This window comes from Dipodomys merriami, unplaced genomic scaffold, assembly GCF_024711535.1.
Source record: "Dipodomys merriami isolate MVZ:Mamm:240054 unplaced genomic scaffold, mDipMer1.0.p SCAF_2, whole genome shotgun sequence".
Classification (NCBI taxonomy): domain Eukaryota; kingdom Metazoa; phylum Chordata; class Mammalia; order Rodentia; family Heteromyidae; genus Dipodomys; species Dipodomys merriami.
The window spans coordinates 15,139,295-15,283,473 of record NW_027203381.1 but is presented as its reverse complement, the minus strand read 5'-3'; the positions used below and the strand labels follow the sequence as shown (position 1 = coordinate 15,283,473).

The following is a 144,179-nucleotide window of genomic DNA, read 5'->3' as shown; positions in this document are numbered from 1 at the left end:
TTAAACACAATATGGCCATAAGATGCCAGTTGAATATAACTTTCTGTGGAATTCATGAGAGCTAGAGCTGGCTCTAGAAGTAAGCATGAGAAACAGGGCAGAGTTGTCAGGGGGAGCAGCTTGGGTAAATGTCTTTGCTTCTTTTACCTCAGTTTTTCCTACTATCCCCCTTTGTCAAAAGTAGATATGACTGGCATCAATTTTTCTGGGTGGACACATCACCCCTCCATCTTCTAGCAAATTCCAGAGCTGTCTTTATAAATGTGTCACTATATGCCTCCCTCTGAACTCTAGGTGTGGAACTGAGACAGAAGAGGTTTCTCAAGAATCCTTTAAGGGGGAAAGAGACTCATCAAATTAGAACTATAAGGTCAGAATAAGAGAATTGCTATTTAAGAGGCTTTGAGCAAAGAAACTGAAAGAGAAGCTGTTATTTTTTAAATATGTGGGTACCATGGTGGGTGCTGGCTGGCAGATTATTACAGAGAGTACATCCAGTCAAAGAGATCAAAACTAGACTACCATAGAAATAGCCTACCAAGACTAGAACAATTCAAGAGTTAATAGAACAATTAATCAATTAAAAAGAGTTAATAGAACAATTCAAGAGTCAATGTAAAAGTAATATTATACTATTGGCAATAACCTCCATTAATTATGATACAATGGAAGTTTGGTTTCCTTATATTACTGTATCATTAAACATTCAGACAAAGTACTGAATTTGACTTACTAGCTTATCTTACTTAGGTTATACTTATGCATACCATTATATACAGGAACATTGAAGTGTGTGTAAATAGTACATCTTTTGATGTTTATACAGAAATGTATTTTGTAAATTGCACAAACATTTGTTGTATATGTCCAGGATCGAACAGTGACTACTGTATCTGAATTAGGAAGGCAGCTGTCTAGCTCAGGAGGAAGAATCAAATATCATACGTGCTTTCCCATTTTTCAAAAATAATAGATAGTACTATATGTAGGCCAACATTTGTGTCTTGGAAGACTTAGTGTGAGAGTTTAACTCTCCACATGGAGATTGGATGGCCAAGGTTAAAAAAAATGCTCACAGTGGTGAGCACAAAGGATTAGATCTTGATAACAAGACCATATCACTTACCTGCCTTACATTATCTATACCAAATGTAACCCTGTCCTAGGTGGTTCTCTTGGCAATTGAGAAATAAATAAGCAAGCAAATAAAGGATAATTAAAAGCCCACCCAACTTAAGCTATATGATACTCCAAATATTGTGTATCTGAGTCTACATTATACTTCCCATAAGGAAACTTTAATTGCATTGTGTGGCAGGTGCTAAAGTAAGAATCATGAAGAGAAAACGTATACACATGAGATTTTTGAGAATTATTTGTTTGAGATGGAAGGAAATAAATGATGCTTTAGCATTCTTGGCCACACATCTTGTCTAGTTATTTTTAACTCACAGAGGATACTGACAAGAATGAGAGAAGAAGGGTATGAAAATTTAGCTCGTTTACATGGATGAAGAGCTCAGGGATTTCAAAAACGTAGCAAATTGAAAGAGAAGAATGAATAAGTCAATGTATGACAGGTGAAAATTATGTACATAGGACACAGGTTAGTCAAGGGGAAGGGCAGAGTATTGACAGACTGAACAGAAAAAATTAAAATATGGGCAGATGTACACATAGATTTAAAAAATAAACTATAATTATTAAAGAAGTTCCATAGCAAGACATTTTTCCCTTACTTAATAGACAAAAAATAAATTTCCAATGATGAAGCTGAGTTGCTCACTAGCACAGATTAGAGCTTTTCCAGGATATCTGGAGACATTAACACAAAAGATAGAGATTCCAGATCTTTTCTGCTTGTATGTTTAAAGTGAGTATAAACAAGTAATCTGCTGGGCTCCAGTAGCTCATGGCTGTAATCGTAGCTACTCAGGAGGGTAAGAGCTGAAGATCAAAGTTTAAAGCCAGTCTGGGCTTATCTTCAATTAACCACCAAAAAAGCTGGAAATGGAACTGTGGCTCAAAGTGGCAGAATACTAGCCTTTAGCTCAAAAGCTCAAGGACAGAACCCAGGCCTTGAGTTTAAGTCCCTGGATTGGCCCTAAATTTTATTTTTAAAAAGGAATTTCTCTCATCTGACCTGCAACAATGATGGAGCCTGTTCAAAATATTGAAAGCAAATCCATTTTTTCCTTTAAATTCTGAAGCCCTGTCACCTGTCACCTGGTTTAACAATACAAATGCTAGGGAGAAACCCCAATAATAATGCATACTGGAATCAATCTACAAGTACACATATTGGATGGTGAATGAAAAAAATACACTGGGACATGATAAATTGCACAGCCATTCACAGAGGAAAGGATCACCTAGGTATAATAGCTTTGTGCCTCTGATCATACAAACCAATATTTATCGAAATGAACTCTAGGAAGTAGAAACAAGAGGTTTATTCTTTTAATTTTTTTCTTTGTTGCTGTTTTGATTTTTATTTCCTTTGTCTTGTTTGTTCATTCATCTGTCTTGGGGAGGGTAAAAGGGTACCACAGAAGTAATGATGTAAATAGTGAACAAATGCAGCAGTTTTACTCACCAGACCCTATGTTGAAAATGAACTATACAGCTTGTGGGGTGGGGATGGAAGGGAAAACTGGGAGAGAGCAAGGTGACATTGTTCAAAAAGAAATGTACTCTTTGTTTGACTCAAGTAACCATACCGCTTCTATATATCACCTTTACAATAACAATAAATTTAAACAATAACTACAATGTCATAGTCTATTCATATTATTAAATTTAAATTCTAGTACAGATATTGCTAGCAAATTGTAATACATTTTGTTTCTTTTTAGTAACATTTTTTTGATGAGAACAGGTTATTTTCCTTTACTTTTTCTTGAACTGGAACAGGAGGCAAAACAGAAAATGAGGAAAGAAACAGCTTAGCTAGATATAAGCTCTGAGTTTTTAGCAAGCAATTAATCAGAAAGCGCTATATTGTTTAAAGTCTAAATTACTTGGCTTGACCTTTGAATAAGCTAGGGTACATTTGTTTCCTAACCTTCAAATCCCCAGAAAAGGGAAGCAAAAAAGATTTTTATAAAAGGAACATAATTATGTTTTGGATTACAATTCATTTAAGTATTTATTTTAAATTTGAGAAATAGCTGAGACAAACAGTTTTCTTTCTTTTCTTTCCTTTGCTACTTTTTTCCTTTTTAAAATGGTTGAAAACAGAAAATCTAAGCCACCCAATGAGGTTCAGTTTTTCTCTTTATTAATTAGTGTATATTAACTGTACAAAGGGTTCCATGGTGATGTTTTCATATGTGCATATAAAGCACTTTGAGCAAATTGACTCCCTCTGTTGCTTTTTCTTAGCCTTCCTTTTAAAAATAATTCCATTTGTGTATATTGAACCAGCTTTGCATCCCTGAAATGAATCCTGTTTGATCGTGGTGTATGATTTTTTTGGATGAATTGTTGAAGTCGATTGACTAAAATTTTGTTGAGAAGTGTTGCATCAATATTCATCAAAGAAATGGGTTTATAGTTCTCTTTCTTTGATGAGTCCCTTCCTGGTTTTGGGATGAGGGTTATGGCTTCATAGAATGAGTTCGGTAGTGAACTGTCTCTTTCAATTTCATTGAAGAGTTGGAGGAGTATTGGTATGAGCTCTGCTTTGAAGGCCTTGTAGAATTCCACTGTAAATCCATCTGGTCCTTTTGGGCATTTACCCAAATGATCACAAGCAAGACCATACTAAAGCTAGCAGTACAACTATGTTTATTGCAGCAGTATTTACCATAGCTAAGATATGGAACCAACCCAGATGCCCCTCAGTAGATGAATGGATCAAGAAAATATGGTACATGTACATAATGGAATTCTATGCCTCCATCAGAAAGAATGACATTGCCTCCATTTGTTAGGAAATGAAAGATTTGGAAAAAATTATATTAAGTGAAGTAAGCCAGGCCCAAAGAAACACAGGTCCCATGGCTTCCCTTATTTGCAATAACTAGTATATGTCTGAGACAAGCAGAAATGGTCAGATAAGTTGATGTTATGAGAAATGAATCCCAAGACAAGGATTCAAATGTTTTTTTTCTTTCTTGCTATTGTTTCTAACATATTTATAAGATGATTTCTTTGTTACTTTGTATGTCCCTCCCCACGGTATAACCTCTGTTTTCACTGTATTTGATGTTGGTAGGGAAGGGGAAAAAATAATTTAAATAGGGATACAGGTGGACCCATTGCAACAATGAGATGTACAAGTCGTTATGTCAAAAAATGAACTTTACAACTTTGGTGGAGAGGGAAGGGGTAAGGGGGGAGATGGGAAGAGATGGGAAGGGGAAACAAAGGAGGAGGCAACATTATGCTTGATAAGAAATGTACTGAATACCTTGCCCATGTAATTGTAACCCCTCTGTATAATATTTTCACAATAAAAATAAAAATAAATAAATAGACCAAGTTTCTTTAAAAAAATAATAATTTCATTTGCATTTCCTTAATGGCCAGAGATGATGAGCATTTCTTCATGTGTCGATTGGCCATTTTTACTTCTTCTGAGAAGTCTCTCTTCAGCCCATTAGCCCATTTATTAATTGGATTGTTGATTCTTTCACTATTTAATTTTAAGTTTTCTGTATATTCTGAATAATAGGCCCTTGTCTGATGTCTGGTTGACAAAATTGTCCTCCAGTTCTCTAGACTGTCTTTTTTACTTATTAGCAATGTCCCTTGCCATGCAGGAATGTTTAAGTTTCATGCAATGCCATTTATCAAAACTTGTTGATTTGTTGTGCTTTTGGGCCTTTACTCACATAGTTCCCAAGTATGTGACAGAGTCCTACTCCTTTCTGAAATAGTTTCATGGTTTCCACTAAGGTCCTGGTCCATTTTGAATTGATGCTGGTACAAGGTGATATGTAAGGATTTAGTTTTAGTTTTTTTACATGTGGATATCCAGTTTTACCAACACCATTTGTTTAAAATGGTGTCAGTTTTCCAGCCTATGTTATTGGCTCCCTTATCAACGATTAGATGGCTATAGGTCTATGAGTTTCTGGATCTTCTATTGTGTGTCATTTGTCCACAGGCCTGTTTTTGTACCAGTATTAATCGGTTTTCATTACTATAGCTCCATAGAGTTTGAAGAAAAATTTGAAGTTTGATATTGTTACACCTCCAACACTACTTTCCCGGCTAATAACCGGGTTACAGTAAAGCCACCATCCCAACCATATTCACTGCAGCACTATTCACCATAGCCAAGGTTTGGAATCAGCCCAGAAACTTCTCAATGAACAAATGGATGAAGAAAATGTAGTATTTATACACAATGGACTTTTACTCATCCATTAGAATGACATTGTACCATTTGCAAAGAAATGTAAAGACTTGGAAAACATCATATTAAGTGATTTAAGTCAGGCACAGAGAGACAAAGGTTACATGGTTTCTCTCATATGTGGAAGTGAGAATTAGACTAGAAATCTGTAAGTAAACACACTGGGTAGTATGCAAATGTTTACAAATGTATTAACTGAAATATGGTAAATTCAAGGGAAAACCCAAATATTGTAATTCAATAGGTAGACAAAGTTAAAGCCTAACAAAATAAGCACCAGGAAATGGGTACTTGCAAGGGTAGGAGTGGTGTCAGGAGGAGAGAGGCAGATGAATAAAGAGGAGAAGGGGGGGCGGAGAATACAGTCAAGAGTTCAATGTATATCAGAAAATTAAGAAAAATGAGGGAAGAAATGGGTTTGGAGGGATGGGTGAGAATGTTTAAAGGGGTGACAGTCATCATGATGCATGGTTAAGTGTCATGGTTAGGCTTTTACAACTACTTAAAGATAACAAAATAAATTAAAAAATACTTTTAGTGAGTTTCATCATTCTACTTTCATACATGTATATGAAGAATTTTGATCATATTCACTCCCCTACAGACTCTCTAACATACTTATCTTCCTACAGAATTCCTTTCTTAAACAATAGTCCCATTTTACTTTTGTTCATTCATTCATTCATTCATTCATTCATTCATTCTTTTGGGATCTAAATTCCATATGTGAGATATCTTGCAATACTTTGTCTTACTTGACACTGATTTTTGCTAGCTATTTTCTTTTCTATAAAACCAAGAAATTTGCAATTAGTTCTAGACTATTTCACTAAGAAATGACTTTCAGACACAAGGTTCTAGATCAGGAATTGTCACTGATGGCTACTACATGGAGGGTAACTTGGTGAATTTGGAATAAAGACAGATGCCAGTGTCCTTTATCCTGACCTGGTTGGTCTAGCAGGTGTGGAGTTATGGAAAGTGTTGTTATATTGATAAAGAAGCTAGAACCTTTGCTTTCATTATAAGGTCTTTGTTTTCTGTCTGGGAAGGCCTGGACTATGATCCTCCTATTTATACTTTCTACACAGCTGACAAATGTGTGTCATGTACCGACTCCCCCACCTCATTTGGTTGACATAGGGGGTCTCACCAACCTTTTTCCACAGCTGCCCGCAAACTGCAGTTCTCCTGATCTCGGCCTTTGAACAAATTTGAATCACAAGATGTGATCCTCTGCACTGGATTTCACACGGTTTTTAACTTTAGTCATACAAGAAGGATTGTAGTGATTTCTCATCTTAGTCTTCATTTTTATTTCCTTGCTAACTGGTGATGCTGAGCATCTTGTATTCATTAATGATTCTTGTATTTCATGAGTTTATCCACATCCTTTTTCCCATTTTTCATTGGTTTATCTTTGTATTACTGTTTTCTTAGAGTCTTTAATGAGCTCAGAATATAAGATCATTATTAGATGTGGTTTGTAAACACTTTTTTCCAGGTTGTGGTTTGCCTCTTTTTCTTAGTTTTGTAGAGTGAAGGCTTTCATTTTTAATGAGATCTCATCACAGTAATTCTTTCATAAATTCATGTTTTTATATTTATGGAATCTTTGCCTAGTTCTGTGTCACAAAGATATTATCCTATGAATCCTTTGTATTGATAATGTTAGCTAGCTACTGTATAACATCTATAATCAATGCACAAGGTCTCCAAATAGTTGTTATGACATTTTTATTGAGTTTTATTACTTTGAATGAAGGGAAAATTACTATATTCCTTTCTACTATTTTGGAAATCTAATCACAAATCATTTAATTTTACATTTTGATAACTTTCTATTCACTGACATGGTATTTTAGTGGTTATTTAAAATTACAGTGAAAATTTTCGATGTTAAGAAATACATATAGTTCTTTTTAATTGTTTAAGAAGTCCACTAGTAAAATTGACTGAAACAGATTTTGTGTGTGTGTGTGTGTGTGTGTGTGTGTGTGTGTGACTGCCCACATGTGCTCCAGCACTGGTTCTGGGGTTTCAGCCCAAGGTCTATCACTGTCTCTTAAGGCTCTACCACTTGAGCCACACCTCCACTTCTGGATTTTCCCAGTTAAGTGGATATAAAAGTCTTACAGCCAGGCGCCAGTGTGTCACACCTACAATCCTAGCTACCCAGGAGGCTGAGATCTGAGGATCATGGTTCAAAGCCAGCCCGGTTTAAACATTTTGTTTTTTCCCTTCCCCTCCCCAAATTATACTAACATCAAATACAGTGAAAACAGGGGTTATACCATGGGGGAGGGACATAGGATACAGATTGACCCATTGCAACAATGAGATGTACAAGACACTATGTTGAAAAATGAACTTTACAATTTAGGAAGTAGTTGTGGAGGTGGAAGGGATGGGGATGGTAGGGGAAAAACAAAGGAAGAGGCAACAATGCTGGATAAAAAATGTAGTCATTACCTTGCTCATATAACTCTGTACAGTATTTTCACAATAAAAAAACTTATTTTTAAAATAAAAAAAATTTTAAAAAGCCAGCTGAGACAGGAAAAAATCTGTGAGACTCTTATCTCTAATAAACCACTCAGAAAACTGGAAGTGGCACTGTGACTCAAGTTGTAGAGCACCAGCCTTGAACTGAAGAGCTGAGGGACAGTGCCCAGGCCCAGAGTTCAAGTCCCATGACTGACCAAAAAAAGAAAAAAGAGTCTTACAGATATTTCTGCCTGGGCTAGCTTCAAATCTCGATCCTCAGATCTCAGCAACCTGAGTAGCTAGAATTACAAGTGTGAGATACTGGCATCCAATGGGATTTTTGTTTTCATAAGTGCAGTACAACATTGTTGAGTCTTCTTTCTTTATTATTTCCCTTTCCTTTCTTGAGCCATTCTGATCTGCTAAAAGTTTCAGAACCAGAAGTTTATATTAAATGCAAGCACAGGAGACTCCACACTGGATAAAGTTAAAAGCTCTGATATAAAAACTTATTTCCAATATAATGTGGAAACTGTATAAATCTCAGTTCATCATGGATTATAAAACTCTCCATGAAATAGGAAACAATCTGTGAGACCATCTGTAAGTAAACTAGGATTATGAAAACTTAGTGCTTAGGACCATCTGGGCCAACTCTTATTTTGTGAGGCTCTAACATAGAGGTCATCAGAGTTGTTGTTTTTTCCTCCTTTGTATTCCCATACTCTGAAACTACTGCCCATTAGAAAAATTCTTTCCTTATTTATCATACATTAATTGCACAGAATAATAGCTTTTATTCACAACATTTTCATGCAAGCATGTAATAGGCTTGGATGATTTTTACCTTTTCTTTTGTTCTGTCTCATCTTCTTCCCCACTTCTCCTCTTCCATAGCCCTAATAGATACGCTTCAATGTCCCTATCCTTCTTTTTTCCCTAGATTCCACACATCAGAAAAAACATGTGAGATACTTGTCTTTGAGCCATGCCTAGCACAACTATACTGTGAATACACACCACATTTTCTTTCTTCATTTTTTTGGGGGGTGTCCAGTCATGGGGCCTGAACTCTGGGCCTGGGCGCTGTCCCTCAGCTCTTCAGCTCAGGGCTAGCACTCTACCACTTGAGCCATAGCACCACTTCTGGCTTTTTTATTTTCTGCTTATGTGGTGCTGAGGAATCGAACCCAGAGCCTCATGCATGCAAGGTAAGAGCTCTACCATTGAGCCACCTTCCCAGCCCTCTTTATTCTTTTTTTATGGGCACCTAAGCGGCTTCCATATCTTTGTTATTGTAAACAGTGTCAGGTAGACATAAGAATGCTGTTATCTCTATAATAAGACGGCTTTGGTTCTTTGCGGGAATATGACCTGAAATAATATAACTACATTATTAGTTTTATTTTTGAAATAATACGAATTTCCAAAGTGGTTGAACTAATATCCACCAGTTGTGCATAAGGGTAATATTATTCCTATTTATAAAACATCATTTGGGGGTCTTATTTTGTTTTCTTTCTGATAGACATTCTAGCTGGGTTAAAATAGAATTTTTAAAGAGTTTTGATTTTTAACACATTTTTATTGTAAAAATACTGTACAGAGGGGTTACAGTTACATGAGCAAGGCAATGAGTACATTTCCTATCAAGCATTGTTTTGATTTTTATTTCTACGATGGTCAGATACCAAATGTTTATACTTCTTTTTTAGAAGGGTTTATTGGGCCATTTGTTCATTATTGATTAAATTAATTGAATTTTCACAGTTTAATTTTTTTTGTTCCTTATGTATTCTGGGCATTAATCCTCTGTCAGATAAACAGGTGGCAAAGAATTTCTCCCTTCCTGTTGAATGTCTCTTCACTTTATTTTCAGAAGTTTCTTCATTTGAGGCAATCCAAGTGATAATTTCTACCATTATTCCCTGAGCTATTAGAATTCTGTTCAGAAAGTCTATGCCTATATCTTAATGTGTTTCCCCTGTGGTTTGCTCTAGTAATTTCAAAGTTTCTATCTTACATTAAAGTCAGTGGTCCATTTGGAGTTGTCTTTTGCACACAGCTAGATAAAGGGAGCTAGTCTGTCTTCCATTTATCCATATCTAACTTTCCTTGCTCCACTTTTTAAAGAGGCTATCTTTATTTTTTTACCAGTATGTGATCTAAAGCATGTCTACTTCTAAGTTTCTGTCCACTAATTCAAGTCAGAGTATCGTATTCTTAATTTCTATAGGCACAAACTCAATTTCAATCTCTTCCTTATTCTGCATCTTTCTAATATTTTAAGATGGTATCATATCTACAGATGCCCAGTGGCTCTTTAACTATTCTTTGTGTAGTTAGTTTCAAGGAATAGTATCACCAACTAATCTCATAAAGATGGCTCTTATTTTGATCTACTGTACTTCAATTTTCATATTGGTTCCCTAAATTGTGTCCTACCAGATACTGCTATTATTTTCAGCCTTCTTTTTGGTACATTTTAGTTATATTATAAAGCCAGTGAAAATGCTCCATGCCTCATTAGCCATCATCATGGCTTTGCTTCATATAGACCTAGAATATTTTTAACATTTAACAGAGATCAATGCAATGTGTCCTTCTCCAGGATTCAAAACTGACACTCGATAAATACATAAGTAAGAAAGCACACTATTCATGCAACAAAAATAAGCCCAGAGGATATTGGGATGAAACATTTCCCCAAAGGAACAAACTCCCAGAGATTCCAGTCATCAGTTAATTTTTTCCATTTTTTCCAGACATTGTGTCCCCTACACCTTGGATGGACTATACTGAGCAGAGAGCCAAAATTAAAGAACTTATAGACTAAGGGAATGTTGGTGTTTTCTTACTTTCTTGTAATAAGCCTAATTCATGTGATCACATGGCTACCACATGAAAAATAATAACATTCATTTGAATTGATTAAATGACAAAACCCAGATTCCTCATACACTTAATGTAAAAGGATTTACTTACTTCAAAAACATAGACCATCAATGCAATCAGAAGGCATGACAGAAACACAGGCATTTTAAGATCAGCAGCATATAATTTCAAAATCTACATTAGGGGTTACACAGATTAGAAGTTCCTATCTGAATGAGAAGGGTTATGAAAGTTTGCTAGTTGCCCATCTTTTTTCCACCCATCAAGATACATATTGCACTTAGTCTGGATTTCAGCTGAGGATTAGCCCATCTGATCTTGGAAATATGTAATCAGCACAGAAATGGATTGTGGAGAACAAAACCATTCACTCAGTATAACATTTATCATCCTCAGCCTTCACTGACTACAAGTACAGCTCTCAACATTGTATACTAGAAGTAGAACAAAGCACCAATTACCTGTACTTTTCAGAGAGTTCTTCCACAATTCCTGTCAATAGTCTCTAAGTTCTGTTCCAATACTTCTTATTTTGCTAAATTGTAAATGTTCATGTTTTCATTTAGTGCCACAGGCAAGATAAAATTAGTAATTCTCCTAAGATTTTGAGTCTTTTTCTGCTGGTTATTGCTCACAGTACTTTGTTTCCTTATGTTCTTAGTTATTATAGTGGGAAATATTTACAACTAAAACTGAAAGTGGGTTACTTGAAGGCCTTAATTTGTTTCTATCAAATGACTAGGGAAACTACCAGTTAGAAAACACTTCAATTATTTGAATCTCCAAAGTAGAATAAAGTTAAACTGTGAAAATACATGAAAGTGTGATAATATATCCAAATGTTCATTCATGGTATTTTTCACATGAAATCTAGTCCACTGTTTCATTCTTTTTCCTTTGGGCTCCTGCCTTCAATTATATTTTTATCTCATATACTTTCCATTCCTTGAAACTCATCAGTTCATTGCAAATCATTAATAGTTATTCAAATATATTCTTTCTCAAATTAGTATCTATCCAGTTACCAGTGCCATTTTATAACTGATAATGATTGAAAAAGATTTCTAGAATATTCTGAAGTCTGTAATTCTGCCATTTTATAAAGTTTTCATTCTTTTCTCCCATACTTACTCAAACTAGGAGAGTGGAAATTTGGCAGGCAAAAGAGACTATTTTGTAGTTTGACTGTCAAAAGGAAAAGTTGTGTAGATACTTAATATGCTTCATATATGTACACATTCCATCATTCTTAATAAAATTTATTTTCTAGTTTTCTGAATCTCTACCATTTATCCTTCCTCAACATTTTCATGAATTAATAAATTACTAAAAGATAAATTTTTAAGACTCCCTCAATGAATCATTCCAAATCTTTTGGGACCATACTTAACTTCCTTCATAATGATATCATGTGGTGAAAATTGAAATATTCTGCTTTGGTTTCATTTTAAAGAGCACAAGAATTCCAAAGTCCTTTCATCTTTCATAAATTCTCTTTAGTTTGTTCTAAGGTTTACTTAGAATAAACATATTCTTACAATCCTCTTCCTCATCCATTTATTAGCTGAATTATTGATTTGCTCAATTATTGCTGACTGAAATTTAAACCACAATTTATTTTTGGCACTGCTAAATTATGTGAGGGAGGTATTCTGTTAACTTCTTTAAGATTGATTGATTCAACTGAACTCTAGCTGATATTTTACTGAGAAAAGACAAATTTGAAATTTTAAGTTTGAAGACTTCATTAAAATTGTTTAACTTCCAAGTCAAGATACTGAGGTTGGGCTGGGAAGGTGGCTCAGTGGTAGAGCACTTGCCTTGCATGCTCGAGGCCCTGGGTTCGATTCCTCAGCCCCACATAAGTAAAAAGAAAAAGCCGGAAGTGGCGCTGTGGCTCAAGTAGTAGAGTGCTAGCCTTGAGCTGAAGAGCTGAGGGACAGCGCGCAGGCCCAGAGTTCAGGCCCCACTACCGGACCCCCCCCCAAAAAAAAGGATACTGAGGTTACTCAATCCAGAGAGCACTCACATGTCTTCACATTACATCAACAGTAAAATAAGAGCTTACTCCAAATCAAATGAACAACAGAAATCACTTAAGGTAGAATTTTTTAAAAATAAGCATTCATTCCATACCTTCCTTGATTTCAGTGCAAGACTCATTATTTGAGCAAAGGAATCACATTAGGAGATATTGTCTGCTCTACATCAAGCATGAGGAATAATATACCTGATCTAGTTAGAGGAATGTCCTTTCCATTTCTGAACCCAAGGTCTTCTGGTCCTTGGAATTCAAGATCCTTTTATACTTCGCTGAAAGTCTGATGTTCAAAGGAGACAGAATCTCTCATCTTTTCAGGACTTTTGCAGGATCTATTATCAAATTCCAGAATAGTATTCTAATAGGCAATGGGCATGAGAAATTAATTAGGGTAGTCACACAAGTAGATATTTGTATCTACATTTGTGACATTTGTTGGACAAATCCTTTCCTTTTTCTCTTTCTGTTTCTTTTCCTTTTGTTCTAATGATTGTTCATTAAGAAAAGTAACTTAGAGGCATCACTATATAATAGGAACTTTCTTAGCTTTAAATTCATTTATTCAAATATCAACTCTAATAGTGACTTGTGTGCATGGTTGTTACCTCTGAATTAGTTCCTTGATTCAGAATTTTTTCCTCCATTCTGAAGGTGCAGGTCACTTTTCCTGAATAAAACAATGGCATTAGGGAAACAATTTAAATTGCAATCTGAAATTAGGTTTAGAAGGTTGATGACAGAGCACTGTTAGCTTTGTCACACCCCAAATCATTGAGTACCTAAAGATCCCATGAATGGGGCCGAATGTCTTTAAGTTAGTTTATCAAGAGCTGTGGCACAGCCATGAGCTAGTAGCTCATGACTGTAATACTCACTACTCAGGAGGATGAACTTTGAGTATCACAGTTGGAAGCTGGCCTGGGTAGGAAAGTACATGAGACTCTTAAATCCAATAAATTACTCAGAAAAAAAAAGCCAGAAGTGGTGTTGTGGCTCAAGTGATAGAGTGGTAGGCCCTGAGTTCAAGGCCAGGACTGGCAAAAAAAAAAAAAAGAAGAAGAAGAAGAAGAAACATGGCACAATTCAGTTGCCTCTTTTCTCTTATTTAGTTTCTATTATTGTTCTCTTTTTACATTTTTATTAGTGCCAATTAGTTGCACAAGGGGTTTCATTTTGTCATGTCTATGTATGCATAAAATCTACCTTAATGAGTCTTACATCTCTCTTTCTCTCTCTTCCCCTCCTTGACTTTCAAAAACCCAATCTCAACAAACTTTATTGTTCCATTGTGCACCAAGTACTTTGACTATACTCAGATGCATCTTTCTCATTTCTAAGAAGTTGATGCCAGGCAAACTTACATAATTAAATATTGTATTTCTGTTCCTAAAATCAATGTGACTAAGTTTTTGCCAGAAAACTACCCATTTTCAATTTGCTCTGTCCTCCTGGATTCAACAATATCAAGCCTTTTGCAGTATTCCAGTGTTCTGTGTTATTCCTAACACAAGGTCTTTAAGTGTAGCTTAGGGTTTTTTTAAATTAGAAAGCAATACACACACACACACATACACACACACACACACACACACACACACACACACAATGCTGATATTTCTCTGCATCCAATTTTAAAATATTAGAACATTGATTTGATGAATTGGTTTCTTCTATTTTGTCACTTATATTAAAACTTCAATATAACGTTAGTTATTTTCTTTCCTCTAAATAGAAGTAGAGTTGATAAATCTTCTTAGAATGAATGAGAATTATTGGTAAGATATTCAGTGTTGCCACCCTAACATTTAGGACTGGAAAGTCAATTTTACAAGCTATTTTCTAAATGCCTTTATCATAAATACTTCATTTCTTAGATTAATTTTCTACTTAGCTCTTTTTTCCTTTTTGACATTCTTATTGACATTAGACTCAGGGAAATAAAATATGCTGAGAATGAGACATTAATCCTCATATAAGCAAGATCCATGGGAACTGGATTTATCATGATAAATTTTATAGGTTCACATGCCAGGTCTTCAAATTGGTTTGCTACAAAAACAGGTATATCTCTGATGTTTTAAGAGTTCCACCTAAGTTTGTGGTGACTGGAACTGAATGAGACCCTTCCCCCCCCCACAATTACTTTTGGAAAACAATGGGGAATTTTAATCACTAAGAAGGGATTATAGAAATTAACATGTATTCTTTCTTATGCTCATCTCTGATTATTTCTCTTCCATAAGACTCTTTATATATGTATATTTGTTTTCTGGTACTGCAGTAACAAAATGTCACAAATCTGAAAGTTTAAAGCAACAGAAATTGGCTCATTGGTTTGAAAATTTTAAGTCCAAAGGCAAGGTGTTCATAGAGATTGTTCATTGTGAAAGAGAGTTGTTTATTCCATACCTTTCTCTTTGGGAGGTTCCTGCTGGCTATACTTGGGTTTCCTTGCTGTGTTGAGGGAGTCCTTGGTCTCTGCCTCTGTCTATACACAGTGTCTCTGCAGTGTCTGTGTCTAACTCATCCTCTGCTTATAGACATTCATCATTGGCGTCAAGAACAATTTAATCCACTACAATCTTATCTTAATTTGATTATATCTGCAGGAGGCCCAGGGCTGAACACTAATGTCTTGCCTTATATTCATAAGGTACCTTGCTCCAGAGCACTTTTATTTACATGTTGTTTGTTTTACGTCATTATATGTAGGAGGTACCATTCCACAGGTCAATTTATGAATACCAGGCATCCTAATCAATGTCACTCTTGTTATTTTCTCTCATCCCTCTCTCCTCAATTGTCTTAATTTCATAGGATATGCATTGAATATTCTCCCCCTTCTCCTCTTCTTTGTCTGCCCCCATCCTCTTCCCTCCATCCACCAACAACTTTCTTTCAAGTACCAGTACCAGTTTCCTGGTATTTGTTTTGTTGGACTGTGAGTTTATTGTTCTAAGGAATTACACCATTTCAGTTCTCCCCTGTAAACACCATACTTCAGTTAATGCATTCAAAAGCACTTGCGTGCAACCACCTGTTGTTTACTGGTACGTTTCTACATTTGAACTAGCTTCTACATATGAGAGAAGATATAAGTCCTTTTTCTCTCTGTACCTGACGTGCTTCCATTAACATAACTTTTTTCAGGTCCATGCATTTCTTTGTAAATGATATGATATGATTCTTCCTAGTAGACTCTTAGAGTTTACTTTTAGTTTTATTTTCAATCACATATGTCCACTTAAAACATTTTCCTCTATTCCATGAGGAGTACATACTTTGCATTTACTCAATTTCCCAAAATGACAGCCAAGGAAGCATCTTTCCAGCAATCCCTATAGCATGTGATAAAATCTAGAGGTACTTCAGAACAAATGGGAGTGCTTGCCATTTTATGATACTGATTTTCACAATCATCTATTTATCCCTAGGTACCGTCAGGGGATTGGTTACAGGCCATCCACCTCCAATGGATACCAGACTCCTGTAATGTTCAGTAGCTAACATAACATGACATAGCACTTACATGAAACCTAAGCATACCCTTTCCTATGCTTTATACCTTTCTAGATTACTTACAGTGTATAATACAAAATGAATGCTATGTAAGCAGTTTTTATAATGGATTGTTTAGGGAATAAAGACAAGAACAAAGCCTGTACATAATCAACACAGATACAGTTATTTTCCTTGAATATCTTCTCCCTTCAGAAACTGTGAATATACAGAGACAAATATGTATGGTATTCATTTTCTTTCTTCCTTCAGCTTCTGTTAAACTTATTCCAATTTTCTAACAGATGGTTGTCAACAAAGGCTTCCAAGACCACACCGGCAAAAAATACATCCAAATTTTAAAATCAAAGTTGTATTGGGTTATATTTTAACATACCAATGAACTGTCCAACACAGTAGCATAAACTTCACTTCGTCAGGAAAACCAAGATTATTTTATAGTATATTTGGTGCCACCTGCCGTACCCAAACATTTTTCAACAGAAACTGCAATCAGTAAGCAATTGCATTTCAGTGTTCTGTCATTTCCTGTCCTGGCTGAGCTCTTCTCTTATCAGTAGTCCCTTGCTTGCTGAGAAAACACTTAGCCCTAGCACTCATGTCCATTAAAAAACTGGCTTGCAGAATTCCACTCGCAAAGACACCAGAAAGGCACCAATGAAACTGCCTCCTGTGGCAATTATTTTTATAACCCATTTATTTAAAGGAGTTTGTATTAACCAGTTCTCCCATGGCTATTATATGACTTACATTTTAGAAAGTTCATTCTTTTGAAATGAACTTTAAAAGGAAGTAAATGGATTCACCTTAAACAATTGATAATGACTTTGGTCTTTATGTTTCATCTCTAAACCATCCAATTTCTATCTTCCTCCTACCCCGCCCCCATACTGAAACAACTACCGGCATGCACACATATATATTTTTATATACAAGATCATTTGGTAATCAAATATTATAAAAAAGCTAGCTTTCTGAAGCATGAAATGAATATATAAATGCAGATCTGTGACCTGTAACATCCAATTTCAAATCTTTTATCCAGAAATAATGTCCTAACAGGTAACTCAAGATTGAATTGTAAGCATTCAAACACATTAGACACGTAGAGTGAATTTGAGCAGATTCAATCATCTTACACAGTTAGGGAAGATAACAACTTAACCACCTTTTACAAAGTTGTGTCCCCAAATTTGTAACTTTGGGTCTTTTAAAAATAATGTCTACTCTTAGAAGAAATAAGAAAATAGCAAAAAAGACATCAATATGTAAACATTTTGAAAGTTCTAATAATATATTTGCTTTGTCAGTTTAGTTAGCCTTGCTTAGGAGTCTAAAGAAACAGAGCTCAAATCAACTGAACATGTAATCCATACAAGCAGACAAAAGGACAGCTGTCCCTTAAACCAAGAGGTGTGTATTCTCAGTCCTCCATCCTTATTGTGAAGACGTAAATGTCCTTGCTTCACCTCTCTTTGCATTTAGCCTGTCCTGGAGGAAGAAAAGGCTAGTTTAAATTTTCATTTTAAAAATGGGCAGCATTAGGCACTCAAATATGGTAATTGAGCCTTTAAGTTACTATGGCAACTGACCATATCAGTAGCATGGGCATACTTGTATTTCCTACCACCAAGAAAAAGTTTACCTAGCCATCTTCTTTTATTTTATTTTATTTTATTTTTTTATTGTGAAAATACTGTACATAGGGGTTACAATTACATGGGCAAGATAATGAGTACATTTCTTATCAAGCATTGTAGCCTCCTCCTTTGTTTCCCTTCCCATCCCATCCTCCCCCCATCGCCCCCTCCCAATCCTCCCCCCCCCCCAAAGTTGTAAAGTTCGTTTTCCACATAAAGACTTGTACCTCTCATTGTTGCAATGGGTCCACCTGCATCCCTACTTTAAACAATTTGTTTTTTCCCTTCCCCTCTACAAATTATACCAACCTCAAATACAGTGAAAGCAGGGGTTATACCATGGGGGAGGGACATACAAAGCAACAAAGAAATCATCTTATAAATGTGTTAGAAACAATCACCTGAAAGAAAAAAAAATTTGAATACATATCTTAGGGTTCATTTCCCTAACATCAACTTATCTGACCTTTTCTGCTTAACTCAGACATATACTAGTTATTGCAAATAAGGGAAAACATGGGACCTAAGTTTCTTTGGGCTTGGCTTACTTCACTTAATATAATTTTTTCCAAGTCTTTCCATTTCCTAACAAATGGGACAATGTCATTCTTTCTGATGGAGGAAGTTGTGCTGGTAGCTTTAGTGTGGCCTTGTTTGTGATCATTTGGGTAAATGCCCAAAAGTGGGACTGCTGGGTCATAGTAGAGCTCTATGTGGAGTCTTTTGAGAAACCTCCATACTGCTTTCCAGAGTGGTTGAACAAGTTTACACTCCCACCAACAATGAAGTAAGGTTCCCTTTTGTCCACATCCCCTCCAGCATCTGTTGTTATTAGAGTTCTTGATTATAGCCATTCTAACTGGGGTGAGGTGGTATCTCAATGTTGTTTTGATTTGCATTTCTTTTATGGCTTACCTAGCCATCTTCTTGAGAACCAGCTTGCCTGACAGAAACTAATATATCACTTTTAATGTAAAATTTATGTATCAAACTTATTTGCCATCTTTCCTATAGCATGTAAGTTTTTATAGTGGTCCCAAAAGCCTCAAGAGACTCAAATTGATGTACCCTGTGAACATCTCAGGCAACAGGATTTGACTAGCAGTGAGATAATCAAAAGACAGAGTTATTAGACTCCACTCTTCATTGGGCAGTGAGAAGGGCATTAATATATCTATCATAAACATTTTCTGGAATTGGAAAGGTCAAAGGCAAACAGTTCACCAATTCTTTGAATATTTGTTCTTATAACTGTATTTAAAATTATACAACCATCCACTCTCACTGCTCTTGTCTTCAGAGATTGTAGAGGGGGGAAAGACATTGCCAAAAAGCTGAAATAAACTATCTCAAAAGAAACCTTCTCCTTAGGTTTTAGCTAGTGACAATTGTATGGTCAGTGGGTCAGGATAAGCAGGATAATGCATATTTCCAATCAGCAGTAAGTCACAAATAGTGCTCTGTGTGTGTGTGTGTGTGTGTGTGTGTGTGTGTGTGTGTGTGTGTGTGCATGCACATACACACACACACACACACATATACAATAGAAGAGACCTGCAAAAAAAAAGGAGCCAGTATGGCTGAGCTCATTGACTCCTTTGGCTTTTTGCCCACACTTGATTTTATTTACCCATTTATTTGTGTGTAAACCAGGGAATGTGGGTTTTTCTCTGCACAAATCACAATGATATCCTTATAAATAAATTGTCACCTTGCTTATGCAACCTAATTCCTCAATCCATTGGGAATTCACCTTATTGTCCCAAACAATTCAGAATTTTCTCATTCTGTTCAGTCCAAGTGCCATCTAATTGCTGCCTCCCTAACACAGATTCAAGCTCCAATCAAAAGCTTGATATTGCCTTTGAAGCAGTGCTGGAAGTCAGACGGTGACTGAAATACATGTATCTGTGTTAAAACACTGAGCTACTTTTGGAAATACATTTAGGAGTTACTGTTTGACGTTTTTGTCCTTCATTCATCCCACCCAGAGCAACCTTCCTGTGATCTCTGAAACCTCACACAGTCCTCAAGAATAGGTGAATGTCTAGCTCCAGCAGAAGGCCTTGGAAAAGTGCTATTTTTGTCCACGCTAATCTTTTTAAATATTTTACACATCACCTCATTTTGATGGATTACATATAGTAGAATCTAAATTATTTGAGAAAAACATTGAGAAGAACAAAAGCTATTGGAACACTTGACATTGAAGCCTCCCAAGGCCAAAGTCATTTGTTCTTTTGCCAATATTTTACCTTTAAACAACTACTTAATTTGTTATCTTCCATTCTGAAATCAGCATGAACTGAACTGATGTTTAGGTAGCTTTGACTTTCTACTTTTAAAAAGTTGGCAGCATTATGCATTCAAATATGGTAAATGAGCCTTTATGTTGCTGTGGCAACTTGATCACATCAGGAGAAAAAGCTATTTAACTTCCTATTCTGAATCCACTCCACTTAGCTTAACATTTGATATGTTCCCAATCTGGGTGTCCATTTTTTTTATTTCCTATACTATTTTTTTATTGTCAAAATACTGTACAGAGGGGTTACAATTACATGGGCAAGATAGTGAGTACTTTTCTTATCAAGCATTGTAGCCTCCTCCTTTGTTTACCCTTCCCATCCCTTCCCAGCCTCCCTCCCCCCGCAATCCTCCCCCCGCCCCAGTTGTAAAGTTCGTTTTTGACATGACAACTTGTACTTCTCATTGTTGCAACAGGTTCACCTGTATCCTTGTTTAAACGACTTGTCCATTTTTGAAAATTCACATATTCTGGCCCATCCTGAGGTTACCATTTACAAAGTATCTTGTAACAACGGGATGGTAATGTAACCCAGCCAAGAGGAAAAAATAAATCAGTCTCCCATTGTATTAACCTAGAGAACACTGTCTTTTACTTGACCGTGTAGAACTATGTACTCTGCCAGTTTCCTTCCTTTACTTTTCTTGGTATACAAAAAATCCCTAAGCATAGATGGTGCCAATGTCTGAGCACTTCCTGTCAATATAGAGAAGAGTCCCTCCTCATGATGACTTTATCAACCAAATTCCAGACCAATGATATCATTAAGCATCTGCAGGTTTTCCTTTAGTCCTGTGACACCATGAAGCACCAAAGCCTCTTGCCCGAACAAATGAGAAATGAGTACTGACCAGAGCCAAGCTTTGGGACATCTCATGACTATCTTTTTTGTATGTCAACTTAAGATGGATGCAGTATAATTGATCTGGTTCCTGACTTCTAAATAACTCATACATATTTTCACTCCCTAAGGTCATCTTTATCAGCTCACAAGAGTTGTCACCAATACTAGACTCATTTATTAATAAATAATCTCTTTGGCTGTTTACACAATTGATTAATCTTATCCACCCTTGAACACTACACCCTATCTGTGTAACTATCATTGAGCATTTAAACTAGATTTTATATAGACCCTCGATTCCTATAATAAATATCCAGGTGAATTGTACCTACAGATTCCATTAGTTTAATTCTAAAAGCTTCATTTCATGGGGCTGGGAAGGTGGCTCAGTGGTGGAGTGCTTGCCTTGCATGGATGAGGCCTTGGGTTTGATTCCTCAGCACCACATAAGCAGAAAAAATAAAAAAAAGCCGGAAGTGGTGCTGTGGCTCAAGCGGTAGAGTGCTAGCCTTGAGCTGGAGAGCTGAGGGACAGTGCCCAGGCCCAGAGTCCAGGCCCCATGACCGGACCCCCCAAAAAAAATTTAAAAAATAAAAATTAAAGTTCATTTCATTTTTCTTAAACTCCACATTTTGCATGAAGGTCATAGCGTTTTTCTCACATATGCACAACATCAATCAGTTAATTGAGTTGACTCTAAGTAAATTGGTGGAGAGAAAACAGCAGTGAATTCAATAAGAGAGTCAGTTATGTAACACAGGCAAATTCTATTTCTTAATTTGTTGCTATATTGGGATAAGTATAGATATAAACACACTTAGATAAGAAGTAGGAATATTACCCAGGTACATTTTCTTTATAACATATGTAATATCAAATCAATAAAGAAAATAAGCAAAAAAAAATGAGAGCCTAAAACTTTAATAGCAAATAATTGATTAAGTGAATTATGGTATATTCCATGCAACATTATATATTTATTAAAATTTTATCAAGGGCATACTATAAATTCAAAATATATGCTACAGAATGATAAACATTAAGCAATGTTCACAAAGTAATACAATATTTAGTTCACAGATAAAGGACTTGTCACAGAGAAAAGGATATAAAAGCAATAGTTGTGCTGGGATGAGAAAACCATATGTATTTTTCTGAAGGTATTTGCAATCCATTAAAAGACATCAGCAAATTGCCAGATCATTCTCCATTGTCAAGACCTTCCATTTTTTTCAGCTGAGTAGATTAGGTTACATTGTCCTTCACCAGCTCCAGGAAAGAGCCATGTTGAGCTTAAATCTTTGGCATGTTTTATTCTAACCCGAGTTATTAGCTCAGGAATAAACACATTTACTTGAAATTATTCTGAAAATTGCTTTCTTTAACCTGTGCTGGGTAGCAGTTATCTTAGCCTAGATTTTCTTGAAGCCATTACCAAAAGCAAGTGTTGACATTTTATTGGTGACGATTAAGCCCTTAGTAGGCAAGAGAGAAAAAAGGAAAAGCAAACAAAAACCAGTATATGCACTTTGTGACATAGCAGATCACTTGGCATGCTGCACACTGGGACAAGACAGACTTCCTGTGTGCAGTTAGTTCTTTAGAAGATGGGTTCTTGTTGAATGCCATATTTCTCTATAGCAATTCCTAAGCAAAAGCTAGACCAGGGGCTGGGAAGGTGGCTCAGTGGTAGAGCGCTTGCCTTGCATGCCTGAGGCCCTGGGTTCGATTCCTCAGCACCACATAACCAAAAAGAAAAAAAAAGCTGGAAGTGGTGCTGTGGCTCATGTGGTAGAGTGCTAGCCTTGAGCTGAAGAGCTGAGGGACAGTGCCCAGGCCCAGAGTTTAGGCCCCACAACCGGACCCAAAAAAAAAAAAAAAAGCTAGACCACCCCACAATCTCCTCACATTATTCTGCACTTTGTCTGACTTTAGTTCCCCTCCCTGCTGTATTTAAGGGGTGAGGTTGAGGAGGGAAATTGCATTATAATCAGCATCAAGCTTCTTACATTTTAATTCCTTTTCTTGACTGATACCTCTTGAAATCCTTATCTCAGAATTTTGGTCCCCAAGACCTTTGCCCTTTAGGACTAAAGCTGTGGCTACATTATATGATAAGTAGGAGGAATTCTGCAAGCATGATTAAGCTTGCTTAGCAGTTAACTTAATGTAGATTATCCTAGATTGTCATGTTGTAATATTACATGAGGCCATAAGGTAAAAGAGGAAGCCTGAGAGATGTGGAACTGTGAGAAAAACTCAACTCACTGTTGCTGGCTGAGAGATGGAGAAGTCATGTGGAAAACATGATGAGGAATTGAATTCTGGCAGCATCTTAAATAAGCTCTCAAACAAATCTCCCCCCAGATCCTATGATACTGAACATGCCTCTACTCATACCATGATTTGGACCTCATAGCACGTTTGCAAAGAAGACAGTCAAGCCACCCTGTGCCTGGACTTAGGATCCATGGACAGTGAGATTAGAAATATATGTTGCTCTAAGCTATTGTCTTTGTGATAAATTCCTTGTAATAATTACAGAAAACTCATACTAAAAAAAAAAAAAGCTTGCATTAGCCTACAGAAAAGGTAGAGCTTGCAATCAACACCTCAGATCTATAAAGAGACCAATGTCCTTAGTCATTCTCTTGAAGTAAAAATCTTAAAAGCCAGGTGCTGCTGGCTCACACCTGTACTCCTAGCTACTCAGGAGGCTGAGATCTGAGGATCGTGGTTCAAAGCCAGCCTGGGCAGGAAAGATCGTGAGACTCTTATCTCCCATTAACCACCAGAAAACCAGAAGTGGCTCAAGTGGTAGAGGACTAACATTGAGTTGACGAGCTCAGGGATAGCGCCAGGCCCAGAGATCAAGTCCCATGACCAATCCAAAACAAAATAAGAGTTCTTAAAGTCATTCCACAATCAATGCAACATATCATTTTTAAGTCAGCAATGATTTATTACCTCAATTAAAAATCAAGCCAACCTGAGCCAGGCACCAATGACTCATACCTATCATCCTAGTAACTTAAGAGGCTGAGATCTAAGGATTAAATTTCAAAACCAGCTGGAGCAGAAAAGACTGTGAGACTCTTATTTCCATTTAGCCATCAAAAAGCCAGAAATGGAACTGTGACTCAAATAGTAGGGTGCTAGCCTTGAGAAAAGAAAGGAAAAAAAACCCTCAAGTACAGCACCAAGACTCCAAGATCAAGCCCCAGGACTACCACATCACACACACACACACACACACACACACACACACACACACACACACACACACACACACACACACACACACACAAAATCAAGCCAGTCTGAGATTTTGTGTGTGATTTGCTTGATTTTGTGTGTATGTGTGTGTGTGTATGAGAGAGAGAGAGAGACAGACGGAGACAGAGAGAGATAGACAGAGAGAAAAAGTATCTATAGTTAAGCAATGGGCCTTATAAAATCTTTTTTTATTATGCATATTTCATTTGTTTTAACTGAGATTCCTGGATTGCTCTCCACATTTGCCAATTATCTAACAGAATGCTAAATTTCATTGCAATTGGAAGCATTGCACTGAATTACAAACAAACTCAAGTTTCAGCCATAAAAAATTTTGTTACTGAAAACAACTAAGATTACAATGCTGCTTGCTATAGACAAGGAAATTATATCTCTTTTCAGTATGTTTTGTGATTAACAGCTATCTTCCACATAATTTTGGAAAATACATTAGAAGCAAATATGTAGCTAATTGTTTTTAATCTTCTTAAAGATACAACAACAACAGCAACTCAAAAACTGACACCCAAAAAAAACCATAAGTATTCTGAATCTGGTAGGACATTACAAATTATAATTAGATTCTCTAGTAATTAGACTTCAGTAATAGCCTTAATTATTGGACTAGGGCCTTCAATTATACTGTCCCTTTCCATTTTTTTTGTTCATAAATGAAAGGCTATCCTTTTCTACTCTGCCATGATTTCTCATGAAAACTAAATTTTTTTTCTCAATTTCTGATATTTTTTCTCATTAAGTGCTTAATAAAGGGAAAAGCTAGGTTTCAAATGATATCAGACTCTTCAAGTGCCACCTCTGTAAATCACATTTCCATATTCAACTATTCTTCCATCTAAAATAACAGGTTACCCAGATGAAGTAGAATTATTCCTAATGAAAATGTAGGAGGGTCACTACCATGATAAATAATGCTCCTTCCTTGTTACTTTGTATGATTAGTGAAAGAGTGAATTTCCTTTTATTTGTCAAGAACTCGCCTCTAAGGAACCCAAAGCTCTGAATTTCAGGTCATTAGCACAAGGACAATGCAGAGATAGTTTGTATAATTTTGGTCTCTAGATTAAATAGTTGGGGATACAGAGTCAGGGACAGAGAATTCCAAGAAAAATCCTGCTTTTATTCTTGTGCTTGAAAGAAAACAGAGTCCAACCCAGATCTTTTTTTTTCTTTTAACATCTGGTTCCACAGACTAAATTCCTTTGATCATTGCCAGTCAATCTCTAGAGTGCCTCTCACTGATATTATTTCCTCCTCTGGGATTTTAAGGTGCTTTCCACCTGAGCCATTCATTCAACAGATGTGGCTTTCTATTTGTGTTTATGGAAAGATGTATGCTCATTCCTAGTGAGTTGTAAGTAGGTGCAAAGGGAGGAATGAGGAAATAACATTTTCTTGATCCATTCATTCACTGAGGGGCATCTGAGTTGATTCCATATCTTAGCTATGGGAAATAAGGTGGTAATGGACATGGCTGTGCTGGTAAAATTAGCACGGGCTGATTTATGATTATTGGGGTAAATACCCAAGAGTGGGATTGCTGGGTCATAGGAGAGCTCTCTGTTTAGTATTTTGAGGAACCTCCATACTGCTTTCCAGAATGGTTGAACAAGTTTACATTATTACCAACTGTGTAGTAGTCTTCCCTTTTGGCCACATACCCACCAGCATTTGTTATTATTAGTTTTCTTGACAATAGCCATTCTAACTGGAGTGGGATGGAATCTCAAAGTTGTTTTGATTTGCATTTCTTTTATGACAAGAGATGTTGAGCATTTCTTCATGTGTCTATTGGCCATTCTTATTTCTTCTTCAGAGAAGTCTCTCTTTAAGTCTTTAGCTCACTTCTTAATGGGGCTGTTATTTCTTTGAGGATTTCTTTTTGGAAGGTTTAATTGTTTGAGCTCTAAGTATATTTTAGATATGAGGCCCTTGTCTGATGTAAAGATCTCGCATTCTGTGCTGTGAGGCTCACAATGGCTCAATCTCTATATGTATATGACCATATAAAATGATGCTTATTAAAATGAACTCAAGAAATGGAAACAAGGGGTTTTTTACTGTACTATTGGCAGTTATTTCTTTTTCCTTTCTTTTTTTCTCCTTTGATTCATTCCCTGTTGTCACTGTTTTTTATTTCTGTACCCTTTGTCTTGTATGTAGCTTTATCCGATTTGGGGAAGGGAAAGAGAATCACAGAAATGATGGGACAAAGGACAAAGGATGAAGCAATTCAACAGTGATACTCACGAGACACTATTTTGGAAATGAGCTTTACAACTGGGAGAGAGAAGGGGCCGGGAAGGAAAAAAAAAACTGGGAGAAAATGAGGGAGGGAGGTAACACTATTCAAAAAGAAATGGACTCATTAGTATACATATGTAACTGTAACCCTCGGCATATCACCTTTAGAGTAAAATTTGAGTTTTAAAAAAAGATAACTGAAATGTTTAGCCTCTAAGTTTAAAAACAACTTTGTTATACAACTAGACACCTAAAATGTGAAGCATTTGTTGGGCTCAGACATAGGGGTGAGCACTTTCGATTGCATTAGCTTCTCACAAAATATGGATTACTGTTACACAGCCTTTACATATTGGGTACAAAGACTTACAATAACTGGCTGAAGTTCATCTGGCTGGTCTGAGTGGACATGTGAGGGTTTAATCTATTTCTATTCTCCCACCCTTTGGATTTGCAGGAGGGGGCAGAATTTGCTATGTTGTCCAGGATGATCTCCAACTTGCGGGTCACAGTCATCCTCCTGCCTCAACCTCCTAAGTAGTGGAAACTACAGATGCACAACATTCCAAAACATTTCTAAATGTGAGAATAAAAATACAATGAGTACTCAAGGAACCTGCGTTGACTGACTCATCAATTCATCATGTCAAAAATTAAACTCGAAATAAGATAAATCAGCACACGTTTTCTCTCGTAGGTGGAAGCCAGAAATATAGTCAATTATACAGGAAGTATATAGTAAATTATACAGGTCTCTAGGCATTCATACACAGTGAGACCAAAGTAGGACACTCAGGAGAGGAGCAGAAAGATGCAATGCCTACGTCCATCTGATTATACAAAATAATATTTATCAAAATGAACTCCAGGAAAGGAAACAAAGGCTTTTTCTCATGTTTTCTGTTTTTGTTTTCTTCTTTTTGTTCTGTTTGTTCATGCATGTATCTTTGGGCGTGTAAGGAGAGGCACCGAAATGGAGGGACAAAGAGTGACAAAATGCAACAATGGCACTCACTGGACATTGCATTGAAAATGAACTACTCAACCTGTGGGTGGAGATGGGAGGGAAAAACTGGGAGAGAGTGATATGAGAGGTGACATTGTCCAAAAAGAAATACATTATTTTTGTTATTGTTTTCTTTTTAAAAAAAATGTTACTGCAAAGGTGATGTACAGAGGGGTTACAGTTACAAAGTCAGGTAATGAGTACATTTCTTTCTTCTCTCATTTTCTCCCACATCCCCCCACCCCCACCTCTGCTCCTCTCCCCTCCAAGTTGTAAAGTTCATTTCCAACATAGCCTCTAGTGAGTATCACTGTTGAATCGGTTCACCCTTTGTCCTACCATTTCTGTGATTCCTTTTTCCTTCCCCAAATCAGAAAAGTTATATATAAGACAATGGGTACAGAAACCAAAACAGTATCAACAGGGAATAAACCAACGGACAAAAAGAGGGAAAAAAAGAAAGAAAGAAAGAAAGAATGGCAAACAGTCAAGTAAAAAACCCATGGGCTGGGAAGGTGGCTCAGTGGTAGAGTGATTGCCTTGCATGAATAAGGCTCTGGATTCAATTCCTCAGCACCACATAAGCAAAAAGAAAAAAAGCCGGAAGTGGCGCTGTGGCTCAAGTGGTAGAGTGCTACCCTTGAGCTGAAGAGCTGAGGGACAGTGCCCAGCCCCCACGACTGACAAGAAAAAAAAAGAAAGTAAGTTTCTTTAGGGGCTGGGAAGGTGGCTCAGTGGTAGAGTGTTTGCCTTGCATGCCTGAGGCCCTGGGTTCGATTCCTCAGCACCACATAAGAAAAAAGAAAAAAGCTGGAAGTGGCACTGTGGCTCAAGTGGTAGAGTGCTAGCCTTGAGCTGAAGAGCTGAGGGACAGCGCCCAGGCCCAGAGTTCAGGCCCCACGACCAAATCCAAAAAAAACAACAACAAAAAAAAACCCTTTTGTTTCCATTTCTTGGAGTTCATTTCAATAAGCATCATTTTGAAAGGTCTTCTGCACATAGATATTGAGCCATTATGATTTTCTGCTTGTTCAACCACTCTGGAAAGCAGAGCTCCCCTATGACCCAGCAATCTCACACCTGGGTATTTACCCCAAATAATCACAAATCAGCCCGCCCTAATTCTACCAGCACAGCCATGCTCATTGTAGCCTTGTTTATATAATCAACCCAGATACCCCTCAGTGGCTGAATAGATCAATGAAATGTAGTATATACATATACAATGGAATCCTATGCTTCCATCAGAAAGAATGGCATTGCTCCATTCATAAGCAAATGGAAAGACTTGGAAAAAATTATATTAAGCAAACTAAGCCAGACCCAAAGCTACATGGTTCCCCACATTTGTAATAACAAAAAATGTACTCTTTACCTGAATTGTGCAACTATAACTCCGATGTACATCACATTTATGAAAGCAATTTAAATTTTTTTTAATTGGCAAGTTTTTGAATGATAGCTCTATGAGAAGTAGATTTTCCATCTAGGGTTATTAGCCTTTATGTGTGCCTCTTTTAGTGTTTAATCTTTGACTTCTGGTTTTTCTCTCTGTCTCTTTCTTCTGAAGAATGCTTTTTAGGGTCTATGATTTCCCATACATAGAATTGACATGAGACAGAGATCCATTAGTCTCTGTCATTCACTCTATCTGTGTTATGTATGTTCTGAATATGATGACATTCATGTTGAAATCTAATCCTCATGAAGGGAGAAACGTGGGACTGTCATGAAGGCTCCAGCCTATGAATGAGCATAGTGCCGTATGAATGAGATTAAAGGGTACTGTTTTGTCCTTTTTGCCATGTGAGGCAGCAGAAGAGATACCATCTCCAAGGAAGACACACTTATCCAGCCAGAGCGTTGATCTAGAGCTCCCCAGCTTCCAGAATGGGAGAGATGCATTTCCATTCTACATATATCACTCAATCCAACATACTATGTTATAGGGATACATATATATCTAAACAATCTGCCTGAGGCATCTCTGCTATTTCCTAGGCTTCTTTTTTACCTCCTGGTTATGTGAGTTCCACACGGTGGTCTTAGGCCATCCTAAATCTCCATCATCTGCAACTTACATGAGCCGTAATCACACAAAACCAAATTTGATGTACTACTATAACCAATTCCTTCAATCCTGTGTGGACCAAGTATGTGAGATGAAATATTATTCATATCTAAAATTATTTAGTAGTAAAAGGAATACAAAATGCTGGCCTTATTAGAATGCCAACAACTGCTCTGGCTGTTCCATGTGCATTAGCGATTTAATCCTAACAATAAAGGGAATCTGACTTGAATCCACTTCAGAAATGAGCAGATTCACATTTATAAAGCTTAGCAGCTGTACACTGTCAAAGCCGATGAGCTAAAGAAGGAAATCTTCATCCTAGACTGCTACTTCTGCCTATAATGATGTACCTGGTGTCATATAAAAAAAATTCCACCCCAAAACAATTGCAAAAGCAGAGTGAAACTCAAAGCAACAAATGAAAGCAGTGGCGAGGAACCAAGACATGCAGACGACATTGCTATTTTGCTCTTGAGATGAATAGAAATACTGCACCAGAGAAGGCAGAGAAGCTAAAAGAAAGGAAGTGGCCCAGAGAGGTTGCTAGTCTCACAAGGCTGGAAAAGCAAACTCTTTAATCTAGGAGTTACCAAAGCAATCAGGACTTGAGAACCCATGTTCTGAAGAAAAGAGAACACCTGGGAAATAAACCAGACATTCTATGCACATAGTCACCTTCATATATCTGCCACAAAGGACTATACAAATGTATCTGTCAAGATATAGGAACTAAAGAACTAAGGAAATGTGTGTTTTTTTCCTCACAAATCCTGGAGAGGAGGCAAAAATCAAAATAAGGAATTCATCAAAGACAAGGCATATTAAGGGCAACTATGGCAATACGTATCTGTAATGCTTGCTACTCGAGAAGAACAAGGACAGCGACTCCAAAACACTAAAATAAATGCGACTCCAAGCACAGTGGTATCCACATCGAACCCCAGATAGGTGGGAGGCATAAGCAGAAGGGGAGCAGTCCAAAGCCAAACCCTGCAACAACACAAAACCCTGATGAAATAAATCACAGAAGATTCAAGGTGTTTCACAAGAGGTAAAGTATTTACTAGGCAAGCATGAGGCCCTGAGTTCAAACTCCAGTACTGCCAAAGGGTTGGAGGACACTATGAAGCACTTCCAACTGTGCAGCTGGAATAATGAAAGGCAAGCCCAGGAACTCAGGGCAAGTCTGGAATAGACACATCCAGACTAGGCCAAAGGGGTTGAAATATTCTCTGACTACCTTCCAGGAAAACAAGACAAAGAAACCATCTGTGGAAAAGATAATGGTATCTGAATCCTCTGCAAGTTTTTATACCCACCTCAGACATTTGATTCAAAGCAATAGCTATGCCAGCAAACAAAACTGAATGAAAAATTATGAGAAAAATGTAGGGAAAGAAATTCAGTAGTTCTAGGGATGTTATAAAGAGCTCAGTGTAGCTCAGTGGTAAAGCAATAGCCTAATGTGCACAAGGCTCTCGGTTCAATTCCCAATTCCATAACAATGAAAAAAATATGATAGATGGGCACTAAGTGATTGTGATCTATACACATATAAAATCAATTAAAGAATAGATGGAAAATTCACCAGTAAATTGGAATACATTTTACAAGATTAAATAGAAATTCCAGCAATAGAAAATAAAAGAAATTAAGAACACAGTAACAGATTTACTAGCAGACTAGACTGGCATAGTGAATAATACCTAACACAGATGGAACTGGAATTCTAAAGGACAAAGAGTGCCTCAGAAATGTGTGAAAAGATGTGGTAATAGTGAACCTGACCTTAACTGCTGAGATCAGAAGCAAGGCATTGAGCTATATTGAAGTCATTGCAATGAGAACCACAAGTGAACAAGAGAGAGAAGGGAAGGAAAGAGTGAGGGAAAAGGACACACGATCAAAAACACGAAACCTTAGTATACATATACACACAAACATAAACACGCACACGTACGTAAACACACACCAGGAATAGCTTTGCACTATCATTTGAAATGGTCAACACTGGAAACAACTCAAATGCCCACCAAAAGAATACAGAAGAATAGCAATGGAATCCAATAATGTGATTCCAGATAGCCGTAGAAAATGACCTGATACATGTCACCAGGTAGATGAAATTCAGAGACAGGAAACAATAAAAAATAAAAGAACAGCCACAATGTGATTCCATTCATACTGTACTAAAACCAGTTGGAATATTTTGAGAGCTATGGAATGGCAGGTAGCACAAGGAAATTCTGGGATAGCAGTAGCTAATATGTAGTCTTGTTTATACCCGTATTTTGCAGGAAGATGGATATTCTTGGTGGATGGTAGGTAGTAGGAGAGTTGACTCTGGAAGAAGCCTGGGGAGTTGGAAAGGCCATCGGAGCAGCCCTGTCCCTTCATGGGATTCAAGTTTCTTCTCAAGTACACTCATCCTGCATCTCATAACTGCACACATAGCAGCCTCGTTCCAGCCACCAGCAATGCAGTCCACAGTCTAGGGACAATTTTGTTCCCTTTGTTCATACTACCTAATTTCAGGCTTACTCGATCCGTCCTGAAGTTATTTTCATCATACCAATTTCCTTCCTTCCAGGATTCGGGATATAGGCATGCCGTACAGTGCAGAGGTCATGCACTATGGGGGTTCCCATCTCATTTCTACCACTGTGTGATTTCATGTCAGTTGCTCAACCCCTCTGAACTTACATTTCTCCATGAAAACAACAGATGATACGGGATTATTGTAAGAATTTGTTGTCATGTTTTCTAATACTGGGATCTGAACTCAGAGCTTTGTGCTTACTTGAGCCACACCGCCTCCAGCTTCAGTTAATGTTAAGATGCGATCTTGCTTTTGGTCTGCTTATTTATGTTTCCTACAGTAGCTGGAATGACAGGTATATACCACCACACTCAGCTTTGGCTGTTGAGCTATGGGGTGGGAAGGATTCTAAACTTTATATTTCCCCCAGGCTATCCTGGAACCTCTTTCCTCCTGATCTCAGCCTCTGAAGTAACTAGGATTATAGAGGCATAATACTGCACCAAGCTGTTGGGTGATATGAGGGGCCCAGACTAGATTCAAACTGTAGTCCTTTTAACATCTACTTCCCAGGGAGCTGGGATTAGACATGAGAGCCTGCCATGCTCAACTAGGATTACTTCTTAATATTACTGAAATTTGCTAACATAAAACCTAAGGATTTCACATATTTACAAGATACCATGAGATGTTTCATTATGTAATATGTAAATTAAGAAAAACATCTCATCATACATTACTAATTCTTTATGGTGAAAACACTCAACTTTTCTATAGCTTTTTGAAATCCATAATTGTTCTCTATAATTTATTGTCATCAACCTATCCAACACTCCCACTAGTCTCCGCTGAATACTATTCTACTCTCAATGTCTATGAAGTATTTTTTTAGTTTCCACCAATGAGTGAGATATTCTTTGTTCTACTCATGTTGTTACAAATAACAGGATTTTGAACACTTTTTCGCTGAATAATATTCCTTTTTGTTTATGTACCACATTTTCTTTGTCCACTAATTAGATGATAGACAATATATTGTTCCATTTTCTGACTATTGCAAATACTGCTGTGATAAACTCACAAGTATAGAAGCCTCTTTGACATACTGATCTCATTTCCTTTGGTTTAGGTACTCAGTAGTGGGATGGCTGAATCATTAAGTAGTTCCATTTTTTAAATTTTATTTTGTTGTAAAGATGCTGTACAGTGGAGTTAAATTTACATGAGTAAGGTACATTTCCCCTTGAATATTATTACCCATTCCATTGAACTCCTCAAAGGAAGCCTCCATACTGTTTTCCATAATGGTGGTACAAATTATTATTTCCTCCACCAGTGTGTAAGAGTTCTCTTTTCTCCGCATTTTTGTCAGCTCTTCTTATCTTTAGACTTTTTGATAATAATCATTCTTGCTGGTTTGGGTTGATATCTCATTCTGGTTTTGATTTGCACTTTCCTAATGAGTAATGAAGTTGGGTATTTTCTTCACAATACTGTAGACCAGTTATAGGTCTTTGGAGAAATGTCTATTTTGATCTGTTGCCTGTTTTAAATGAGGTTGATTTTGTTTGTTTTTGACACTGAATATTTTTATATACGCTAGATATTAACCCCATGTTAGATAAGTAGTTTGCATCTATTTCCTCCAGTTCTATGGGTTTATATTCCATTGAGTGTTCCATTTGGTGAGTAGTAGTTTCATATTTTGACCTGCTTAACATATATACATATACATATATATATATATAAAATTCTCTTTGTGAAAATTCATCAGATAGCACCCTATAAACCTGCACATTTTATTGTATGTGTGTTATATTGAACAATAAAATTCCCCAAGTAAGAACATCAGCCTCACCCCTGCTCCATCACTGAGTCATGTCCTCTCTGGTCCTTGACCTGAACAACCAAGGCTTTTATTCAACTGCTTCTCTGTGTGCCTCGTGTCTTCTGCCTTATCAAACCTTCTTGGAGAGATGTCAGCTTTGCTATAATTAATTATCATTCACTCTTTGCATCTGTTCCCATGGCCAACTCCTGTTCCTGCTTCCTTTCAGTTCTTGTTATAAACACAACCTTAGGGCTAAGCAGAACTAACAGAGCAAGTACTGATCTTCGGATGAAATGAAAAAAAAACAAGAATTTTCTCCTTGTCCTCCTGGCAAAATACCAGCCACCATCTCCAAGGGGAAGATTCATTTCAAAGTGCTTTCCAGATCAATCCAAATAATACTTCAACTGGAAGAACACACACTGTACAGAACACAATGAAGTCAATTTACAAATCCTTCATGGCTAAGCCAGTGCGTTGACAGTAAATTTTTTTTAATTCTTTTCTTCTTTTATTTCATCTTGTACCTCTAACACAAGGGGACTTCCCCCTCCGTTCCAGTTGATTCAAGCTGCAATATCACTAACTGGGGATTTAACCATAGAACAGAGAAATGGTGTAGTAATTATGCCTGAGTTCCTGTTAAGAGAAACCACAACCGTTGCATTTTTTATTTAGTTGGAGTAGTTTGCCTTCAATTTGCTTCTATATTAAAAACCGTGGCTGTTCCTAATGCAACTGGAAGAACCAGAGGTGAAGGAAGGAGAAGTTAGTAGGAACACAATATTATTCAACTAAATTAGAACTCTGTGGGAAAGTGCTGCTGATTGGGGATGGGAAAGTCACTCCAGGTGAACTCAGCAATTTAACCCAGGGAACTGTGTGCCTGCACACTAATTGCCTCTGATAAAATATTACTGATAAAATGATGAATTTCAAATCTAATTCACTGAGCCTACCACATCATACAGAGACCCTCAGTCAGTACAGTCGCAGACCCCTACTGTCTTATTATGTCTTTACCATCCAGAGACCCCACTGAAGCAAAGCCTATAATAGAATTATCACAGCTTGCTATCTCTGAATTTCCCACTTATGCTTCCTTCTTCCGTGTCATATCCACATACTAATCACCTGCATTCACCACTTCATTTAATAATACCCCAAACAAAGAGGCCCCATTAAAAGAAGCAAGTGGGGATAGAGGAAGAGAGGTGGAGGAAAACATATACGTTTTGTGGTTTTGTGGGTGTGATGATGAATGATGATTTAATCAATCTGGACTGCATGCCCAGCCAAACAGCAAAGCAAAAGCTGTCTACTACTAAGACAAATAAAATGGATTTTGACAATGGATGCATGGATGCATTCAGACTAATTTTGGCTTCTTGTTTTACTGATTATAACCTCTTTGAACAGCTGGAGAGACCACTCAATGGATATGTCCAACAGTTTTGTTGTTGGTTTTACTCTGTGATATTTTTGACCATGCACCCTACATTTTACCCTGGCAGTTAGGTGAGGCTTGTTCAAGCTGGGCCTGAAATTGCACCTGTCATTTTCCCAACTAGAAAAGTCATCTCTACCTAAAGAAACCTGAGTGTAAAGCATATTCATCACTAGTCTGCACGCCCCTTAGTATTCAATCCTGTCAGTTAGTCCTGACTCCTTGTTTTCATTCCACCATGCGTTGACGATGATTTCTAGAGTGCAGTATCTTAATTACACTTCATGTTGTGACATTCTTCCTTCCGTTACAAATTTGATCCTGTATTCTTAAGTGCATTCTTGTCTTTGGAACTTCTGTCTTATGGACAGAGTAGTGGCCTCTGCTGATTGTCTTCTAACTAATGTTTAATTTGACAGCTTTTTGGCTTTTCACATTTTATCTTTTTCTCTGGATACCGTCCATATGGATATATAAGTCTCTGTCCCAATGAAACTATTGAAAAAATAAGTCTTGACCTACTCTGTACAATTTCTTACAGTAATACAACCTGGCCTTGGCCCAATCTCGTTAGCTCCAGAACTCAGCTTGGACTTACGTCCCTAATATCTCTTCCAAATAGTCATGTCACATGATGCAGACATACTGAATACAAAATGCATGCCAGCCAAAATACCTGAATCCTGCCTTTTGTGGAACAAATGTCACTATGTCCCAAGTTCTAAATTCTGGTAGCATAAATATGAGATATTTGGGGCACATTAAAAGGAGCTCTTGTAATGAATTTGGTGAAGAGGAAGAGAGACTTCGTTCTCTCTCCACATACCAAAGAAAAGCATTTTTCAGGACTCAGAGAGAAGCAGCTATATAAAAGCAAGGAAGAAAGGCTCATCAAGAACTGAACAAAGAGCACTCTGCCCTTGACTTTCCAGCCTCCAGAACTATGAAAAATGAATTTCTGGACCTCTGTTTCCCAGCCATCTCATCTAGAAAGTTAACTTCAATCTCTCCCTGTCTCTGTCTCTCTCTTTCTCTCCCTCGCTCTCTCTATGTCTCTCTCTCCCTCTCTCTCTGATGACCTCCATATTAGAGATGGTTTAAAACTCTCTCTCTCTCTCTCTGTCTTGCTTTGAGAGTACCCACACTCTAAGAGTGTGCCCCTTCCTTCCTGTTTGTCTGTTTGCTGTGTGTCTGCTTGTCTGCTTGTGTGCTTACTCAAAAACACTCTGCCAAGTTTTCTTTCCATCATGACTTGTTCAGAAATTCACCATCTTGGCCAGGTGGTGGCTTAAGGGTTTAGCCTCACCGGACCCTCACCCTTCCACCAAGCTTACTACTCCTCTACTCATTTGAAAGGCATTCAATGATCCATTCATATGCTCATATGTCTTGTTAACAAAGTTGCCACCTCTCTTTGCAGGCCCTGGAAACTGAGATTCTCTTATCTAATGTCCTTTGCTACCAAAAATATCTAAACATGCTCTGTTCTTGGCTATCTAGGTCTGGGTTATTCTGTTTGTTGTTGTCAAAAATTTTGTTTTGAGTTTTGCCTTGTACGTTGTTTGGTGTTGCCTGTTTTCTCTTGCATTGACCACATGGTTCTATCATCCAATGGGTAAAAATGCCTTCTGCCCTTGGAATTCCAAAAAAATTATGGCCATTTCTTTTTTGTTTTTTTGTAAACCTAAGCACACCTTACAACTTGTGTACAAGTATGTGAGTGTGTGTGAATATGTTCAAAACAAACTCATTTTGATGCGCAAAATCTGTCATGGTATTAAAAAAGTTTTCTCTATCAAACTAACATGCTTCTGCCTTAAATCTTGATTTTGGGGGGTACTGGTATTTCCTAAAATTATTTGCTTCAATAGTAGCTACTTAACTGACTACACAGGCAAAAAAAAAAAAAAAAGGACAGGTTTAAACTTAAACTCAAGTTATCAGATTTGGGCTTTACCAAATGTTACAAATGATTATTATATTGTATTAAAGAAGTTTTCTTTTTTTTTCTTTTTTTTGGGGAGGGGGGTTCCAGTCATGGGACCTGAACTCTGGGCTTGGGTGCTGTCCCTCAGCTCTTCAGCTCAATGCTAGTACCACTTGAGCTACAATGTCACTTCCGGCTTTTTTCTTTTTGCTATGTGGTGCTGAGGAATTGAACCCAGGGCCTCATGCATGCAAGGGAAGCACTCTACCACTGAGCCACCTTCCCAGACCCTTAAAGAGGTTTTCTAAGGATTATTTTAAATGCAAATTAAAGCAAAGGGAGTGCAAAGGAAAAAGGAAAAGTTAGTAGAGAGTGGCTTTGGAGAGGAAATTAAAAATGACTTTCTTTGGATAAAAAGAATTTGAGAAGTAAGAATTATCCTAAATATTTGTTTCAAAGTGAGGAAAAGAGGAAAATTAAGACTACCAAAGTTCTCTTAAGTATTTGTTTATGTCAAAGTCTTTCAAATGAACACTTTTTTAACACAAATGCTATTGTTGGCTGTCTAATTTGTTTCCCAAGTATGTAAGCTGCCCTGGATACAGAGCTGACAATGGTTTTGATCTTAATCAGTACCCTAAAGTGTTATATTTAATTAAAAATTATCTAAATCATTTAATCAGTTGCTGCTTCAAAACTCAATAGTAGTTTTGTCATTACAGATTTTATCTTCTTCTTTATTTAGTCAGACTCATGGAGGGAAAATTTAACTCTTCCAGTATTAACTGTTGACAAGTTCCAGGTAAGCCCTGCTTAACTATATGTCTATTGATCTTCTTGCTTCAATTGGAGTAAAGGGGCAAAGTTTCATTTAATCTGAGGATTGAAGTTCAAAATACGCCAGGGCAGAAAAATCCTTATGAGACTTTTATCTCTAATTAACCAGCAGGATGCAGGAAGTGACACTGTGGCTCAAAGTGGTAGAGCATTACCCTTGGGCAAAAGAGCTCAGGAACAGTGTCCAGGCCCTGAGTTTAAGCCCTGTGACTGACAAAAGCCATGGCAACTGGGACAAGCCATCCCAGCAATAAGCACCTACACCCCTGGACAAAGCTATTCCTGGTGCAGAGGGATCATGGAAAGGTGTAAGACGGGATGGAATCACATCCTAAATGGAATCACTTTGTGCCTGCCCTTTCAAAACTAACCAGACCTGGGAGATCAAAAGAAAATAATTAACAAGCATGCCTATCTAATATTTATACCTGTCTTCTAACTGGACAGATACTTAAAGTAAGTCTTAAACTCAGGACAAGGAACAGTTGACACTTGCTGCCTTCTCCCAGACTAGACAACAATTCCACCTTCTACCCCTACAGTTGATGCCTCTTGCCAGCAGGAGGTAGCCAAAGAGAATCATCACCCATTTATAACTATCAAAAGCCTGGAATGTTAGATCAGCTGGGGAGAAGAGCCCCTCCCCCTTCCTCTTCACCTGCATGAAACCAGTAATTACCTGATTGCTAATTACCTGACAGTGAGTCATCAAAAGACCTCAGACTCTGAAGTCACTTCCTCGTCTCTGAGGTCATTTCCTCCCTCAGAGAGTGAGAGGTTTCCCAAGTTCTGAGATCACTTCTGCATCTGCTGTGGTCCTGCCTCCCACCTTTCCCTATATAATCCAGCTCAACACAAAATTCCTCCCTCTTTTTTCCTTTCAAGTCTCTCTCCACATACCTCCATCTCATGCAGACAAGCAGTTTGCTCTCCCCCCAATAAACTTTTTTCTGCCTATAAAAGAAAAATAGATTTCTGTTGTTTCAACCATCTCATCTATTACATTTTGTTATAGTCTGTCAGCTGAAGAATATGCTGCCTTTCTTAGTCACATTTATGCTGCTATTAAAGAATACACAACACTAAGTAATTCATAAAGGATAGAAAATTACTTCTCATGGTTCTAGAGACTTAGAAGTCCCAAACCATGTGGCTGGTAAGGTCTGCTCACTGTGTTTTTAGACAAGAAAAAAGCAGAGGGCAACCAGGTGCCTCAAGCCTTCTGTATAGTGTCACTGCCCAGAAAAGCAAACCCCTCATAACTGGAATGCCTCCCTTAGGCTCCACCTCCTAATACTATGAAAATAGCAATTAAATTTTGACCTCAGATTTTGCAAGAGCCATAGTCCCAAAACGTGCCTTTTCTGGACACCTTGTGAAACTGCCTGCTGCATTGTCTTTGTAGCTTTCTTACCCCAATATTGCCCAAGAGAACTTGGTAGGGACTTTTCTTCTGTCTGGAAAGAAGTACATTGTATAACTGGAGTTGTATAACGGACTGTGGACTTCAACTATGGACTCCTAGGGGGTGTGGAGAGTCTCAAAGCATCATGACTGCTTTCACATAGAATCTAGTGATGAGGATCTGATTGATTCAAATCCAAAGAAGTGGCTGGAACAATGGAAGCACTGAGGATCTCATTGTGAGAGCAGGTTGTTTCCCCTCTAACCTTGGCCTGTGATGATGAATGGGTGAACAGCTGTATGCTAATCACATCACATAAAACATGGCCAGTTCCTTCTGTGTTTGCTTAATGAGCAGATTTAAATGTTTGTGTAGGAGCTTTCTACTCTTGTTGATCAGATTCTCCTTCTTTCTCTAGGAGGAAGGCAATGATACAGTATATGGGTTCTAAATCTCTCAAAATATCCTATGTGTCTTTTAGCTCATTGATTGGAAAACATTTTCATTTCAGAGTCCATGTTTCTTATATCTGCCCATACTAAAACCATTATTAGCTAAGACACAGATTCATTAGGCCTTACTTAAAACTTGATGTATCTATGAATATATTCAAAATAAAAAATATCTGTTCTCTCATTCACTTAGAACAGTTTTCTTATTTTAGTATCCACAATTTCTAAGAATCAAGGAAAGGACATAAAATGGAGAGGGAAAGGGTGAACAAATGCAGCAGTGGTACTCTAAGAATAGTTTGGCATGAATTAAATTCATATGCTATTCCATTTGCTGTTAAAATTGCCACATAAATTGGATTTATCTTCACTTTATAGATAAGACTGAGTAGTACATGATTTTAAAGAAAAGATCCATTCAGCAGCACATGTAGTGAATTAGCCTAGACCTCTCACTTCCAAATTCATGTTTCTTTCTTTTCAACTAGTTTTCAAGCCTTCACAGATTCCCTGAGATCTTTTGTGAAGCTACTTTGTTTTTTTTTAGTCCCAGGAGCATGTCTGTAGAGATTTGAATTTGGAAATTGTATTAATCTGTTTCTGCTGCTGTAGACAAATACCAAAGACTTGATAATTTATAAGCGCCAAAAATGGATTTCTAATAGTGCTAGCAAGTAGGTAGTCTAATGTCAAGACATCAGTAGACTTAATGTCTTGTAAATGCTCATTATCTTCTCACAGAGTAGAAAGGTGGTAAAGTGGACTTATGATGTGTTACCACATGGTGAAATGAACACTCTCTTGATAGCTCTTTGGTAAGAACTTCAGTTCTATCCCTCCCCACCTTTTAATGCTACCACAAATAGGATTAATCCTGGAGACACAAAAACATTCAAGTCTTTATAGTGTTTGTTTATATATAAGATCCAAACAAGTTTGAATACAGGTTGTCTAATTCTCTTTCTCCTGTTAATTAATTCACTGTATAGCCTCTAATTCATTTCTTTTATCTCTCTATCCACAATTTTCTCTCACATCTCTTTTTTTAACTCTTTTCCAAATAAAACTATTCAAGTCTCCCCATTACCTTAATTTCACTATTGGTATACCCCAGCCTGGCTCCCTTTAGTACCTAGCTGTCACAAATTCTATTCATCTTAATCGCTCATTATGATCCAGATAAATCTGCTCAGAGTAGCTCTGATATAAATTTTTTTATCTAAAACTTTCAGTAGCTATTAAAGAAAAACCTGTTCAGTGTTACTTATGGAAGAGTGGTAAGGAAAATTTTAATCGGGATCACAAATGGGATTTTGTAGTGGTAGAGAGATTGGGTTGAACTCTGGATACAGTTTAGGCAAATGGAAATTTATTGCCAAGAGGCACTCTGGAGACCAGTGAATGAAAAATAATACTAAAAGGATATATCAGAGATAATGATGGATTCTGACTAATCTACCCTAATAGGATGACTAAACATTACTGGTAGACTGTGAGAGGATGAGGAACCTGATCAGACAAAGAGAGTAACTCTACATCAAGCATCGGGTGCTCTTGCTAAACAATGTAGTAGAGCTCTTGGGTAATGCTAAGTTACATGAAAGTGTGCTTGTGGGTCCAAAGTCTAAGGTCAGAAGCCTGACTAGATTTTGGTCAAGCAATGAAACTTGTCATAGCTTAAAAGTTCAATTCTACTTCCAACTTTCCATCTTCTGATATAAGCCTTCTGATTTTGCCCTGGCTGAACCACCTCTCCCATTTATCACTAGAAAATCTAGTGATTTTCTCATTCGTGCTATTATAACATTATACCCCCAATCTTATCTCCCAGAAAACTTTAATAACCTCTTCACCCCTGGCAACTCAAACTTACCTACTTTGGTTCTGATACTTTATTTTCTCCTCTTGAATGTTAGCTCCTCTTTGGGGCCTACCAAAAGACTTTTCTTCTTAAACTATAACTTTTCATATAAGTTATATCTCACTTAAGAATTTTTCTAGACAAAAATGACCCTCCCTTCTCTGAACACACAGTACTTATTGCCGTCTTTGACAATTAAACATATACTTCCATTGTATACTTTATAATGCTGTCTGTGTCATTACTTGATTTTCCAGATTTTTTAAAAAGACTATTTGTCTCAATTACCTGTGTATTTTATGGAAATATATCTTTTGGTCCAGAAAATCAGAATAATACTTAGACTCAGCACTTAACATAGATGTATCACTTATCTTTTAATGACTATTCAATTTACCACATGTTAGTCATCAGACAAATATTATCTACTCAGATTAATTTATGTAACATAACATAGATCTAGTCACACCCTATTCATCTCTGCATAATTAGCTCCTAATTTGTGATCTTCTCATTAGAATATTAGAAGCTAATTTATACACACAGGAAAAACAGTAGGAGAAAATGTCTCTGCACTCAGAGGTAATAAGTGCCCTTATTGCAGAATGTATGGCTTTCATGAACTTCTGTCATTGCTCTTTAAACTTATCTTCAATACCACTTTCTCCTTATGAAAGTGCCTTTTGTAACTAAGAGACAAAATCATGTCTAATGGGCGTGTAAATTTCAAATAAAAAACATTTATTTTGAATATAGACTATAAAAGAATCTTTGAAAAGTTGAAGTTATGCTCCCAGTAATCATTATAATTTTCCTTCAGCAAGGTCAGTAGTGGGACTAGGGTTCTTTGGGTTTCCCCAGAGAAGGTATAGAGAGAATAGTCCTGATACAAGGTATAAAGACTCCTGTGATAGGAGTTTAATTGGATCATTAAGACACCAGAGAATTCATGCAAACTAATTAATTATGAGAAATTGATATTTTACCACCTACAATCTGACTCAATTCCTTGGGACAACTAGAGCCTCTTTGAAGAACATCCAGCCATTAAATAGACACTGATACTTATAGCTAATAGAATCTTTTAAATACTCTCTCTCATTAGAAATTTAATTCTATGTTAAAATAATGTCCTATTCTGAACCATAAGCCATCTACCCATGATAATGAAATATCTCAAAACTCATAATCTAGTATAGAAATTCCTTTTGAATGATGTTTGAAAAACCTGTCTTTAATAGGGAAAAAATAGCCATTATCCAGTCTTGATATAAATGAACTCGATTGACCATTTTTCACATCTTTTTTTCTGTTTTCTCAGACTCTGGAGGCTAGTTTGATGTTTACTGGCCCTGGAATCTTCTCTCCAGATGTCGCTGACATATACTCCTGGCCTCTTGAAAGCAGAGTGATTCTTACTTAGACCTCCACCATTCATGGCTCTCCCTTCATGGTATTACTTAGCAATATTAGCGACAGTCACAATGCCAACAAAAGAAAAAACTCACAAAATATTTCATTATTGACTCAGAGCCTCTTTTGTTGTTGTTGTTGTTTTGGGGGTGGGTTGGTTTTGTGTTTTCTTTCCTTTATTTATTTATTTATTTTTTTTTGGTGGTCGTGGGGATTGAACTTTGGGCCGGGTGCTGCTCCTGATCTTTTTTGCTCAAGGCTAGTGCTCTACCACTTTGAGCCACAACTTCTCTTCATTGTTTTTTTTTTCCTGGTGGTTAATTGGAGATAAGAGTCTCGTGGACTTTGCTGTCCCCATTGGCTTTGAACTGTGATCCTCAGATCTCAGCCTCTTGAATAGCTAGGATTACAGGAGTGAGCCAGGCTTTTATTTCTCTTTCATGTCGATTCCAAGAGAAATGTTCTCAGACTGGAAAAAGTACTTAGACCATTTACAAGCACAGATTTGGGGACGAGGCCCCTTCCAGCTAACGGATGCACCATTTCAACACTTGGCTTCCAATGATGCTATGCTTCTCTACACCAGTCATCCAGGAGGCAGTGTGTGGGAGTCCCACCTGCTTCTACAGTTACCCCATGTGGATGCACGTCTGTACATAGCCCAGAACTAGTCGCATGGCTAAAGCTAGAGACGAGATAGCTGGGAAACAAAGTCCCCAACAGGGAGCCTGGCTTCTTCTTTCATATAAATAATTATATACAAAGGAAAAGAAGGCACAAAAGTTGGCAGATAGTCGTTTCCATGCATCCCATTTAACTTTTAATTAGGGGGGTGATAAATTGATCATATATTTCTTTTCAAAACCCACCATTTTTTTTAATCCAAAAAGTAACTTCTTGAATACGTATGTGCCTTTGACAACTCTTTTTCTTGTCTATTGATTGTCCTCAATGTTCGGGCTAGCTTGTCACTCTATGGTTTAATCTACACTACTGTTTTACCAACCCACTTATCTGTATCTATTTTTGGTCGTGGCATGTCCTAGATTCAGAAATATGCTCATTAAGAATCATGAGAAATGCATTCCCCAAAACAGTATTTAAAGAAGAGAAGTGTGTGCTATATGTGTATTGTTGAATTCAATCTCATCAAAACTACAGAAATATTAGAAATATGAAGAATCAGTGCATACTTCCTAGTGACTTAGGACTATTGAGACAAAAGTAAGCAGCAAACAGGAATACATATCATTTAATTATCCAAGCAGTTATGAGACTGACCATAAGTGAGAATATTCAAGTACTGTATACCAATGAAACACTCATTTGAATATGTAAGTGATATAAAGAGCTTCTTCACATTTAGTATTACTAATCGTTTAGCCTACTGAAATTTAGAAAAAAGTATGACTGTTAGAAACAAATGAGGTAGGAGAGACAGAAGAGAGAGAGAGGGAGAGAGACAGGAGGAAGGAAAGGAGGAATGGACAGGGAGAGAATGCTGGCTGTTCTGTCACATATGGGTAAATGAAGGTTTTAGTTAATAGGAGATAATGATTAACCCCAAGGCTAAAAGTCCAAAGTGAAATATAGGGATGGCAGCACTTCTCAGTGATAGAGCACTTGCATAATGCTATCCTGAGTTCAATTTTCAGCATCAGGTGAAAAAAGTAAAGTTGTAAAATGTTATTTGCTGTCTATTACTCATCCAAGATTTCTTTATTCGAGAAGAAGTTGGTGGAAAGAACTCAGTGCCTAGCATATACTTCATTTCCCACTTTCATTTGAAAGAACTATGAAGGGCATCAGAAACTGGAAACCCAAGTTCCATGAACAATTTTTTTTTAATGACACGTGCAAGAAAATAATAACACATGCAAAAAGACAGACACAGGAAAGGAGAAAGCATTAAACCATAGACTCCTCTGAGCTTCCCAGGGTTCTGGGAAAATGTAATTGGCTACCTGAAGGAAACACCAAGAAAACTTAGAAGACAAAACATGCTCCAATGCAGTCTCTGAAAGATCAAAGAGGAATGGGAAAAGCATGGGGAGTGGAAAGGATGGAGACCATAAAAGTCCATCTACCTAGAACATAAAAGTCCTCATTATCGCATGTAATAAGAGAAGTAGATTTCCCCAAGTGACTGGAGTCATGTCTCCCTTGTCCTTCCCCATTATTTACACAGACAAATATTCGGGACTGGATTCTACTAAGAATTTTCTTCACAAAAATATTATATCTGACATTTAAGCTACAAAAATACAAAGAGATCCTGAACCTATCTGGGTTAATCCTAGTCTATACATCCATAACCTCCAACTGCTTCATCATTTTCTTCATCGGGTATAAGAATTCTAAGGACATAATGTTTATTCTTCAGATAATATTTTCCTGAAATTGCTTTTGGCACTGACTTTAATACTCAACAAAATGCTATGGGAGGCTGGGCGCTGATGGTTCACAAACGTAATCTAGCTACTCAGGATGCTAAGATCTGAGGATTATGGTTCAAAGCCAGCCCAGGCAGGAAAGTACATGAGACTTTCAATTTTTTAAAAAGCCAAATGTAGAGGTATGGCTCAAATGGCAGAGTGCTATCTTAGGGGGGAAAAAAAGCAGAAAACCAAACAAACAAAAAACCTCAAGGACATTGCCCAGGCCATGGGTTCAAGCCCTAGGACACTAGCCAGGCTTCTCAGAACTAAATGAACCATCACTTCCTATAACACCTAGTTGGCCTAATTCATTTCATTTTTTGTTTCTAATAAGCCATAATCACAGAAGCCCCAAGACTTTCACAACTCATGTGGCTACTCATGAGCTACAGCCGCCTAGTTAGCTGTGCCTTCTCTAACTTAAAGGAAAGATCATAACCCAATTCTCCCTATCTTTAGCTTTTTCTTTGTTCTCCTGTAATACTTAAAATCCCCACTGGCTTCTTCTAGTGTCTTCCAGAATTATAGTCTCCACACCTATGATCTGAAGAAAAATGTTGGCACTGGAAAGTTCTAGGATCTCCTTTAAAATAAGCATCCCGGAAAGGGTTGATTCTGTGAGCAAATTCCATTTCATCTATCATGTGCATTGCATATGCAGCATATTTTCTATATTTACAAATGATGAACAAGTAATCTGAGATAATGTTAAGATTTTTTCTTATTATTCAAGAGTTCAGACAGGAATGACATTCTTACTCAAAGTCAAATTTAGGTAAATAGCATCCCTCTACTTGTAACTGAACTTTACCCATGCAGGGCATAAAAGAAGCTGCCAAATATCTGAAGTTATTCTCAATTTAAAGCTGCAAAGGAAAGTAATTAGGTTGAATAGGAGCTATGGCTTCTAAACAAAGATAGATAGTTCGTTTCAAATAATAAAATGTCAATAGTTGCAGAGAATTGAGACTTTACAAACAATAAACAGTGTTAGTCCCTCCACAAATTATGGGCCAGCTATTATAAATATTGAAACACAACAATACATCACCAGAACTATCCTTATTTTAGCTAGTTTCATCTGGTAATAAATAGAAATTGTGTTTGGTGGATAAAGCTAGAAGAAGGAGAAACTGCTCTGCCCTTTCTTTTTCTTGATGAATTTGGCTCAGGGTAAGAATAGCAAATTATGTGTCAACAGAGAAAATAACTTGGCATCCTGAAAGACCAAAAAAAAAGTTACAAAACAAGTCATCTCACTATCAGCACCACATGCTATATAGTCAGACTGAGTGTGGAAAAATCCCCTAAGATATAAAATCTAAACAGGTGATCTTGCCAATAAAATGATGTATCTGTATGCATCTTTAGAATGCTCAATTCCCCCTCCGTGTTTCAATTTTTGGGGGAGATTTTGTATTTATTTATCCATCATCTTTTATTTTGCCATGCAGATGCAGTATATTTTCTTCCAATAATCTGGGCAAAGAATAAAGTCAGTACATGCTGACTGGTTTTAAAAGTTGTAACTTCATTTAAATGTTTGACCATAAAAAAGTAGAAAAAAATAGCATGATAACACGTATTTCAAATTGAAAACCAAAATGAAGAAAAAGAGTTCCCTATTGTGTAAATATCCCTTCCATATGCTTTGCACTGGGCACAGTTATATTACTGGGTAAGCCATGACATTAATGCAGAACTAAAGTTGTAGTTGCCATCTGTTGGCAGAAAGGCTATCAGAATCCTCTAGAATGTTTACCAACCATTGTCATCTAAAGTTTCCCCAATATACCCAGATTCAGGGCTACAATCTCTTTTTAGGTCTTAGAATTTTCAACGTTTTGCTTTTTTTAACTTTTTTTTTTTTTTACTATTTATTATCATTTAATTTTTTACTATTTTTTTTACTAGCTCTTTGTATGGCAATCCCAGTTTTCAGAATATACAGAAATGTGTACAGACTGAAGTACTGTTCTTATCACCACGGTGATGGCAAAAGTAAGGAAAAGGTGCTCAGCAGCTCTGTGGAGCCACCCTGGGCCCCAGAACCCAGGCATAAGACAGCTACAGTATCAACTGTTGAGTTTAGGGTCTGGGAAGATGCGTCCCATGTCTAAGGCATGCTGCCAACTTGCAGGGGAGATATCCTGGCACGCGCCAAGGACAGCTGTGGTACTTGCTTTATGGCTGAGAAAAAAGAAGCGGAAGCCACAGAAGAAGAATGTATCCCAGCAAGCACTATTTATACTATGGAATTTGGGGCAGACCAAAGGGGAAAAAAATGTATGGCCAAAGTGAATCAAGGAAAATATTAACATTCTGATTTATTTTGTGATTGTAATAGACAGTGCTACACTGCCCAAGACTCTGATCTGTCTTCATTATTCCATGACTCTTTCTACAATCAAGAAAAGTTTAAGACAGGTGCTAAAGCCTCTACCTTCCACTTCTCTTCCTTCCTTTCTCCATTTTGCCCAGAGGAGCAATACTCTACTCTCTGAAAAGTCCAAAATCCTCTCCTAGGAAGTTATAGTTGGTCATTGTGTAGACATAATCACTTACATGGTAATGTTTCAGGCCTCAGCTACAAAATCTGATAATAAGAATAATGTGAACAATTGTTTTGGAATGCAGCATTTTCCAGACTGGACGAAGGGAATAGCAATGTCTTCCTATTTCTGATCCATCCCAGGAAATGCCAGGCCTTCACTTTCTACCTGATTGGGCAGGTCAGAAATGTGGACATGGCCCACTACTTTATCTCTAAATCCAATCAGTCATAAGTTCCTTTCAATACCACAAAATCTTTTTTGTCTTTCCCTATTTTGGCCTCCCTCTCCTTACTTCCTCCATGAAGCTTATCAGTAGCCTCTTCTCTATGGAGCTATTTTAGACTTTGGTTTACACTATCCTTCACTTTAGTTAATGGAGCCCACATGCATAGACTTTTAAGACATTCTGTTCTTAGATACGAGGCATTTGAGAAAAACATATAATTGGGAAGGCAGTGAACATAACAAACCAACAGGAAGAAATCAATTTGGAGGATCCCAGGATGATACAGAGAAAAATACATACAAATAAAATTATCACTATCCCCAGCGATATGAGAACAAAGTTCTATAACAATAGCATTCTGATAAATAGAATTAAGAAACTCAACAGAAGAATTTGAGGAAATCTAACACAAAGAAGAAAGAAGAAAAAAAGAAAGAAATTATGGAACTAGCAAAAGAGTTTCCATTGTAAACCATTTGAAAAATCCAAGTCAGAAATATATATATAGATAGAGATATACTTAATCTCTAACTTTCTAGCTAGTACACCAAAGATGTTACCAGAACGCTTAAGGCCACTAATCAAACTTGTCCCCTTGCATGTGGGAAGAAAAGAATTCAGGCTAACTGCAAATATAATAAAAATGATAGGAAAGTTTATTAGAAAAGAAATGTGGCAGGTAACTGAGAGCACATGACATAGACATGCTACTGGAAGATACCACTTCAGCCGTCAGGAACTCCTTACAGAATTTGACCTTGGGTTAAATAGTGAGAATTAGAATCCTTGAGAACGGCTCTCTGATTGGTGAGTTTTATTCTGCTTCCTGTAAGGTTGGCCACAGATTTTTTTGTCCTGTCCTTACTTTCTTGTTCTTTTTTGGCATTGTCAGACAAGCGTTAGATTATCAGCTTATCCAGACATCTGCATGTTCTTTAGATCACAATTCCTTGATTGACTGCCTTCTACCATTCTTAACAATAGCAATAGATTTCAAAGAAAAATAAGAAAGGCATCACTAGAACTATAAGCAAAAAAAGTGCCAAAATGGTAGTGTACATATTTTACATTTAATAGACCTGAACTATTATTAGCAAGGTCCATAAACTTAAAATTCACAAAGAACATTTTTGTGAAATTTAGAATATTCATAACAAGAGAAGGTGCAATAACCTTTTGGAGATATGTAAAAACACAAACAAAACACCAGAATCACACAAGGAATAAGTTTTCATGTGTCCTTTGATTTTTCCATAGTGATCATGACTAATAAAAAATTGAAAATGCTGTCAAAATTGTACAAGAGGTTTTTTAATAATATTTTATTGTAAGACATTGTACATAGGGATTGCAGTTATATAAGTAAGGTAATGAATACATTTCCTAGTATTTTTGCCCAAGACAAACTGTTAGTTAAGGTGAAAAGTAGAACAAGGACATTATAGGACCTAGAATAGCTTTTAGTATGTATTTCTACCACAAGAATTTCTAGAAAGATATTGGAAAATGTACTCAAGGTAACCCCCCAAAAAGTGAAAGCATAGAATTTATCACCAAAGGTAAGCCATGGGAATTGCTAAGCTGGTGAGAAGAATTCTGCAAATGGATCTGGATAGCATGTCTAGAAAATTAACCATCCAAACAGAAATATGTAAGACAGAGGCTCTAAAAGAGAATGTTTCCAGTAGAATAAAATCGATAAATCTGTAAAGCATTTTAATCTATTGACTGGGAACTTAGTGTTGATTATGTAAAAGAAATTAGGTAAGTATGCAATGATGAAACATGGGTAGGAAGAAGATATTGCACATAGAAATAAAATGTAATCTCATTTTACCATGTCTCATGCAGGATGAGATTTATCTGGGTAAATTTCACCCTTAATATTTACTGAAGTCATGGTTATCTTACATGGAGAGAATAAAGGACTATACATACCCATATGTAAGTTGGGGAGGGGATAAGAAAGCTAAATTATCATCATTAATAGAAGGAAATGTACAAGCCATGTTGAATATTATTCAGAAATAGAGTTAAATGGCAAAACATCCAATAACACTGAAAGCAATAGCTTTGGAAAGCAGCAAACAGCAAAGTCATAAAAATGATCATTTCCACCTCAAGCCTAGATAGTTTCTGACTAGCATGGACTTGGCAGTTTTAGGCATTTACTTTCTTTCTACTGTGGGAGTTGATATTGACCACTGGAAATTCACAGGTGCATATTCCACTTTGCTTTCTCTCCATTGCAGACATCGGACCCAGTATGGCAAATGAAGCTTTTCAATATTTCAGTTACTCCTTTTTGTAATATTAAATGACCGAACATTTTATTTAGTTTGCCTCTAAGTCTTCTCTATGCTCCTAGATAATGATCAAATGATAGATAAGACTAAAGAACAAGTGCCTGTCACGTGACAGACTGTATTTAAATCCAAACATAAGCTAGCTAATAAAGGAAACAAGGACAACAATAAAACTATGTATGTGGCAACTGCACCTGACTGCAAGTTCAAACACATATACCATTGTCTTTTCTTCTAAAATTTCTTCTAAAATTCCAAGCAAGGAATGGTCAGAGAGTTATAAATAATCTAGGGGAAATGATTAGCAAAAGCTTGTAAATTCTAGATGGTATAAATCAAACTGTTTATTAAACTGATTGATGGCGTAATGTTGATATGAGGATCTGATTTCTCAAATCTAAAAAAATAATTTCTCAAACCTAGATGAAATGAGAAAATAGAAGAGAGAAGTACAGGGCACAGGGAAAATTTGTTTCTTTCCAACTCATTGTCAGTGCCTTCTTACTTTGAAACAATGTGTTTTTGATTCTCCTATTTGTATGGCACTTCTGCTCAGGGAATCGCTCACATTTTGATCTTTCATTTCTTTGGGGGACAGCCAGTGAAAAGTGCTTTTATAAGTTACAGTTATGACCTTTTTAGGATTCTGTTATTTGATTAAAAAGCATCAGAGGTGTGCTCTCTGGCAGTGTTTATTGCCTGTAACAATGCAATCAGAAATGCAACCAAAGAGTAATTTGTAAAGGGTGATGGATTCATTCACCACAAATATTTATTGTTACTGGTGCAATTCCACACTGAAAATGAAATACACCAGAGATGTGTTTGTCTTCCCCTCTTGGGTCCCATGGCAGTACACTATAGGTGAAAACAATTTATATAGATGACATTTGGCTCCTTGAGAGAATCAAAACCCTTGAATTAGATCCAAGTGAAACCTTGCTTAGTAAGCTCTCTCTAGAGAAGGGTGGCGCAGCAGAATGTAAGGGCTTTTCTATGTCACTCTGTATCTCTTCAACAGTGTAGTCAGCTGATGCTGCCGGGGGAAGGGGAGAGGATTGTCCCACTGCCTTTTCAGGTGATCCATGAGATCAAAACTATTTCACAGTAATATCATAAAATGTGTTTGTTCTCACTGTGTTATCATTGGCCTTGTTGGTACAAAAGCAATAGCAGGTAAAATCTCAGTGCCTGAGACTAAATCAAAACACTGGCACCAACTTGCTGTAGTTCATCTTTTACACAACCATTTTAGATGTGATTTGCATATAGTTCATTTAAGTATACAATTCAATGGCACATTAATAGATACACAAATACATGCAGTCACGCCTCTATCATTGTTAGAACATTTTTTCCTCTCTAAGAAAACCTTTAACCTTTAGACCTCATCCTCTCTCCCTACCCACCAGTTCCCCAGTTCATCTTAGCTCTACTTTCTGTTCTGTAAAATTGTTTATACAGATATTTCATATACCTGATTTCTTTCCCCTACCACTGTGTGTTTATAGGACATCCACATTTAACACTTCATTTCTTTATAGGTGCAGATAACTATTCCACTGACTATTCCATTCTATCTATCATTGTGTTTATCCATTCATCCATTGATGGACATGTGGATTGTTTTAACCTTTTATCTATTGTGAACACTATTTCCATAAATATCTAAGTTGTTGCATGAGCATGTGTGTCCCTTTCTATTACAAATATACCTACGAGTGGATCTACTGCGCTGTATAACTATTCAATCATTTGAGTAATTGCCAGTTTTTGAAAGTGACTATTCCATTTTATTCCTACCAGCAATAAAAGTAGATTCTGGTTCTCCACATCCTCACCAACAAACAATTCCATTATTTCATTTTGTGATTCTTAATGAACTAACATGAAATGTAATTCTACATGGTTTTTGTGGGTATGAAGTCTGGTCTAATCATGGTACTCATTATCTTACCCATGTAATTGTAACTCCTCTGTATGATATTCTCACAATAAAAATAAAATAAAATAAAGAAAAATTTGGGCTGGGAAGGTGGCTCAGTGGTAGAGTGCTTGCCTTGCATGCCTGAGGCCCTGGGTTCGATTCCTCGGCACCACATAAGCAAACAGAAAAAAGCTGGAAGTGGCGCTGTGGCTCAAGTGGTAGAGCGCTAGCCTGGAGCTGAAGACCTGAGGGACAGTGCCCAGGCCCAGAGTTCAGGCCCCATGACCGAACCCAAAAAAAATTTTTTTTAAAAAGAAAAGAAAAATTTTATATTATACCAAATATATTTTGTATGTTATAGGACCAATAATATGTATATATATATATTGATTCATTCATTTGTTTTTTAATGTTAAGAAAAAGACAGATGAAAATATCACTTATATTGTCTTTTGAAATTACATGATTAACTTGATTGGAACTGTGTGGAGGTTTTTTTATGTAGATTTGAACTATTCTTGGAAGGTTTTTTCCTTAAATCTGAATAATTTATTTCAGTATTTGTAGAAAGTGGGGTCTGCTAGCAACAAAAGCTTAGTTTTTGTTTGTTTTGAAATGCCTTTATTTTGTTTTCACGTTTTTTGTGCCTGTCCTGGAGCTTGAACTCTGGGCCTGGGGAGATTGTCCCTGATCTTTTGTGCTCAAGGCTAGTGCTCCTCCACTTGATTGACAACTCTACTTTTGGCTCTGTGTGTGTGTGTGTGTGTGTGTGTGTGTGTGTGTGTGTGTGTGTGTGTGTGTGTGTGTGTGTGTGTGTGTGTGTGTGTGTGTGTGTGTGTGTGTGATTAATTGGAGATAAGTCTCACAAACTTCCCGGCCTGGCCGATTTTGAACCATGATCCTCAAATCTCAACCTCCTGAGTAGCTAATATTACAGGCATGAGCCAGAAGTGCCTGGCTTTTTACTTTCAGAAGGTAGATTTGCTGAATATAGAATTCTTGATGTCTTTCTTTGAGCATTTTAAATATGTTATGGCCTCAAGTATTTTGCTAAAAAAATAATCCACTCTTCATCTAATTGTGTGTCCTGAAAGTGAGGAATTCTTTTTCTGTTGCTGCTCATAAGATTCTCCTTCTTGTGTTTTGATTCCAAAACTTTTGGAGTAACCAATGCATCTTCTGTTTCTGGGTCACTTATGTGAATCTGAGTTCTTTTAGATGTTCAATGTGTTCATTGATCTTTATCTAAAGCTTTTTGGTGTTTTCAACTAGTATTTTGTAGTTCTTCTGCTCTTTCCCCTGCTTATTGATCCTTGGATATTCAGCTATGTATTTTGATGCACTTGATGCTGTCGCACATTTCTGTGAGGCCCTAGGCACGCTTCTTAACCTTTTTCTTCACTCTTCTTCAAATTGTATACTCATTAACAATCCCCCGTTACGTCTGCTGTTTGTTGTTAGTAGAAATATACTATTTAGCTCCTCTAAGGCAATTTTTATTTCTCGTATTTCAACTTCAAATTTTTGTATAGTCTCTTTTTATTGATACCAAATAGGATATCACATTTATCAGACTTTTCCTTATCTCTTGAGTCATGAATACTCTTAGTTCTTGGAAGACAGCCAGAATTGATACTTGGAAATACTTTTCTACTAAATCTAATACCTGGTTGCTCTACCAGGCAATTTCACTGCTTCCATATTTCCTAGAATGGGTCATATTTTCCTGTTTCTTTGCATGTGTCTAAGTTTTCCTTCCAAATTTGACATTCTCAGTGTCACTGTCACAACTCTCAGTATGAACCCAACCTCTGCTGGCTTGTTATTGCTGCTATTTGTTTGTTTATTGGTATAGTGACTGCATTACTTTAGTGCAGTCTCTGATCAGATGATGTCAGTCAGATCTAGCTTGTGCAGATGACTTGGGCACTCTGTGTGTGTGTGCGCGCACACATGCATGTGTGCACACACATGTAGAAATGATTAGAAAGGGTATCCAGTGAAAACACGGTATATTAGGCTTAAGTAAGAACATATATCGGGACTGGTGGGAGACAAATCTGCAAGAAATTAGAAGGTAAAATCAATACTATAGGATATTATTGGTAAAGTAAATGAGAGAGGAGGTTATTAACACAGCATAGGCTTTGTCATACCTGACTCACACTAGGGAGAGAAGATCTGGACCGAGGACATAATTAATCTTAGATGTGATGGGTGATTAAACACAAACAAAAAATTCTTTGAGTTATCCTAAGATAAAGGAGTAGCAGATGGGTAGTAGGATTTAGAAATCAAAGGGTAAGTCTAAAAAGTTAAAGAAAGAAAAGCAAAACCTGAAGGGTTGTCAATACTAGATAAGCGACAACTACTAAAGTCATGTTTGTGGGTATGATAAAGCAGAGTGAGAACAGTGTCCAAAACAGGACCTTGAGGAACCTGAAATTCAGTGAGGGGAAGAAAAGGAAGAGCTGGCTAAGGAAGCTAAGGAGTGGCTACCCTGGCAAAGCCAAGCGTGAAGTAGCAACAATAACTGGCAACTATTATCATTAGAAAAATCTAGCTTGTTCAATCCTGTAGGAAACACCACCATTCACAATATCTCTGAAAGGGAAAACAGATCTACTCTATTATTTTAAACTGAGGATCACTGAAACAATAACATTTTTGCTTTTTCATTTTATGATATCATTCACCTATTACCACATAGAAATACATCTTCAAACTGGGCCCCAGGGGCTCATGCCTGTAATCCTAGTTACTCGGGAGGCTGAGATCTAAGGATCACCGTTCAAAGCCAGCCCGGGCAGGAAAGTCTGTGAGACTCTTATCTCCCATAAACTACTAGAAAACTGGAAGTGGTTCTGTGGCTCAAGCAGTAGAGCACTCGCCTTGAGCTGAAGAGCTGTGGGACAGTGCCCAATCCCAGAGTTCAAGCCCCAGGACCAACCAAAAGAAAAAGAAATACATCTTCATACTACAGTCCCTCAATTACCATTTCTATTTTATGAATAACTAAGGATGTTCTCTTTCTTCCAATACACTAAAATAAAAGCATATCATCTTTAATCCCATTAAGAATGACATTTTAACCAAGGATATTTAATTATTGAACAATTGGCTTCCTTTTTATATCCCATGCCTCTTAAATCAGGAAGTACCATACGTGATGTCACTGGAAACTCAGTTTTTAAAGGGAAGGCATCATTTCTTTCATTTTATTACTTAATAAACTCAAATAAAACAGTTGGATAATTGTATTTGTTAAGCCCATTTTTAATATTTGGAGATACGATGATATGTTATTTCTTAAAATTCTATACAGATGTAATAAATCAGTAATATGACAGATGATCTATGAATCTTCCCATATTGTAGGAATTTTCTGTTCTTTAGGATGGATAACCATTCTTAACTCCAAATTTCCAAGACAGAAATTCTTAATTTCCATCTCTTAGAACATACAATATGCATCTGGATTTTAAGTCCTAAAGATAACCTTTAGTCTCACTGTGTGAATAATCTATGTAAGTTAGGAGAGAATCACAAAGGCTCAATAGCTATGTGCATATGATCATATAAAATAATATTTATCAAAATGAACTCCAAGAAATGCAATTAAGAGTTTGTTGTTGTTGTTTTCTGTGCCTTGTAAGTTTATCTATTTGGGGAAGTTATGGGAGAGACACAGAAAGGGTGAGACAAAGTATGAACAAATACAGCAGTGACACTCACTAGACAGTATGTTGAAAATGAAAAATACAACTTGTTGGAAGGGCAAGGAGGAGGGGTGACACTTTTCAAACAGAAATGTACCCATTACTTGGTGTATGTAACTGCCACCCCTCTGTACATCGCCTTTCCAATAACAATAAAAATATAAATATAGACATATTTGTTACAAACTGCTTGGCTGTAGAGTTCAACTTTAGAACTTTGTTCAACTCCTTTGTTTAGAATTATGTTCAACTGCTTTGGTTCATTCATTTTCCACATTTACTCTCGATTTTGGGGGGTGCACACTATAAATTTTGTCATTTCTCATCATATCTCTCGTTTCTTCCTTCACTTTTACATGGGCACAATATTTTACCTGGACTCTTGCTAGTGTCATCTTCTACTCTGCACCCCTTCTCCTTTATTTCCTACAGCACAGAAGGACCGGGCCTCGCACTCTGAACCACAGCACCTCCTGGCAACTCCTTATAGTACGCAATTAGCCCTGGTCATTTTCATCAGCTCAGAAAGCTCTTCAGCTGTATTATTCTCTTGCCTTTTCTCAAACATTCCCAGCCTGCACCTCTGTAAGGACCTTTAACAATTTCCCCACCTTGAATTCCCTTTCTTTATGTTGCTCTGTATTTCTTCTTAGCTCCCTTTACTTGATACGGTGCACATTTAAATGTTTATTTTCTGTGTTTCAGAAAACAAATAGTCTTGTGAAGTTGATGAGAGGAGGAATATTTTCCAACTGTTCACATTCTTGCTTTTTGCCCGCTGCTACTCCATACTCTAGGTGAGTATTTGGTATAAATTAATCACACAATAAATATTTATTAAATCAAGAAATTAACGAATTGATCATAAATGGAGAATGACTTCCTCTGCTTTCCTTTTGAGTTTTGTGGAAATTCTTTGAGGAGAGCAATATTCAAAGAATCACTTTTATAAGGACACAGGAGATGAACTCACTACAGGAAGACATATCTGGAATGTCATTGAGAAAGGGGAGATTGCAAATATAAACTTTGACTTAGGACCTAGATGGTTACAGAGTCAGTGTCATGATTTCTTGGCATGTTTGGATTTAAATTTGGCCTTTCAACCATCAATTGGGAACAAAATTAAAAATTCATGGTGGCTGGGTATAGTGGTTCATTCCTGTAATCCTAGCTACTTAGGAGAAAAGGATCAGGGAATCAAGGTTCAAGACCACCCTGGGGAAGTCTGTGAAATTCTATCTGAAGCAATGGCTCGACCTGATGATATGCACCTCTATCTCAGCTATGAGGAAAAACACAATGGCTGGGTGCAGGGACACACCTGTCTTCCCCAAGGACACATGGAAATATAAGTAGAAGGACTGCAACTCAGGCTGGCCTGAGCATTAAGTGCAGTCTATCTTACCTGGACTTAACACAAGACCCTCCCTTAAAAATAACTGACACTTAGCCAGGTGCTCACGCCTGTAATCCTAAGTACTGAATGAGGCTGAGATCTGAGGGTTCAAAGCCAGCCCAGGCAGGAAAATCCATGAGATTCTTATCTCCAGTTAACCACCAGAAAACTGAAATGGTGCTATGGCTCAGGGGGCAGAGCACTCACTTCGAGCTGAAGAGTTCAGGGACAGCGACAAGGCCCAGAGTTCAAGCCCCACAACCAACAACAACAACAACAACAATAAAACCTGACACTTTGTAAGGGAGGTTTAGGTGTGGCTTGAAGTGGTAGAGCATCTGCCTAGAAATTTCAAGGCCTTGTGTTCAATCTACAGCACTGGAAAATAGAAAAGAATAATAATCATGGAAGTAGAGTTTAATTCAAAAAGGTATGATGAGGAAGTTTCCTTAGGCAAGATTGCTATTGAAATACAATCCTGATAAAATAATGGAAAGTACTATAAAATAAAGTCATGGAACAGTTCCAGAGTAGAATTTTCCCCAGCTCCATTGCTAATGTCCTACTTTGGGCCAAATATTAAATTTCTCATTTTTCAGCAAATCCTTGCTGTCAAATGAGTGTTAACTTAAACAATCTATACATGTTTTTTTCAAACATATTATCTCAAAAAAAAAAGAAATTGTAAGTGTAAGAAGGGAGTATAAGTGGTTTTTTTCTTTCTTGCTTTTATTTAAACGTATTTATAATGTACAATGTGATTTTTTTTGTTTCTCTTTATGTTCTTCTCCCATGGTATAACCCCTGTTTTCACTGTATTTGATTCTGGTGCCCTGCATCTTGTATATACACTTTTCTCATTTGAGAAGGGGAAGGGAAATAACAAAATGCTGAAAAAAGCATACAAGTTGACCCATTGTAACAATGAGATATACAAGACACTATGATGAAAACGAACTTTACAACTTGGGCGGGGAGGAGTTGGAGAGGTGGGGAGGGAAGGGATGGTAGGGGAAAAGCAAAGGAGGAGGTAACAATGCTCAATAGGAAATGTACTCATTACTTTACTCAAGTAACTGTAACCTCTCTGTACAGTATTTTTACACTAAAAACATTTTTAAAAAGAAGAGAGTGTAAACTTGTTCAACCACTTTGGAAAGCGATATGGAGGTTCCTCAAAAGACCCCACATAGAGCTCCCCTATGACCCAACAATCCCACTTTTGGGCATTTTCCTAAATGATCACAAACAAGGTTTACTAAGGCTACCAGCACAACTATGTTTATTGCAACCAACCCAGATGCTCCTCAGTGGATGAATGAATCAAGAAAGTGTGGTATATGTATAAAATGGAATTCTATACCTCCATCAGAAAGAATGACATTGCTCCATTTGTTAGGAAATGGAAAGACTTGGAAAAAATTATATTAAGTGAAGTAAGACAGGCCCAAAGAAACATAGGTCCCATGGGCTCCCTTATTTGCAATAACTAGTGTAAGTCTAGGACAAGCAGAAAAGGTCAAAACTATGTACAAATGACCATATAAGATGATGCTAAGAGAAATGAACCCCAAGATAGGGACACAAGTGGTTTTATCTTTCTCGCTGCTGTTTTTTTAATGTATTTATAATGTACCATATGATTTTTTGTTTTTTTTTTTGTATATTCTTATCCAATGGTATAACCCTTGTTTTCACTGTATTTGATTCCGGTGCCCTGCATCTTGTATACCTATTTTTCTAATTTGGGGAAGGGAAGGGACATAAAGCTGAAATAAGGATACCGGTTGACCCACTGTAACAATGAAATGTACAAGACACTATGATGAAATGAACTTTACAACTGGGGGGGAGGGAACAGAGGAGTTGTGGAGGTGGGAGGGAAGGGATGGTAGGGGAAAACAAAGGAGGAGGTGACAATGCTAGCTAGGAAATGTACTCACTACCTTATTCATGTAACTGTAACCCCTGTGTACAGTATTTTTACAATAAAACACACACACACACAAAGAATATTCTGCAAAATAAACTTCACTGATAGAGATCATGTTAAATGCGATCCTCTGTGCTTACGAAGTGAGCTTCTTCATTATCACTCTACTGCTTGCTGCTCACGCAAATAGAGGCCATGTAAAGCAGGCTCCACTTAATCAAGTAGACTTATGAAAATTCAGTCTGATGAGCAGGTAACAGGTCCATCAATGAAAGGCCAATCCAATAGTTACCTCAAGATTAATTCTGCAACCAGTCCAAGTTGACAAAAATACAGAATCTAAATAGAGCCTGCATGTAAGAAGATGTGTGATCTCCAAATTGAAATAACAGGACCTGTTTTGCCTCTATAAGTACAGGAAATAAAATACTTCCAAGGGAATTCTGATGACACCTGATACTCTCTCCACACTAAACAATATTCCAACTTTGCAAACTCATATTGTAGGATGTACACGACTAACAGCATAGGTAAAAAAAATTCTACCAGTTTAAAGAACTAATCCCTCCAGCTCTCCCTCACATGTGACCACTCAGAAATTCCCTTCCCTGAAATACCTGCGCTAGGAAAACGCATTTTCTGGAAGTAACATTGTTTTCATTAATAAGTGTTTCTTGTCCCATAAAAAAAAAAAATCAATGTCCTTTATGGTGTCTGAGATGTTACACTGACTGGCAAATAAAGATAAGGTCTCCAATGTATACCCTTTGCTGACTTGCCTGTGGCTCTAGACATGGAGATTCGAGCCAGTTTGGCTTCTGGTTAATTTGGTAATTTGTGCTATGCATGAGACCTTGCAGTTTTGTGTTTTGTTTTGTTTTGTTTATAAATCTTCCTATCACTCCAGCAAAGCTAGGTTTGTTGTGATTGTTGGTTTCTTTACTCCCTTAGAGAATTCTAATTCTAATCATAAGGCAACTTACCTATTTTCATCATCTTCTACATTTACATTTCTCACCATCAAAACAAGTGGATATTTCAGTCTATTAAAAATGGCACTGTTTTAAAAGAAGATACTAATTTTCATAAAAGTTGTCAGGTTGTATACATTCACTATTAGAACTGAATGTGTACATTCTATTACCTCAAACAACAAAACCAGAGATTATTCTCTGAGGGATTTGTTATTAGGTTGTCTTTTGGGAGGAAGTTTCTTAAAATCTTGCTGTATGCTCAGTATTTTTTAAAAGACTATTCCAGTAAGATATCCTTGAACTCATTAATCTAAACATAAATGTGCTTAAACCTTTAAATTGAAGCTGTTAGAAATGTGCTACAACCTCAGAAAGTAAGATGACCTCTGTCCTTCTCCACCTCTTCTAAGAATCTGACATCTTAAGTCGTGAGTTGACTCTGGCCGCTGAGTAAGTCTTCAGAGCAGCACACTGCTATCATCACAAGAGTGCAACATCTAGTCTCATGACAAAAGACCCAATAAGCTTTCTGAATTTAAAGATTTTTAAGTCATAGAACCAGGAGGGAACTAATTGGTTAGAGGGAGAACCAGTAGAAATGAGAAGAGAGACAAGAGAGGTTGATGGTGGGGTAAATATAATCAAAGCACACTGAATGTGTATATAAAAATACAATAGTGAAGACCATAATTGCACAATTTAAGTGAGTTAATAAAAAATAAAATCTCGGAAGAGGTGCTGTGGCTCAAGCGGTAGAGTGCTCGCCTTGAGCTGAAGAGCTAAGGGACAGCGTCCAGGCCCAGAGTTCAAGCCCCATGACCAACAAAATAAATAAATAAAATAAAATTGCTTTCGTTGGTTTGATATGTAATTCCCTCAGGGCTTTAATATATTTGACACATTTTGACAAACTGGTAAAATAGAGGAAGTGAGTCCAAAATTTTCTAAAAGGATGAAATGGCTACATATTCTGTAAATGTGTGTATGTGTGTTGTTTTCATACATTTTAGTCTATTATTTAATAGGAAATTTTATTCACACTACCTGCTTATTCCATTACAACTTTATATGGGCAAGAATACAATGGTAGTTGTTAACAATAAACTGAGGCAAGAATCCTGGGTAAGAAATGGACTCATTACCTTGCCCATGTAACTGTAACCCCTCTGAACAGTATTAACACAATAAAAAACTCATTTAAAAATAAGCATTCTGAGGTCTTACGGAAAGTAATTTTGATTTTTATAAAACCCTCAGTTCTAGAAGTACCAATAATAATTTGTGTGTAAAAAAATCACCATAATCATGATTATCCTCCTCATCCTCATCATGGTCATTAATTCACTACTTGGTTTATTTTTCCCTTTCTTTGAATCTAGTCCGGTTTAGTATGTTTCATGAGGCGAAAAGGAGAGACAGTAGTAGAAGTGACTGTCTGGGATTCCTAAGCCTTCACTATGTCAAGCCGTACAACTTTGGCAACTCCCACTCTTTCCCTCTTCCTGTCTGAGACACCATATAAAAGTCAAATATTGGTTTCTTGGCCAATAAGAGACCAGATAGGAAGGTGGGAGAGAGATACAGGCAACAGCCATTAGGTATCGTCAAACAACTTCCTTGGAATAGGAAGGACCACCAAACAAATTACACACCTGACCCCAACCTAAATGTCCAACCATAAGCAAAGACATGGCTTTTGTCAGGATTTAAATACAAAAATGGACAATTGAAACACTTTTTTTCTGATTGACTCTGCAGTGGAAGATTGTACTCTTTCTAATCTATTCACCACATTGCTCTAGCATCTGTTTGTCAACTACTGACTCCACATATGTGTGCCTCACATTTTTCAAGACAAAGCCATAGATGCTACCTCAGAAAATGGAATGGAAGGAATGATGAATTGTCATGAAGCAGAAAGGTATATTGAAGTGTTTTGATTTTTGTCCTGGCTTGGTGGGTAGCAGGATGGGAAACAATCTGGATCTCGTTCTCTCTGATTTCCCTTTGCCTAACTATATATATCAGAAGCAAGGGGGTGTAAGTCCTCATACCATCATACTATAGACATCTGAGGCCGGCTATCCTATGCTGGGGACTCTATTTGTCATGGCACTGGTCCACTGAAAGGGACATTACTTAAATGAAGAGGTTTATAATGCAGGTTGAGGAACTCCTCTAGTGAGCCACGATCCCTGGATACAGAGGATCTGATAAGTAAAGACAAGTCATACAAGTAGAGAATATGGAGGAAAGAGATGAAGAGCACTGCTTTGGAGATCTCCCAATGACAGCACGGGTGAAACATTTTGTCATCATTCTTGTAATTTTTTTAATACATGAAATATGTTCTTTCCTCTACCTCACTCTCCCAACTGCTTTGAGAACTTTCTCTTGTCTTCTTTTTCAAAGCAGTTGGAATGTGTGTTTCTCAGTGTGTGTGTGTGTGTGTGTGTGTGTGTGTGTGTGTGTGTGTGTGTGTGTGTGTGTGTGTGTGTACAGGTGTGTTTATGTGTTTTATTGACTGTTATGTAATTTTGTTATCTTTAGTTGCACAAAGGAGTTGTCATTCAACAAATCATTTTATGAATACAATGCAGCTTGATCACTGTCACCCCATTCTGTATTCCCGTCTACCCCTCTCCACCTGCCCCTTCCCTCACTTTTCTTAATTGTGTAGAATATACATTGAATTTCTGACTGCAGTCTTTCCATTTCTCCTCTCTGTTTGTCTACTCCCCTTCTCTTGATCCCACTCCACCTTTTAAGTACCTGTTACTTTGTGTTTATTTTGTTGAGCTGTGATTTAGCCTTTCTATGGAATTACACTGAACTCTCATTGAATCTACCCTACTTTATCATGTTTGGTATCCTCTGAATTTCTTGTTTTTTTTTTTTTTTTTTTTTTTTTTTTTGTCGGTCGTGGGACTTGAACTCTGGGCCTGGGCACCGTCCCTCAGCTCTTCAGCTCAAGGCGAGCGCTCTACCACTTGAGCTACAGTGCCACTTCCTCCTCTGAATTTCTTATGTAAGTGTGGTTTGTTATTTTTCTTCCAAGCAATAGCTACTCATCTTGTAAAAGGTCTAAATATATCAGCCAACACAAAGTTGATTAGATAAAACCCCCCAAAAAAAGTTCTCCACAAGATAGCTATTTTAAGTGTAAAGACTTGGGAGGATGGATACACACACACACACACACACACACACACACACACACACACACACACACACGCATGCATTCAGGTGTATTAATGGAACCATTGTAAAATTCTCATATATGTAGGCTAAAAGTAGAAAGATAGAGAAGGCATACTAAATAAATTTGAGTAAAATAAATAAGGGTTGACTATTAATATTAAACAAAGATGATTATAAAATAAGGAAAATTACTAGAACAAAGGCAGGAATTACATAATAAGGGGTCCATTTGCCAGTAGAGTAAAGCAGTAGTAGGTGCTTTGAAATATGGGAAAGGCTTTGAAATTACAGCACTGAGTAGAGAAATAAAGCCATTATCACAGCAGATTTCTACACACTCTTAAAATTATCAAGAATACAGAAAATCTGCAAGCACTATCAACCATCTTCGTCACACTGACATTTGTAACACACATCACATTTTTTCACAATGGAATTTTCTCATGCAATATTCACAAGGATAGAATGTGTCATGAGCCATAAAACAACTTTAAAACTATAAAAGAATAGAAATAATGCAGAGAATGTTATTAGACTTTATAGAATTAAGCTAGAAATCAATGTCAGAGAGATATTTGGGGAATTCACAAATATATAGAAATTCATTAAGTTCATGAGGATATTTATTTTCCTTGTAGGTTCTCTAAGATAGAGTAGAATACTTGTAAAACAACACTATTTAAACATAATTGTTTAAGAATTTGTGATATTTTAGACTAATTCTGGGCTATTACTCATACTATCATTTAAATAAGAATTCAGCAATCTATACAATTTTGAAACTACTGAAAAAATTTTCAGTAAAATGTACATTATATATGCTGGCTATTCATTTAGTAATTTTTAATAATACAAGTTATAAAAATTTTTTGTGTATATCTGTAGCCAGAACTGTATGTGACCTAAGAAGAAATAATTATCACCAATTTCATTTGCAACCAAGTCAGTTCTTAATATTTCATTTAGCATCTACCAAGTCCCTATTAATTACTTATATTTTTCAATTGTCTGTATTTTGTAATTAATTTATGCCATTTGATACTTAATAAAACTGTGTATCTTATAAATGTATCCTTCTTATACATTTATCCTTTAATATTAATAAACAAATGGTCTTCTTGAGGTTTATTTTGAATATTTAGGTTTCCACTCTATTCATCCACTTGAGGAAGCTATTTGTAGTGCGTTGTGTTACTCTCGTGACAGTGTGAGACTAGTGGAGGTCCGGTAGCCAATGTAACCTGAATTATAGGTGTGTATAAGAGACTGCATTACAACTCTGTGCTTCCTTGGCTAATTTTCAATCACTAGCTTGTAGTTATTAGTTATCTACTTATAAGAAAGAAAATAAAGTCAACTAGATTAGTTAGTTTAGGCTTGTCACATAGCCAGGGGATCAGGTATTTTAAAAAGGTTGTCTGTTAACTAAGTCTATGATTCTAACTGGCCTCAACATATGTTTAGTTTCCTTATGAACACTAACTTTATTTGTGTGTATGTGTGTGTGTGTGTCTGTGTGTGTGTGTAGACAGAGACACATACATACCTACATTCACATATACACACATATGTATACCCATACATATGTGTGTATGTTTGTGTTGATTATTATATAAGGCAGTTAAAATGGTGGACAAGTCCTAGAAAACATGCTTAGCAGTTACCTGCTTCAGCATACAGATAGCCTTTGGGATGTCACTTAAAGTCTCTAGGCTCAATTTTCTTCCCAGCTGTAAAATGGGGGAAATGTCAAATGCTATCATAAAAAATATGAACATAGTCCTATGTAAGGATTTGCCAAGGGCTTGTCAAACATAACTCTTGGCAGACTATAAATATGAGACAATATGAACATCTCTTCACCCTACTTGACTGAGAGAAGGGAAAGGATCGTCTAATTTACTTACCATTTTATCACTACCACCAAGCTCAAATCAGAATTGTTCATCACAGGAAACAGGCAACTTTACAAGAAAGATAAAATGCAAGCCCATCCTGGAAACATTTAGATTTTTAAATAAATGGACAGGAAGAGGAAAGCTGTTTCAATAAGTGGCTGTCATTTGGAAAGCTAAGAAGCTGCAAACCAAAACCCATGTTTATAGGACAAATAAATAGACCAACCTTGCAGACACCAAGCAACCAGAGACTTCATAGAGAAAAGCCAAAAGGAGAGAGAGCTGGATGGGAAAAGAGGCTGGAACTGGGAAAGGGGCCTCTGGATACCAGAAAAGATTCCCTTTCTCTCATCCTTTCAGCCTTTGCATCCAAAAAACAAAAGGTGTGCATTTGCTTCTTCTTCTTTCCCTTGAGGAAAAAAAAAATCATAAAGCTCCAATCGATGTTTTATTTGATGCCTGTAAGCTACCCAGTCCTGCTAGAACAAGAAGATGTGAAGTCATGAAACACAGGTTCTGGGGTCAAGGCTAATAGGCTCCATTCTGCTAATGTGGAGCCCATGAGATCCCCACAGGCCCCCAATAACGTGGAGCATTAGGGCATTCTTCTCTGCCTCCTCTGAAAGATGCAGGGCTTAGGCAGCTCTGCAGGAGTTCAAATAAATCTCTTTCCTGTGACATTGAAAATGAATGAGAGGTTGTGCCAAGATTCTTAATGATACTATTATAGGTATTACTAATGATAATACTCCACTCTGTCTCAAAATTGCCCAAGAAAAAGCCTGGCTATAAGCTTTCCCTATCAGGAAATGAGACAGGGAAGGGAATTTCAAATAATGTGAACAAATTCACTCTTAGAAAATCAGAAAACTCAGAACACAATTTACTGCAAGGCTAACCATTAAGAATGGAGGGATTGGAAGAATTCGCTTGCATTTGCCTAGGCCTCGCCTGTAAACAACCAAAGAACAAGAAACCTGGAAAATCATCGCCAGGAGAGTTGCTTTTTTCCAAACATTGTGGTTTTTACATTATGGTTAGCTGTTAGCAAATGGAGTACTGTTTTGTTTTGTTTTCAAAGGAATAAACTCTTGTACCCTCAGAATCTTCTGATGAGTAGTGATTCTGTTTTATTTCCTTTTTCTGTCACTCCGAAGCCTTCCAGAGTATTTATATGTTATTTGATGATGGGAAAGCATTCCAAGAAGTTGGTTGTTAGCTGATTGTGTGGTTGTGCAAACACGCCACAGTGTGCTTCCACAAATCTAAATTATGTAGACTGCTACACCCAAAGGCAATATGGAACACACTATTGGTCCTGCTACACCCCAGAAAGCATGTTGTTGCATGAGTGCAGAAAGGAATCGCAACAATGCACGTACATTGAAACCTATCACAGAGAAAGTGGAATGAAATATTACACTACCAGAATTCTCAGTTTTATTATAAACTTATAAGACCTCTAACTTCTTTGTGGTCACTGTTAAGAGAAGCATTATTATGCAGTTCATGACTGTATTTCAAACTCCAGCCATTAATTCTATCCCTTGCCTTCTAGACAATTGTTTTCCTTATGGGAACTGAAACATTCTGATATCTGCCAGTGAATGCTACAGCCATGCCCATAAAATCTGAGTTGAGGCATCAGGTTAAAGAAAGAACTAAGATAATACATAGATAGCCAAGACTTCTAGACTCCTGACTCAGACTTTACCTTTCATGGCATTAATAATTGAATGTGTTTCTCTCCAAAATTTTATGTTTTTCTAGGGCACTTAGGTAAGAGGGACATGAATAACCCTCAAAAAAATGAAACACTAAAAACTGTTCAAGGAGACTTTCTGGACACTTAGTGCCTCTGTAAAAAGTCGTCCTCAGATCTGCCCTTCTTTATCCTAGCTACTCAGAAAGAATTCCCAAAGATCTGAACCTGCAGAGTTTTCTTTACTATCGCTTCTTCATAGAGGTTCAGAATGCATAAACATTGGTTTGTGCAACAATATTAATAACCTATATTGCCACCTTTATAAGATGGATCTATAAATTCTCACCAGCCTCATTTCTATTAGTTTAAGATAAAGACAGTCTTGTATTAAAAGACCTCTTAGTCTGGTCTAGAAAACAGTCTAGACAATTATAGAGCCACATGATTCTTGGGTCATGGTACAGATGAAGCAGGACTTGGGCTTTATGAAAATAGGGAAAACTCTCAGACCCAGGAAGGATGACGAAAAGGCTTTAAAGATGAGGTGACACCAAAGCCAAGCCAGGAAGGATGGACTGGAATTAGCTAGGAAAGAAATGAGGTGACAATCAAAAGAGTAGAAGCAAAGACATGGACATATGGTAATATGTGGATATGTATCAATTATGTGGATATCATAAGGTGTTAGGGGAACTACAAATGGCTAGATTACCACTGGCATATAAAGAAATAGATATTGGGGAGGCTAAGAGACTAGGATGCAAGTTGTCTTAAATGAGCAGCTGCGAAGCTCAAATTGTGTCCAGCTCAGAAGGCCCTAATATTTGCAGACCTCAAATTTAATTAAGTGGCTATTGGTTAATCAAGTTGTGCGGGGAGGAATTAAAAATCATAGACACCAAACTAAAGTACATAACATCCTACTACCGTTTTGATTTAGATATATCCCAAAGGAACCTGGAATTCAATGTAAACAAAACAGAACAAAACTCTGCCTCTGTCTACCTCCTCTTCTTTCCTACCTGTTAACCACCCTACAAACAACTAGTTTCCTATTCCCAAAACTTAAGTTCACATTTGATTTGTCAATTTTCCATATTCTACACATCCAAACCATCATGAATTCCAGCTTTCTCATCTTTCAAAAATTCTTCAGAATCCACCCATCTTTGATCACCTTCTACACTTACAATTTATCCTGAGCTTCTAATTTTCCACCTGCATACAAGTATAGCCTCTGAACTATGCATTACCCCATCCCTTTCCTCTTAACCATCTGTCTACGTCTAAGTATATTATCTTACTCTTTCTATCATTCTCTCTTTCCACACAAATACATAAAATAAACTAGGATATGGTTTCAGATATAACTGCCTTGAAATCCTCTTTCAAGATGCCTTTCAATGGCACATTCATTGCGAAGTTAAAGTCATTTTTCTTGTCAAATCCAAAATTATTTGTCAATCTATCACTGACACCTCATTTGACTTCATTACTGTGGAAATTAATTTAATAGCTGTAAACAGTTTTGTATGAGGTTGCCTTTGTATCCTATTGCCCTACAAAGTAATTTGGCAATGCACCCATTAGATTGGTTTTGCTTGCACTTGGTGTAGCAATTTCTACTACTGTTTAATGGTTGTGAAGAGCAAAGGTAAGAATTATTTAATGCAGCTTCATAGCACTTCCCTATTTAGCCCTGAAGTAATATGAACCTTGTAGATAATCAGAGTCCAAATAGACTAATAGGTTTTAGAAGGTGTGAAAAGAAGCTACCTCCAAGTGGGTTCTAACGCACAACACAAATGTTGGGGGGTTTTTTAGTCCTTTTGAGCCACTCATCAATTGCACATCATCATCCAAGTTTCCCATCCCAGGTCAAAATATTTTATACCCACAGTTTTCTGTGAGAATGTCACTGCTACATTTTTAAAGGTCAAATGTAAACTTGCTCACCTTGACAGTCACCCTTACAAGCTCAGAACTGCATTTTCCATAATAAATAGGAAGCTTATTTTGCTTTCTCAATCAGTCTTTTGAAAGACCTTCCTCATTTTTGTCCAAGAATAGCTCTGCCATCTTCTCACAAATAATAACAACTAGTAATTACATGGGTATTTTGATTCAAAAGAAACCTTTGTCACATTGTCTATTCATTTTGATCAATAAATCCCAATAGATGGTAAAGCTGAGATTTAAACAATGTATTTTATTCTAAGTCCTATGCCCCTTGCACTGGAGTTGCCTTATATAAAATTATATTAATACCTTTGTTTCTAACATAATATAGAAGTAATGTGAAGGCATAACTAATATATGAACCTGTGTCAGAGCCCTCTACTTGAAAGTGAAATATCTAGGTTATGAAACTTTGATGTTTGAAGCAACATTTCCATCCTCCACAGCAGAAATGTCTTACAGTTTCACTATAGATGATAGATAGATAGATAGATAGATAGATAGATAGATAGATAGATAGATAGATAGATTCACTATATTTCTTATAGATTCACTATTTCAAAGCAAAGGATTGGTTAGGTTTGTCAGTTCACATTATTGTAGAAAACACTCTAGCCATTGTTAATGTAATACCAGACCAGCATAAATCATTTGGTTTAGAAACAATCTTTTTTTCTGTTGAAGGTAGGGTACAGACTGGGAGGAGAATTTTTTTCCTTTTAAAATAAGAAATTGATCTGAAAAAATCTTTTTGTTTTCTTCATATTACTTTAGATGGCTGTTTCTGAATGGTTTCTAGACCTTGTGGTGATGCCAGGAGTATTTTCATTATGTTTTGAGAATTGTCTGCACCAAAGAGAGTACAGAGCAGACATACATCATTTACTGATGCCGCAGAATGTACCACAAAGGAATTAACATTTACATGACACTTTAGAGCTTACAGAAAAACGCGTTTGTTTACCAAATATTGTCTCACTGGATAATGTGAATTAAAATTTATACCCACTTTGTTCTGCGTTCTGAGAGATGTTCATTTCTCATCTATAGAGTCTTTTCTACAACCAAGGACTTCTAATTCTACTTCCCTCTTGTCTGTGAACACAGGAGATGTTGCTGTGTACTTGAATTCACCAGTCATTTTTGTCCTTTAACTCTTAGACATCCACAGTATACCCTGGCAAGTCTACACCGTATACTAAGTTCATTGGTGATGTCCAAGGCACTGTGCAGTATCCTCAAATGATGTTCATTCAGTCAGCCAAATATATATATTGGGGGGCAGAGAGAGATACCATGTGGTTCTACTTTTTCAAGTTGCTTCCACTCTCTTCCCAAACTGTTGTGGCAGGATCTGGAAATTCAGCTGTGGGCAAGACCTCTACCACCTATATTTGATAGCGTATCCTAGAAAAATAGACAACATTAAATAAAGCAAGTCTGGGGGCTGAGGCATAAATTTATGCAAATCATATCTATTGCAGCTCTTCTTTGGTGCCCCTCCCAAAAGAATAATTTCTCTCAATGCAATAGTATCTGCAAGAGCACATTACAAACATCAAAGTGCTTGTAATGGTCACTACTAGCACTAGTTGAAAGTCCAGATATAATTGTAGTGGTTAATGACTTCATTTTGACAGTCATGTTTAAACAACCAAGTATGGCTTCCTGTAGTTCTGTGTTAATGATTTTGAGATTCCACCCAGGCTCTAAGGGCAAATATAGGTGACATTCATTTTGTGAAGACATATGAATGGTGAGCAATCACCTGAATGGCAGATGCGGGCTGGATCTGCCATCAATAGGAAGGTTCAAAGTTTAGTTCATGTTTTACGACAAAAATTGCAATAATGACTTAAAGCCCTATCACATCTACCAAGGGTTGAATCACCTCCTCCTATCATCCTGTGACTTGGGATATAACAACCAATAAAAGAATAAAAATTTTGGTCAATTACAATTTAAAAAAAAAAAAAACCGGGCACCAGTGGCTCGCACCTGTAATCTTGGCTACTCAGAAGATTGAGATCTGAGGATCACAGTTCAAAGCCAGCCCAGGCAGGAAAGTCTGTGAGACTCTTATCTCCAAAAAACCACTCAGAAAACTGGAAGTGGGGGCTGGATAGGTGGCTCAGTAGTAGAGTGCTTGCCTTGCATACCTGGAGCCCTGGGTTCGATTCCTCAGCACCACATAAGCAAAAAGAAAAAAGCCAGAAGTGGTGATGTGGCTCAAGTGGTAGAGCGCTAGCCTTGAGCTGAAGAGTTGAGGGACAGTGCCCAGGCCCACAGTTCAGGCCCCACAACCGGACCCCAAAAAAAGAAAAAAGAAAAAAAAAAGAAAACTGGAAGTGGTGCTGTGGCTCAAGTGGTAGAGTGCTAGCTTTGAGCTAAAGAGCTGATGGACAGTGCCCAGGCTCAGAGTTCAAGCCCCATGATCCCAAAAAAATAAAAAAATAAAAAAAAGGTTCATGAATTTTCAAAAAAAAAAAAGTTTAGATGAACTTAACCTCACAAGTGCCTTATTCCAGTACCTTTTCCTTACATTTTGAACATCTGATCTGCATATTAATGTCTAGATGGAACGAGGGTGATCATCTCAGCCTTGTAACCTCTCCCCATTCTCAAGTTTCAAGCCCCCCACTAAATTGGACTCAGATTAAACCATCCAACTCTTAATGTCCCTAGACTAAAGAAGTGAGTTCTTGTTTTCTCAAGATATAAATTTATGTCAACAGCACCCACTAGAAATAGTGGGTACAATACATAAGCTGTCCCAATTCTTCAAACTCACCATTCTTATTGACAACACATTTATGGGGCAAATTAGAAGAACTTCTGAACACTACCAACTTCACCCCAGAGTTATCATCTGCCTCTGTCAGGTTGTACTTCAAGATATTAATTTACTACAGAGAGATTAAGTCACTCCTGTTACTCCTCTTTGCTGTCCAAAAGACCTTTGATAATGTTTGTGTACAGATTTTAGGTGGTACTCCTAGAGTTGGGTAGTAAGTTGTGAAACAACTTCTCCATCATTATTTCAAATGTTTAATTTTTTTCTTACAAAATGATCTTTATTAAGACATATTTTCTTCCAGTGTGACTTGGTCCAAGGCATTTCTCTAGGAGCAAAGTCACCCATCTGTTCCTTTCCCTGATTATTGAAATTCTTTGCTAGCAGAGATCATTGAAATGACCGTCACCTCAAACATCACCTATAGTCTGTTGAACATTAATTTAGACCTGGATTTCAATAAAAGGAGATGAGAGGAACATGAACTGATTTCAGGTTAAAAACTAAACGTTCAGGAGGCGATGCCTGAGTAGATCAAAAGGAGCCACTCAATTCAATCTAATTTAAAATGAATGTACATGCTGCGTTTTCATACTCTGGCCTTATAATTTGAGACAATGAATAAAATTTCAATTTCTGTGCAAATCCAAATTTGTCAACTTTCATATATGGAGTCAGAAATAGGTATCTTCCTATACACTGAGATCAATGGGATACTCATTTTCAGTCCCAGATTAAGCATTTTATCTTTCTCATCAGTCAAACAAATTTTTTATACAAATAGATGGGTGCTCATTCACTAATGATGAGGTCCAATGTTAGCAGAACATATGTCACACTGTATTTAATACAGTTGACCTGTTCACATTATAGTTTAGTAGACTCTAACTAAGATGTACTCAGAATATCACTTGGATAAAGCATCTAACAGAAGTTAATTTTATAATAAAGTGTTGAAAATCTCCTAAAATTCATTGCAATACCTATCCCAAACTGCTATCACACATTATTCCATGGAGTGTCTGGTCTCTCCCTTTCATGATTGCTAGACTACCTGGGAGCTGCCTGTGTGTGCTCTGGACCAGCGTCCTGAGAAGATTCCAGTACATATCACCAACCTTGGCAAAGATCGTGAGTCGGGGAGCAACACGACTCACACCATCAAAAAGTAAAGAAATAAAAATAAATTTCCATGAAACCAAGAGAACTGTCAAAAACTAACAGAATATAAAGTTGCAAATGATGTACCTCAAGGAATATACAGTGAGATAGAGAGACATATTCAGCATATACGAAACTATTGGGGGGGGTGAGCGAATATAATCATGTGTAGCCAGAAACTTTACAAAGACAAGAGACGTAGAAAGCTAAAGATCCAAGTTTTCATGGAGACAGAAGAAAAACATGAAACAAGGAAAAATAATTAAGATTTGAATAAGTAGGTTTGAAATAGTAGAAAAGAGACCATTGTACCATTTAGCTAGGCAAAGTCATTATCCTTTCCCCATTGTTTTTTATTGCTAGTAAGACAGCAAAGACTTTTAAAATTCTCATATTTTCTCTGATCTAATGGCTCAGACAGTGGAGGCCTTGATCAACACGATTTTATAATTCAATTGGCATTAATTTTTCTGCTGTGATGTCACCTAATGCACATGGCTGGTTTTCCCTCCCATTGACAGTATCTTCACTCCATAGAAGTAGAGTATATATAATTATTTTATAGTCTTCTTGATTGTCAAGGTCAGACTTGTCACTGACTTACTCTGAGACAAAACATTCTACTTCATGATTTTCTTTTCTTGGTGATTCTACTACCTACTTACCTCATGTCACCAAATATAACAAGGAAGTGATAGTTGTCACTCTGTGGCCTTTCCATTCCAATCTTACCTCTCATTGCTTATTTGTAATATGGAAGTATTTCTCCCTTGGCAGTTTGCATGATGTTAACCTTTGTCAGCAGAGGACACAGGAGGGAAAGTCTCTGGGCAAGAAAGGTGCCCTTTTGGTTCAGCCATGCTTTAATTTTTCCTGCTCCTGCTGTGCTAGGTTGGTACTCCAATTACCCAGCAAAGGCTTTCCCTGCGAGTTCATCAACACTCCTGAAGGCAGTTAGGCAAGTGAATTCACAGGTATGTATCCCCTACAAACTTTCACAAAGTGAGTTGTGTAATGTGCCCCAGCTAGTTACAGGCTTCGTCCTGGTGATCACTTTCCTACTGAGGATTTCACAGCCTAGCAATCTTGGCTCCATGACTTTAAAGAAGCCTTTACCTGAGATACTAAAAAAAACAAACAAACAAACAAAGAAAAACTGCTCTGCGTTCCAAGTAGCTCTAATCCCCCCCAGTTTAAGATCAGTTTAAGTGGGTAAAAGGGAACCAATGCTTAAAACCTGATAGACATGTCAGCTTTCTCAGTTAGAATCCACAAAGTCAAAAGTATATCTAGGGTGAGGTGGGAAAGAATGGTGGACTGACTGGGAAAAATAAACTGTTATATGCATATCTGTCGACGTGTTTCTGTTGATCTTAAACAGATCTTAGTGGTCAGTTTCTCCTACTTCTGTTCTAGCAAATCAACATTATTAGCAGGGATAGAAATACCTCTGGACCTGATCCTAAAAATAAATCATCCAAGTTAATTCAAAGATAACCTGAAAATACAGTGCCTTCACTTCTAGTAAGTACCCAGATTCTTCCAAACAGCCAGATATGTAATTCTGAAGAAAAACACATTTCTGACAGTTGATTTAATATTTCATTTTTTATCCAGATGTTTTAGCATCTGGTACATACTTTTTACTGATTTCAATCTGATAGAGGTTGACATTTTGTACACAACATTGTCTTGCTATTGTGAAGCAAAATAATGTGAAAATAAGAGGAAGCGCAATCGTTTTCATTTCTGACTCAAAAAATATAAGCAGAATTTGTGGCCACAAAGAGAAGGGAAGGAAGAACCTAGTGACTTAATTCTGAGAGTTTAGACTTCGATTTTCAATTAATTTAGCATACTTTCCATTTAGATTTAAGTTTCTCCTGACATTGGTAGATTAGAATATATAGTTTTAAAACTCCAATTGGTGAACTTTAAGAGGCATATCTAGATATTAAGTTACTTTAATAAGATAGTTTCTTTCTTGCTTGTGACTTGTAAAATAGCATAAAATACTTTATGAAGTTTCTAAACGTGAAAGCTGATTAATATTAAAAATAGAATTATGCTTTAATCTCGGGGACCTTTCTTGAATTGATGTGAATTGAACTGAGTTACTCCTGTATTACTTTGTGTCTTTTTAGCAACTTTTTTCATTTCCTGAATGTAGATTTGTACTTTGTACTTTGACTTCCTTTTTTGTTGCTGTTGGTCATGGTGGCCTTAGTGCTGTCCTTGAGCTCTTCAGCTCAAGGCTAGCACACTGCCACGTTGCCACTTTGAGCCACAGCACTGCTTTTTGGTGAATGGTCTCATAAATGTATGGAGATAGTCTTCACCCACTGCTTTCTGCACCAAGAGAATTCTCTGAATTGTCATATGAAGAGTATACTCTTATGATCTCTAGCACTTAACAATTATGCTGCAATCATAAACACAGAACAGAAAAGAACAAAAAACAAATACTGGAGCATCCTACCATACCTGCTAAGCAAAATTAAATGACAGCAGGTGACTTCCCCAAGTCCCCTAGAAAGCTGTGCAGAACTGGGCGCAGATCACTGCAACCTGCTGCTCTTTGCAACAATTGTGCTCTGGCTGTCTTTAGCTCTGAGTAATCTGTCTCTATTCTTTCAGTAATCTAATCATTCAAAGATTTCTTCCTCACCAAGTAGGTCTAATCTTTCCCAAATATTGACTATTTAAAAGAAATGTGCTGGGCACCCACCAGTGGCTCACGCCTGCCTGTAATCCTAGCTACTCAGGATCACAGTTCAAAGCCAGCTCGGGCAAGAAAATCCATGAGATTCTTACCTCCAGAAAACTGGAAATGGCACTGTGGCTCAAGTGGTAGAGTGCTAGCTTTGAGCTGAAGAGCTGAGGAACAATGCCCAGGTCCAGAGTTCAAACCCCAGGACCAATCCCCCCCCCCAAAAAAATAATTGCTGTCACCAACAAATTAGGTGGGCTAATATTTGTAAGATGATTAGGAGAAAGGATGAAATGTGGTCAGTGACTTCTGATGGTAAAGGAATCTGAGCAAGGGAAGAGATGTCAGTGAAGTTGGGAAAGCCCCAGGTAGGCCATCATGTCCTGACCAGTCTGTTCACTGATGTGGAAATCTCGATATTAACATCTCTTTTGAGGTATATAATCCATCCCACCATCAGAAGTACTTTCTTCTGGGCAGGGAATTTGCAAGCCACTGGAACAAGGCAAGTCACTAGGCAGTGCTACATGACTGTCAGTACACCCTTGAACAATTGAGAAATGATCTATTATCTATCTACAAATATAGCAAAAATAAGGTGATGGAATGAGGAAGGTCATTTCCTCAACATATTTTCCCCCTCAGGTAGATTTAGGGAGACCCTCTTCTCCCCAACCTCTGCCCACAGCACTCCACTATTTCATCTTCCCCAAAACAAAGAGATCCTACAGTGTAGGGTAAGAGTAAAGATGTTAAAGTATAAAACAATTTGAATACAAATAGGAAGCAGGCAGACACAACATTATCATGAGATGTTAGTGGAATTTTTACATTTGCTTAATTCACTCCCATGAACTAAAGTAGATTTGCTGGCATATCCCAATTTTCATGATGGATGCTCTTTGAGTTCTTCCTTTTGTCCTAGCTCCTTACATACTGAATTTTACATTAAAAATTATGTACTGGCAACAGGATTATATGCTAAATGTTAGCATATAGCATACAATATAAAAAACAATTGAGAATTTCAAGCAGAGTTTTGGCTGAATGTAATTTGTATGTCCTCTGCCTGCCTTCAACATCATGAAAGGCATCTCTGTTTGGAGTCAGGGCTGGACACATGAAGTAATAACACAGAAACCCTAGTGTCAGGGTTGGGTCATTTACATTTGGCATGTAAAGTTGATGAGCTAATGACCTGCCTTGAGCAAGAAAATGAAAGGGGAGAATGTTTTAAGAACATTAACCTTGTGATGTTGGAAGAGATATTTTGAAGAACGAAAGTGTGGGTAGACTGCTAGAAAGAATAGCCTTTATGTGGCTTTGGAATAAAATAAAAAGAACCTACATCAAGACAGTTGTAAAAATGTAAAGAAAGCAAAAGGCAATACAAGGAAGTCTCTAGTGGAATAATGAAAGGCAACTATGTATGTAATAGAGCTATGGAAAGCAAAGACTTATAGTTGAATTCTAATTTCCGCTGCCATCTAACTGTGTAATCAAAAAACATTTACTTGCAACTTCTCTGTAAGGATTATTTGATTTTTAAGTTGACTGGACCTTAGATTGCGTAGCTATTTGGTGGAATATTGTTCTAGATGGGAATCCTAGAGGGTCTTGAAGAGCTTAACATTTGAACAAGTAGACTGAAGGTAACAGATCATCCTCCCCGAGGCAATTCTCATCCCATCAACTGAAGCCCTGAAAAGGAAGGGAGGGGCAGGGGAAGCCCTGTAAAGAGGAGCTCCTCAATCTGACAGTCTAGTGATGAACTTTGGTCTTTTAACTGAAAGACAAGCTCTTGGGCATTGAGCCTGCCATCTTTCTGACTGGCATTTGTCCCATCGGCTTTCTCTGTTTGGAGGCCTTTGGTCACAGATTGAAACTGCATCTCTTTTCTCCTAAGCCTCTGGTTTAGCCGATTGCAGTTATTAGGAATGTTTAGTCTCTATCATCATGCGAGAAAATCAATAAAGCTTCCTTTCAATAAAACTCCCTCTATATATACAACCTACTATTTCTGTTTCTCTAGAGAACTCTAACACATTCCCTGACCTTTTATTTTTTTTTTTACTTTTATTATAAACGTGATACACAGGCTGACCCAACTTTGGTTGGGGGGGGGGGGGTGGTGAGTAGTTGTGGAGGTGGGAGGGAAGGGATGGTAGGGAGAAAACAAAGGAGGAGGCAACAATGCACAATAGGAAATGCACTCATTACATTGCTCATATAACTGTAACCCCACTGTACAGCATTTTTACAATTAAAAAAAACTATATATATAATTTTTTTGTCAGTTATAGGGCTTGAACTCTGTCCCTCAGCTCTTCAGCTTAAGGCTAGCACCCTACCATTTGAGCCACAGTGCCACTTCTGGACTTTTCTGTTTATGTGGTACTGAGGAATCAAACCCAGAGCCTCATGCATGCAAGGCAAGCACTCTACCACTGAGCCACCTTTCCAGCCCATGTTCCACTATATTTTAGATCTACCTTCCACAAATAAGAGAAAACATGCCCGTTTATCCCTCTCAGCTTGGCTTATCTCACTGAACATGATTTGTTCTAGGCCCATCCATTTCCCTGAAAATGATATAATCATATTCTTTCTCCTGGCTCTGTAAAACTGCACCACATTTTTTGATCCACTCATCTATTTTAGAGCTGAGCTTTGATTTTTACATGTGTATATTGGATTCAATAAATGAATGCATGGCTTCTCGAAAATTGACTTGGTGTTGACTACAATCTCAGTTCCAATCATATGCTTGTGAAATCACTGAAGCCTTTTATGTGTTTTAAAGAGCACCAGCTTTTCTCTACTACATTTCCTTATGGAGACTGCAGAAATGTTTCCTGTTTCTCTCTCTTGGTGTGAGGGAGACATAGCATATTATTTCATATCCTCCTTTCTTTTCCAATTCCCCATTCTTCCCAGTCATCCCCTCTCTTTGTTAAAACTGAAGATTCCTAGTAATACCTCCTGTATTACAAACAAGAGGATTTTCATCATTCTTACCTTTCCAGGACATGGTGAGAAGGATCTATCAACCCTGACCCCAGTTCTGAGCTGGACTGTAGATTCAGGCTTCCATCCTAGGATAATCAACTATTCACCCCATTCTCCTCAGCAGCATTACCCCCGCTTCTCACAGGCTCCCCATCAAGTCAAGGTGGGAAAAAGTACCTTCATCCTTACTCTTCTCATAACTGGCACAAGTTTTAGGACTTGATTCCTTTTGATACTCAAAACCAAGCTAGAGAAAATTGTAAAATTTGACTACCTTAACCTGTTTTCCTTGTATCAATCAGAAGCGTCACCATGTAGGACTATTGTCTTTGTCATACAATATAAAAGTTGAAAATGTCTTAGCTTCTTATATTTTGTACTTTCTGTGATCGTATTTGGTCAGACAGAGGCCTTTCCTCTTACATGGGCAGAGATGGGATAAAATAAACTACAGAAAAAACAAAAATTCCTAGCAAAATTTGCTCTGACACAAATGGAAGACATAACATTGATCTTCAGTGTCTCCCATTCACCCTCTACCTTGTTTGTCAAGAGGCATAGTCTCTGAGGATCTTTCCTTCTACCAAATCAAGGACTGAGGTTACAAATAAAACTTAAGTCTGGATACTAGAATTTCCAACTAAAAGTCCTATTTTAGACCAAAAGATATTCCCAGATTTCTAAAACTGACACAACAAGTGTTTCACTACAGGTACTTTAACTATAAATTAGGAGACATTTTATAACTCTGGTCCAAACTGATTGTTTCAAATATTAATCTCAAGTAGCATAAGAAGAATGCAAGTTGCATATGTTATAAATAGATATGTTTGAAAGCATAATAAATAACAATGAAATTGACTTCTAATTAAGGGGTTTAAAACTAAAGTGCAATTGTGACTCATGAATCATTATTGAAAAGATTGCACCCAAGCGTGGGATGTACAGGATGACAATTGTATCTAAAGCAGCCAGTGAGCTGTAGGCATGCCATGGCTAGGAATGTTTCAAAAATCTACAGATTATAATATTATGCAGTAGTATAACTACTGTAGTGATACATTGGAGAAATGCTCTGGAATCAAATAAGGTTTGAAAGAATAAGGCAGAGAGCAAAAACCTAAAAAAGAACAGTGTGGAATCACCTAAGCTAAGTCACAGAAATAATGATCCAAACAGACTGCAATAAATGTAGATAGGTGCAAATGTTGCCCTCTTTCCATATCTAAGAACTAAGTAACAACAACAATTAGTACAAACAGAAATAGTATAGGATCCACACGTACTAATTATTTTGATGCCAACTATAGTATTTCCCAAGCAATATCCAAAACAAAATTAAAAGAACTTTTAAGTAAGAGGCCACTTAAGACAAACTATTTGAGTATTTTAATTTGAAACCACTGAAAAAACTTGAATAAGGGACATTAGGTTCTGCCAATGGGGTAATTGAGGAAAAAAATATAACTATTTTTTAAGTTGTAAATGATCACCTTCAAAAGCTAGGAGATTCATATTTGATGAATCATAATTTAGAGAGGTTTTGTTCTCTCAGATAATAAGATTAGGATATAGGCTTGGTTAATAACATGCTATGGATTTCTATCACAGCGACAAAATACATGAGAAGATCAATTTAACAGAGAAGATTTATGATGACTTCCTTACAGAGGTTTCAGATCATGGCCATTTGTTTCCGTTGATTTTGGCCAGAGAATGCACAGTAAACATTCCTTCTGGCTTACTTTTTTACAGCCAGAAAGCAAAGAAAGAGATAGAAAGCATTTTTAGTAAGGTCCTTCCCCCACCGAAGCTCATGAAGATAGGAATCCATGGACTGATGAATCTATTCATGAGGTCAGAGCACTTACCATCCATTCACTCCCCAACCACCCCACCACCAAGACCTCACCTCTTAGCAGTGCTAAAGCCTTCAACACAGGAGCTCATGATAAAAACTGTAACAATGGACAATTACGCAAAAATGAAGACTTCTTGAGTGCATGGAGAAAGGCAATCAATTAAAAAAATGACATTTACATTTTGGCAAAATAATTCTTTTGCAGCTACCTGGACTACAATTAAAAAAATTACATTCATCCTGACAGTCTGAAGAAATCAAAGAAGTCATCCTTAAGCATCAACTAATCAACCCAAATCCAGAAGAGTCTCGCCTTGTCTGAAATCACAATCATGACCACCATAAACATGAGAGCTATTGCTTCCAAAAGTTGACAGATGTTGTTTCTTAACATAACATTAAAATAATAATACGATAGCCATCTTATTCTCTATTATTATTATAATTTAGTATGGCACTTCACCAAATTTCAATTTAATTTTTTTGCTTGTGTCAGATGGCCAATAGCCAACATCTATCTTATTCTTTTCAAATCTGATATTATTCTATTAGTCTCTATTTTGAGATTATATTAATCAATTAGCTTATTCAGTGTTGGTTGTTACCCATGTATCATAAAACACTACTGGTTAATTTTGAGAACGGATCTCAATTCAGGCTTTCTAATGGCCTGCTGAAATGCTAATTACATTATCAAGGGATACTGCCAAGTTGTTGAAATAAAATTAATCTTACACTGTGAGATTAATACATACAGATTAGTGATGTACTTCAGGGATAGAACACTTGCCAGGCCTGGCTGAAGCCCTGGATTTAATCCCCACACCTCTTGACTGAAAAAAAAAAAAAGCAAAAATAATAAACCTCTTGAGTACACTAGTATTAGGCTTAATATTGCAATGTAGAAGATAAAATATGTATTCATAAAATGGATGAATGAATGAGAAGGCAGCAAGGTCACAAGTCAATAAAGCATCACAACTCTATGGCAATGTATTTATTTCTTAAGGAATTTTTAAAATAAAACTTCTATCACAAAGGAAATATTTAAAATAGGTTGAAGGCTAGTTTTTGTTTATCCATAAACTGAGTTTCATAGAACTACTGATACCAAGAAACACAATTATATTTTTAGCTTAGCTTATTTTTTGAGCCTCCATACTGATTTCCATAGTGGTTGTACCAGCAACCACGTTAAACATCACCACAAGCAATGTATAAAGTTTCTTTTTTCCCATATCCTCACTGTCATTCATTAATGTTTATTTTCTTGGTGACTGTCATTCTGACTTGGGTCAAGTGGAATATTAATGTAGTTTTAATTTGCATTTCCTTTATGGCTATGATGTTGAACATTTCTTCATGTATTTATTAGCAACATGTATTTCTACTTCTGAGAACTGTTTGTTCAATTCATCTGTTAGCTGGATTATTTGTTCTTTCAGTGTTTAATTTTTTAGGCTTTCTAAATATTCTGTATAATAATCTCTTATTCATTAAGTAGCTGACAATTCTATGTGTTGCCTCTTCATTCTAGTAACTATGTTTTAATGTGCAAATTTTTTAATTGGTGTAGCCCCATTTATCCATTTTTGCTCTTATTTCCTGGGTGACTGGAGTCTTATTTATAAATAATTACCTATGCCTATATTGGCATTGACATTAGGATTTGGGTTTATGCCAGCACCATTCCGTCTTTGTTTCTATAATGGTAAGTATAATTTAAACTCTGATATTGTGATACTTTCAGTATTGCTCTTTTTGCCCAGGGTTGCTTTGTTACCTATGGCCCCACCATACCATTCTTGAACAAATGCAAAAGAAAGTAAATCAATATTTAAGAAAGATACTGGTAAATCCATGTTGGCCTTAGCTCTGTTCACTATCAGCAAATTGTGGAATCAGCCAAGGTGCCATCAATGAATGGAGAGCGAAGATCTGTGTAAACCAAGTGGCACACACAGACACACAGGATGGGCACTGCTTCCTATAGGAGAAGAAACTTGGACATAACAAAAACATCTTCAGAAAGCCAAGATGGTATCAGACTATGGAGGGTCAAGAAAACCTCATTTAGGCATGAGACAATGACAGAGTGAAATAGTTTTAGGCTGATAAGGGAGGAAATAGCATGGTAAATGCCTTGCTAAAAAACAAAAAACTGAAAACTAAAACTACCTATCCTATTCTTATAGATTTATTAAAGCCCTGAATTCAACTCTTGATCTAGTCAAGTATCATTGTGCAAACTAGATGAAATTGTCACATTGCCAAGACCTGACAGTGTCCTTTGGGTCAACCATGTGGAAGCCTTTTTCATTAAGATAATATTACTGAAAGTCATTCTTGGAACACATGCTTTGAATTATAGGAAATCACTTGCAGCAGATCTGAGTGTAACACTCTTAACATAGACAAGTTCCTGATGTGGCTGCCCACATATGCATTGGTGCAAATCCAGGCTCTCTGCCCATTCCAAATTCCTTTTTTTTTCTTTTTTTTTTTTTTTTGTCAGTTGTGGGGCTTGAACTCTGGGCCTGGGCTGTGTCCCTCAGCTCTTCAGCTCAAGGCGAGCATTCTACCGCTTGAGCCACAGTGCCACTTCTGGTTTTCTAGTGGTTTATTAGAGATAAGAGTCTCATGGATGTTCCTGCCCGGGCTGGCTTTGAACCATGATCCTCAGATCTCAGCCTCCTGAGTGGCTAGGATTACAGGTATGAGCCACCAGCACCTGGCTCCATTCCAAATTTCTAACTGTGGTAATTCCATCAGGGGTCATTCCCCTCTGCTTCCACACAAGCACGGCATGTTAAGAAGCAGCACGTCTCAGTGTAATTGTGTAAAACAAACTTGGAGCGCCTATACTAATTTTCAAATCTTGACCAGAAAAGGGAGCGATTATAGCTTAAAGGATAGAACTCCATCTGTATTTTTTTTCCTCATTTAGACATCCATGTTTTATGCCCCCATACCATTTATTCACAATATATGAGATATATGTTACGGCCATGTGTACAAAATTTTAGTGTTAATCGCCCCTTAATTAAGTTCATTGGTCAGAAAAATTTAATAGCTGCTGTAAACAATTGTATTAGTACTAGCTTATTACGGAATGGCTTCCCCTTGACTTTACTGACTTAGTCCCACAGATTTCAAGAGTTTGCTTATAGCACACAATCTGCCTTCTGTTCTACCTGAACTTTAGGCTTTTCATGAGCCTCCATACTGATACTGTCTTTGCTTTCTGAGGGTGTTTCTGTTATATTCAGAAATTCTCTTCTACAGTCAGACCTTACCTGCTCTCCACATCTCTGCATTCATTATTTGACTTACACTGATCCGTTTTCCAACTTCCTCTTCTTTTGCTGGAGAGAGTGACTGTCAGATTGAAGTCTAACCTTAAAAATCACTCCTCCCATAGATAGGAACATCCCACAATTTATTTCCTATGTACTATTATTTAACACTTCTCTGATTTTAGTAGTTGAGACTTTGATTCACATCCAATGTAGCATATATTTGTAAAATACATGAAACACATTAGAGTCAAATATGCAGCAAATCACAGCTGTCTCCTTAGCAACAGACTAATTCACCCACCGAATTGCCATATGGACTAACAAATGAACCATAAAATCATTTTAGGGCAATAGCATCCGTACAATTTTTTTTAAAGAGTAGCCTCAGCATTTCAATCATAAAAAGAAAAGAGTTCATTTACACACACACACACACACACACACACACACACACACACACACACATTACTTTTGTGTAGCTGTTCCAAATTCTCATGGGCCCATAGTTCCAGAGGATTCTGTTCATGGTTGCATAGGCCCATGCACTGGGGCAGAACATGATGGGGGTGTGAACCATGGGTGAGGAAGGTTCTTTACCTCCTGGTGGACAGAGTCAAATAGAAAGGAAGGGAATGTGGAGCACGTTTAGAACCATCAATGGTATTCCTCAGGGACCCACCTCCTCCAATTAGTTGCAGTGCCCAAAGTGTCTACCACCTCTGAATATAGTGACATCAGCTAAGGACCAAGTTTACAAAGTATGAGTTTGTGAGGACATCTCATATCAGACCACAGCCACATTTCTTTACAATATCTGCATGCAAGAAGCTCTTTCACTAATTCAACTACTAATTAGTGGTTGAGTGTTTATTAAACAATGCACTAAGCACTGTGTACTAAGCACTATGACTAAAAATATCCCTAATATACAAATCCCTAACCTACAATCAGTTTCAGAATTGGAGAAAAAAAGAAATAGAGAGAAAGAAAAGGAAAGAGAAAAAGAGGAAGGAAGGAAGGAAGGAAGGAAGGAAGGAAGGAAGGAAGGAAGGAAGGAAGGAAGGAAGGAAGGAAGGAAGGAAGGAAGGAAAGAGAGAGAGAAAGAAAGAGAGACAGAGAAAGAAAGAGAAAGACAGAGAAAGAAAGAAAGAAAGAAAGAAAGAAAGAAAGAAAGAAAGAAAGAAAGAAAGAAAGAAAGAAAGAAAGAAAGAAAGAAAGAAAGAAAGAGGGAGAAGAGGGGAGGAAAGGGGAGGGGAGAGGAAGGAAGAGGAGAAATGGAAAAAGAAATTGAAGGGGAAGGGAGGGAAGGGAAGGGGAAGGGAGGAAGGAAGGAAGGAAGGAAGGAAGGAAGGAAGGAAGGAAGGAAGGAAGGAAGGAAGGAAGGAGGGAACAGAGGGAGGGAGGGAGGATGGGAGGGAGGGAGGGAGGGAGGGAGGGAGGGAGGGAGGGAGGGGAGGAATGGATAAAAGGAAGAAAGCAAACTAGGAAGGAAAGAAGGGAACTGGCAGCCATCTGGATTTAAAAAGAGTGCCTACAGACTGATGAAGTGATCCAGTGTTGCACCGCATTGAAAAGGGGAAAGGTTTTCTATTAGTTCATAATGCCCCCTCCAAGTCACACCATTTCTCCATGTTTCACATCCTTCCCAGTAACCAAGGTCACAGTCTTATCACATAAATCAGTTATAAACCATGTAGTAGCAGTGGATTGCATACAAAAGAAGTCAAGTTTGGGAACAGAGACATGTAATTATTTTGTAAAAAACTGAAATTCTGTGTCACATACAAACCACAGGGGTTCCTGGGTATGACAAGTCAGCCACTTAAAATTTTTATCTCATTTTAAGCATAATAAACAAGGTGCTCTCAAAGCTCTCAATTGTCAATTGGTCCACTTGAAAGCAAAGCTATACTCTGTTCGTTATGGCTGGATCTCTATTTGAAATGCATTAGCATTCACTTTTAAATGTTTAATCATGCAAAATTTCATTTCAAACTCAATAATTTAGCCTGAAACATTTCTAGTTGATGAAAATGTCAAACACAAAGAGATAAGAATGTTTAATTAGTTAAGTGCCCTAAGTTTTTTGACAAATACTAAGTGGATTTTTTTAACACTTGCTGCCAGAACTCTGAGATTTATTAAATATAAAAACAGAGAAAAAATCAGCATCTCTATGTATAGGATTCCTTGTGACCTAGGCCTATCCTATCCTTCCTCTTTTCTCATTCTGAGTCTCCCCTCTGTGAAGGGAACTGTTCTGTTCTGTCTGTCCTTTACTGTGTTGATTCTGAAAAACAAGAACAACAGAAGAGAAATGTGGGTACAGGATTGTATGGTAGAGGTAAATCAGTGTAGGACTGAAGAATCACACTTCTGCTCTGACGCTCTCTGACTTTTCATTGTGGAAAGTAGGAGAGTGAATCAAATGACTTCTCAAACGCAGTATAAGACAGAGTTCTAGACACTCATATTGGAAAGTTCTACCTAAATATTCTGTTAAATGTGTTAAACAGTGTTTCTTAAAGTCTTCAACTCCCTTAAAAGTATTGGTATGTTCACTTTGTCTTTGTACCATGATCTTGAATCGCAGCAGCCCTTATCCACCAAGCCCCCCATATTAGAAAGCTAATACGTTCACATGCGCTATGCATCTTCTTCAACCACAACCACAATCAGTTAGAAGATCACTCACATTAATTTCTAAAAACTCCTCTGATTTCCTTCGGGCTTGCCTAGATTTAATTCCTTACATGGGTCATCTTGCAGTAAGATGTTTATTTATACACGTTTTTTTAACTCACTTTGTCCAATCAGAATCTAATGAAAAGAGGGACCATGTCTTTTCTTAAATTTGTGTCCTCTGTTGCAACAATGAGAAGCACAAAATGTCATGTCAAAACCAGCTTTACAATGTCGGTGGGGGGGGGGAGGGGGGTATAATTGGGTGGGGGGAGGGGGGAGGCTGGGAAGGGAGGTAAAGGGTAAACAAAGGAGGAGGCTGCAATGCTTGGTAAGAAATGTATGCATTATCCTGCCCATGTAATTGTAGCCCCTCTGTACAGTATGTTCTCAAATAAAAAATAAAATAAAATAATATTAAATTTGTGTCCTGAGCATCTGGTATGCAGCAAATACTCAATTAAACTGAGTTCTACTCTTAATAATTAAGTAGTTAATGAATAGGTAGCTACTAATCCCCTTTGAATTGATTATTTCCTGGAGTGAGTTTTAAACTTTGTAAAACCTCCAACGTAGACTAGCATGTTCTAAACCAATGAGCTATTCACATCTTCTCTAACTAAAGTTTCTGCAACTGAGGAATCTGCCATCAGAAATTGCTCTTTTGAAATGCTGCATTGATACCCCTTTTCCCAAACTAGATTCTATCATTTCTTCTTGTGTGAAACATAGCAAGTGTAGGAGTTTATGGTATCCCACACGAAAGAGTAGATTTAAGCCTGCCACAATGTACTAAGGGGTATTTGCTACTTGCCAGGAAATCACGTTGTGTGTAAAGTTCTGTTGAGGCTGCCTCTTCCCACAGAATAGCACCTAAAGGAGGTGATAGAATGCAAGCACATGTGGCATTATGCTTGGAATGTTTCTCTGCCTAATTGGCCTGAATTTACGAGTTCATAATAACCCTCTATGCATTTGCAAACCCAGGCAGCATTATAAAATAAGCCTGAGTAATAACCAGGCTGCTTTGTTTTATGGGGATCTTTACAACATGAGCATGTTGTGTACAAATGCACAGGCCAGGCACAGATGTTTGCGTTCATTTATATTTCTCGGGGCAGCAGCAACAATGTGAATGTTGTTTGGACAGTATCATTAGGAATTACACTCAGACTCCCTTTATTAGGTTCAAAGGAAATGAGTTTCTTCCCATTTCCATTACTTTCAAAGTCGAGAGTTCAGCTGGCCAATGGGTGACCACCTCTCCCTCTTGAAACTCTTTTCTTAAATTATTATCATATTTGCTTTCACATTCCAGTCTCTGGATTTCTCTGCTGTTTTGTGTTTTAAGTAGCTAATCAGCTCCAGAAGCAGAACATTACTGCTGCTCACAGCTTGCTGCTTTATTTTTTTTCTTCTTCTTTCTGTCTGGTTACTTGAATTAAAGCTATAATATTTGGGATGCCATTACATTAGGCCGAAACAATCTTTTCTCTGCTATAAGGATCAGTGGAGAATAGTTTGTAAGTAATATTGTACTTTCCTGATTCAATAAGTGGGTAATTTGTTCCAGCGAGCAAACTTGCATGACTTTCTTATTATGAAAATAAATGAAATAAGGAGACTCACCTGGCTTTTCAGACCTCTACTAGCAGGTTTGTTTTGGATTTTAAAAGATGCAAAGAAAAGCAAAGAGGTTTGGAAAGAAATATCAGAGCTCTGCTATAAGCACAGTGGTAGCTAAGAAAGAGTTTGGTCACTCTGCTCTGTCATGAACTGGGCTTCTTGAACATTCTGAATATGAACAATTCCGGATGAATTAGCACACAAGTGAACAATCATTCTTACCTACATCCTTCCATGAAGGAAGAGATTCTGAAGAACATTCCCAGCACAGGCAGCCCATATATTCCAACTTTTTTTTTAATCTAGAGATTTGTGGAATCACACAATGAGATTAATCTTATTTTAATCCTAACCCAGGCAATAGATTGGTCTAGAAATGTATCTAGCTAAAATTGCCACAAAAAAGAACTATATTCTATTGTAGTGTATTGTTAAAATTGCATGAGATCGTAGCTGCTCTATATCAACACAAATGGCGTGGGAGCTGCATAATTCTTCATTGGGGTGGGGGAGGGAAATGCCCTATGACCTTGGCCTATACCACCGGAGACTAGGAACACCTTCCCCGGAGAGAGGACAGCTGTTTCTAGGTATTGCCAAAGTTCTTCAGGTAGGCAAAAGTCACCATGATTTACAAAAAAAACAAAAAACAAAAAACAAAAACAAAAAAAACCCCACTCCTTTAAATAAAATGCGGACAAAAAGTTTTTTAATATTACTTACGCATCCAGTGCCATACAATGTGAACACAGCTGCGGGTAAGCCATAGGTTTGGAGTCAGCTTGCTAGGGCTTTATAGTTTCCTCATCATAAATAGTTGCTTTGGATGGCAGTTAAACAATAGATGCAAAAATACTAGCAAAGCCTTGTAGAGGTTTCAAAAGGGAGAGCTATTTTATTATCAGGAAGGGGAATGGATTTAGTAGTTAGACTTTACTTTCACTTTAAAGATCATCCTTAACATCTGTCTTAAAATCCATTTTCATGTTTTTCATAAAAATGATATGGCATATTGGGCTGAATTTACATTCACTCCAAGTTATTCTCCCCGTTTACTTTTCCAGGAAAGTTAATCATATGCACAGAGAGAGCGCTGGCAGCTGTCTCCTGAGGTGGAGTGAGGTGTAAGGTTGGTAGACTCAAAATGACCAGAGCTTCACCCAGGGAAGAACAGCCTTGCAGTCAGAGATGGATCCTCCATTGGAGTCAGACAAGTGCTCACTACAGGCAAGTAGGGATCCAAGAGCACCGATAGGTCACAGCCAAGGGCCTTGGTTGTTAAGGAAGTGTCCTCATCATCTTTCAGTTTTGTGATTTCTTAGGAGCCCAGAAGAAAAATGGTCAGCACTCAGCAGCATATTAACCCATGGGTAATGAGCTAGAGACACTGCAAGACCAGAGTAAGAACTCAACAGTGGGAACCAAAGAAGAAATGGAAACTTGTTACCAAGAACAACTTGGCAACCGCCAGAATGGCAGGAAAATTATTTGCTGTCACTTTATAGGTTTGGGGCAAAAGGGTTCTGTCTTTATTTAGCTAGAAAGACATTCTAAAGATTTTCCTTGAAGAAGAACAAAGCATGGAGGTATATTGCTATCTGGTCTTTCACTTAGGAGGGGTTAGGGCAGAGCAGTCATTTCATAGCATGGATAGAGCAGGGCTACGGGATAGACTGGAGCTTTCACTGAATAGCACACACCTCGTCTCTTTAATTACATCGAACGTGTTGGGCATACCACTGACAGTTCTTTATTCTTCTTCCTCACAACTCTCTCAAGCTTATGTATTAGTAAGTCTTATGCTTCCTTCCTTGAATGAAAATCAGAGTAGGCACTATAGTCTGATAATGAGATGTTTCTCCTTTTGCATCCTAAAACAATCACAGTTGAATCCCAGACAATCTTGTGTAGTACTATGCCAAAACTTGAAACTCTATTCGAGGAAGATCTGAAGAGGTTTGGGAGTGAAATACCTAAAACGTCCCCTGGAGCTGAGAAAAGGGTGAAGGAAGAGAATGCTGATTGACAGCCTCTTCCTCACTGAAATCTTTCTGAACTGTGACTTCAGGGCCATGAAATCTTTCTGAACTGTGACTTCAGGGCCATGTGGTTGTTTCTCTCATGTGTGTCTTTGTGTTTTGGCAGAGCCTTTGTTGTTTTAGATGGCATCCACGGATGCCTCCGTTGCCCGTTTTGAACTCCTGGTTCACTGCAGTCCTCCTCTTCCTCATCTCACATAACCTGCTTGGGGGGAGGAGGCTCCCCTCTAGGAGGCCATCTTGGAAGAATCCTGGCAAAGTGACTCTAACCCCAGGCAAGGATGGTACTCTCTCTCTCTCTTTCTCTCTCTCTCTCTTTCTCTCTCTCTCTCTCTCTGTCTCTCTCTCTCTCTCTCTCTCTCTCTCTCTCTCTCTCTCTCTCTCTCTCTCTCTCTCTCTCTCTCTCTCTCTCTTTCTCTCTCTCTCTCTCTCTCTCTCTCTTTCTTCCTCTCTTCCTCTTTCCCTCCCTCCCTTCCTCTTCCCTCTTCCCTGACCAACTCTGGTCATCCGGAAACACACTTCTCTAACCCAAGATTGATGACAATATGATGGAATTCCAAAGGCCAATTCAGTGCTGTTGCTGCCACCCACATACTCTGTACAGCTGTCCATGCAAGAGCCAGAGCATCTCTTGCTCTCCCTCCAGTGTGGGTACACACATGCTCTCTGGGTGGGCTCCTCGAAGCCCCCTGATTAGTCCTGATATGAGGGGATGAGATAAGCAGAAAGCAGAGAGTGCTAAAACTCTCCAGTCTTCTACTGCTCCCAATGTCTACAATGCTAATCAATGTATACCCACACAGGGACGAGGGGACAAGGGTCGAGCTCCACACAGGGCTGGCCATCTTGGAAGGTACAAAGCAATCAGGCCTAGACCTCAGCTGACGCTGAGAAGAAATGTCACCTCATCCACATTTTGTCGATTGGTAGCTGTAAATTTAAAGTTGTTGAAGACCCATCAGTAGGTGTGATTAATGATTCCCCACTGATGTTTCAGTGATGTCAAATTGAAGGACTGAGCTGGAAGGAGAAGGGAAGAGTTGAAAAACGTCAACCTGTGTTCCAGGTACGGGCTACTCAGATCCGTGTATCCTCAGCTTAGTGTAGCTGTCAGCAGAAAAGGGGGAATTATAAATTTATCTTTAAACAACTGAACCTACTTTGTGACTTAACTTCCACCCGAAGTCAAAACAGGCAGACTCCCCTTTGACTGGAGAGACAAGGTGTTGCCTCAAACATTCTCCGTAACTCCAAGGTGGTGCTGATATTTTAAAGAGGCATTCAATAGATTGTCTCCACAGAGAAATAATCCAGCGAGTATGTGACAGAATGGTTACTGAGAAAAAAGAAGACTTCACGCACAATGCCCTCTTCCCTAGGGGGAGACTGAATCCAAATAGATTAACAGGAGCTTGAGGCTTGCCTTACAGAACAAAAACAAGAGCCAGCGAAAGACAATGAATTTCTTTTTCTGCTGCTACCTCATCTCAATTGGACCAGAAACAAACTCACTGTCCTTCCCAAACCAATGAAAGCGAATTGTCCTATAAGACAACGTCATAGCCCTACTGAAGAAATGTTCTTCTCTCAAAAATATGAGAATAAGCTATAACTCTTTATGAGAAAACCAAAAAAGCACTGCTTCCAGGGAATCTAGTTATGTGTCAGGTTCCATAAAAAGAAAAACATCAGAGCTTATTTGACCAAACTCTATGGCTGAATTAGATATGAAGATCCACCAGTATGGCAGCAGAGTTTTGTAGAGAAATAGATAGCATTTGAGTAGCTCGAATGCTAATAGTTTGGGAAAGGGAGCTCCCAAAATTATCAGAAAATGTCTCTCTGACGGACCTCTTATAACAGTTCCAGTGGTGAAAAGGCTTCCCTTGTATCAAACAATTTTTTTAAAATCCCAAGTAGCTGAAATCTCAACTACCAAACAGGTCAAATTATAAGTGGCTAAATAAATGTTGTAGGTGGTACCATGTCTTCTGAAAGCATCGTTGCCCTTCGGGTCTAACTCCGGGCCCTGGTTCACAGGGGACTGATTGTTCAAGGAAAAGAACAAGCTGTTCCAGCTGAGTTTCTCCTCTATCCCTGTAGAGAAAAAGAGTGTTAATTTTTGATAAGCCACGATGTACAATTCTCAGTGGCAGTTAGCTGTCTCCAAGAGAGAGCTGTGACCTTGAAAATGTGAAGGAGCAGAAACTAGAACGAGAGAGAACAAATCCGATCACCCCACGGAATAGCAAAAACAATTCCAACTGCACAAGGAAACCAGGTGACCTTCATCCAAATCCAGGCTTTAAAATCCTAGTATGACATTTCCATTGCTCTTTGATTTTACCATACGTGAATACGTGTCAATTACATCAGTGCCCCAGCAATCCCTTGGGACTTCCAATATGTGAGAAGACTTGCAGCCCAGGTTTCCTCCTGGAAATGATAGAAACGCAGGCCACATAAAATCAGAACACCCAGTCTCACTCAATAGAAGGAAAAGAGTGCCTATAAAATAAAGGCTAGGTGATTCATAGGCAATTTTGATGGCTCTGTACATTAAATTGGACTGTTGGTTAACACTATTTGGAAATCTCAGAGAGCTCTCTTTTGTTTCCTACCCCTGGAGTCTATAAAACCAATTCCCTGGCCCTTTTTTTTCCAATTGCAATTTTATCACTCTGTTCTTATTCAAATAACCTTACACCACACAGCTATAACAGACTTTCTCAGATGAAGAACTATGTATCTGGGCAGGTGACGTGCACTGAGCTTGTGGGTGATGATTGGTAGCACAGGACAGATGGACAGGAAATTGGGTGCCTTCCCCAGCATGCAGCACACATATTTCACCACCGAGTAGAAAACACAAAGGGGAGGTTTGAAGCAAAGAAGCCTGGGTCTCTTCTAGCCCTTCACAGTATGAACTGGTTGCTAATAAATCTCCCCCGCCCTTCTCTCCAACAAGGAACATGAGGAAAATTTCATGTTTCATGGTTCTCAACTTATAATAAATTTGAAATCTCCCCCGACAAAAAAATCTCTGTCACTACCATCTTTTCTCTCGAGCAAGAGAAAAATGCTTAGCGATGATCCTAGTTGTCAAAAGTGGCAGCTTAGGTCTTTCTTCAGCACTTGCATACATTCATATTCAGCAACGACATTCTGTGATACGAATCATCCTGGTCACACACTGGATCAAGGCTGGTATTCTACCACTTGAGCCATATATGGTTCCACTATGATTCATTTTTTTTTGCTGGTTCATTAGAGCTAGGAGTCTCGTGGACTCTTGTGTCCAGGCTGGCTTCAAACCTCAGTTCTCAGCCCTCAACATTCTGAGTAGCTAGGATTGCAGGAGTGAGCTACCAGAGCACTGCCCAAATGCTTCATGTTATGAAAGCGTTTGCGGATGTACTTCTTATGATTATTTGACTTACTTTAAATAATGCATAACTACCTAATCTTTGTGCATGTGTCTGGGTAAGTATAGCGCTGTGAAAAGGTAAGTGATATTTCCGTGAATACTACAATTTGAGGAAGAAAAGAAAACTAGCGTTCACCTGGACAGCATATTATGAGACAGCTAAAGCTAGCTTTTACTATGCCAAATATTTAATAAACCCTTTTACATATACATGTATGAGTGCATGTACATATATACATATATATACACTGATACATATATATTCTTATCTACTCTTAAATATATATTTTATATACTTACATATTATCTGTTTTTATTATTCTTATCTATTCTTAAATAGATGTGTAATTAGGAAACATTCTTGCCAACATGTTGTCAAAACCATTACTTTAGAAAGGAATCGAATTTGTAGAAATTGCATCTGTGGTTACCTAGATTTAGAAATGGTCATAGCCTATGATGAACCTACATTTATATACCCAAAAGCCTACAAAACTAAATATGTCTTTTTGACTTATTTTGAATGTTATCTTGTCATACTTTATTTATCATTTGTCAGTAGCTTTCTTATACAACAATACAACCTTGATGGAAAAAAAGCCAGAGCCAGCTTAACTGCTGCTTATGGCTGTAATCCTAGCTACTAAGTAGGCTGAGACCTGGAGGATCACAGTGTGAAGCTGGTCAAGTCTTCACTAGAATGTCTCTCCAAAGTAATCAGCAAAAAGCAGGGCTAAAGGCATGACTCAAGTGGTGGATCACCAATCTATAAGCTTGAGGCCCTGAGATTAAAGGTTGGTATTTTAAAAAAATTATAAATATTGGGTCTGGGAAGGTGGCTCAGTGGTAGAGTGCTTGCCTCACATGCATTGAGGCCCTGGGTTTGATCACTCAGCACCACATAAGCAGAAAAATCTGGAAGTGGGCTGTGGCTGAAGTGCTAGAGCACTAGCCTTGAGCTGAAGAGCTGAGGGACAGTGCCCAGGCCCAGAGTTCAAGCCCCAGGACTGACAAAAAAAATTGTAAATATCATATATACTCTCTCAAACCAGTAGACTAGGCATAAACTTAACCAAAGATGTTAAAGCCTTTTACAATTAAAACTATAAAGAAAACACTAAAGAAAAACAATGTGGAAGATACTAGAAAATGCAAGCACTTCCCATGTTCATGGATCAGGAGAACTAATGTTGTCTAACATGGCCATAATACCAAAACAACCTACAGATTTGATGCAATCCCCATCAAAATTTCAATGACATTCTTCATATCAATAGAAAAGGAATCCAACAATTCATATTACAATGCTTGACCTCTAACTGAACTGCAGAGCCATAGTATTTTTAAAAATATAATCATAAGCCAATGCAGTAACATGCACTTAATTCATTACAAAAGGTGGTAGCTTCTCGAACAAGTGATGTTGGAAAAACTGCCATGTCCCACATGTATGTGATCCAAACCACATTCCGATCTCTCACTGTGTCCAAAAAGTCATCTCAAAATTGAGACTGTAGTGTAAGACATGAAACTTTGAGACTATTAGAAGAAAACAAAGAGATAACATTTCAAGATCTATCCTTAGGCAAAGTCTTTGGGAATAGGACTCCTACAGCTCAGGAAAGAATAGCAAGAAATTAACCAACAGGATTGCATTAAATTAAAAAGCATGTGTACTGCAGTATTATTTACCCTAGCCAAGATATGGAATCAGCCCTGATGACCCTTACACAACGTAGGGATTAAGAAAATGTGGCATGTATACACAATGGCATCATATTCATCCATCAGAAAGAATGATCTCGTACCATTCATAAGGAAATAGAAAGACTTAGAAAAAGTATTAACTGAAGTAAGCCAGACCCTGAGAAACACAAGTTGCATGCTTTCCCTCATTTGTGGTAACTAGAATGTGCCTATAAATCTACCAGTAAATACATTGGGTGATATACAAACACTTACGCATGAATTAACTGAAGTACAATAGACATTCCATGGAGAGTGCAAATAGTGTAATTCTTTAGAAAGATTACATCAAAGCCCAACAAAATGTAAGTACCAGGAAATGGGTATGTACAAGGGAATGTGAAGCAAAGGGAGAGGAATAGAAGTAGGAACAGAGCAAATAAGTAGGAGGCAGGGGAGCATGCATTATATACACCACAGAATTGAGAAAAATAAGGGAAGGAGTAGACTGAAGGGGTGAAGGTGTAAAGGGATAACATAGATCAAGACGCATTGGACACATAAATTATTTTGCTAAATGGCAAAAAAATTCAATGCATAACCTAAAATGAGAAAAATGAAGGAAGGTGGTGGGGTGGGAATGGTGGGTAAGAATATCCAAAGGGGTGGCATTGATCAAGATGTGCTCCATTCATAAACTGCCCTGTTGAATGGCAGCTCCTTTGTACAACTGCTTAAAGAGAACTAAAAAGAATTCCAAAACAGTTTTAAAGCTGTTGTACGCCTTTACTTTTTCTTTCTTTCTTTCTTTTCTTTTTTTTTTTTTTACAACTCTTGGGAGCTAACTGAAATCCCAGAAGGTTATGAATTGAACAGAGTTCAAGGTGCAACAAATTCTTAGACCTGTAGAAGCACTAGATGAGAGCAGAGGGCATCACTCCAATGCCTGAATCATTTTACACTCAGCTTCCCCTCTTCAGGATCTCATGACCTCTCCACATTGCCCCAGTGAGGCTCCAACGTCCAGCACTTGAGCCTCTGGGGTTCACACTCAAACCACACCCAAATAATAACAATCATTTTGCTTGTACAATTAGAACCATGGTGATACTTCAGCACTGGAAATCAAGTCCATCTGAATTATGAGTCAACAGAAAGTTTACAGAGAAGATTAAAAACAGAGAGTAAGCCAGGCGCCAGTGGCTCATGCCTGTAATCCTAGCTACTCAGGAGGCTGAGATCTGAGGATCATGGTTCAAAGCCAGCCCAGGCAGGAAAGTCCGTGCGTCTCTTATCTCCAATAAACCACTAGAAAACTGGAAGTGGCACTGTGGCTCAAGTGGTAGAGTAGTACTAGCCTTGAGCTGAAGAGCAGAGGCACAGTGCCCAGGGCCAGAGTTCAAGCCCTACCACCGACCAAAAAAACGAAGAGTAGGCATCATTATATTTGGCATAAAAGAGAATTTACTGCAAGATAGAGGAGGAGAGATAACTATACACTGAATAAATAAGAATATATACATATATGTATACACATAGATATATTTATGTATATATGAATATAAATTGAATAGAGTTCAAATTGCAACAAACTCATAAACCTGTAAAAGCCCTCAAAAGTCCCTGAAGCTGCAGTAACACAAAATGCAGAGACAGGCCACTTCTGGTTACCACCAATATCACTACCTATTCCATAGTTGTGCCTTCATTCCGGGCCTTTCTTGACCTCTCTAAAAAGTTACATTGAAGAAAACCTAAATTTTTTACTGGCTTAGTCACAATCGTACTATTCACTATCTCAAGAGATAAGACCATTTCACTTCAGAGCAACCTCTCTTCCCACATAAGGCCAAGTGGAAAATGGAGTAGAATCCTCAAGGGAAAAACATCATGTGAATGGTGAATGGCAGAAAGCTTTTCCTCTCAAGTCAGGAAAAAGATAAGAACGCCAGTTTGTTTCTATTTTTTGACTTAATATGTACTAAATCTCAGCCAGAATAATTAAATGGGTAACAAAAACAAAAAGCAATCCAATTGGAAAGAAAAAAGTAAAAGCATGTCTGATTATGCACAATAAAATTTTACATATGGAAAGCTGTAAAGATCCTACGTGGTTAGAAATAAACTAATTCAGCAAGGTTACCAGATACAAAAACTATACTTAAAAGTAGGATGGTATTTATATATACCAGCAATGAACAATGCAGAAAACAACTCTATTTATAATAGTATCAAAAAAACAAAACACTTAGGGATAAACTTTACCAATAAGAGGAAAGGCACATAGGCCCAAACCTATAAAGTCTTACTAAAAGAAATTGAAGATGCAAGTACATGGAAAGACTAGATTGGAATATACAGTGTAGTTAAGATGTCAGTATTACTCCAAGTGAGTTTTCAAATTTAATGCAATTCCTGTAAAAAAAAAAATCTGTAATGTTTTCGAGAGGTATAAAACTCATCCTACAATTCATATGGAATCTGAAGTTGCCTCAAGTGACTAAAGCAATCTTCAAAAGGATTTGGAGTGTCTCACACTTCCTAATATCAAAACTGATTACAGAGTTGTAGCAGTCAAAACATTAGGCACTGCCACAAATACAAACACAGGCTGATGGAACAGAATGGAAAGGTCAGAAACAAACCCTTACATATAAAGTCAAATTACTTTCAACAAGGCTGACAAGACAATTCAATGGGAGAAAAAGCAGCCTCTTCACAAAAGCATAGGCAGCAAAGGTAAAATAAAATAAATTGGACTATTTCAAAACTGGAAATGTCTGTGCATCATAGCACACAGTCAGCAGAGGGGAAAACATGTAGAGTGGAAGAGTATGCCCATACATCAAATAAGAAAAGGGGGCCAGGAATCTGAGTCACTTCTATAAGCTGAGCTACTGGAGGAGGCTGAGCTCTGATTCAGGTTGGAAGCCAGCCTGGGCACAAATCTCCACGAGACTCTTATCTTCAATTAACAAGCAAAAAACTGGTAGTAGAGGTGTAGCTCAAGTGGTATAGCACTAGCTTTAAGCTAAGCTGAGAAGTCTGGACAAGAAGTTAATACCCAGGAAAAGTATTTCTAGAACTTAACAACAAAAACAAAACCTGCTTTTAAGAAAACCTGGATTTCAATAAGTATTCCTCAAAAACTATGGCCAAAGCATATGAGAATTTATGTAACAGGTCTAATTATTATAGGAACACAATGAGACAATGGGTATCACTAGTATTCGTTATGATGGCTGCTATCCAAATGTTTAAAAAGAAAAAAAAAACAAGTATTGGCTATGACATTGGTAAACTGAAATGAAAAATGATGCAGGTGAAAAATATCATTGTTGTTTTTGTACGTTTTTTATTGTAAAAATACTGTTCAGAGGGGTTACAGTTACATGAGCAAGGTAATGAGTACATTTCCTGTTGAGCATTGTTGCCTCCTCCTTTGATTTTCCCCTACCTTCCCTTCCCTCCCACCTCTACAACTACACCCCCCCACCAAAGTTGTAAAGTCATAGAAATGTCTTAAAATATAAATATGTAATGACCATATGATCTATCAGTTACCAATCAATTACAATACAGTACTATATCATTTCATTTATAGGAGGTATCTGGAAGAGTCAGGTTCACACACACACACACACACACACACACACACACACACACACACACACACACACACACACACACACACACACACACACACATATTTTCCAGGTGGTTGCCAGGAACTAAGTGGAGGGGGAATTGAGGTGTAGGGTAATATATTTGTTAGACAGGAAAGTTCTATAGATTGTAAAATACTGTGAGCATATCATTACTGAAGTGTACACTTATACTGTTCAACGAGGCAGGCACTAGTGACTCATGCTTGTAATCCTAGCAACTCAATAGGCTGAGATCTGGAGGATTACTTTTCAAAGCCAGCCTGGGCAGACAGAGTAGTCTGTAAGACTCCATCTCCAATTAACCAGCAAAATGTTGAACTGAAGACATGGCTAAGGTGGTATAGAGCCAGCTTGAGCAAGAAAGCTAAGTGAGAGCTCTGTGTTCAAACTCCAGTATAGCTACAGACAGACAGACAGACAGACAGATACACACACACACAAGGTAAATTGTAAATTTTATGCATTTTGCCACAATTAAGAAAAAATTAAAGTAGAATTAATGGAGAAAATTTAAGAATCCAACTTAATGGTTTATTTATGCAACATTAATTTTCAGTTTGTTAAAGTCCTACCTAAGAGGAGCTGTGGCTCAAAATGATAGAGTACTAGCCTTAAGCAAAAAAGCTCAGGGATAGCTCCCACAGCCTGAGTTCAAGTCCCATGACTAACACAAAAAATTCCTGCCTAACTAGTCCCAACTAATGTTTTGATATTTCAGTCTTATGTCTGACACCTAAGAATTCTGAATGTCTATCCCAAATCCAGCGTTCTATGTCAATATATTCATTTCACCTTTAGGTAGCTTTATGTTCTAAAAACACCCCCCACATTAATCTATAAAACCATCAAATCCCAGGAATACTGTAACAAAGGACTAGTACTGATTGCACCCCAAAATTGAAAACAACAGCAATAGCAAACATCCTTGTTATTAATACTTTCCAACTACAGGGAAAAGTCACTGGTCATGAGTCAACTACTCACTGGATTTTCACTTCTCAATCTTCCTGTTTTTCAAGATCCACATTCTCTGTCACACCACCTATTTCCTCCCTAAATACAAAATTGAATTGATGCTTTTAATGTTGTCATGGAAGCCCTACATCATTATATGTTCCTTTAGATCACAAACATTGCTTTAAAATCACTGACTTTCTACCACACCCACAAGCATTTTATGAAATGTCTTAAATAAGATACTACTTGATTTATGAAGTCAGTTCTTAGCCAGTTTTCCCTCGCCTATTTGCCATGAAAGCTATTTCAACTCTCTCAGATCCCGCTTCAAATTTCACTTGCTTAATGAAGCCATTCCATGAAGGAGTGAATTGGGCTCCTGGGATGTAACAATGAAAATTGAGAGAGGCTGCCAACCATGTCACTTTAGTGTAAATCATGCATCCTCCACTGGGTGTTTTCTACCCCTGCCATACCTCAGACTTACCTTGATTGTCAGCTCATGAAACGAAGCTCAAAAAATTCTGTCTCTATAGCTATGTCTTCATCAGAGGCTGGATAATTGATATCAGTTGTTACATATGTAATTCTACTTACAGAAAAGATTTCCCTGTACTCCTGTTTCTCTGGATTTGAAAATGTTTATTGAATATTATCTAGTAATATGGATATGGGCAATGTGAAAAAATGAGAAATGAGAAGAGAGATTTAACTGGGATTTGAATCTTCAGTTTTGCTATCTCTGAAATTATGGACAAGCCATTTCCTGATGGTTCTGTACTTACAATGGTTGGCTTCCATTCTTGAGGCTAGGTGTCTGCTCAAAAATGCCACCATTAGTTCTACAGTCCAGTCAGATGGTATGGAAGGAGGACCCAGGGAAGTGCATATCCATTCTTCATTATCATGATCTGGACAAGGTACCTAGCCCTTTAGCTCAGTGGTATTGGCCATAACTTGATCACTTATTTGTGAAAGGGTAGATGGGAAATTATTCAACTAGTCTTTACCAGGCAAGTGTGCTTTCATTAAATGAAGAGGGAAAAGTATTTTAACTTGATGTTAAATTCCATTGAGAAATGGAACTTAACTGTACCTAATAGAATAAGAAGTCCTAAGTCTCAAATTGTACTCTAGTTGTTGTAAGGTAATAAGTTTCCCTGGCACAAGCACATGGATTCTTATAGAAAACATAGAACTCCTGGGTTGGGCAAAGGCTTGTCACTCATCAGAGTACATCATTACCCTCACGTCACGGGAGGCTGGTTCACAGACTTACTCAAATGACAAGACAGGAGCTTTTCGTGTGAAGAAGCCAATTCTTTTATAGAGGTGGCAACATGCCTCCCATTCCTCTGGAGAGAAATAATGTCTGTAATTTCTTATGTGTTTTGCTACACAGACATCTTGAAAAGATAGTCCAAAACAGAACAATTACTTCCTCACCCTTAGTATCTAAAGATATGCCAGAGTCCCAAGGGGAATTGATGCTCCATGTAAGACATTATTAATTCAGACACAAAATGCTGTTATTGTTTATGTTAGAACAATAGACAGGAAGCAGGACCTTGCCAGGGAAATTGGGATATAGGTTGGCTACTAGATACTACAGTCTCTGCCACATTGTCTGGTATTACAGTATCAATTATCTAAGGAAATTATATGTAGTAGAAATTAAAGTATTAAGATGTCTATCTATTTTTTTAAAAAAGAAAACTGTGCCCAATATCAGTATTTTTCAGTTACCTAAAATGGCTTCTTAAGTCTAAAGTCCAAGTGGTCGTATCTTGAATATATTTACCTCATTGTGACATCAATGTTGTGTTACTTAGTATGAGAGCTCTTGACTGGCACACCAGGCACTTGAAAATCAAGGATACGATTTTTCCACTAATTTGATTTCTGATCTTGAACATGTCACTTAACATTTAACCTCAATTTGTTTATCCAGTATAATGAGTTATAAATGCCTTTCTCTCTGTCTCAAGTTTGGCTTGAGCTAAACCATGGATCACAGTCCAGTAACCTTGGATGAATCCAGGTCATTGAAGAACCTCATTGCCTGGGATTCTAATTATGAGTCTTCTGGCCTCATTTCCATTTGTTCCATGAACCCAATGAAATATTCTTTTTCTTAACACTATAAAGTTTTGGCCTAATTTTGGAATAACTTTAACAGGATCTAAGGCATTTATTGATGCCTGTGATTCATGTGTGTATACCTCTACTGAAGTTTTCATCACCCACATCAATCCTAGCAACTACCTTAGCACACCAATTTTCCAAGGTTGTCTCCACATAGGCTTAGGAGGAGACACTGAAATATTTGTGCCAAATATTTCTATACTTAATCTGAATTCTCCCTCCCTGTGTGCTACTATTTGATCCATTCTCTCTTATCTAATTACTTCAACAGACAATTAAAGAGTGAGAATCTCTTTAATCACATCTTCAATAAAGATATACCAAACAGTTCATCTTCTGTATTATCTCTTTTTTCATCCATGGTCTTCAGTTAGTGCCACTAATTCTCTCATGCTTTCTTGCCTTTCATGTTCTAATTATTTTTTCAATATTGGTTCTCAAGTTATTACAAAAGGCTTCATCAGCTTTGGCAGTGGAAACGAAACAGAGGACCCTATCTCTCTACCTAATTTCTGGTCTACCACTCTGCAGTATTTCCAATCTTTTCATTTCATTTTCAAAAATTCACTTTTTCTTTAAAAAAAAAAAAACCATCAGTCTTACAGGATTTCAGTTCCAAGAACTGTCTTAGGAAAAGCCTTTCAATTGTGGTATTTTGTTTTGTTTTGTTTTCAAACAAAGCTTGCAGACTTCCTGGTGTTTTCCTTAGAACAACTTTTCAGTATCATCCAAATGAATACCCTCATTTGAACAATTGCCTACTTACAATTTAATTTTTCATTTAATTGTTTTTATTTTTATCCCAAGTCATCAATGCATATGGTTTAGGAGGCACAAAAAAAAATCCAAAAAAACAAAAAACAGAGGGGCTCACAGAGAAACCCAACAATTCTCTTTTCCTTTCCTTCCCTCCTACTGCTTCCCATCCCCAGAGGCAAACAATGTTAACTGCTTGATTTTTGTTTTTCTGACACTAGCCTCCAAATACCTAATTAGCACATTTATACCCCTATTTCTTATCTATTGGCCTCCTGCTATGATAGCTGAGTATTTCTCTCATAGCCACACCACACCTCTCAACTTGCTCTCTATTTATAGTTTAACACCATAGTTTTTCCTCTAAACAGCTCTGTCACAACAAAATTAGTTGAAACTCCATTTCTTGGCCAATACATAAATCCTGATTCTACTTTCTAAAGTTCCCACCCATCTATTTAACTTTTTTTTCCTTCCTTTCAACTCTAATCTCCTCTGTGGACTGAATCTATACTTGTAAATACAGTAGGGATGTTACTTTTTACATATCATCTTACTAGTCTACTTTTCTCCAGTTTTTAGGCAAATACTCAACAATGAAAACCAGGTGCTTAATTTTCTGTGACATGTCAGTAATGAGTTAGATGAGAAGATTTTACCATTGGTTTTCCAGTGTTGTGTTATTCACGTAAATACTCTATTGAATATCCTTTGAATCATATTCTCCTTTTTAAAAAATTCAACATTGTTTTTGTAGTAGGAAGACCCCTAGTCAAGCAGGCAAGCCTACTTAGTCATCCGGAGTGACAGAGCCCGCCTCAACGAAGCTGTTAACAAAGAAGCAACTTCATTGAAATGTTTCCTACACTGACCGGTCAGGGCCGCTCGAGGTGGCAGTATCAGCTCCGAGCTGATGCTTTGATTTTTAAAGGCAAAATTCACGAGGTCAAGCCTGGTCACACAGGTGACCAATGAGATTGTCACACACCCAAAAGATTGCACAGTCATACCAGACCACACACAGGTGGCCAATGAGGTTACAGTTTGTCACATAATGGCTGTTTAAACCAGCCTATCACTTTTGGTTTAAATCACTCACAAATTCAGTGGGTAAGGTGGAGCTTACGCAAAATGTGGAGTTTACAGTAAGCATACACAAAGGAGGAGTTTAGTGGAGTTTACCGTGTGAAAAAGGCTCCTGGTTGTAAGGTCCTCACCTGGATGGCGAGCAGACTCCACCCTCCTCACAGCAAAGTCTCCACCCAGTACCTGTGTTACCTAGGCAACTGGGACACCTGGAAGAGGTCACATCTGCAGCTGCTGAGGTCACATCTGATGTGGCCACACCTTTCTCCCACCTGGTCCCACTTCCCTTTACCTGGACACACCTTTCCCCGCCCCCTACCCTATATAAGGCCTAACCCGGGGCCAGCTGCTCTCTTTTGCCAGCCAACCTTGCCTGGTCCCAGCAGGTCTACTGAATAAACCTACCCCTTACCTGAATGCCACGTGCGTGGTACTTGGCTACCTCTTTCTAAAAACTTTAAAAACGTAACACTGGTGTTGCCAGTTTGAGCCAGATTACAACCTATCTGTTGTTGTTGTTTTATTGTGAGAATACAGTACAGAGGAGTTACAATTATATGGGCAAGATAATGAGTACATTTCTTATCAAGCATTGTTGCCTCCTCTTTCTTTCCCCTTCCATCCCTTCCCATACTCCCCCGACCTCCCCCCACCTAATCCCCCCCACACACCAAAGTTGTAAAGTTCGTTTGACATAACGACTTGCACATCTCATTGTTGCAATGGGTCCACCTGTGTCCCTATTTAAACTATTTGTTTTTGCCCTTCCCCTCCAACAAATTATACCAACATCAAATACAGTGAAAGCAGGGGTTATACCATGGGGGAGGGACATAAAAAGCCACATAGAAATAATCTTATAAATATGTTAGAAACAATTGTATGAGGGGCTGGGAAGGTGGCTCAGTGGTAGAGCGCTTGCCTTGCATGCTCGAGGCCCTGGGCTCGATTCCTCAGCACCACATAAGCAAAAAGAAAAAAGCCGGAAGTGGTGCTGTGGCTCAAGTGGTAGAGCTCTAGCCTTGAGCTGAAGAGCTGAGGGACAGCGCCCAGGCCCAGAGTTCAGGCCCCAGACCCCCCCCCCCAAAAAAAAACAATTTTATGAAAGAAAAAAAAACATTTGAATACTTGTCTTGGGGTTCATTCCCCTAACATCAACTTATCTGACATTTTCTGCTTGACTCAGACATATACTAGTTATTGAAAATAAGGGAAACCATAGGACCTTTTTTTCTTTGGGCCTGGCTTACTTCACTTAATAATTTTTTCCAAGTCTTTCCATTTCCTAACAAATGGGGCAATGTCATATATACACAATGGAATTCTATGCCTCCATCAGAAAGAACCTAACTGTTTTATCCATCGGTCCTTAACAGAACAATCAAGGTGGGTTAGGTTGTTAAGGGGAGGGGGGCCTAGGAGCATTCTTTCCCTTCCAGGAACTGGGCTGGTTGGAGCCAAGGTCTAGTTAACCTTGTTTAAAGGTTTTGTTTTTGTTTTCGTTTTTTTTTTTTTTTTTCTAAAATCCCTAAAACAAAGGCAAAGCCTGGAAAGAAGCTATACCAGCTCAAGTCTCCTCTCAGGGCCTACTTCAGTTAAGTGATTAAACAAAATTATCTAAACTTCTCCATTTTTCCTTCCTTTCTCTTCTAGATACTTTTCTAAAAGAAGAGTCTTCCTTTCCCTACAAAATATGAATTGATTACTTTCTGGGCCTCATGGACAAACTCTCTTTCAGCACCATCTGGCTGGGAACTTCTGTTCCTTGAATCCTATATCTTCTTTCTTGATATATTCTGCTTCTCTTCGGGAGTATATCCTCAAGTAACTTTCTAGGACACATTATCTGAGCAGCTTGGTGAGTCTTAGACTTTTAACTCTACTACCACATTTGATGTACAGTGCCATTGGTAAATGTAATCCTACACTACTAATCTAATTCCATGAGCTACTTAGGGTATGTCATCATTATCTTTTTTTTGTTCAAAATTTGGTAGATGTCTCTGGTATCTCCTTACATGTTCTTTGTGCTTCGCACTATTTAGCTCTGGTTTTCATTCAATTCAGAGAAATGTTCTTCAAATTTCTTTTTTTCTATGGATTTGCTGAGTCTTTTAGTTTCTGTCTGTCCTCTAAACTTAACACACAGGCCTCCCCTTATGTTACATTCTCTCTGCAACTGCTCCCTGCATCATTTCATCATCTTATGACCCCAAATTCACCCAGATCCTAATAAGTTACAAATTTGTATCTTTATCCTATGCTCAAACCAGACCTACAGAATCAATTACTTCGTTGACCTACATACGTGGACTTTAATTTATCTCCAATTTAGCAAGACTAATTAGATATGAATTATGGATTTAAATGTAAAGATCTAAAAGAAAATATAAATATTGTATTAGAAAAAGTTAACCTGGGCACCAGTGGCTCAAGTGTGTAATTCTAGCTACTTAGGAGGCTAAGGTCGGAGGCTGATAGTTCAAAGCCAGACCTGGCAGGAAAAGACTGTGAGACTCTTACCTCCAATCAACCATCATAAAGCCAAAAGTAGAGCTGTGACTTAAGTGGTAGAGCACTATCCTTGAACAAAAATGCTCCGGGACAATACCTAGGCTCTGAGTTTCAGCAACAAGAGTGGCACACACTCACACAAAAATTGAACAGGGGCAGGAGTTGAGACATATCATCAAAATCAGAAACTTCCATACCAATGACTAATAGTTTTTAAGTCATTTTTAAAAGAAAGTATGTATGCATGTGTTTGGTTTTTTTTTTTTTTTTAACTATTTCCACATGCCAGTTCGAATCAATGGCATGGGTAAAGTCAATAGGATTTTGTTTCCACATTTAGCTCATACAGGAAAGGGCACTAAGTGGAAGCTTAGACAATATTTATTGAAATGCATTGACTGCTTTTCGTGTTTCCCTTCATAGTCCAAATTGCCTGATAGTTTTGGAAACAAATACTTTAAAACAGCAAATAAATAAATAAAGGCATAATGAATGAGCCACTTCTCTTCACATTTCTTTCAAATTTAAAGGCATCAGAAAAACTTGACTTCAGAGGGATTTGACACCAAAAGGACACTGCCGCCTGTCACATTTCAATTATTTCTACTTCTTCACTGTCACATAATTAATACAGCAAATTCTCAGAGACACTGCCCATATATCAAATAGACATGACGTGTTCCCACACACTTCCCCCAGACGCAGGAAATGTAGTACATTAGCCCTGAAATCAGGACATTAAACGTGTATGAAAAAATATCATCACATCATTAGATGAGCAAAATAAATCTGGCCAGTAATGCTTGGCTCTGAGTTCCTTAAAATGATACTGATTCTGCTAAGTCCTCTATTTCTTCAACTAAAGGTCACCACAAAATGAGACTTAGACAGGCAAAGATCCCATTGGTCTTAAAATTTGAAATTAATGGCCTTTCCTTATTAAGTAACCCATTAATCTCAAATAAATGCAAATCCCAATATACACTAGGAGAAAACTTATATCCTAATTTCCTGCTATTGATGTTACCTCCTTACCTGCTATATTGCGTTTACTGAAACAGCTGGGCTCACAACTCAGTCTAAAAAGCTTCATTACAATATAGCTTCATTCATTAATGTTGAAATTAAGTTACATTAGTCCTGGACATGTCCATGTTAAAGTCCTCAAATATACATAAAAATGTTATTAGTCATCTGTAGTGTTTAAAGATTAATAATCATGGAAGTCCAATTTTTCAATTGGTCACATTGTAGAATTAGTTGGTAAATTGCACAGATTTTTAAGATCACATATCACTAGTAATTCTAGAACCTTTGAACTTAAAGTTTAGTCTAATATTCATATCAAATTCCCTATGTAACTATGGACTTGCAGGAGATGTCAGGAAAATCAGTTGAGTTAATCAAAGGGAATGAGTTGTCATGGTGCTCACAAAAGTAAGCTAAGAGGCAAACCACTGATTACACTACTATGTGTAATAGCATACATACCATATTCACTACAATAAAAGGAATTTTGGTAATTTGATTTTCTCCTTCTAGCATTAAAAAAAAAGAAAATTGTCTTATTCAGCTAGGCAACCAAGGCTCATGTCTGTAATCCTAGCTCCTCTGGAAGCTGAGATCTGAGGATCATGGTTTGGCAGGAAAGTTCATGAGACTCTCATCTCCAATTTACCACACAAATAAAAAATAAAATAAAAAAAGAAGCGGAGCTGTGGCTCAAGTTGTAGAGAATTAGCCTTGAGCAAAAAGCTCAGGGACAGCATCAAGGCCCTGAGTTTAATCTTCAGGAATCACACACACACACACACACACCTCTTATTTTATTTTGTAACTCCAATATATTGCATAATTCCTGGCATAAATTGCACATTTGCTAGGAGGAAGAAAGGAAGGGAGAAAAGGAGGGAGGGAGAGAGAAAAGGAAGAGACAAAGGCAATAAGGAGAAAGAGGAGGGAAGGGAGGAGATAGTATACAAAAGTAACTCTAAACTCTATGCATCCATAGGTGCTCCTTGTTTTCATTACTGTGACCATTAGTAAACAGGGCATGGCTGCCCTTTGAGGTGGCTGGTTGCACAGAGAGCATGTTCTCTGCAGGCCCATGCCTCTGATTCTCAGTAGAAATTTCCCCTTTAAGGCATAACAATCTCTAAACCAGAACACCTCACTATAATCTTTTATTAAGCAAAAAAGGAAACAACCATCACTAACCTATAGAGTTAACAGGAAAATAAGAAAACAAAATGTAGCCTCTTATTTTCTTTCAGAGTTCACCCTCACTCAGACATGCATGTTGTTTTGGAGGCAGGATGCATGGCCAGCAGGTCATCTAAATAAATATCTTGGAAAGAAAAAACAACAATACTTATAATCACTCTGCTTTCTTTGTCTTCATAGAGACTTACACTACTTTTTTATCCTCTCACATTCTACTCTCTTGAATTTAGAAAATGTCTTAAAATTACATTCCAAAACATGAGTACTCTGAGAAATCTATCAAGATAGGTTGCTTTCTCCCAGTCATTATTGCCCAGTTTTATTAAAAAATAATAGTATGCCAGGCACTGGAATCCTATGTAATCTGGCATGACTGTAATCCTAACTACTCAGGAGAATGAGATCTGAGGATCCTGGTTCAAGCCAGTGGAGGCAGGAAAGGCCATGAGACTCTTATCTCCAATAAACTACTCAAAAAAAGCTGTAAGTGGTGCTGTGGCTCAACTGGTAGAGCACTAGCCTTGAGCACAGAGAGGCTCAGGGACAGAGTCCAAGCTCTGAGAACATGCCTTGGTACCAGAAAGGAAGGAAGGAAGGAAGAAAGAAAGAAAAAAGAATAAAAGAAAGAAAGAAAGAAAGAAAGAAAGAAAGAAAGAAAGAAAGAAAGAAAGAAAGAAAAAGAAAAGAAAGAAAGAAAGAAAGAAAAGAAAGAAAGAAAAGAAAGAAAGAAAGAAAGAAAGAAAGAAAGAAAGAAAGAAAGAAAGAAAGAAAGAAAGAAAGAAGAAAGGAAGGAAAGAAAGAAGGAAGGAAAGAAAGAAAGAAGGAAATAAAGGAAGGAAGGAAGGAAGGAAGGAAGGAAGGAAGGAAGGAAGGAAGGAAGGAAGGAAAAAATAATGATAAAATAACATTGTTAACATGTACAAAAAAGTTCAATACAAGGACTGTAAAGAATGCATAAATTTTGATATAAAATATATGTTTGTGGTGAAATTCTACCAGAGAGAGCAAGTGAGAGGGAGAGAGAGAGACACCCACACATGTGAAATCATCCACTTTGGCCAAAACTAAGAAATCTACATAGAATAGCATGATATATCTGTTCTTTCACATGAGGACATTTGAGTGATACATGATTATTGAACCTGGATTCTAAAGAAACACTAGACAAAAAAATAAAATGACCATTTTTTTTAAATCATCTGAATTGCTCTCCAATTGAAGAGACAAAAGCTCTCCCTACACCTACTTCCTCTTCCTTGATGAGTAAACAAGGACCAATGTACTCACAATAAAAATCTGAAAATCTGAATGTTATGTGAAATGTTTAGTTCCCCCTTAGGGAGGAAAATTCAGGATTTGGTTGGGAAATGAAATCTTCTAATTTTATTTTACAGTAGCTATGAAAGTAAAAATCTCAGTTAGGTATTTGAGGTTCTGAAAATGAAGCAGAGCTTGTAGTAAAATTTTGGATGATATGTAAAATCATAGGCTTCACTGAATTCACCTAGGAAATAAGTTAAAACCTGGGTACTGGTGTCTCATGCCTGTAATCCTAACTACTCAGGAGGCTGAGATCTGAGAGTTGTGGCTTGAAGCCAGTGTGGGCAGGAAAAGTCCATGAGAATCTTGGCTCCAATAATAATTTTTAAAAAATATACTACTCAGAAAAGGCCAAAAGTGTTGCTGTGGCTCCAGTGGTAGAGTGCTAACTTTGAGCCAAAGAAGTTCAGGGACAGTGCCCAGGCTCTGACTTTCAGGACCAGCACAGAAAGAAAGAAGGAAAGAGGGAAAAAGGGAAAGAGGGAAAGAGGGAAGGAAGGAAGGAAGGAAGGAAGGAAGGAAGGAAGGAAGGAAGGAAGGAAGGAAGGAAGGAAGGAAGGAAGGAAGGAAGGAGTAATAACTAAGGCCTTGATGACTCCAACATTTAGATGTACAGAAGATAAGGATTCAGAAAAAATTATAGATATCTTAATTAGAGCTTTCCCAGAAGCAACGGTTTCCTTGTCTCTTAAAGGAAAGTTTTTAGCATAGTAGGAAGTAACTGGCTTATAACGATGACCTGAGAGGCATCTAAATTCAAGGAATCATGCCAACTGCATAAATATCTATTATCTTTATTGCACACAGAAAATCCTGTTTGGGGAAGGCAGCAGATATTACTTGTGCCAAAGATATTACTTGAGTAATCACCAACAGTGTTTGTGATTGAGTGTATTTTACATTTTGTAACACCATGGGCATGTACTATTGGTTACTTTGTCCAGCTTAGCTTTCGCTAAAACTTAACGTCTTCCCAAATTAAATGACTCTCCCAAGTGAAAGCTCTCAAGACTCTTACTCCCTTACTCATTTCATATATTTCTAATTAAAATGTTTTCTTCACTATTGAAAAATAGTGTGAGTATTCTTTATTTATTGTTCTTAAGTAAAAGAACAGGAAGATTTGGCCATAAGAAAACAAACAAGTATGACCTCTACTTGAGGACATTTTCTTGTTAAAAAAAGAAAAAGGTAACTCTTTGTGACTTTACCATAGGAAAAAAAGAAGACAGAAAGGCATTATTCTGTATAAATAATGGTTTGGGCACAGCTAACAGCAGACAAATCCTCAAATACATTTTTTTTAGATAACTCATAAAAGTATATTCACCATCTGATCACTTGCCATTTTGTGCCGAAAGGACACTACTTCAATGTAATTCTACTGCCTGAGAAAGCATGAACTTGAAACTTTGGGTTTAAATATTTATTCTGCATATATCTATCCAATGAAAATCATGCTGCTCTTCTACAAGATTGACAGTGTTCCCTTGGTTGTTTGCCTTTAAGGATCACTTAAAGGACCAAGTGGGAAAGGGAAATTGAAAAGTAAATTAAATGTCACAAGTGAAGGACTGTCACCTCAGATTTAATAATGTCATTATTGAAATTTAAATACCAGGTAATTATGAATATGAAGCTGTGTACAAAATCCACTGCATAATTACCGAAACATATAACCAAGACTCTCCGAGCTAAAAAGAATGAAACTTTCCCCATAAAATTTTCCAAATGACTAATACCTCATACACAGACTGTCATTTTTAGCCCATCATATCTAGGTTGTTAGAAGTTCCTTGAGTTATAAGGCTGAAGTTTAGTTTAATTTTACACCAATGCCACCGAGGAGATCTATTTTCTACACTCTAGTTGATTTCAGCCATGTATAAATAGATGTGGTCCAGTGCGTTGTGTCTGTGTTCTCCTGGTTTTCTTCTAAATGGTTTCTTGTGAGGCAAACATCGTCTGATTATATTCTGATGTGTGCAGATAAAGATTCTGTCAGAGTTTTCACAGGGATCATTCAACAATGCACAGCACACAGCGTCATCCCTCACCTTCATCCTTCCGTCCCTATTCTAATATACATCAGCAGAATGATGACATCCAAGGCCATATTTCATCAACACATGTCTCTCTCCTGATGGATGGGGTTGCATGCCATCATTTTTAAAAGTGACATCGAATTCCTGGTGAGTGAAAATTCATAAATAATATTACAATTAAAAATAAAAGATTACCTAAGAAGGTAGCAAGTGTTTTTAGATGTGACTTTTAAAAGGCAGATGCATGGTATTTTTCAGATCTCAGAAAGATATATTATGTGGGCCAGGAAAGCTGGCTGGCGAGAGGATGGCTTCTCATCCTTTCTACATTTCCTTGGTTCTTTCCCAGAAGCACACACTAGGAGGGAAGAGTTACATCAAGATCTTAGCATATTAAGAATACACATGGAAGTCATAAGTGCATCTTTCAGGTTGGCAACCTTCTCAAATTGTCAACATTAGTGCTTGTATTAGTTTTCTCCTTTTTATTGTACTTTTTCATCCCTCTATCTTCTTTGTATCCTTCCTGATCAGTCATCAGGATGAGGATTAGCTGAGCATGGGGAAGAGTACTGGGAAGTGTGATCTTCCTCAACCAATCCAATTGTCTGCCATTCTAAACCCTACTGAAGATGCTGCACTAATAGGAGATGATGAATTAAAAGGCAAAGAAACCCATGTAAATGACCCAGAGATTAGTAGACCAGGGACTAGCTATTGTATGGAAATGAACCCAGGACAAAGGTAGCAACTGACTCTTTGGATTAGTTATCTTAACACAAGTGTATCCCACCACTCCGGCTTTTTATTGATTAAGATCAAATCTGATTTGAAGCTGCAACCCTCCACACCATGTGTCCAACATCATTTGTGAGACTTTTTTTTGTTGTGCCAGTACTAGCATTTGAACTAAGGGCCTCTTGCTTGGTAAGGAGGTACCATACCACTTAATTCATACCTACAGTTGGGAGCAAGTTGTGTGTGTGTGTGTGTGTGTGTGTGTGTGTGTGTGTGTGTGTGTGTACTCTTGTGCCAGTTCTGGGGCTTGAACTCGGGGCTTGGGCACTAGTCCTACACATTTTGCTCATGGCTAATGTTCTACCACTTGAGCCACTGCTTCCCTTTTGGCTGTTTTGGTAGTTAATTGATTTAATTGCATTCTTATACCATGCTTCTGATTTCTGTTTTCATGAGAACCAATTGTTTTAGGTCATCTTCTGTTAGAAAATTGAGACCTGCATCTAATACGTATACCAAAGTCTCTATATAACTTCTGGCTTGCAGGGAGGTGTCATGAAAATCAACCAAATTAATCAAATGGAGTAAGTTGTCATAGTGTTCACAAAAGTCACCTAGAGGCAAACTACTGGTTATACTACCTTGTGAGAGGACTATACTAAAGAAAGGCTTGGTAATTTTGATATTCTCCTCCTGCCATGAAAAACATTTAAGTACCTGATAAGAAAAGTACCTGATAAAAACATTTAAGTACCTGATAAGAAAAGAGGTAATAGTGTTCCCCATCCCTCCCTGGGATGGGGAGGGATGGGGAGGGATGGGGAACACTATTATCTAGAAATTTCATGCTATATATTGGAGTTAGAAAATAAGACTCCAACTAGAGTTGCACTGTCTACCACTAGGGGGCTTTGTTCTCCACTTGCTTAGGAGAAAGACTCACAGAGCAACTCCATCATCCCCTTCCTTGGCCCTGGGCTCCTCCAATCAGCATCCTTAAGCCCTGCACCTAATACAATGCTTCATAAACATAACCTTCAGCCTTTGCCAGGGTTGATAACCACCACCTACAACCATCCTTTCACCTTTCTTACTCTCAATTTTCTCTCATAGCAGAACATGTCATCTAGGAAAACCACACAGAGGAAACTAGAAGGAAGCAAGATCCACCATCACCATAAATTTAATTCAAAATAATTTGTAGGCTGAAGGAACATATTGTTTAAAACATAATCAGAGGAATATTTCATCTCTAGCAAAATAAGCACATTGCTGATCAAGGTAAAATGTTTTAATCTTGGATTTTTCCATAGTGATTTTTACAAGATTCTCAAACCAAGGAAATACAGTCTTAGAATCTGTATCTTTCAGGAATGAAAGCATCAGACAGAAATTCTCAAGTGCAAAAGAACTTAAAGAATACAACGCTGATGAGCTTTTCTTGAGGGGTCAAAAATGTCGATATTAAAACCTAACTGCAGCTGGACACCAGTGATGTATGTAATCCTAACTACTCAGGAGACTGAGATCTGAGCATCTGAGGTTGAAGCCAGACAAACAGGAAAGTTCATGAGACTCTGATCCCCAATTAACCAGCAGAAAGCCAGAGTGGAGTTGTAGCCCAAGTGGTAGAGCTCTAGTGTTGAGCAAAATATCTCAGAGACAGTGCCTAGGCCCTGAGTACAGGCCCCAGGACTCATACACTCACATGCATATATACACACAAGATACAGTGTTCTTTTCTCTAACCAAGTGTACTTTGAGTCTGTTTTTTGTTTGTTTGTTTTATTTTTTTCAGGTCCTTCATGGAGCCTGAACTCTAGACCGGACTCTATCCCTGAGCTTTTGTGCTCAGAGCTGGCCCTTTACCACTTGAACCAGTTTTATGTGGTTAACTGGAGATAAAAGTCTCACAAACTTTCCTGCTAGGCTTCTAAATCTTGACCCTCAGATCTCAGCCTCCCGAGTAGCTAGGATTACAGGCATGAGCCACCTGAACTCAGCTTGGGTCTATCTTTTTTATCCAAAATGTAGCTAAGTAGGAATAATGCAGGGAGGGTTTATATAGCTAACAGTAAAAGAAGAGCTAATAAGTAGTTAACTATAAATGTTTGGTTGCTCAGAATTATGAACTCCGAATTGGAGGTATCACCCTCCTCCCGTGGACATAACTTGAAACAAAGTCAAGCCAATTGATGAGCCTGTGGGAACACTGAGGGGACCGAGCTGAACCTGTCTCTGGGAATGTCATTAAGGCGATGACGTGTATGGGAAGGCAATTGTGCCGGTAAGTCACTGCCAGATCAGACAGCATGGCTGCCATTATTCCCAAACAGCAACCATCAATAAAAGCAGCAGATTTTTAAGGACGTATTTCCTGCGGAACAAAATTGAAAGAAGGGGAAAACAGAAGACAATTCCAACAAAACAAGAATATTTCCACATACAGCTAAAACCTTTTTGTTGTTGTTGTTGGCTTTGGGGCTTGAACTTAGGGCCTGGGCACTATCCATGAGTTCTTTTCCTCAAGGTTAACACTCTATCACTTTATGCCACAGCTCCACTTCCAGTTTCCTAGTGGTCAATTGGGGATCAGAGTCTCATGGACTTTCCTGGCTGGGCTGGCTTTGAACTGTGATCCTCAGCTCTTAGCCTCCTGAGAAGGTAAGATAACAGGTGTGAGCCACCAGCGCCCAACCAGCCAATAAGTTTCTAATCTCTTGGATTTGCATTTTGCAAATACTTAAGATATACATATGGTTATAGATAGATATCAGACATGATCTTTGCTTGGAATATAAAGAGAACACAATGGCCCAGGAAGGGTGAATACAGCAAAGATGAAAAGCCTCGGATAAGAAATCAGAGTGTGTGAAATTTCCTGCAGAAGCAGGGAGGTGAGGAAGCCACTTCAACATCAATGCCTTACCAGACAGTCAACAGTACATAGGCCCAAACGCGTGACCCTCCTGTCTCAGCCACCTCAGAGCTGGGCATGCGCTGTGTACTGCCACCTCCAGTCGGAAATGTCCTTTTATGGAGGTAGTTTCTCCCGCAGACACTGACATGGTATATGGGTGGCACAGCAGAGAGCGGGCAGCTCACAGGGAGTTCCATAGCTGCCCTTTCCAATATGGTGGCCACAGTCACAGACAGCTGTGGGAAAGAGGATCATCCAAAATTAATACGCATTTCATAGATTTACTGGGGATGAAAGGAATGTAAAACAACACCTGAGGAATAGTTTTGATCAATTATATGTTAAAATGTCATTTGGAGTTAGGAGTTAGGTAAAATAACATAGATTATTAAAATTAACTATACCTAATTTTTTAATGTTACTACAGAAGACTTTTAATGTTACTACAGTACATATAGGGTTTGTGATATATTTCTATTAGATAATGTTACTCTTTGGGATTTGGGGAGTAAGCAGAGCTACAGATCTAGTATAAGCAAAGAAGAGGAGAATTATGGACCTGGTTTGCACAACCAGGCTGAAGCCGAAGGTGAACTTGATCACTCATTGCTACTCTAAATGGGGACTATACACTAACACCAGCCTGTGCTGGTCTCTAAGAAGTACATAAACTTAAGGCATGGCTTTTGAAACTCTTACATAACTGAAAAGAAAAACTCAACATCATGGATGTATGGGTTTGTGTTCTTTTATTTTTATTAATTTATTTCAATTACATTTTATGATATTTCTAATTACAGTGTTAGAATTGAAAGTTTAAAGAATTTGGGTGATCAAATATTTAATTTTGATTCCCATGGAAACAGAGATTTAGGAATTCCACACATACTTGCTACAAGCCAATGTTATATGAAAAGTAAATATATTACATGTCACTGTACTACCCCAGCGGTAGCTCTATCTAAATATCTTCAAAGGCAAAGCCAGATTAATTATATATCAAACTAGTCTCAATTCTATTCAAATGATCCATTTTCTGTAAAATATAAAAGTTGGAAAGATTTAGTTTAGCCAGCTTCATAACAACATAATTTGGGAAGATCTATGTTTAGAACTGGAGCAGAACAACAGTTTCCATTACATTGGGAGCCTCTCACTGCCCTAACTCAGGGTAAACTCAATCTGTTGAGATACTGTGACCTGGATATGAGAAGAACAAAAAATAAAATAAAAGCTGTTTGATAAAAAAACGAGCAAAGTTAAGCACAATCAACTTTGGCAATGCTTTAGCACTGACTGACATTCACTTTGCCAACAGCCAAAACAAAGCAAAGCAAAACTCCTGCTTGCAGCCAAGGACCAGTGTCCCTTATCTATAGTTCTACAGGCATAGAAGGCTGAAATCAGAGTATCAGGATTTGAATCCAGTCCATGCAGAAAAGTCTGCGAAACTCTTGTCTCCAATTAGTCTTCAAAAAGCCAGAAGTGGAAGTATGGTTCAAGTGGTAGAACATCAGCCTTGAAAACACTAAGTGAGAGTATAAGTCCCTCCAGCCTGAGGATCAGCACACACACACACACACACACACACACACACACACACACACACACACACACACACACACACACACACACACACACACACACACACACACACACACACACACACACACACACACACACACACACACACACACACATCACTAAAACTCTGGCTTGCCTATGTACCATAGCCTAGCTATGGAAATAGCCCAGATACCCTTCAATGGAAGAACAAATCAAGAAAATGTGGTATACCTACTTGATATACTATCCATCCATTAGGAAGAATTATATTACATCATTTGCAAAGAAATGGATGAACCTGGAGAAAAAAAATCACGTTAAGTCAGACCCAAAGAAATAAAGGATGCATGATTTTCGTCATGTGTAGAAGTTAGTTCTAATCTATAAATGTCTACATAAACTCACAATTATGCAAGTGTACAAAGGTATGTCTTCATTGAAGGGGATTATTTGCAGGGGAAAATTATAAAGGTATAACACCTTAAAAAATGAAAAAGGAACACACAGTCCAACAGAATGAACACCAGGAAGCTGACACTTGAGGGGTGGAGGCAGGGAAGTCACGTGGAAGTGGGTAATGAATAGAGACAGAAAGGGTGTAGAATGCAGCCATAATATTTAATGCTCCTGTGAAACTAGGCAAATTGAGTGGAGGCTTCGGGTGGGGGAGAAATGGGAGAGAATGAGGAAAGGGGGTGATATCGATCAAGATACACTGTACTTATGGAATGACATCTTTAATAATAAGGCCTCTGTACAATTACTTAAAGATAATTCTTTTAAATCCTGCTTGGAGGAGTTAAAGTTGCTCTCCTTCCCACTGAAACAAAAACTATGTTCAGTGTAGATGTTGGAATCCTTACTTCAAGGCATCAGAAAGTCAGATTTGTCTGGCAGCTTTCCAATCAGAGAAAGCTGATTGGACCCTTCAGTCTTTGACTTCATAAGATATTCCCAAATTCATGAGTTTACAATAAAGACATAAACAATAACGACTGAGATTTTATTAACTCAAGGGCATTTTCTCCTCAGATTCAATAATCCCAAATTTAGCAATTCGCCCTGCTTGCTTGCTACAAATTCCAGAAAAGAGGCCCTTGATAAGTTCTCCTTTATCAGATGCTTAAAGGCCCTTTATACTGATTTAACTTGACTTTCATAACTCTTAACATGATTTTCCTCAATGTTGCTGACTTAGTTAAGTTTTTAAGAGACAAGTTTTTAAAAGAATTCTGGGGTTTGAAAGATCTGAGGAAAGTGGAAAGAATATGAAAAAGAAAAAAATGAAATAAACCTGCCAAGGCACCTTCGCATCACTCTATCTTTATGCTTCCCACTTCCTCTTCCATCCTAATAAAGGGTGGGTGGTGTACCAAAATGCCAGCTGACCGCAGTTGTCAAACAATCTCATCTCAGGTTGGCAAAAATGCATGCCAGAAAAGGTGGTTTTCACCGTTCTTATAGTATCCAGTGAGTTACGGAAATAGATAACTACTCCAGTTTGGAATGGTCGCGAGTTCTATTAGCAAGAAAACCAAATTCCTCATTTGCATAATCCCTGTCCTCTTGAAATTTTCTTTTTCCTTTGGAGAAAGAAAGAAAGAAAGAAAGAAAGAAAGAAAGAAAGAAAGAAAGAAAGAAAGAAAGAAAGAAAGAAAGAAAGAAAGAAAGAAAGAAAGAAAGAAAGAAAGAAAGAAAGAAAGAAAGAAAGAAGAAAGAAAGAAAGAGAAAGAGACAGAGAGACAGAGAGACAGAGAGACAGAGACAGAGAGAGAGGGAAGGAAGGAAGGTAGGAAGAAAGAAAGAAAGAAAGAAAGAGAGACAGAGAGAAAGAGGGAAGGAAGGAAGGAAGGAAGGAAGGAAGGAAGGAAGGAAGGAAGGAAGGAAGGAAGGAAGGAAGGAAGGAAGGAAGGAAGGAAAGAAAGAAACAAAGAAACAAAAGAAAGAAGAAAGGAAAGAAGGAAAGAAAGAAAGTAGAAGCCCTTTTCTTTGTCAGACTTCTCACTGCTCCTACTTTGTTCCCATTTTTAGAACAGGTATGGAAGGAAACTTTCCATAATGCTTTATTGGGATCGTCTAGTATTCCATTCATTTCTCTATGTCCCAAAATGTGCAGATAGACTCCCCGTCCGGATCCATGTGTTCTGCTACCATTTATTCTGCTACTATTTATTCTGATCAGCTTTCATCTGTCTAAAGTTCCTTCTGGGCAGCCAGGATATCACTGCATAATTTACAATTTACATTGTGTGTGACTAAAACCATGGGAGAGGCCAGATGCGCAATGATGCACGATCTCATATGAATGGTCTTGAGTTCATCACGTCATGCCTATATAAACCATCTACCTCATGAATCCTCTTCATATTCCTCCCTAAATCACTGCCAAAGCTGGAGCTAGTTGGACCCCTGGTTCTCTGTCTTTGATTATAATACACTTCATTGGCCTGTGTCTAGTTTTTCCTTTAAATTGTCAGCATCATGAAACCTGCATGGAAATCTACACAATCAGCCTTTATTAAAATCTTAATTTCGCTAACCTGAGTTGTGCTCTTGGTTCTACTCACTGGGAAGTCATTTGCTCTCTTGTCTGCTTCTCTGAAGCATATTAATGACTTATGCATTTTTTGACCTTAAGAATTTCACTTTACCAATTCTGATACTATCTTGTCCTCCCAAACTCTAAGTTTTCTTGTAGAATCCTCGTGCTGATCCATAAGGCTTACCCAACAAAAGGGAATACCACAAAAGTAGGAAAGAGATGCTGGACCAGTTAGTCTACAGACTGCTACTTATATTCTAACTAGATTTAAGGTTACCTCTGTGAAATCCTGCTTAAGAGCACTTCTCTTCTGATGGAGGAATAATGTTTCAAGCATTATCAATCAATGAATCTCATTGGGCATTTCCCACTGGTCCTTATATTGGTGATTTATGTATTGGTGATTTATGTATATTGGCTCATTTCACACTATTAATCTTGTTCAGCCATTAATCTGTTTCTATCCATTAATCTTTTCCCATCCATTGAAGAACATGGTGATGTTATAATAATACATAAGACAAAAACAAAGTTATTTTTTAGAAGTCTGGAGTTTGTTTAAGAAAAAAAAGGAGCAATTTGTATATAGATTTATCTTCCCAAAGACACAAGTGTTAAAGAATGAAAATAATGAAGATATTATTAGGATAAAATGGCATGTAATCTTTTCAAGTGGCAAATGATTCAAATAAATTTTTATAAAATGGCTCAAACTTTATTGTCAATTTCCCTGAAGAATTATTAGCAACAACTTCAAGTTCTAAGATCCTTTTTTTTCCTTTGCTGTGCTGACCAACCTTGCTTACTTCGGCAGATCTATTTCTGAGTACAGAAACAACTTGGCTCTTTTTCCAGCCACTAAGAAAAATAAATATTTTTCACCCTCTTTCCACCTCCACATCATCTCCACCCATCAGCTCCAACTACCTTAATGTCAGTTAGACTAAAATGTGATCCTAGAAGAAATTTTCAAATTGGCCTGCATCTTACATAGAGGATACAATAAGTTAAAAAAATATATCCTACTTCAAGGCCCATATCCTAAAATATTTCTAGGTTCAGACTAGTATCATTGATTGTGCCTTGCACCTACTCTTTATTTGTAACTAAGAAAAGATTTGGAAATTGTGGAATGATTTGGTTATATCTTTAAGCATCAAAAAAGACACAAGCACAAGCATATTTTAATCCATCACTTCAGACATCATGAAGCAGGAAGGATCCTACTGTAAAGGGCTCTGGTCCTTTGGTGATCATGAAAGCCCAATTTTTGATATACCTATATAGTCAATGAATGTTAGAGAGAAAAATCACATGCTATCTTTCCAAATCTTCTTGTATTTTTGGTGGTACTGGTGTTGGAAACTAGGGCCTCATGCCTACTAGGCATGTGTTACACCACTTGAGCCATACCCCTTTTCTAATCTTCGTTATTGCTCAGGTCATAGAAAAATTGGGAACTGAAAACTATCTCTCTGATTCTGACTATGAAAGGATGAATTCAAGACATTCTGGTCTATTCTCACAGGGATACATGGAATGTCACAGGAAGTGTCACTATCTCATTAATTCTGCTCTCTGTAGGATGAATATTCTCCTTGTTTCTCAATTCAAAAGGTATTCTCTACAAAATTAGTTATGCAAACACTGTCACATACAGTTCATTTTAGGGCACAATAGTGTAGTGCAGTCCTTCAAGTTGGGCTAGTCATAGTTGTAGAGATTGAATTTACCTTCCCTTCATATTGTAGAACATTCAAAAATCTGGAAACCGGAAGAAACAAAAGCTTGCTACCAATGCCCATCAGAACATCCTGTCAACTGAGAGCATTTCTATCTAAGCCTAGCACACTAACCTTTCACCTGAGTACAGTCAGTCAGGGGTACTCTTGGCTTATTGGTATTTCTGTGACCCAAATTCTTTGTCAACAGTGCTCCATGGAGGCAATAGAATTCTAGATTGCTTTTTGTACATTCTAGAACTGGCTCTAATAGAAATTGTGCCCATAATTCCAATCCTGCCTTATATAACCACCTTGTAAGCCCCACTCCTGTTCCAGAGGGTTTTCCTTCCACACTTCCTAAGATCTGTGCTCTGACCCTTTAAAACCCAAGCATTTGAGAATATCTGTGCATGATGCCCCTGGAAATGACTTGTGTTAACAGTAACTAAAATGAAGTTTCATCTGGCAGCCAAGAAGGGAAAGAGGCCTAGAAGAAGGGGGACAAAATCAAGGCTCCCCTGAGATGGCTGGGAAATCACCATCAGCCACACAGTGGTCAAATCCATTTGTGAAATGGTCAATCGCGAGTTGGTAATAGAGTCCTAGAAAAATTTCTAGCTCAAATGGACCCTGTTTCTTCCCCATGATTGACACTCATTAAGTGTTACAAAGCTTTCACGCTGGAAAAATCTCACCATGGTGCTGCCTGAAAGAGAGGAAAAGTTTGCCAAATAGTTACATAAAGATAGCTAGGTCTCAGCTATGTCTGCTTAAAGGTCAAATTAAGCATATCCACGCTACTTCTGATTAATCAGACAAGTAAATACAAACCCCCGATCCCCTGGTTTAAAGGAGATTTCACTGTGACAAGCAGAATGTCATTTACTAGACTGCTTTCAGACAAATCCACTCAAATTTACCTAATTACAGGATATGCTCTGTCCAGGAGCTTCCTTGGCACTTCCCCATGAAGAAAAGCATCAGTAATTGGCCAAAGGATGTCAGATACACAGCCTTTCAAGTAGTGTCTCTAAACCCCATTTCACAGAACAATGCATTTGTTACTAAAAATTCCTGATGGACTATCAAGGAAATGTGAAGCCAAAAGGTAGCAACGGAAAGAAAGAACTCTGCTCACTGCCTGGATCCCATCTTTCAATCATTGAGCATTAATAGGATTTAAAATGAGGCTGCTGATGCCCAGATGGTTTTAGTCATAGGTGAGATTTTATATGAATATAAATATAAATACATAGAAAGAGAGCTGGATGGGGAAAAGGACCTCAAGGCTAGGGACAGAGAGGACTAAACAATACATTTGCCCCTCAGAAAGTCTCTCTTCCCTTAGGCAAGAGAGCATTCCTGTGCCTTAAGAATGAAAATTCACGATGGGGAAAGGCAGCAGGACCACCCAAAAGAACAAAGTCGCCAGCATGAGAAGTTAAGGTAGGAGAGAAAGGTTGAAGAACAATACTCAGAGCTCTAAAATAAGAATAGACAATAAAGGAAAAGGAGAAATAGATCCTTTCATGCTCATGTGTTATTTGTTTGTTTTTTAACTCAGGGCCTGGGCACTGTCCCTGAGCTTCTTTTGCTCAAGGCTAGCACTCTACCACTTGAGCCACAGCGTCACTTCTGACTTTTTCTGTTTAGGTGGTGCTGAGGAATCAAACCCAGGCTTCATGGATGCTACGCAAGCACTCATAGCACCACTAAGCCACATTCCCAGCCCGCTCATGTGATCTTTTGTACCATCTTCCACCAGCCAACTAAAGGCAGGGGAGAGTTACAGGGAGATCTTTCTCACTTCTGGTGACCAGTGTTTGTTCAAGTTAGCTCAGTGCTTGTGAGCCTAGGGGCCTCGCTGTAATTAGAAACCTTTTGAATGCCGTACAGCTAGTCACTGTAAGCTTTTTGAGAGATTTAGCCACGTATCCAAGGACCATCATTTAAATATGCAACCATGTTCGCTACAAGGAAGACATCAATGTGGTAGGCACAAGAGAAATGTCAGTGGGAAAAAACCACACAACATAGTATAGGAAGTGGAGCTGTGGCTCAAAGGAAATGAACAGGAGAGGGTACAAGAAGACAAGAATTAAACAGCTAACGCTTAGAGACCAGCCTGCCATTCTGGAACTGTAGCAGAAAGCAGAGGTCAAGCATGGGTCACTCCTGCCTCCTCTATCCAAACGAGCCTACTTTGGTCATCCGATGAAAATGGCCTCGCTGCTGTACCTCTGGGTCAAGACTCCAGTTCCAGACAAGCTCAGATTAGAACACTTTTTATTTCTGGACATTCTTCCATCTAAGTCTTTACCTTAAACCCTTCAGATGTCCTCAGATGACCGAGTCACAAACACTCCTATCAGGAGTACTTGACACTAACTGAACACATTGTACCAGAATGGAAATCTGTCGCACAGAAGGTGATGATGGTATCTCCTGACCTGAGGCGGGGGAGATGGGAGGTGTAGAGGGATGGGGGGGTGGGAGTAAATGAAGGGAGGGAAGAAGGAGGGCGGGGGGGGGGGGTGGGAGGGGGACAGGATCTTCCTGCCTCCTATCCAGACTTCTCAAAATCAGTAGGAGCAGCGGGTAAAATTAGTATCTTTTAATACAAGGAGACTTGTCATTTTCTTCTTTACTGACATATAATGACCCACTTTCCACCAACATTGTCCAAAAGTACTTTCCAAGTGAACCAAGTTTCATATTTAATTAGAATGATTCAAAACATATCCCACATGAATTATTATTTTTACATCAGTTTTTTTTACATATTTACATTTCCTTCCTGACAATTAGAAGTCTTTATCATTAAAACAATCAAGTATTGAGCATCTTGCTTTATACTCAGCCTGGGAAACGAAGGACTTAATGCAAAATATCTGATCTTAAAGTTTCTACTTTATAAATTGTCAAGGGTTATACTATATAAAATAGTCTTCACACACAGTATAATTTTAGAGAAATTAGAGACTAGGATGCATAGCATTTCATAAGCTTCAAACTACGTGATAGAATAAAATGAAGAAGGGAATGATCAAGTCGTTAATATTTCATCAAAGAAAGAAAATTATTTCCCAAGGGAGATGGTCCAATTTCAACATTTTGTGGGCCTAGGTGAAGCCTGATTCAAATCTACCTTACTGCACAGGTACTAGGTTTAGTAAGTCTTATGTCTTTGCTCCATGAGGACCTTGCGTAACTGTAGAAAGGCAATGGCTACATTTACGGTGTGGTCTCTCTATAGATAAACAATTTCATTTAAAAGTATATTTTAATTTTTCAATTAAGTTTTTTTATTGTGAAAATACTGTACACAGGGGTTACAGTTACATGAGCAAGAAAAAATTATATTTTAAAATTGTGAACCTCTTCAGTGTATACTGACAAAGATTTTCAATAGTAAAGGAGAGGCATTTTTATACTTGTTTCCTTCCCCCTCCTCACAGAAAGACCCTTTAGAGTGATCAGGCACCATTTCATCTTTGTTCAGCTCCAGGAAATATCCCTTTGTGTTTTGCATTGTCAGATATGTCAAACTTGGCTAATATCTATCTCTCACTTCAAGAAAAAGAAAAAAACATTGCTATTATTCAAAGTTCCATAAATCTTCAGAACCAATTTGTGCAGAAACAATATTGATCCTCTTGTCTCTGAAGTTGCATAGTAATTTTTATTTAATGCTGATTACGCCATTACTCAGGGTGCTATGCTATATATGGATGTTGGCTTCACACCTTCTCAGGTTATTACTGAGATTAGTTGATAATGGACACAAATTCAAGTCTTGTCCCAAGTATACAGGAAACACGAATAATTCATTGTCTAGCCACATTGAACTCCCAGTTCAAAATTGTATAATGTGAATGTAGAACAACATGTTCTCCCAAGCATGTCTTTTCTTGAACTATTTATGCCATAATCACTGCATTCCTATAATAAGGGATTTAAATTCCACTTACAGTTCATGGTGCCTCCATCTTCCAAATGCCTGATGTAGAAGTGTTGAGAGAAGAGTGGGTCATTTATGTAAGAGTGTCTATTTCTTGTGGAGAAGCAAATACATGAGTCCAAGAAAGCTCCATGATTGCACACTATTAGTTAACGACTCAAACAGAATATCTAATCTAAAGGGTTGATTGGGGTTGGGAAACAATGCTGTCAACACATTTTCCAGGAGGGAAAATGTATTCCCGTACCCATCCCTAGAAAACTGGCCTGATGTATAAAGCTGGAAGAAGGGGTGAGGTAACTCCCCTGGGTGCCAGTTCTGTGGACCCCACAGAACAATGCACGCCTTATGACATACTCTGTCTCTGTCTCTCTGTCTCTGTTATTCTCAGTCTCTCTGTCTATCTGTTTCTCTCCCTCTCCCTCTCCCTCTCTCTCTCCTGTTCCCCCCACCCCCTCTCTCTTTCCCTTTCTCCCTGGGCATCAGATTAAAATGGTGCTGCACACACAGATACATATGTAGCTTTAACCTAAGGGTCATCAGTACATCATCGCTAGCCAATGAGTGACAGTCACCCAAATTGGCTTATCAGAACCACTCTAACATTCTAACAGCAATTTTATGAATGGCATTCTTCAGGGATTAGAAAGAGTGCTCATTTTACTACCAAATCACCCTGTTCAAAAGGGCACAGAACCTCAGAAAGATCCCATCTCCTTTCAGGTGGGGACATATCTTTTTGCCAAGGCAAAGTTATGTTCCCTAATATTAATGTGCATGTTGCCATGGAAAAAAATGTTTCTCGATTTATTGCATTCCAAGTCCATCCTGCAGTTACCTTGGCAGGGCTAGACCACATAATTTGGGGGACCCTACACAGGCCAGCCGCTAGATGTTCCCCATGTGTGTACTGCCCTAGTAGCTCTGACCAGTCATAAAAGGGCACTCACAAATGATTAAGAAAGGTGCTTGTCACAAGATCAATAGAAAGCCCATGGATTGGGAGAAGATCTTCACTAGCCATACAACGGACAATGGTCTCATATCTAAAATATACCTGTAACTCAAAAAATTAAATCCCCCAACAACAAATCCTCAAAGAAACAACTGCTCAATAAATAAGTGGGCTAAAGACTTAAAGAGAAACTTCTCTGAAGAGGAAAGAAGGATGGCCAATAGACACATGAAGAAATGCTCAACCTCCCTAGCCATAAAAGAAATGTAAATCAAAACAACATTGAGATTCTACCTCACTCCAGTTAGAATGGCTATAATCAAGAACTCTAATAACAACAGATGCTGGAGGGGATGCAGACAGAAGGGAACCCTACTGCATTGTTGGTGGGAGTGTAAACTTGTTCAACCACCTTGGAAAGTAGTATGGAGGTTCCTCAAAAGAATCCCCTATGACCTAGCAATCCTACTTTTGGGCATTTACCCAAATGATCACAAACAAGACCATACTAAGGCTACCAGCACAACTATGTTTATTGCAGCATTATTTACCATAGCTAAGATATGGAACCAACCCAGATGCCCCTCAGTAGATGAATGGATCAAGAAAATGTGGTATATATACACAATGGAATTCTATGCCTCCATCAGAAAGAATGAGATTGCCCCATTTGTTAGGAAATGGAAAGACTTGGAAAAAATTATATTAAGTGAAGTAAGCCAGGCCCAAAGAAACATAGGTCCCATGGTTTCCCTTATTTGCAATAACTAGTATATGTCTGAGACTAGTAGAAAAAAATCAGATAAGTTGATGTTAGGTGAAATGAACCCCAATATAAGTATCAAATATTTTTTTCTTTCATGTGATTGTTTCTAACATATTTATAAGATGATTTCTTTGTTGCTTTGTATGTCCCTCCCCCATGGTATAACCCTTGCTCTCACTGTATTTGATGTTGGTATAATTTGTGGAGGGGAAGGGCAAAAACAAATTGTTTAAATAGGGATATAGGTGGACCCATTGCAACAATGAGATGTACAAGTTGTTATGTCAAAAAATGAATTTTACAACTTTGACCAGGTGTGGGGGGTTGGGGGAGGGAAGTGGGAGATGGGAAGGGATGGGAAGGGAAACAAAGGAGGAGACTACAATGCTTGATAAGAAATGTACTCATTATCTTGCCCATGTAATTGTAACTACTCTGCACGGTATTTTCACAATAAAAAAAGAAAAAGAAAAAAAGAAAAGTGCCTGTCAGGACCAGGACCCACACAGAACTCAATCTTAGCTCTTATCTGAATGACAGGACCAGGCCCAGCTCATCTCACATGAAAAGGCTTTCCCAGAGGAGGGGCCTTGAGGAACAGTCTTGGGTAAGAGCCTCAGTGCTATGACCTATGGGTAAAACTAGTGACTTAAGGCAAGCACTGCCGCTGGCTGAATACAAGTCTCACCTGTCTCATATGTGCAGCCTGGAAAAGATACAAACCAAAGAGAGAGACATAGCGCGTCTTCCTTGTCCTCGGCTCCTTCCTAGTTAAGTGGAAGATTTGTTTCACTCTCACAAACTCATTCAGAGGACTGAGAGCGGGGCTCCTTTTTCTCCACACCAGTCGGAAACTAGTCAGTACTATGTAAAATTCTCATTTTTACCCTGCTGAGCAGGGGCTAAGCCAGGTCACGTGGTGTGGGAGGCTAACACAATTTTGAGAGCCTTGTTAAAGAAAGATAATGTCAAATATCAAAATACAAAAACTGACTACAATAGTTAATGCTCTTCTACAACAAGAAAAGTCAGGATCAATAACATATTTCACAAGTTAACATACAACTTCACACACACACACTTGTTTTTTATAAGACTGTTATTTATAATATTGTTTATGGTTTGATTTCCAACAAATGAAAAATTATTTTTTTAAAAACGTTTTGTGCAATCCCCATTTAAAAAAAAAAAAAGATGATCAGTATCTAATTATAAGCACTGCATTTTCAACTACTCCTTGCAGAGAAAGCTCCTGAATTGACAAGGTGCTGATGAAAACTGAATTCCCCATTTGTAATAATTTTACACATCTGATCACTAGCTTCAGGCTTCATACAGTCATGCTTCCTTCTCTTCCACCTCTGTATATCTTGATTCATCCTATTTTGTGGCCTCTGAGCTGTCACTTTTTACTCATTACACCAGTAGAATGTGTCCAGTAGGAGAAGCTTGGTGGTGAAATTGCTAGAAACTATTATTTCATTAGGTCAGCAATAATTTATCTGGATACATGAAATTCTGGTTCCAATATAGACCAGTCATTCAAAACTTAATATATCTTCTACTTTCTCTTGACCAGAGTTAAAGTGTCTGTGGCCACTTCAAAGCTACCTGACCTGAAGAGAGTGTAGCAAAATGCATAAAAGTCAAAATACCTGACTATTTCAAACATCACAAAGCATGATACCATGCACACATGTTGGTAAGTCTCTCCTCTTGGCCTTGGACAATAGTCATATGCCACAGAAAGTTTTGGCCATTGATAGACCATATATAACAACGGTGTTCCCACAAGATTATAGAGATGCTAAGAAATTCCTATATCCTACGACATCACAGCCATGCTAAAAGCCAGTGTAATGTATTATACATAAACATTTGTGTGGATGTTTACATAAACGAACACATTATACTGAGCACCATATAAAAATATAATACATGCCCCAAGATAGAGACACAAATATCTTCTTTCTTGCTTGCTATTGTTTCTAACATATTTATAATGTACCATGTGATTTTTTTGTTTCTTTGTATGTTTCTCCCCCCATGGTATAACCCCTATTTTCACTGTATTTGATGTCAGTGCCCTGCATCTTCTATATACACTTCCCTAACTCAGGGAGGGGAAGGGAAATAACAAAATGCTGAAATAAGGATACAGGTTGACCCATTGTAACAATGAGATGTACAAAACACTGTTGAAAATGAGCTTCACAACTTTGCAGGGGTAGGGAGGGGGTGTGGTAGTTGTGGAGGTGGGAGGGAAGGGATGGTAGGGGGAAAACAAAGGAGGAGGCAACAATGCTCCATAGGATATGTACTCATTACCTTGCTCATGTAACTGTAACCCTTCTCTACAGAATTTTTACAATAAAAAAACGTACACAAAAATATATAACATATGCAATTATTTAACGTATATAATCCGGGATAATTTTCATAAACAGCTATGTTACTGATTTAGGTTTTTCCTGTGTTATACTTTTACATCAATTGCAGTGTGTGTTTCTTGCACTTAAATAAAAACATTGCTGCTGGGCATCAGTGGCGCATGCCTGTAATCCTAGCTACTCAGGAGGCTGAGATCAGAGGATCATGGTTCAAAGCCAGCCTAGGCAGGAACATCCATGACTCTTATCTCCAATTAACCATCAGAAAACCAGGCACTGTGGTTCAAGTGGTAGAGAACTAGCCTTGATCTGAAGAGCTCAGGGACAGCACCCAAGCTCAGAGTTCAAGACCCATGATCGAAAAAATAAAATGCCACAAAACAGCACTTTGTGTTCTGCCAGCAGTAACCCTACATATAAGATAATGTTCACCAGCTTCTTGATTGGATCCAAAAAGCCACATGAGTGATTACCCTACGCCATCTAGGTTTGTGTTCAACTGTGTATCATACATTTAATGATATGAACATAGTAATGAAATCACTGACTGGTATATTTTGAGGATGAATTCCCTTTGTTTGGTAACATATGACTGTGGTCCCATGAAATCAAGGGTCTCTGAAGTTCCAGCTCCATGAGCTCAATAAGTAATAGTAATAATCAGTAACCACACTGGTACCGAGATAAGTTTCTAGGATAAGGACAATAATGCAAACTTTTCATTTTCTAGATCTATAAACTGATAGAGAATGCGATGGGCTATATTGGCAAAATAATTTGAAAGGCAGATATTTCTAATATTTATAATTTGAGGATGGTGTATTTCTTCCTTTTAGATAAGAAAGGGTACTCAGAAAATTGTGCATCTCTTTCATTTGTCTGGCTGGATTTCTGTAAGAAAGATGGCAAAAACCTGGGTTGACTTGATAAAGACCTTGATCTTTTTAGTACAAACCTGATTCCATAATGCACTGCCATGGACTTCTTTTACTTAACCACAGATTTCTCCTACAGAGTGTCCATTCTTTCTAGACATATACAAGGTCTTTTTGTTTTCTAATGAAATTAACCTCTGTAGGCAAGAGAAACTAGCTTCTATTTTTCTCTAGTTTTTATTTTCTATCCAGTATAGAATTATGAGCTTTTACATACATAACTGCTTGCTCCATTACATTTCCAAAACTGCTTCATGATTTTCTATGTTAACATAGGTTACTTGCATTTTAATGACCTTTCTTATCATCTGATTGTGGTCCTGCATTATTGATACCAATATCTCAAATTCTAAAGATGGTAGAATTACATTATAGAATTAAATTCATTAGTGGAAGATACTTGGTTCTAACTTTTTCCATTGTGATTTCTAAAAACCATCAAGAAAAACAAGAATATGAAAATGATCATTGTCTATGGAATTAGTAGACCAGGAAAATCTCAGACTCCAAATTAGAGTAAGTGATATCAAAAGCAGCCATGACTTTCCTTTACCACAACTCTGAGAGGATATAATAAGAGAAAAAAACTAGGAATAAGAATGTCACATGACCTCAAGTAAAAGAAGATCCCAAACAGTCTAGGCCCAAACACACTGAGAGAGGTGAGAAAATTACCTTAGAATTACCAGTCTGTATCTCTTGGCAGGGGTAGCCAGTAAAAGATCCTGGTAGAATGTAAGGCTAATGATAGTCTTGGAGAGACTATGCAGATATGACTAATAAAGGCATTGTATATGAAAGCTTCTATTACTATAGCAACAGAAAAGAGATTCAGTCATGTTGAGACTCAAAAGGTTTTCCTATCTGCTTCCTTCCTCAGCCATACCATAGAATTCTTCCTATAAACGTTTGTCTAGGAATTTTCAGTGCCATTCTATTTTGGGAATACAAATCTTAAAAATACATAGAACACAAGCAAAAAAGAAAAATACATGTATTTTTTAAACCTTTCTTATAACACACCAGAAAAAAAAATAATGCCCAAAGCAGAAGAATATTATATTAAAACATTCTACCATAATTTTAAGTTTATAATGAAGCAATTGTAACTATAAAGATCACAACAGGAAGCCACAGTCAGATTAAATAAAGAAATGAAATAGGAGTAAACAAATGTGAGGAAAACATCAAGCAAAAGGGAAAATTCATTATAGATTTAAATAAAATTGGAAAATAAACAAAAATAAGGGGTGTTGTGGAAAGTACTTTAGAGATAAACAAGACAGGAAGTCAAAAATTAACAAAACAAAACATTTTTGTAAATGAAAGTTATTACAAAGAAAATAACATATGGCAGAAAAGAAACAAGAGTTTTGTTATAGAAATACTTTGAGTTCCTGAAAAACAAAAACAATTGAAACTGCAGGATGAATATTTTAAAGTTCAAGAAAAATTTCCTGGAACAAAAAACCTACTTAATTTCTACAAATAGAAAATAAATACATGAAAAGTTCAGCATCCTTAGCCATACAAGAAATGCAAATCAAAGCAGCACTGAGATTTCCATCTCACCTTAGGCAAAAGGGCTAATGTCAGATGACAATGAACAAATGGGGATGGAAATTTGTGTAGCCACTATGGAAATCAATATGGAGGTTTAGCAAGAAACAAGAAACAGAACTACATTATGATCTTCTATACCACTTTTGGGATTATGTATGAAGTGATATAAATCAACATACGAGAGAAATATCTGCATGCTCATGTTTATAGCAGCACTATTTGCAATAGCCAAGATATGAAACCAGCCTAAGTTCTCAAAAGCCATTGATTAGATACACAAAGTAAGAGGAGAGAGAGAGAGAGAGAGAGAGAGAGAGAGAGAGAGAGAGAGAGGAGAGAGAGAGAATGAAATATTATTTGGGCATAAGTTATGTCATTTGTAAAAAAAATGAACAGAACTAGAGATCATCATGCTAAACAAAATAAGCCAAGCTCAAAAAGAGCTCGTTTCCCTCAGATGTGGAATCTTGACAACATTAATAATAATAATAATAATAATAATAATAATAATAATAATAATAATTTAATTAAGAATAAAAAATAATAAATGACTGTAAAGGTGGACTCCTTTGGGGAAAATGGTGGATTGAAGGAGGGAAAAGGAGCAAGTGATGGGGTAGTTGTGTGTGCGTGTAAAAATAGCAGAATAAAACCCACCAAAAAATGTTAAAAAGGAGAAGGAAAAAGGAAGGATGATTAAGAAATAGTAAGATAGATGGGCTGAATTGGATCAAAGAGAATTATATGCAAGCTTTAAATATTATAATGAAACATTTTGTACAGTTAATTTGTGCTAATAATTTTAAAATAATTTATACATCAATCATGCATACTATTATGTGCATACTACTTATGAGCAAAATAATGACTCAGGTCAGTCTTCAAAAATGTATCCCATAAAGATATTATCATAGTACTTTAACTATAGGACTTTAACTATAAGGATCTGTCCTTCTATGTGTGGTCTACTCACCTACACACGCGGTTCTTTCTACCAGGATCTAAGATGACTCTCTACACTACCCTATTGGTCCTTCTGGATCCCAAAAGCCCAGAACTAAGAAGTCCACTGCAAAGACAGTGAGCTCCTTTTCTCTGCTGATAAAGCAGCTAACCCTTTGGTAAGCTCAGGTGGAAATCAAACATGAGTTTCCTACTTCATGCACAGCTAGTAGAACACACAAAAAGCTCTCCCAGTTATCTCTCAGGAAACCCATTTCCCTAGTCTTCTGCTTTGAGCTCATATTTTGAGATAGTCACTTGTGTGCACATACACAAACACACACAGAAAGGAGGAAGGAAAACAAACAATACAACATACAAATACAAAGAGAGAGAGAGAGAGAGAGAGAGAGAGAGAGAGAGAGAATATCCTTATTCCTGACTGAGAATAAGAACCAGGTAAACTAAAACACTTCATTAAAAACAGACACATGCACACACACAACTAATCAAAACTTTAAAAATCCTTACTTCCCAAACTACATTTTACTTCCAATGCTTATGTGCAAAAACCCAGAATGGAAGAATTGACAAGCCAGGTTTGTATTCCAATTTATTTAATGAGCTAAAAAAAAATCTCCAAATGTAAATTAGTAGTGAGATGTCTGATTAAACTGGACGGGTGACAGCGTTTGGCAGGCATGTAGCTCCTCCCTGCCTGCTTCAATGCATTTTTTTTGGCAGGAGCCTTGTGAGAGCCTGGATTGTTGACAGGAGAGAATCTGTGTACTTCACAATGTCTGCGTGTCCACTATGTGCAGTCACACTTTGGAAGCTGCCGTGTGTGCGGCGCTGTGTAATCACTATCTTTAATTCCAGCCTTGTGCTTCAGAAAAGGCCACTACACACAAAGAACTGGGAAGTGTGCTCACAAACTGAAACCTAATCAGACGAAGAAAATCCAAAATGATTTTTTTTTCTGCTTTGAACCTATACAGAGTGCAATGCAGAAGGTCAGTGCTGTATTACTTTTATTTTTTCTCTTTTAATAACAACATCTAGAAATGTTTTAAAATAATAGGAATGCTTGCAGGTGCTTTGTGATTATTGCTGAGAAACTAGAACTACACCTACTGGGCTGTAAAATGTCATTTAACACCCCTAGCTTGGATGCTCTCAGCCCCAGGTACAGTGACATAAATAAAAGCCCTTGTTTCATCCTTTATTTAACTGGCTGGTGCCCACACAGATGCTTTCTATTTCCTTTTCTTTATTATTTTTTTTTCAGATTGGGGTTTGAACTCTGGCTAGGTACTCTACCACATGAGCCACACTCCCAATCCTTCTACTTCTCAGTTTCTTTTAAAATAGAGCTCCACGCTCAATTTTCCTGGGATAATCTCAAATATCAATCCTCCTACCTCTCCCTTCAGAGGAGCTGGGGTCGTAGGTATGGACCACCAGCCAGCCACACATGACTTGCATGGCAATCCCTAACCCATCACCCCTTTCCCAGGTCCTGGGAACCCAACAATATGATGCTCTCTCATTATACCCTTTGCTCAGTCAAAACCTGCACAGCCAGTGTCTTAGCAGGAAGAGGCTATTACAAGACAGCTTAGCTGTTCTGGTCCTCAGCACATAGCTAAAGTGAGTCACCTATCACATCTTATTTCATCCTCACTTAATACTTCTTGTCCAAGGTAGGTTCTCTTGCTTTGTAACTCCTTCCAGTCTTTGATATCCTTTGAAACTTCAGAGAGAGGAGATTCACTGTGACCCTAATGACTCAACATTTCTGATCATTACTTCTGTCCTGGCCACATGTCTCCTGAGCCTCACCTGGAGAGTGATCTCAGAAAACCTTGTTTTCTCACATTCACCCATTTGAACATTAAAAAGCAAAGAATTGTTTGGTTTCAATGGATAAATCAAGCACTCTTTCCCAAGTAAGCATGAACTTCATCTTTGAAAAATAAACTGAACTACAGGTGCAAGCCCAGCAGGGGTGCAAGGTAGGAGCGCATCTCACAGCTGCTACAATTCCATCATCAACCTTTGCCGGTCCTCGCCCCAGGACAGGACAGTCAAGTCCACCTGTTTTAGGTTCAGTGCAGACTCTCCCCTCAAAAACAATTTTATTCTTCTTTTATCACAAACAGCATCCTCTGCTGAACAGATGGGAGCAACTGTAACTGCGATATCAAAGCATATGGCTGTGAGAACAGATAGGAGTCGTCATTCCAAATATTGGTACAGTTCCTTTTAGGTTTTCGTGCAAGTGACACATATGAATGTCAATAGGTAAAAATAACAGATATCATTTTCAATTAGCTGAAAATCTACTTAGCTAAAGTCAACTGATTAGGAATCAGTTGGCTTGCATTCCTGGAGTAAGACTGCGCCATCTGCATTGTTTATTTGATGATAGGAAGAAAGATGTTAGGTTGAGCCTAACAGAAACCAGATGATATACTCATTCATTCATTTGTTCACTCAAAACATATATATATATTTAGCACTGAGTGTGTGTGTGTGTGTATGTGTCCAACATTATATAGATTTATGGGTTAAAACTGTAAACAAGTCACTGTCTTGGTCTAAATTGTCTTAACGAAAAGAAATAGATAACCTGAGAAATGCAATGCACGGTGTTCGGTGCCAAGGGAACATGGAGCAGATGTCAGGAGATCTTGCAGAAAGGACTCCTGTCCCAATCTCTGTGGGCCATTTGGGATGATTCTTGGGAAATGACACCAAAGCTGACACCTGAATTCTCATCCTATATGCACTAGTTTATACCAGTCAGAGATGTAGAGGAGAAAAAACCAAGGATACAAATTAGCAAATAGAAAGATTGTGAGTGGTATGATGGATTTCTCACGGTTCTCCAGGGAAACAGAGTCAGCGAGATATACATGCAGAGAGAGCAGGAGAAAGAAAGGAGTGTATCAGAAGGAATTGGTCATGTAGTCACAGAGGCTTCGAGGCCCCAAGAGCTGCATTTGGAAAGGTGGGAACCTAACAGAGCCAATAATGAAAGCTCAGACTGCATTTTAAAATATTCTCCTATGGAAATCAGTACAAACACTCCTCAAAAAATTAAAAATTCATGATCCATTCACACCACCTTTTGGTAGATACCCAAAGGAATCAAAGTCAGCTTGCTATAGAAATACCTGCATATCCATGTCTACCGCAGCTCTTACCAATAATTAGCTTCGATGCCCAGAAACAGGCAAGTGTGTGGGGTGTGGTGCATGTTCTCCATCACAACAACCAAAGCCACCCAGACGAGTCATTGTTCCAAACTGCAGAAAATCAAACACAAAGAAAACCATCTTGAAAGAAGCCAGAGGATTTTAAAATGTACCTACAAAGGAGCGAAAGAAAGACTTGCTACTTCTCAGAAACCCTAAGAAGTTAATAATCCAAATCCATTTTTAAACAATATTATAAGTGGTATAGTATTGTTTTATAATAGCAATGAATAGCAATGTCCTCACTCTGATCCCTTGAACCAATCATTCTCATTTGTTTCCCTAACACATAAGTATTTATAATAAATAATATATTCCATGATCAGCTATCGAGTTGCTACAATTTTCAACCATTATCAAATTCATAAAAAAAGGACAGGAATAAGTTATTTTACTTTCACTTGTTCATTCTTCAAAGACTATTCTTTCTTAATGTCAATCTAAAATTCTAACCTATAATATGTTCCTTCTCTCTAAAGAATGTTTTTAACTTCTTGTTGTTGTTACAAATCAAAGCTACTGGCAACAAATTTCCTCTTGGGGAGGGAGGGACAATTGTTGTCTTACTTGGGATCATTCCTGCTTTTACTTCTTTATTAGTAAAGTTTTGCGGGTTTTTTTTTTAACCCTCCGTTCTTTCAAAGTGCTTTTCTTTGTGTTTCATTTTCTGCAGTTGGAAAATGATTCACCTAAAGTGGTTTTGCTGTTGTTGTGATGGTGATTGTGGTGATGGTGTTGGTGGTAGTGGTGGTGGTGATAATGGTGGTGGTGGTGGCTATGGTGGTGGAAGAGGAGATTTGAGCCCGTGGTTTCACACATACTAGGCAAGCACTCTAACATTGAGCTACAAACCAGACCCAAAGTGGTTTGTTGTTTTGTTGTTTGATTTCTATTGTTGTATTTATCCTTCTTAGCATCCTTTGACTTTCCTGAATCTTTTATATGTATTATGTAACCTTAGTCTGGGGCTGTCTCTGTCATCACCCTCTTTGTTTATTCCTATACACTAAATGTTTTACCTTTTATAGTTATGCTGCCACTCTTAGATATTCTCTTGTGGATACTTCAGTCTTTATTTCTTTGAATTTTTTAGGTTTTTTTTTCTGTTTCTCTCGTCATTTCCTCAAAACTGAAAAGATTCCTTCCTCAATTCTGTTTAGTTTAGCAATGAGCCCAAAAGCTTTCTTAAGTTTTGAAGCAATGAGTTGATTTCTATCAATTCTTTCAATATTGCTCATAATTCCCATTTTTCAACTTATAATTGACCTCTGCACCTATACATCATCTACTTTTTCCATTAGAATTCATAGCATCATATCATTAATCAGGTTTTAAAACTTCCTAATCTGAAAACAGCAACATTTCTTCTACATCTTTCTTGCTCTCTGCACAAGGTTTCTACCTTATCATAGACCTTGTAATTCTTCATTGTCCTGGGTAAAATAAACTATGGTCATAGTACCTGAGCCTATGATAATATAGAAATGTGGTGATGGGGAAGAATGTTCTATAGTCTGATGATTAGGTTTCAGCCTTTCAAGGGTCATATGATGACCCTTGAAAGTGAACTTCGCTGGTGCTGCTCAATTTTATCCCCTCTTACTTGAGACAGGATGGCTAGAGGAAGCTTTAGTGAATATATCTCTTCCCCTAGATAGGTTAGGCTCTGATTAAAAAGCTTGCAAAACAATCCTGAAAAATAGATTATTCTGAGGGAAGATCTTTAGAGAGAGAGAGAGAGAACATGATGAAATATTTCAAAATGCTTCTTCTTCCTCTCTGACTGTCAGAAAACGAAGGGGATATTTCTCTGATATTCACTGAGAATCTGGTACAAGTCATAAAGGGTAGAGGCTCCAATGACTGAATTTTCTACTTTGAGTATCCAGCCATTTCTCAATTAAAGTTTAGAAATTCTTTCCCGATCACCTGTTCCCGTGTTATTTTCTGCTCTGATAAGTTGTGCTTTCCTACATCTACCTGTGCATCTCTCCAGCTTTAAGGGTAGCAATTGGTCCTGTGACCTCATTTCTCTGATGGATCAGAGAAGCAGAGTTGCTGATTTTTCAATGTTGTTTTTTCCCCTAGCTTTTTACTTGTTGTTAATATGGAATTTCCAAGCTACTTATAGGTCACACTGGAATCTATATTAGTCTGGTTATTTTTTAATCACAATTCCTGGTGGTTTGGGGGAGGGTTGATAACTGTAGAGGTGATGCTACAATGAGTGGATTTGCATGGGCAGCAAGCACAAAACTAAGCATATTTTATTTCACTGAAAGAAACCATTGTGTCATAAAATTCTAAACCTATCTTAGTGGCTTCACAAGTATAGGCCCCTTGTACATCTCATTGTTACAATGGGTCGTCCTGTATCCTTATTTCAGCATTTTGTTATTTCCCTTCCCCTCCCCAAATTAGAAAAAAGTATATACAAGATGCAGGACACTGACATCAAATACAGTGAAAACAGGGGTTATACCATGGGGGAAGAACACAAAGAGAAACAAAAAAAATCACATAGTGCATTATAAGTATATTATAAAGAACAGCAAGAAAAATAAAATCTCTTGTGTCCTTATCTTGGGTTCATTTCACTTAGCATCATCTTATATGGTCATATGTACATAGCTTTTGACCTCTTCTGCTTGTCCTAGACATATACTAGTTATTGCAGATAAGGGAAACCATGAGACCTATGTTTCTTTGAGTCTGGCTTACTTCACTGAATATATTTTTTTCTGCATCTTTCCATTTCCTAACAAATGGAGCAGTGCCATTCTTTCTGATGGAGGCATAGAATTCCATTCTATGTATGTATGTATGTATGTATGTATGTATGTATGTATGTATGTATGTATGTACGTACCACATTTTCTTTTTGTTTGTTTTTTTTCTATTTTTTAAATAAGTTTTTTTATTGTGAAAATACTGTACAGAGGGGTTACAATCACATGAGCAAGGTAATGAGTATATTTCTTATCAAGCATTGTTGCCTCCTCCTTTGTTTTTCCCCTAACATCCCTTCCCTCCCATCTCCACAACTACATTCCCCTCTCCGCACCCCCCCCCTGCCTAAATTGTAAAGTTCATTTTTCGACATAGCATCTTGTACATCTCATTGCTGCAATGGGTTATTTTCTTGATCCATTCATGTACTGAGGGCCTTCTGGGTTGGTTCCATATCTTAGCTATGGTGAATAATGCTGTGATAAACATAGTTGTGCTGGTAGCTTTAGTATGGCCTTGTTTGTGATCATTTGGGTAAATGCCTAAGAGTGAGATTGCTGGGTCATAGGGGAGCTCTCAAACTTTACAGCTTTGGAGCAGGGAGGAGTTGGAAAGGTGGGGAGGAAAAGGATGGTAGGGGAAGGAGGGAGTCACAACGCTCCATAGGAAGTGTACTCATTACCTTGCTCATGTAACTGTAACCCCTCTATACAGTACCTTTACAATAAAAAATACATATTTAAAAATTTTTAAACATATAGGCTCCTTGTGACTGACCGGTGAGGTTATAATCAGATTGAATAGTGTCTTCCCTGATTTCTTGTAGTTCTATATCTAGAATATAGGTGGATAACTTAATTCTAAAAACAGACTACCTGAACTTGAGTTCAAATCCAGCTCTGAAATAATGATATTGTTTGTGCTATAGATTTGAGAAAATTAAATCATTTAAGATTAATGAGTTAAGGTCCTAATGGGTAGTGCTTAACTAGTAAGTATGATAGATGGTTAATTCTGGTGGAACCATCAGAGTGTCATATCAGACTTCTGGAGTTCTGGTGGACAGGAAAGGAATTGTCATAATGCCAGAGATTTTAATGTCACCGCTCTTTGGGTGACTAGCAGGGCACCAGGCCAATTATCTCTGGCCCAAAGCAACCAGATGTGTCATTAAAAATCATTTTAAATCTCCTTGTATATCAAGAGGTGCTAGTAGATTAGGAATCACTGCATTTCTATTTCCCATAATGATTTACGCATTACTATTGAATCATAATATCTTTTTAATTCTATCTTCTTTAGTCTAAAGAAAATATCCTGGGAAACAGGCTCTGACTTTGCCATTCGAACACACCAGTATAGGGAGTCTGTGACAATTAGTCAACCATGACCTATAGCAGTTGAACAATGTTATACTAAACTAATTATGTACCTTTGTCAGGGTTTGGATTTTAGGTTGTAATGGCATAGGAATTAATCTTAGGTCATTTTGCTCTGGAGCACTTATATTTATTCCCGCTCATTTTTCCTATGTCCAACTCTTCAAATAGCAAGGACCTAGGGAGTGCTGTGGAGTGTTAATATGAGCACTGGCCACAGTTTACCCGGCCAGTAGATAGACAGTCCGATGTCTTGATCAAAGGCTAATTTCATAGGACCTGAATAAAGTTCAAGAATTCTTTTAAAGTGCCCTGGTATGGTGGGAAGAGCCCTTAGTCTCCCCTCACAGAACCTAAGGGTCCTCATTAAACAACTGTGCAATGCACTGTGCTGCTGTCACATTGCTTAGCAATGCTCCTTAATATTATGGCCTTTTAATCATTACAGAGGAAGTTGTTTGAGTAATGTATCCCTCATATCTCTTAAAAAGGAAATATTTTTAAGCTTTCCCCAACTTTAGGATTCTTTTGATCACATATGGTAACATATAAAGAGTGTGAATTAGGGTACATGGATAGATAGAAAATAGATAAATAGATAGACAAACAGTGTGCGAGGATATTTATAAAGAACTGGCTCATATGACTACAGAGGCTGAGAAGTCCCAAAACAAAGCATCTGTAAGCTAGAGAAGGTAGGGCACTAGTAGCCTGGTCCAATCCTAATAGCTGGTCATTCTGATTGTGTAATTATCAGTCCAAACCAAAGTCTGAAAACTCAGGAAATACTGCTGGAAGTTCCAGAGTCCATAGACCAAAAAGCCTGGAGTTCTAAAGTCTAAGGGCAAAAGAAATGTGCCCCAACTTAAATAGGAAGAATGAAAGGAAATCACCTTTTCTTCTGCTTATATTGTTTGACCTGCTCCCCCAGCTGTTTGGCTGATCCCTCCATCCCCTCTGAGAGCAGATGTTTTTCACCCATTTGTGGAAGCTAGACCTAAAGGACATACATATTAATGGACATATACATACAAATATACATGCATTAATTACCTATATACATACATGCAGACACACATATATACCTATATCATATGATTCTAACTATGCGACTGTTTATGGGGATATAAAGAAATAGGGAAGGGGCTGGGAAGATGGCTCGGTGGTAGAGCGCTTGCCTTGCATGCCCGAGGCCCTGGGTTCGATTCCTCAGCACCACATAAGCAAAAAGAAAAAAGCCGGAAGTGGCACTGTGGCTCAAGTGGTAGAGTGCTAGCCTTGAGCTGAAGAGCTGAGGGACAGCGCCCAGGCCCAGAGTTCAGGCCCCATGACCAGACACCCCCCCCCCCAAAAAAAAAGAAATAGGGAAAAATAGACGATGGAAGGTGAATAATATTGAAATACATTGCAATGTAGAAGATGACATAACAAATTTCAGTAAAAGCTGTTGATGAATGGTGAAGAGGATGTGCAAAACACAGAGCAATAGAGACAGTTATTCTGATTAAAGTGTAATATACATGTGTGTGAAATATCATGGTGAAATGCATAGGTACAATTAAGCCACTCTAAATAAAAATGAATGACAGGAAAGTAAAACAGACTTTACTGGCCAACAAGTATCAACAGAAGGGGAAAAGGTGACCAGAGAGAGAGAATGATGATGACTATGATCAAACTAACATTATCATTTATGAAAACAGAACAATCAAACTTGTTGGAATTATTTTATAAGATAGGAGTATGGTGGTAAGGAGAATGATATAGGAGGTGAGTTTGATTGAGGTGCATTGTATGTGTATAGAATATGTCACAATGAACTCTCTCCCCTGTACAACTAGTATATTTTAACTAAAAAAAAATTAAAAGAAATTAATGACATATGTAAAAAGTGCACTTCAAAGCACACCAGCCTAACTCCACTACGGTGCTATTTCCCTGCTCTGGCACTCATTTTTGGCCTCTTTTAGGATCTTAATTTCCTTATCTATAATATTAGGGTATAGATTAAATGGAACTTGGACCCCATCTAGAATGAGCAAGAATAAGATCTCTTTCTTTTTAAGATTTCGTGTGTAAACATATTCAGGAACTGAACAAAAATTCAATAAAATAAAACAACATAAAGTTTGCTAGAAGAGAAAACTTTCAAGGAAATGTTTTCAGCCACTTTTAAAGACTATCTTCATCACCATGCAGAAGTCTATCCTACAACAGGATGCAGTCTCCATTTTAAAACTGGTGTTGGAAGTGAAGCTATTCCATCTCAGATATGTCTTTTTTTGGGGGGGAGGGTCCGGTCATGGGGCCTGAACTCTGGGCCTAGGCGCTGTCCCTCAGCTCTTCAGCTCAAGGCTAGCGCTCTACCACTTGAGCTACAGCACCACTTCCGGCTTTTTTCTTTTTGCTTATGGGGTGCTGAGGAATCGAACCCAGGACCTCATGCATGCAAGGCAAGCACTTTACCACTGAGCCACCTTCCCAGCCCCTCAGATATGTCTTGACCCACCAATTTCTGTACTTTTTTATGTTGTCAGGAAGGTCAAATGTTTTGATTATAGGCTATATTCTCTGTCTGTTTAGCAACAAATAAAAACTGTGCACTAACTTCACTTGAGCAAAAATAAAAATCTTAATAAAGAGATTCAGTAACCATATTAAACCTAATCTCCTTCATAAAATTTTTTCTCATGTTTTCTTCAAGAAATGTACTTTCTCATCTTTAAAATGGAAAAATTAAATTAGGTGACTCCTAGAGTCCTTTCTTCCTTTAATTATCTATTGACTGTAAGACTATGACTTTAAAAAATATTTTAAAAACTCAAAAGTTCTCTTGCTCTTTTACAAACTGATGTTTATTGTGTTGGTAACTTGATGTATTTATTTTATTATGGCTGAGTGATTAAGCTCTAACCTAATAAAGAAAACTAAAAACAATAAAGCCTTTCATACACTGCTGGTATACACTTCATGAAAAGTACTATGAGAATTCCTCACGTTTTTACAATAAAATTATAATATAGTCCAGTAATTTTACTTCTGGATATGTTTCCAGAAGTGAAAGGAATATCACAAAGAGGTTTCTAGCCTGGTGGGATGGCTCATGCTTATAATCCTAGCTACTCAGGAGA

The 144,179-nt window shown here is 37.7% G+C and overlaps 1 long non-coding RNA gene across 1 annotated transcript; it reads right to left on the bottom strand.

Annotated features, from left to right (window-relative positions):
• Positions 1-81,958: 81,958 nt before the first annotated feature.
• LOC138831564 (uncharacterized) lies at positions 81,959-131,910 on the bottom strand. Its single transcript, XR_011373374.1, has 4 exons — positions 131,850-131,910; positions 118,137-118,199; positions 116,345-116,571; positions 81,959-82,037 (listed from the first exon to the last, which is right to left on the bottom strand). It is a non-coding gene; the product is annotated as an uncharacterized lncRNA (long non-coding RNA).
• Between the last annotated feature and the right edge of the window lie 12,269 nt (positions 131,911-144,179).